The following is a 144179-nucleotide window of genomic DNA, read 5'->3' on the forward strand; positions in this document are numbered from 1 at the left end:
ACCAGAAATTCACTATACACAAATCCTCTATACATATATTTCTGCTCTTTTCTCCTGAAATCAGTCAATGTGGCATAAGAATTTAGCTTTGGGGCTCTGGAATCTGACTTCAATGCTACACTAACTAGTAGATAATAACCTTGGTCAATTTTCTTAACTTTTCTGCCTGTTTCCACATCTATAAAATAGGGCTAACAGCTATATCTCTCTCATGGGGTAGTTATGTAGAATAAATAAGATGATGCATTATAAAGATCTTGGCAGCAAATGAGCACTCAATAAATATCAGCTATTGTGTTTAGATAGTAATACAGTAGCCTGATTCATTGCTAATCTGTCTGGGACCTTCTCTATTTCACCATTGTCTCACAGATGATCAGTTCACGGAAGGCAAGTTTCTATTGAACACATGTCCCCCGCATTTCACTGCCTCATTCTGCCTTGTAGTTTCCCCGTGTCTGGTGTTGTCTTTGTCTGTCTGTGCTGCTAAAACAAAATACCTGAGACTGAATAATTTCTAAAACAGAAATTTATTTCTTATGTTCTGGAAGCTGGGAAGTCCAAAATCAAGGCACCAACAGAGTTAACCAACCTTTGCTCCCAAGGTGGTTTCTTCTTGCTGCTTCCTCACATGGCCCAAGGTGACCCTAGCTAGTTCCCTGAAGCCCTTTTACAAGGCATTAATCTCATGGAGGGTGTGCGGCCCTTAAGACTTAACACCTCCTGAAGACCCCTCCTCTTATTATCACATTGGGTTTTAGGTTGCAACGTATGGATTTTGGAGGGACACAAACATTCAAACCATAGCAGGTATCCAGCAATAGCAGAACAGCCTGGAGACATTACCTCTTTTTCGACACCCTTTTCTGCCCTGCTCACTGATACTGCTTTTAAGCACAGGCAGAATAGTGTAGACCAGTGCAGGTTGATTTCAAGGGATAAAGGAGGTCTCAAACCTCCCCTTGTCCCCAATCATTCCTGATACCTGGGAAATGCCTAGACTTACATCATTGGTTCAGTTAAATCTTCAGTTTAAAGGAATGAAAAGGAGAAAGGAAATGAAATTAAAATTCTCCAAAAAAGAAAGGGAGCACAATTTTACCTTGTTCTGAAGCACCTCAAACTTGGGCTTAAGATGTGATGGGAAAATATGGCAGATTGTATTGGCTGTGGGATATCTTCAGAATCAACTTCAGAGGCTTTTGTTTCAATAATTCATCAAAAATAGACATCTGGATAACCCCTTCTCCTTCTGCCTACCCATTATTTAAAACTATTCTACAAATATTCTATCCAGGAATAAACTCTTCCTTCTTTAAGTGCCCATAATGCCTTATAACTTGAGTCTAGCCCCTGTTAACTCCTGCCTTATTTTAAGTTTATTCGTGTGTTATAGTTGTTGTTGACTATGTTGCAGCTTTTGCACTGGGCCAGCAGAAACCTGAGGTCAGGTCTCCTGCCTTTATTTCTCATGCTCCATTTGGAATCCATGTTCATTTTCATGTTGTGTCATCCTTGTGGCTCCAGCCTGCATTAACAGCCCCCTTTGCTGCATGAGCAACAACCATTAGAGACCCATACTTGTAGTGACTGAGACACAGTGACATTATATCACAACCTCAGAAACCACGACATAAACCAAGAAATAATCAACTCCATAGTTTTTAATAGTGTCACTAGAAATGGACTGTCTGCTGCTAAGTACAGGGAAACAGTTACAGCTGGAGCTGCTCTAGAGGGGAGGGATGATGTTTGATAATGTGATATAGGAAATCTCGTGATACTACAGAAAGTGATGATCTATTCTTAGCTTCAACCTGCATCTGACTTTTCCTACATAAAGGGGTAACAAACTCCATCAATAATCACAGCCCTTAAAATTTCAGCTTCTGGCCCTCAAATTACTAATCCTCACAGATTAGGGCCACAGTCTATTCTTAGAGCCACAAAACTCAGTGATCTACATGACCATAGGCAACATGATGGAGGGATACTGAAAGGAAACCAAGTCTTCTAAAGAATATAACTGATGGACTCAGGGTCATTGACATCAGAGCCAGAAACATTATTTTCTTTTTATCAACTTAAATCTGCCTAACCTCTCATGTTATTCGGGCCTGGGGACACATGGCTTCTCAGACTTTATTCCAGTCTCTTTCTCTGCCAATATCCAGAAGATTTACAAAGAACCTGGAAAATAGGAACAGGTCCTCATTTCTATAACGGCTTCTTCTGGCGTCTTTAAGGCTTAGCATCTCAAGGTTTAACGTGATTCCTTGAAGTCAGACTACCCCAAAGCAGAAAGCCTAACCCCATTTGCCCAGCTGCCCATCAGTCTTTGCCCCTCGAGGTGCCCTCCCAGGGCACTGCTGGGGAGCAGGGCCTGGGCTGGCCTTCAGACCCTACTGAGTGTCCCCTGTTCTCCAGGGTGCACCCTTTATCACTCTTCCTGCCCAATACCACCTGTCTGATTAGTTCAATACTTTATAAAGCACTGATGGACTTTGGCCCTCAGGCAGCTTCTCCTCTCTGTCCTACAAAAATTTCCAGAAAAAAGAAATATAAACAAATTTGTTTCCCATCTGCAACAAGGAAGAAGGAGGGAAAACAGAGACATACATACACCAATAAATATCTCAATCCTTTTTTCTTCCATAAACAAAGACTCCATAATAAAAATATAGCAGGATGCAGATATCCCAGGGCAGATCAGACCTCTTCAGATAAAAAGCAATGTGAGACATGCAATCAAGAAACCAGTTTGGACCAGAACTAGTTCGATAAAAGGTGATCTCAAAGTTCTTGGTGAGGAAGCGAAAAGAGAAAAGGGCTGGATCTGCTGCATATCTTTCCTTTCCAACTTGAAGTTTATACATCAGAACAGCGGTGTTTCCATTCCTTCTCCATGAAACATTACCATCTTCAAAAAACCAAGTTACAGAACCCTTCCTACACATGTTAGAAACAGACACAAGCTCTGGGTGACACCCACTTGAACATCAGAGTCAAAATAGCAGGCACAACCAGAAAAGCAACTCCTGCTGAGAGGACTCGCTTACCCCCAGATTATTTCCATCTGTGTGTGCAGAATGTGAAAATCGCACAGCTTTTGAAAGGGAATCCAGGTGTTCGGGTGAAACTTTTGCGCAGCAGAGATGATTTAAAAAGTAGCAGAGGCTTTGATCCAATTTATTATACCACTCTGTTACTAAGGAAATGGAAATTCTGGAAGTTGGCCAGTCATGTTTAATCCAACGATGTGTACTTTCCAAAAAGTAGTAGAGATAAGCCGAGCTTATCTTCCCCATCACAGAAACAGCCTACACAAGGAAGAAGTTTCCCAACCATAATATTTGGTTCCAAAACTTTACCTCTTCTCCCCCTAGTTGTTGGCCTTGAATGGAACAATAGAAGCATTGTAAATAGGTGTAGTGAAGAGGCAGCCAGCCAGTCTGCACACACAGAGAAAAGATACGTAGCTTTATTTTGCACCAGTAATCTAATAAAACACGTTTATTATTAAACAAGAAACCCTAAAAATTAAATAGATAAGCCAATAGTAGAAATTAAGAATTGCTTACTATCACCTGTTAATAACCACTATTAATATCTTGGTATATATTTGTCCAGACTTTTTTCATGCAGACACACAAATAACATATATGTACCTAATTTTTATAAGAACAGGGTCATTATACATAGTATTTTCTAACCTACTTTTTAATTTAGAAATATATTTCTATATAAACAAATAAACTTCTATTTAATCATTTTTATATCTACAGAGTACTCCACTATACCACAATTATTTTATTAGAAAATGTAGGTCATCTCTAGTTTTTCTCTGATTAATAATGCTACAATGAATGAACATACTCTAAATGTATTTCTGGCCATTATCTCAGGACAAATTCTTTCAAAAGGAATTTGAGGTCAAAGCTGTTCGGATTTCATAGGTTGTTTTGATGTGAATTTCCAAATCGCCCTTCAGAAGAGCTGTTCCAACTTGGACTCCCTGTGCAGTGTGAGCGTCCACGGCATTCCTCTTAATACTGTGCCACGAACTCTCACTGGCAGACCCAACTGTTTATGACTGTAAGAATCTGAGGCCCCTGCATTTCTATCATTCTGCACACAAGCACATCTTTGGAACAAAATGTTTATGTTGATAAGCAATATACACTTGTTCAACCAAAACAAAAATCCTCAGGAGATTCTCATTCGGCAACAGCCCCTAAATCACATTGTTTTTTAAAATCTAATTTAACCAAGTCAGCATCTGAGTCTCAGGGTTTTTTGTTGGCTAGAGGTTCTCTAAGGTCCCTTCTTTTAGAAAAATCCATGGTTTCATTTCACAGACCTCATCTGGGCCAGCCTCCTCTCCAGCCATCCCTCCTCCATTTCCCTTTAAGACATCTTCATGTTGCTGTGCTGTTTTCTGAATTAGTTAGGCCATTCCTGAATTCTGAGTCTTGGACACACTATCCCCACAATCTTAAACCATTAACTTTATTTCCTTTCCTGTCTGCTTATCCTTGAAGGTCCACCCCAATAGCACCTTCTCCGGGACACCTTTGTGGATTCCCCAGCATTCACTCTGTTTTTCCCACCTCACCCCATTTATGTCTCTTTTGAAATGCTTATAACACTGAATGCAATGATCTTGTTCACGTCCGTGTCTCCCATGAGACCATGTGCTCTCTGTATCTCCTGGCTTAAGAATTCCATGATGCATATTGAAGATGCTTCATAAGTACTTGATAAATGTGCAAATGAGCAAGTGAATGAACAGGTGACTCCATCTGTGATGTCTCCAAAAGTTAAGAGATTTACTCAAACCTACATCAACTTGAAGACTGTCATTTTGTACATCTAAGGGCCAGGGTTTCTTCTGGGCCTTATCCCAAATCCAGGCTCCTCTCAGTAGAATACTCTTCTCTCTTTTTTATGAACAAACACCTACTACCAGTTCTCATCCCTGGACTGGGGAAGAAGGTGATTAAACCCAGTTCATACACACGGTGCCATGGAACCTGGTACTATCTACCATCCATATTTTGGATATCCATGGAGAGAGGGGAAGGTTACAGAAATTCTAGTCAAACAAGGGGGGCTGGAAAATGTAAAGAAGACAGAGTCTTTGCACTCCTTTCTAGGAGCAACTACACATGGGAAGACAGGAGATTAAAGGGAGAAGTGTGTTTCCGCTTCTGTTAACCTTATCATGTAGGACTCAGGCTGAGGACACAATGTGAATTACCCTTAAACAATGTGAGTATTTAGAAGTTCTTAACACTGCACCACACAGTTCCAAAAGACACTCCCCTCCCACTATTTTTACCCAGCAAAACAGAGCCTCAGCTGTTTTTCACATTTGATCTAAGCAAATACGTATTTATCTATTTGCTGTGAAGTTGCAACCCAGCCACACTGCAGTGGCCACAGCAAGACCACCACTGAACATTCGTGGGCAGCAAGCCCTGACCTTGGTAGCTGAAATTCCAGGAGCTGGGGTCATGCATTCAGATCTGCCCTCTAGGCTTGCGGTGGAATTAGCTCAGAACACTGAGGCTGTGAAGTACAGTAGCTGAAAGTGAAAGTTCTAAAGTTTGACACCCCTAGGTTTGAATTATAGCTCCACCGTTTTGTGTTTGTGTAACTCTTGGCAAGTTACTTAGCCTTTTTTGAGTTCACATTACCTCTTTTATAAGATGTCTCACTCTCTCTTCCTGCGTGCAAGTCTCTTCTCAAATGTCACCTCCTCAGAGAGGCACTTCCAGACCACCCTGTCTAAAATGGTGCTTCCTGTCACTATCCATCATCTCCTGTCTTGCTTAACACTCCTCTGGGTATTTATTACTACCAATATTCTGTAAGATTGTTTGTTTGCTTATTGTCCTCCATTGGTAGGAAATCATCAAGAAAACAAGCAATTTGTCTCACCCATTCTAGAAGAGTGGCCAACACATAAATAATAGCAATTCAATGAGTGAATGGGAATAGCTATTGCATCTATTATTTGATTACTATGAGGATGGAATAAATAATGCACAAAATGTTTAGCATGTTTCTTAGCATATTAGAAGCCCACAATGTCAGATAGCTAGTAGTTCTAATAATACTTATAAATATTCTAGTATCAGAATTATTTTTTAAAAATCTAATTGTGAAAATACGACTTCATCCATTACCAGAGTTATTTTGTGAAATTCTAATAGTGCAAATATGACTTGATATGGTCTTATTTTATATAGTCTTTAATAAATAACCCAGCTTCTCACAAGAAGGAATTTGAGGCAGCTTCTGAAAATACATAAAGCGACCTGTACCAACATAACTTAAACCATTCTAGAAGATTTTAACGGTCGTTGATAAAATTTTAATACATTTTGTTTGCTTATTCATACATCTCACGGCAAACTCAATTAACAGTCTCTTTCTCCTCATATACAATACTACATGAGTTTAGTGATCAAAACTTGGAGAAAGAAGTGTGCCGTCGTCCCTGACCAAATTACAAGCAACGATGTGGTCTCCACGCTACTGGTGGGAGAGCCATTGCTGAGCTGTACCCATGCATCTTTCTCTGTCCTTGCAGGCTTTGCATTTGTATTTGCTGAAAACAACTCTTGTAAGATATAGTAGGTATTCTCAACCAGGGTTCTGGAATAACTGTTTCTATCATGACAGCACTTAATGGGCTTATTCAAGGTATTTAATGACTCTCAAATGTCATGTATGGTAGAGCTCACAGCTGTAATATGTTTCTTCTGTTTTTTCCTTTTATTTCATTTCCACCATGTAGATTTTGTGTCCGGTATTCCTGTGTGGTTAGTCCTACAGAATTTCACTTGTCTTCCCATTTCTATGAATCATTCTCTGTCTGCAGTGGCTTCTGTCCATATTTGCATTTTGATCCCTGCTTTGTCACTGCATTTGCATTTTTAGAAGGTTTCCCAAGTCTTTAACTCGTAATTTAGTTATGTTTACATTTCTTAAATTATTTGGCTAAGCAAATACATGTTCAAAAAAATTCATGAAGTTTCTTGATTAAATTAATAAGGCTCAGATAGGTTGCCTTTAATTGATAAATGCTCAGAAATACTTTACTTCTTGTAAGCAATTTTGTGCCTCATGTTTAGTCTAAAATAGGTGACATGTTTAACATTATATGTTGTAGAAATTCTAAATTTAGCTGAAAAAGATTAGCTTAATAAATCCTCAGAAACATATATTATTTATAAATGGTCATAATCTGAATTTTACTATTATGATTTATAAAACAATAAGCTTGCATTTCACATGATCACCAGAAGCTTGCACTAGAAGCTTGCACCAGCTGACATGATCAAGAGAAAATCTCACCCAGCTGAATTTCAGAGAAACATACTTTAGCATTAAATTCTGGGGAAAGATACTAGAATGAAAAAGGAAACATGAGAAGAAATTACCAAGATGAGGAAGCCAGGACAATCAGATAAAGCAACGGGTAGAATTATTCCTAAGAAATAGATATCCTATTTGTCTACATATTTGCTAAGGTTGAGCTGGGGCCATAAATCTGGCTCTTCCGGTCAAAGCAAGGAGGAAAACATATTTACTTATGAGAGTTACAAAAAAGTATCAGTTCACTTAGGAGAGTCACAGGTCTCCCTAGCAATGAAACCCTAGAAAAATTTCCCTTGTGGGTCCTAATGAAGGGAATATTGTGTAAGGGAGTGAACTACTTCCTCAGCTACCTCCTATATTAAATACCAAGGAGACATAAACAGGAGAGCTTCTTACAGCATCCACAGCAGCAGTAAACGTTACTACACACAAGGCAGCTCACAAAAAGTGGTCCATACGGAGTCAAGACAATGGAGTCCCAGAGTGCAGCTCTCAATTCAGGAATAACTTGTAAAATTTTAAAAAGAATGGAGCTCCTTGTTCATTCAGTAAATATTTATTGAGTATTTGTGTGAGTCAGGTACTGTGCTGGGCATTAGGGAGGGAGCAGTGACAAGATAAATGTAGTTTCTTCCTGCAGAGAATAACAGGCTTGTTGGAAAGATGAGCCAACAACCACAAAATATTGAGATGTGTGCACAATGAGAGGACCTCTAAACCCCGGGCTTGCAGGTCCTTGAATGTCTCATGCCCAGTTGCTTTTCCCTTCACTTCATTGTAGCCAATCTGTTCTTGCTATCACAAACTACCCTGTTGGTACTGCAATCAGCACCACCTCTGGAATCTGTTTCAGAAAACCCCATCTCTGACCCATACCTCCTCTCCTAGCTCCAGCTCCCTGACATAGTCGTCAGCCTCACCGGTATCCCCAAACCAACAACCACTTGCTCATTATCTAGCCGCCAGCTCCTGTTTCTATTTTCCTTCTTACTTATTTAGATCACAGGGCTTATCATCCCAATCACCTCCTTGAAAACGTCCTCTCCTCCTTGACTCCTCTCTCTTCTGTCACATCTGCCTGGAATAAAACCAAGCCTGACTGAGTCCAGTTTATCCACACCTGCATTTGAAAAACTGAGTATTACTGGGGGGAAACACAAACACGATTCTGCTGACCAGATGCACTTTAAACCCACAGTGGAAATCTGAACAAAACACTCAACACTTCCTTTACGTTTCCCTAGTTAATTAGCCTCTCCAGCCTCGAAATGATTATCTTATATCTTCTGTAGTCTCTCTCCTCAAACCTCCTTCAAATACAAATTAAATATTTTTAAATGTTTTTTATGATTAGAAAAATAGAAACCATCAGATAAGTATGTATGCATCTTCCTCCCCACCAAATCCATAAGTCTCCTTTATCTATATCTCTCTTCCTGCCCCTGTTTCAGTGGGAAAAGCAGAGTTCATCCAACAAATGCCACTTCCCCTTGAGGCTCTGGAACCCTGAGCCCCAGCACCTCAAGGATTTCCTCCCTCTTTGCTGCATTTTCAATCTCTTTCTTGTTATGAATCATTCCCATCAATGCATAAACATACTATAAGGTTTAACATGGTAAAAATAAACACAAACAAACAAAAACCAACTCCCTCACTCAATATTCCCCCTCCAGCTGCTATTCAATTTTTCTTTCACATACAGTAAAAAAAAAAAAAAAAAAAAAAAATTAATTAATTTCCACTTCTAAGAGTTTACTCCAATTTCACATCTACCCACAGGACTCCACTGAAACTTCTCTGAAAGACACCCATGATCTCCGTGCTGGCAAATGTTAGGGGATGTTTCATATTTCATCTTAACCCCTAACTGCTCCATCCTTTAAAGCCACCCACCTTCTACTCTGGAAATACCATGTTCCTCTGGTTTTCCTTCTACCTCAGTGACCCCGTTTCTGAAATTCATTTACCAGCTCCTCCTTGCCCGCCTGGCTGCACCTCTGATCTCTGGACCCCTATATTCAACCGCCCACTTGACACACAGATGTCGGAAGGACAATGGGCTGTAGGGTGGCAAGAGAGGCGACAAGGGACAAGTTAGGAGGCTATTGCAGAACTCTGGGCAACAGATGATGGTGGTGATGGATATGGAGAGGAGTGAGTTAACTCAAGAGAAGTTCAGGAAGCAGAGTTATCAGGACTCAGTGATTGATGGATGCTGTGAGGGAAGGGAGAAGGAGGAGTCAAGGGTGACAACCTAGGTGGCATCATTCACTGAGATTGGAAACGGGGAAGAAAAACGGGCCACATATAATACATCCTTTAGAAATGTTCCAGAAACCTAGTTTCTCCCAACTGAACTTTTAAGAGGTTTTATTCCCCTGCAAACAAAACAAAAAAACTGATATGTAGATACTGCCCATCAAGGTCCACACACTCCTTGTCTTCCACCGGTACAGGGACCATGTTTCTTTGCTCAGCACTCTGTCTCCAGCGCTAGCACTGCATCTGGTATACAGCAGGTGCTCTATGAATAGTTACTCAATAACTGAAAACCTAGTTAGCAACCCCTTATGAACAGTTAGGGACTGCACCAGAATGGGTGCCTCTTACTTAACTTCCCTGTGCCTCTCCTTCCTCATATATAAAATGAGAATATTAGTGACGACTTTCCCCTAAAGTTATTATGGGAATTAAATATCATAATAAATGTAAATGCTTAGAGCAGTGCATGCTCAAAAGAGCTATTTTGATTAACAATATACATTTTTAGGAAACTTCTACTCTGCCATGCAGAAGAGCCAAATGACTTTCATGATTTTTTTTTAACAGAAAACTGTGGGTCTTCAGGAGAGTAAGACTTGAGACTTTGCTGAAACTTGTGAGCTCTGCTTCAGTCTCCTGGGTGCATAGACCTGGTCTCTCTATGAAGTTCAGTGTCTGAGAGATGCTACTGCCATGGCAGCCCCCGTTCGTGTTTATCTTGGTGACCTATCCTCTGCAGAGGAAGCCAAGTCTGCTAAAGGGGTGGGTGCTGTGCGGACACTCAACGTTGCAGTTAAATCACATCCCTTAAGAAGGAAACCTAAGGTGGCTACTCATTTGAGGTTCTCCAGTGGCCACACCAATGATATGAGTGTGATTCCACATGCAGGACAATTTAATGGCTGTGCAGTCATGCTCAAAAGGGAAGCACAGAAGGCGCAGAAGGACAGCCTGCCCTTGAAATGAAACCTCTCGTTCCCTTTGGATCCAGAAGGAAAATCTCATTGGAAAGATCCTCCTGAGCCACAAAAATAAGCACATGCCTCAAAAGGAGGGCAGAAAGCCCAGGACACGAGGCAGGGGTCGCTGAGATAGAAAGATTATAGCTAGAAAACAGCCAATCCCACCATCATAGCTGCTACCTCATCCCTTCCACACTTCCCAGCCCCCACACTACGCAGAACAGCAGGCTCTGCTGAGGGAGACTAAGAGGCGGCCAGTCCAGTGCTCAGTACGCTGCCGCAGTGCTCTGCCATCAACCAGCATTTGCCTGGTGCTCTGGAGTTTACAAAACTCTTTCATAGAGATACAATGGAGATAATGTTTTCAAAATGCCTTCCAACTTTTTTTTTTTCATTTCCTTTTGCCCTACGGCTACCCACGCATTGAATCAATGGTATTCATTGCTTCAAGTAAAGGCCAAAGGCAGCCTAGAACAAAGGAGTCATTCCTGAACTTCAAGTGTCAAATGGAATTTTTTTCCGTCTATCCATAGAGGACAACAGTTTTGAAAGCCAAGATTTGTTGAAGGAAAAAAAAAGCATTTTCTAAAATCTAAAACTCACTGTTTACATATCAAGAGTAAAGTTTGGAAGTCTGAGCATAGAACTGTACCAGGCTACTGGGCAGGCTGAGCCTATCAGGGAGATGAAATCACTGAAGATAGAGATCTTCAAAGGCTGTCACTGAGATGGAGTTGGGAGTATAAGATATTTATTGGACTCAGCAACTGTGAGAGGGAGCAGGATCGGGAAGTGGGAGAAGTCAAACTTCAAAGTTAAGTCCAACAAAGCCTCAGCTAAACCAGAGGGCAGCTCCGAAATGAGTATTAGCCACTAGAGCCGTGTGTCAGGCTGAAATGGCCAGGCTTTGATGTCCCTGCCTTACCTGGACACGAGCTGCCCTGTGAACCTCTTGCCCTCAGGTGAGGTGGCTCCCTGCTGCTGAGGAGTGCGTGAAGGGCTGCGAGCTGGCACTCGCAGCAGCTGGGGTGACATTCCTTCCTGAAGGGGGATCTGGGAGGCCCATGTCCATATAGACCACAGTGACCTAATAGTTTCAGAAAGAACTGGAAAACGAGGGAGAGAAAGGCAAAGGGGGAGATTTGTGTATCCTCACGTTCTAGAAAAAAGTAATATAGTTCTAATTCCTTGGGCATATCTAAAACAGTAGCCCAGCAGGCCAGAACACAAGGACCCTTTTCACAAAGACTTCTGCAGGTCATGCACTCAACAGACAGACTTGCTAGGAATGGCCATGGTCCCAGTCCCAGGAACAGTGTTGGACCCCATGGGCATGATGTACTAAGCCACTCAGATTACAATGGCCAGTCTTTATGGTCAATTCTGCTCCTTGTTCTCTAGCCCCATACCAGCACCCCCATCCTCTGCAACAACAGCTGCAACAACAACAGAGATATGACAACCTCCCTCTCTGATTGCTAAGGAAGGACTTCAAAGCACATTGAGTAATTTGCATGTCTTATCCCAGGACAGAGAGAATTATAATAAAGCATTCTTTGGCTTTTTCTCTTCAGGACCAGAGTCTTGTATGTTCAGTTCTTTGGCTTTTGAGTTCCAAACTTATAGGAGAACTTCTAAGCCCAGCAAATTTTGAAGCATCCCTGATGAATTCCTTCATCCTGATTATTTATAGTAAAAGAGGCATTAATCTCCCCACACAGGGATGGCAGCCTTCACATAGCAGACTAAGGAAAAATGATGGTGCTAACTCAGACCCTGAGGGGTTTATTATATTAAAGTGAAGGAAATAAATCTCCAAACTCTATTGTATTTGAGTCAGGGCCCCTCTACTTCTTGTTCTCACTGGCCACCCCGTCTGATGAAACAGAGCTAGAGGAGAAAATGACAAAGCCAAGCAAGAGGCAGGCCTTTTCTGGACCACTCCTTAAACCACCACATACTAAAACACTCAGGGAAGGCTTTTATTCAAACTCTGAGAACAAAGGCAGAGTAAGGCAAGCACAAACGCAGTAAGAGCAACAAGCACCCAAGAGCAAAGGCTGAACATCCAATTCCATTCTGTGTAAATATAGCTAATGAAAATGTCCTATCTGTTAATTTTTTCCCCAGCTGATGGCCTGCCCAATGTATTCCATTTCATTGAGAGTTAAGGACTCTGCCAAGTTCTACTAACATAAAATGTGCTCTCATACAGTTATAGGACAGAGGGAAAAGGGGTTTATATTTTTGTCTTTTATCACACAGCCTAAAAAGCATATGGTATTATCCACATTGACTGTTTCAGAAAGAATGGGGAGGAAGAATTTAACCCAGATTTGGCAAGCTCTAAAATTATTTCCACTCTAAAATATTGTTTATTTTAAATAATATTTGATCTGCAAAACTTGACTACTGCCAACATAATTTACTTGACTACTGCCAACATAATTTAAACTCCCCCTTAGTATTTAGAGGACTAGAATATGCCTTCCAGTGAAGGAAATAAAAAGCATAACTTTGAGAAGACAGTGAAGGCCTCCTAGGAACTAAAAATGTTTTAGACAATTTTCACGGCATTGGAGCTATACAGCAGTTAAATTAGACCAAATCTGAACTGGGTCGAAAATTACGAATGTTCACTCATGCACTAAACCAGTGCTCAACCCCAGTTTTAGTGCCTAACTTGAGTCTGGGAAAGGACAAGGGTCTGGGGAATTTGGCAGGTGCCTTGTGAATGTGTGAACCATCGAGTGAAATGCCATTCAACACTCAGTCATGGATGTGACTCCAGTCAGAAACTCATGTGATGGTTAGAGACAAAAAAAAAAAAATGAGACTCAGTAGATGAGCTGAAAGCTCTTAATCAGGCTGATGCCCACACTGGTGTCCTGCTCCAGGATCCTGAGGGAAAGCCGCCCATTGGACAGCAGCAACTGAGGCAATGAAGGCTCCACATAACAATGCATTTACATTCAAAATCCACTCTGCATTTTGTTCTTAGCAATCACTCACTCACCTTGCTAAGGGTTACCCATGAGATCTGACTCTGTAATGTTTAGATTGCAAAAGGTAACTGCAAAACGTGAACGTTTTCTTCTGCATGTGTATTATGTATTCCAGTAAAAAATTAAAAAACAAACAAGTAATATTGACAAGCTGGAGTCAGAGTACGGGATAGCTCAAGCCATCTGCTTCCTTTCCCTGCCTTAGTCTTCGTAGTGATCAGGGACCCCTATGGAAGCCTTCACACCGAGGGATGGGGGAGCAGACAATGAAACGCAAGGGTGGTCAACGTTGCGAACTCCTCACTCAGCCGCAGAGAGTCAGGATGCCCTTTCCAAGGACAGATTTCACGGGCCTCCTAACACTACATTGGCCTGTGTTCCCTTCAAGGGAAGTGGGGAAAGCCCAACCTGTGTGGAAGCATCAGCAGGTGGAGCTGAAGAGCTAATGGAGCCGCTGAGTAAGGGGACAGCTCAGACAAGTGCTTTGAGAACCAGGCAGATGGCCTTTTGGATGAGATAGAAAGGCAAATGTACGAAAAACCCTGTGGAGTCCTAATAAGGTAAGCAAGCAACAATAAGGAAGGGGCTCCAGGTCGGAGAGAATAATTATTCTGATAAACAGCTAATCACAGACAACCTGCAGACATCCTGTTTCCAAATACCTCATTCACATGTAGGCCCCAGTCACAGGACCTGACCTGCATACCTTATCTGCGTGTAGCCCCTCCAATATGACCCCATAAAACTTCCCTCCAGCCCCTGTCTCTTTGCAGACAGCCCCTTCTCTGCTGTGCTGCCTTGCAATGTATCTTTGAATTTTATCAAATCTGCCTCTTTTTTTTTTTAACTATAACTGTCCTGGTAAATTCTTTTACCACCCACAACGGCGGCCCCAGCCAGTCACACCCTCAACAAACTCAGTGTGTTATTACAGGGTCCTGTGGATGTTATCAAATAAAATTCAAGGTGGACTAGCTTATCTACTTTATACATTCATTCAATAATGTTTATTAGATACCCACCATGTGCCTGGCACTGTGTTGTACACTGGAAGTGCTGTAGGAAATTAGGTAGACATGACTTCACGCCCTCATGAAACAGACTCTGAGGAGTTGGCTCAGCTTAGTAGTTAAGGATGTCCATAGGCACTTTGGCTTTAGACAGACCTTTGTCGACATCCTGTCTCTGTTACTTAGGAGCTATGGATCCTCAGATCTTGGGTAACTGACTCAATCAATCATCTATAAAGCAGGGCTTATAGATGGGCTTATAGAACTACACCCCAGTAGTTCTCCACCCTCCTGAAATCACATAGGAATTTTTTTAAATATCTATCTCTGAGCCATCTTTATAGATTGTGATTCAATTGGTCTGGGTAAGTACCAAATCATCAGTAATTTTAAAAGCCACCAGACACATCCGGTGAGCAGCCAGTGAGAACTACAGCTCTATTCATTAGGGTCTGTGGGGGAACTGCACTGAATAGTGTACGTGAATACCTTCTGCTTAGTAAACATGTTAGCTTTGATTCCCAAACATCACAGCTGCTGTCTAGCTCAGAGGAATCAGAGGTCCAGGTATATGGGGAAGACTGTTAACCTGAAGCTGGTCCATGAGCAAGTAAGAGCTGAAGATCTTTCTGATGGTTTTTCCCTATGGGGAAAAAATGACTGCCCATCTATAACTTGATTACAGTTCAATAACCACCGCTGTGTTGATTTTAATGGGTAAGCTTATTTGGCTATTTCAAGAGATGGCTTATTCATTGATTTATTTAAATTTCCATTTTTAGTATAAGCCATTCAGTGCTTAATATTGTTTCATACTAGCAAATGTTAATGAGGAGTAGAATTAAGAACATATCTTAGAATCATATCTGGCCCAGACCTTTCATTTTACAAATGAGAACAAGGAAGCGGTAAGAAGTGAAGTGACTTTTCCAAGATCAAACATCCAACAGGTGCAAAGTTTTGTTTCATTTGGTCTCAGCACAAACTTGTATAACAATTTAGCTGTATGCAACTTTACATAATACAGATGTTCTTTGATTTATGGTAGAGTTATGTCCCGATATATCCATCTTAAAAAACAAAACAAAACAAAAAACTGTCCTTTTTGTATAGTTCTTTTAAAGAAACACATATGTTTATCAAAATGTTTAAGTAAATGAAAAGTCATAATTATAAAAAAAGAAAATATAAGCCAAAATGCAGAAGGGCTCCCTACTGGTTATATTAGAGTCTTCACAAAGCAAATCACATGTACAATGTACTAAAATAATTTTCTGATTAAAGAATACGTCTATGAATGCTTTTGGTTAAAAACAAAAAGCTTTTTGAAGATGGAGACAGCAGTTACATGGTTTTCCAATCTCTCCAAATCCCTACATAGAAATAGACAAAGCAACTAGATAGCAAATCCAAAGACTCACAGACAAGAGTTATAATTATGTCAAGCTATCCCTATGAAACTCAGATACAAATGAGTGGGGACGAACTATCATGATGACACCAACTATGCATGGTATCAGCTTCTATGAGAGAGAAGTACAGGAAGGGCACAGGGAATCTGACTGACCTGAGAACTGGAGACCCCAAAATACACAACAGGTATTTGTTAAAGTGCCATAAGATCATTCAAGAACAATAGCTACAACTCTAAAAGGTTTGGCTCATTCCAACAGCAGGTGAATATAGAGGTCATAGTAAGGTCTGACCCTCATGAACTCTCAAAACTGTTCAGCAAGAGCTCCTGTCAGCACAGGGCCCAGTGCATGGAGATCTTGAACTACACATTGAAACTGCTACCCATGGCGGAAAAGCTAAGCAGGACAGAGACATTTGAGAATAAAGGGAAAGAGAAGATCTAGATAAATGCAGGCATGGAGGACTGTGTCAGGAAACCTCAGAAAGCAAGTCATGTTATTTTTGAACACTGTAAGAAACAATAAAAGAGGGAGCTCTGCGAATTGAGAAAAGCCATAGTGATAACACTTTCTTCTAAAAGTTCAAGAAAAATTAATTTTCTATAAAAATGAGAAAAGAAAGGCATAGAGGTCAAAGCCCACATAAAGTTATTGTAAGAATAAAAGAGCTAGGCATGGTGGCTCACACCTGTAATACCAGCACTTTTGGAGGCTGAGACAGGTGGATCACCTGAGGTCAAGAGTTTGAGATCAGCCTGACCAACATGGTGAAACCCCGTCTGTACTAAAAATACAAGAATTAGCCAGGCATGGTGGCGTGCACACCTGTAGTCCCAGCTACTCGGGAGGCTGAGGCAGGAGAATCGCTTGAACCTGGAAAGTGGAGGTTGCGGTGAGCCAAGATGGTGCCACTGTACTCCAGCCTGGGTGACAGAGTGAGACTCTGTCTCAATAAAAATGAGTAAATAAAAAAAATAAAAGATAATAAGAAGTAGAATTACATCCCTTCAGACAATAGAAGTGTGCCAGGAATACGTGTCCACAGAACAGATCAAAATTGCAACCTTCTAAAATCTAAAAAATAAAAAAAAGTGTCAAGGAAATCATACAGAACATAAAGAACAACCTAAATCAGAAGTAGAAAAAAAAAAAAAAGAAATTAGGTAGTAGGACTCTGATAAGAATAAAGGATAAAAGAATAAAGGATAAAAGCCATCCCAAAAATTAATATCAAGCTACAAGGAATGCAAGAGCTATAAACACAACAGACAATGTCTTCAGAGATAGAAAGGAAAAAGCATGAAAAATTTTTAAGTCAAAAAAGAAATTGGAAAGAGAGAGAAAGAGGATTTGTAACCAAGTTACAATATCGAAGATACTCAAAAAATGTCCAATATAGAAATAGTGAAAGTCTTTGGAACAAGAAATCCAGAGAAAGAGAGCAGAACAAATACTAAGGACTACAATTCAAGAAAACACTCCTGAAATAAAAGGATTTGAAATTACTTAGTGAAAGAGCACACTACAGACCTAAGAACGCTGACCTACAATGACCCACACTATGATATATTCTAGTAAAACTACTGAAGTTTAAGAGAAAAAAAAAAATCCTTTGGGTATCTAGAAAAAAAGGGCAAGTGGCTTGTAAAAGAAAAAAATTAGATAATTACTGACTTGTCAGTAACACTGTTTTATGGTAGAAAAAACTAGAGTAACATATTTAAGATATTCAAAGGAAAAAATGCAAGCCAATGATTTTACATCCAGCAGAGCTGAGTCTCAAGTACAGAGATCATTGACAAATTGTTATCAACATGACAGAACTCAAGCAATATTGTTGCCAGAGGCCCTTCCCAGCAATCTACTAGAAAATAAGTTGCAGGTATCAAAATATCTAGAGAAACAACAGCCTAAGGACTGATGGCAAGCATTAAACACATAGTTACTTATAGAACCATGGCAAAATGTGGGTTAAAGCGGAGAAGCAGTAGATTTAATGACTATATGCTGCAGCAATGTACAGGGACTATAGTTCTTAAAAGAATAGAGGGAGAATGGAAGAGCATATGCACAAATGTTTAACTCTTCTCAGTATTTATATTGGGTGTGGTGGTATCAATATTGTTATTTCACACTGGTATATAGGTAATGGTACCATATTACCTATATACCTATATGTGGTACCATTACCTATATACCAGTGTGAAATAACAATATTGATGAATTATAAATTATAATTATAAAATCATAAATTAAAAAATTTTGGATATTCCTATTTTGTCATCTCCTGTGTTCTTGGGAACCACAACGTGTGGTATGAAAGAAAGGGGACACATAGTTAGTATAGAAAAAGTTCAGATTAAAATAAAAAGTTGTCATCACGAATTTGAATGCCAAGTATCAGTAATAGCTCAGGATGTATTTTATTAAGAGGTAGGAATGTGTGTTTGTGTGTCTGTGTGTGTGTTCGTGTGTGTGTCCGAGAGAGAGAGACTGAGATTTAGAGACGATAACCAACCCAGTTTCAATGAGCACCTCTAGCAACCCAGATTCTTAGACCGCAGTCTTGAAATACACTCTACTTTAAAAAAATAAAGATTTTGGAGAAATGGATGATTTCATATATAAGATGAGCCTGGAACATCTTTTTATACCAGGTAGTGAGGAAGCTATCAAAGATGATTAAGATCTTGTCAAAGATGCTCAGAAATCACGCTGAAGGGGCTCCTACTGGCTAATGATGAGACAATTTGAGCTTCAACATGGATAATAATTGCAATTGATTGGAACCCATCAAATATATTTAAATATATTAATTCATAATAACTTAATCTAATTGGTTATTTATGGAGGAAAATAGGGAACCAATTTATTGTTTTGAAAACCTATAAATAAAGAGAAAGAATCAGAAACTGGATACCCCTGGGTATTCAAAGAGTAGATGATCGAAATCATCTCTTTGTAAAATATTCACACTGATGAATAATAAATTAGAATTAGAATGCCACCTGTGATGGTTAATACTGAGTGTCAACTTGATTAAATTGAAGGATACAAAGTATTGATCCTGAGCGTGTCTGTGAGGGTGTTGCCAAAGGAAAGTAACATTTATTTGAATCAGTGGGCTGGGAAAGGCAGACCCACCCTTAATCTGGGTGGGCACCATCTAATCAGCTGCCAGTGAATATAAAGCAGGCAGAAAAGCATGAAAAGACTAGACTGGCTTAGCCTCCCAGACCACATCTTTCTCCAGTGCTCGCTGCTTCCTGCCTTCAAACACTGGACTCCAAGTTCTTCAGCTTTGGTACTCGGACTGGCTTCCTTGCTCCTCAGCTTACAGATGGCCTCTTGTGGGACTTTGTGATCATGTGAGTTAATACTACCTAATAAACTCCATATATACATACACACATATATATATGTTACAGATATCGACATATAGGTATATATCCTATTAGTTCTGTCCCTCTAGAGGACCATGAGTAATACACCACCCTTTCGCAAGTCCCAAAGAATTAATGGGAGTTAATTAACGGCAGTAATGAGCACGAGTGGCTGCTCACATTACAGAAAAGAGACGAGCAGACACAGTGTGCTTCCTGTAAACAAACACATCGCCACCTATAGCCTTGCCAGAGGGATAGGACTGAGTCTGATCAAGCCTCTGCATCCAGCTACCAGCTTACAAAAACATAGAAGACGGGAACATATTGAGCTATAACACAAGGACACATCATCAAAACCAAAACTGTAGGAGACTCTACAGATCAAATGCCCTGGGCTTTTCCCGGAGACAAGTTATAAGAAACAGAAGACAAAAAAAGGGGAGACCTATAGATTAAAAGAAAGTTAAAAGATACCTTTTTAAGGCAAAATTAAGTTATAGCATCCTAAAGATGCACTCAGTTAGATCACAGACTATTAAAACTACACACATGAAGAAGTGATTGCAAGTCAGGAGAGTGGTTACTTTCAGAGAAAGGGAGGAGAGGAGACTGAGGCTCACAAAGGGGCTTCTAGGGTGGCTGGCAAATGTCTATTTCTTGACCTTGGATGTTTACAAGGGTGTTCATCTTATAAAAATAATAATAAAATAATAAACCATTCATTTATGTAGCTTTATCTGTGTGTTATTTTACAAGAAAAAGATCTTTAAGATGCTTTTGCAAAATGGAGAATGTGTGTAAAGCAAATCTAATTCATCTCTTAAATTGTCTTTTCTTGGTAAATCCATGTTTAAATGGTAATTTGCTTAGACCAAGCATGTTCTGGCAATGTGTTTTCAAGATCATTGCAATGTAATCAATCTGCAAACGTTGATGGAGAACCAGCTGTGTGCAAGGCACTTCTGCTGTTCCATTGCAATTGGCTTGTACCTTCAGACACTTGCTGTCTCTCTTGAATTAGCTGACAATGTGCATTGGAAGTTTTCACTTGGGGTTTGAGCTTTTTATATTATTGGAATTTTATTTGTTGATGATGTTTTATGAATTGATTGAAGTACTGTGTGTTGAAGAGGAGAGGCTCACAAGACACTTCCACTTAGCACAAAACTAAATGACCTCTTCCCTTAGTCTTAGCTAGCTGGCACCTAGGCCACTCTCCAGTGATCAGGGTGCTGCTTCCTGCGAGTGTAGACAGCTGGGACTCTGCTTGTTGAGAATCTGCTCTATACTGGGCTATGCTTTGGTGACTCATTATCCCAGCCTCACAATCACATCATACATCTGAATATCTAGTTCCTAGAAATGACGGTTTCGGAGAGGTTTATAAGGGATACCCATTCCCAGCAAAACAAAGGAGGGTTTGAGACTTGTTTCCGACCCAAGATCACAGACATCAGGAAGCAACTTACTCTGTTCTGTCAGATAGAGCTGGTGTCTAAATAGAGAACTTACCAAGCATATCAATCTTTGAGTTTCTTCTGCAAAGCAAAGGAACCATGAAAGTTGCAAAACTACAAAAATTTTTATGGAAAAAAACACTTCTATTTCAATAGAAAAAGAAAGAAAGAAAAGAAAGAAAGAAAGAAAGAAAGAAAGAAAGAAAGAAAGAAAGAAAGAAAGAAAGAAAGAAAGAAAGAAAGAAAGAAAGAAGAAAACAGGAAGAGGAGGAGGAAAGGAAGGAAGGAAGGAAGGAAGAAAGGAAGGAAGGAAGGGAGGGAGGGAAAGGGAGAGAAAGAGAAACAAACGAAACAAAGAAAAAGAAAGGAAGGAAGGAAGAAAGACATCAGCCAGGGGTCATTCTAAGCAAATTATTTGCGTTCATTTTTGTAAGTCTTACCACAACCCAAATACAGGTGATCCCTGTTTTACAGATAGTGGAACAGTGCAGCAGAAAGGTTAAATAACTTGCCAAAAGTCAAGTAAGTTAGTAAGTAGCAGTGCTAGGGCTCAAACCATGTGGTCTGGTTTCGTAACCTGTGTTATTAGCTATAGGTTACTACACTGCCAAAAGTTCTAAATATCTTGGCAAGCCTCATAAATATTAGAGTAGGGAAGATAGTAGTCTATATTTAAACAGTACCTGCTATGTCAAATTTGCATTTTAGATAGCTCCCTCTGACAGAAAACACAGTCTATCAATGACCAAATAGCATCCACTCCGTCTCAACAATTCTTGAAACTGTCGGCTACTCTCCATCCCCATTGCCACTGCCTTAGTTCAAGCCACTATCATTTCTCAGCTAGATGATTGCAGTGACGTCCTAACTGGCCTTTCTCCCTTTGGCCCTAACTGAAGATAAAGATGAGAGGCTAAAACAGACATATGAAAGGATGCCAAGCTAGCCAAAGCATGTACATATATTAATATCAACCCCAACAACTTCTAGGAGAAAGGGCTGGAGAGAAATGGGAAGCAGTTGCAAACCCAACTTTTTACAAATCTAGAGAAAGTCAAAAGCAGAGCCAGTATGAAGTCGTTAAATAAAACCATGCATTTTCATAAAGTACAAGCTGCCTTAATCTGCCCTTAGAGACTGTAGGCCATGGAAATAGCGATAGACAATGGTTGTCGGCTCTCCTCCGTCTCCTCCGGCCTTCCTGGAGATTGGGTCTCCTGATCAGGGAAGCTTGGCTGGCTGCACTCACCCTTTCTCCCGGGCTGGCCTTGCTGAGATGTGCCCTGGGCAGGGTATTGGGCAGGAAGGAGACTCCTCACATGATCCAGCTTAATCCTCCTCTTCTCCCTTTCTGAAGCTGCACACTGCAGTAAGAGCACAGCAGAAATGCAGACGAAAAGGGGCCATACATGGGCAAGAAGGGCTCTGCTGCTCGGCACCCTGTGGGCCACTGCACGTCTGCCTGTCCCAGGGGCCTCCCTGCCCCAGCGTCTCCCAAGGGCCACAGGTAGGTGGACACTGGGGTCAGTTACCTCTGCTGCAGCAGCAGCTGCTGCTGCTACCACATGCAGATGAAGGGACAAAAACAGGAAAATTCTCAATGGGCTCGCTTTTACTTATGCTTCTGAATTTTAGCATTTAAAAAGATATCAAACACTTTTGATCCTTCAAATAAGTTCTTAAATATACTCCAAAGTAATTCACAGAGATCATAGTAGGCCAAGTCTCCAGTTTTTATTCTTGGAGACTTTTTGGTGAAAAAAAAAAATCTTTCATCTTAGAAATTCTCTCTGCAACAGTGAATGATTTTTTGCAGGCCTGTGAACAATTTAGGCTCTGCAATGAAAAAATGGAATTGTACAGATAATAGAAATCTTCATGTATCAGAGATACAGTTTCTACTTGGGGAGGAGAGATTCAGAAATAAAAACGAGGAGGAGTGTTCTCATGATTTCCTCTTTTTAATTCTTCACCATCATCAACATATTTCATTAAGATATCTCTTTTCAGTCCCCCCAAAAATTTTTTAAAACTCTACAACTGTGTTATATTCAGAAGCGCTTTATACATTTTCAGTGAGTTCTTAAAATTCCACCCGGTTACCCCACACTTACAGATTTCTTAAGGAAGCTCTCTGTGGGCTTGAAATGTGTGACTCCAAACTCTTCAAACTTTCACGTCCTTTTCCTTAACAGGAAATAGCACCCAATGTGTTATTTCTCCATCATCAGAGTTTCCCGAAGGGTTTTTCACGAGACAAGAGCGCAGAGACGGAGGCATCATAATCTATTTCCTAATTATCGTTTACATGTTCATGGCCATATCTATTGTCTGTGATGAGTACTTCCTACCCTCCCTGGAAATCATCAGTGAATGTAAGTGGCTGGAAAGTTGCCCTGTAACCTTCTGGAAGAGTGTGCCACACAGATATGACTGTCTTTGAAACAGCTCAGCAGCTGTCCTGTACTTCTCGACTGGTTGCAGAGCACCAGCTTCTGTGTTGTGGGCTCCCGTGTCTTAAGGAACTGGCTGAGTGTGGTTTCTCTTGGTAGTTAATGTGAATCAGAGTTTCTTTAAATTAGAACCCAGCAGTTATTATTTTCCTGTCTATTTCCAGAAATCTCTAGTTTGTCTACTGCCTGGATGTTTGTTATAAGAACTGTTCCAAGATTTCACTTGTATGTACTTTGTGTGTGCTCCTAATACAATGAAACTCCTAGTATTTGCCATTTTATACTTCAAAAAACTGTTTTTTAATTTTTACTCTAAGCTCACTATAACTTTGTTTATAAAGAGGTAAGTGATAAACAAATGCAATTAAGGACCACCGTCCCCATCTTCCTTTCCCAGCATCCTACCATTAAGGAAATTAATTGATATTTAAGAACCAATAAACAAATAGATGAATAAGTCCTGCATCCTAAGTGACCTCAGGCGTCAGATACCTGTAAATTCAGTTATTAAAAATTAAGAGCTCTGTTATTGGTTTCTGAAAATAAGATCAGCCAGTCCAAGCCTCTGAGCTCTGTTCCTTCAGCAGTCTATGTTGCCCAGAATTCTGAGCATAGACCTTCAATGGTGCACTGGTCCCTAATACCAGGATAGCAGTTATGTTTCGTACCATGTGAGCAAAAGTGTGTTTCTAGACTTAGTCTCATGGTTGGTTATTTATTTGATTGAGCATGCTCACATTACAGCAAAAAGCAATGTCAAAGTTAAGGATTGGATTTCCTATTGCATATTCACAAGACTACACAGAAACAGCAGCACCCTCAACCTCCACCCACCCCGCGACACACACACATCGCTGCCATTTCTTGATAAAGGGAAAGAGGATAAATGTAAACTCTCCCCTTTCCCATCACCCCACCCCCAACCCCTGCTGAATGCCATAAAGCAACTTTTCTTCCTTGTTCGCTGCAGTATACCAGTATCTGTAGGATCTAAAACAGTAACTGGTGACAGCAGAGGCACTCAACACCTATCTGTTTAATGAGAAATATATATATATATATATATAAAATAGATTAGCCTAATTTATTACAATGTTTCTTAAGTAGATACAAACATATACTTTCATCTTGACATTACATCTTACATAGACATTGATATTTTCTTTAACAAAGATTAAATTAACAGTTTTACTTAGATTAATGAAATACAAGAAAAATAGAGAAAAATAGAAGAGAAAGAAGAAACCACCCATATTTCCATCACCCTGAGATCTACACAGTTACCATTTGGTATATTTCCTTTAAATCTTTTGAATCTTGCTTTATATGCAGTTTGGGATCTTTCTTTTTTCTCACATAATATTTTATTATGCACATTTTCCCATATTATTAAACATTCTTCAAAAACATTATTTTTAATGATATCATGATAGTCCATGATTCTATAAATGATTTGAGCATCTGACACTGGTTTTTACACGTAGTAGGCACCCAGTAGAAGTGTATCATAAAATTCCAAACTATTACTCTCATTGGACATTTGGCCTGTTTTAAGTTTTTGTGTTAATGTCGTCCCTGTAATTGTATAAAATCTTTGCATACTTCTCTGATCATTTCCTGATTAAGAGGCAGAGATGTGGATATTTTAAGTCTTATGATACATATTTGCAGAAGGCATCCCACAAAAGGTGCGCCTACTTACACCTCCTTAATGTATAGCAGCACCCATTCCAGAAAACCATGAAAAATATGTGAAATATCCTTAGTTGCTTTAAACATTATTTTATAAAATTTGCATTTATCTTATTATTCATGAGGGTCAATATTTTATATGTTTATTGAATTTTGTGGTTTTGCTTTTGTATTTTTTTTTTATTCTATCAGGGGTATTCTGTCTTTTTCTTATTGATTTTCAAGACTTTAAAAATATACAAGGATATTAACCCTTTTTCCAGTATTACTTCATATCATATGCTTTTTCATGGTTTGTTGTTTTTGCATTTTGTGTTTATCACATTGAAGTTTGAAGTTTAAATATTTTAAGTAAATTTGTAAACTTTTTCCTTTATGATTCTCCTTTTGGTTTTATAACTAGAAAGACATTTTTATCCATAGGTCATAAAAATCATCATATTCTATTCTACATGCATGATTTTTTTTACATTTATTTATTTCTTCCACTAAGAATCTGTCTTGCTATAGAATGTAATGTTATTTTTTCCAAAAGTTGATCAATTTTCATACACGAAGTTCTTATATAGATGTAGATCTGTCTCTATGCTCCCAACTCTATTCTAATAACCTTTTTGTTCATTCTTATGCCAATACTGCGCTTTAAATTAGAAAAACGTAAAAAACTAAAAATTAAAAAATTAAAAATGCTAATCATATAAAACATAGAAATTTAAATTGTAAGGAATTATTTCCATTTCCAATGACTTAACTGAACAGTGACATGACTGAAAAATTAAATCTATCAAGAATTTTATTTATAAAAATTTATCTTGGGAGAAGTAAAAAATAAAAAAAAAACATTTCTAACCCGGTAGAAAACACTACTGCATTAAAATTTAGATTATGACTTCAAAATAATGTTCATTAAGTGACTTAATATGTCTAAATGACTTCCAATGTGCTCCTTGTGAAATTACTTTGAAACATCACCTGCAAACACGCATTTCTCAAGTGAGTCTCTCAGGCTCTGAAATACAGTAGTTCTTACAGATGTGTGATTGATGAATATCCATGCCACAGCCAAATCTTCAGCTGTTAAAAATTGACCCTCATCTTGAGCATTGAAAATACTGGCAACAAAATGAGATAGAAATAGTGCTAGCTCAATTCATTTTTAAATACTTATAAATTAATTCTCTTTTCAAGGTCTAGCATGGTCTTATCTAAATTATGACATCAGTAATAAAAAACAATTTTCCTGAAATTTGTTTACATCTGCAGAAACGGGCTTCAAAAGTCTGCAAGTGCTTTGCCTTTCCCCAGTTTCTTGATGAGCACTGAGTCACAATAGCTCCACCCATTTTGTCAACTAATAGTTATTAACATAACCCTCAAAACAGTTTACTTAAGTATTCCACAATGTACGACAGTGTTATTTTTTATCAGTTACTTATGATACAATTATAGATGAAAGATATAGATCTTATAATAATATAATATATGGTTTATATAATGTATGTAACATTATATATGTGTGTGTACATATATGGTTTCACTTAGTCTTCCCAAAAACCTTACAAAATAGGGACTAACGTTTGGGTTTTACTGATGAGGAAGCCAAGGCTGGGAGGGTCAGTAATTTCTCATGACCACACAGCCACACAGAGAAAGTCCTGATCTCTCTAATGCCAAAACTCAAGCATGATCTCAACTGCTACATGATAGAACTTTATACATCCTTGTTTGAGATTCGCTACCAGAACATAGATGTTTCAGAACTGTTCTATTTGAACCATCTTACAAGAAATTTTCCTCTCGAGAGCACTGAAAATTTTGACAAAAAATATCAAATACCCACAGTTACTATGGAAGAAGTATATTACAAAATAAAGAGAATACATTGGATTATTCACAAAAATCATTTTGGACCTTTGGCAACCTATACGTGATTGTAAATCAATGCTATAGACACTTATCCATAGTAAGTTCCCAGGCCTGAAGATTATGGAGATCATAATATAGGACTGTGGAACTTAATCATCATAGATGAGGTTATAATGTCTTGTGGGGTATATTTACTGAGTTCCAACCTAGAATACAGTGGAAGGATTGGCAGGCCCCTGTCCCATCCCAGTCCCACTCACTCCTCATTTGGCCAACAGCAGGATCTTTAGCAAGGTGAAGACTAGAAGAGGCTCAGGACTGTCATCTCCGTGCAAGGATGAGCTGGAAGCTGTAGGGGGCAGAGCCTCTTGCTGGTGTTCTGGCAGGGCCCCCGCTCAGTCAAACCAGTGCTCTTTCTCTTTCAGACCTACATATGTTGGTCTTGGTCTCCTACAGCTGCCTCCACCAGAGGCTTCCAGCAAGGATTTTTCTTCCTTCGCCTTGCTCTGCTCATGATCATAAAAGTCACACACCCTCTCCTCTACCCTCGAACACTGGAAAAGCTGGAAAAGCATGTATCTCTACTAGGCAACCTCAGACACTTCACCACCATCTTAACTGTATGGAGCCAATAAAAGAAAATGCTGTTGCTATGTCCCCTTCCTCCAATCCTATCTTCTTTTTCTTTCCATTTAGGTTCTATAGGAAAAGAAGCTGATAATTCTCTGAACACAGAGGGCTGAAATGAAATTAATCGGTGTTATAGAGGGGAAACAAAGGTATCACCCTCTAGTCGTCCAGGGCATTTCACATTTGCAGAAAAGCCTTGGCTTCTGTGCTGGGAAACAGAATGGAGATTCCGGGAAAAGAGTTAAAGATGTGTTCAGAAAAGGAGCATTATCCAACCCCAAGTTAGAGCTAAAGGAGCTAGAGGCAATGGAGTGAGGAATAAACCTAAGGAGAGCTTCCTCATCCCCAACCAGTTGTGCTACTCTAGAATGTTACCAGGATGGATACCCTGAGGGGTGTGTATGAGAGAGAGGAAGAGAGACAGAGTCACAGTGAGAGAGGAATCCAAATGACTAAGCAAAACGAGGCAGCCTTTGTCGTCTCTGATCATTCATGTAAGCCTGACTTAGAAACCTGTGCCTAAGATTCCCTTGCTTAGTTTGCGAACTTCGTTATGTCACTTTGTAGTCATATCTGGTATTGTTTACTTGGGGCTTTTTCTACTTTTTTCTATCTCTATATTGATATAGTTGCTGAATGGTCTATGACAAATGCTGAGAATCCCTGAACAGCTGGAGAGCAAGGACACAGCCATCATATGCTCTAGTGCCACACTCCTGTAGAGAGACAATTGAAAGTGTCCACCCTGGAGCCAGACAGCCTAGGTTCAAATCCCAGCTCTGCCATTTGCTAGCACTGTGACCTTGAGCAAAGTTCCTAACTTCCCTCTGCCTCTGTTACTTCAGCTGTGAAACAGGATGATTACAACTTTCAGTTCACAGCACTGTGTGACAAGTGCATGAAGAAACACAAGTGAACTGCTTACACAAGTACGGCACATAGAAAACATTCAGTGAATGTTCATTGTTACATAAGAACAGACTACAGAGGTTAGAATCCTTTACTCAGGAAAGATGAAAGTGGAGATGGGGAATACCAAAGCCTATTTAAGTATTTTTGGAGCAAATAACCAAATCTACGGTGCAGCTGCTAGAATTTGAACACCAAATTTAACGTAAATAAAAGTAAGGTCTATTTGACAAGGTAGGAAGTAAGGTTATTAAAACAGTTATTTTATCTAATAAGCCATGTGACAACTTTAAACTATACCTTAAATATCTCTGGAATATTCTGTTTAGGCCGGGAGCAGTGGCTCACGCCTATAATCCCAGTGCTTTGGGAGGCAAAGGTGGGTGGATCACTTGAGCCCAGGAGTTTGAGACCAGCCCGGCCAACATGGTAAAACCCCGTTTCCACAAAAATACAAATATTATCCGGGTGTGGTGGCAGGCACCTGGCCTGTAATCCCAGCTCCTCAGGAGGCTAAGGCAGGAGAATCGCTTAAACCAAGGAGGCAGAGCTTGCAGTGAGCTGAGTCCGTGTCACTGCACTCCAGCCTGGGCGACAGAGCGAGATTCCATCTCAAAATAAATAAATATATAAAAATTAAAATTTAAAAATATTCTGTTTAAAGTTCCTTTTATTTCATTTACATTAGCATCTATACCATTTTACTTCATCTTTTATTGTTTAAAAAGTCACTTTTAAATATAATTTAAATTTAAAGAATTTAAATATAAGCCAATATATAATACACATTAAAAATATAATATAAACTATATTCACTTAAAGACCAAATAGGACCAGTATGTTTACTCTCTTTAAGCAGTTTAATTTTAGAAACACAAAAGCTGATATAAAATGAAAACAAAATACCCTTTTGGTATGTAATGGGGATCTCAGAGGTATTGAACCACTGTTCTAAGCAGCTTTCTTCATATTTTTCCAAATTATATACATAGAAAACTCTGAGAACTCCTTAAGATTGGTCACTTGATAGAGTCCAAATTCCACAGTGAGCCAGCTACGAAACTTCAAAAAAAAAATTTACGCTAATATACCATTCAATTAGATATAACCTCTCTACCACACTGATACCTTTGAATTACAACACGTCTTACATGAAAATGATCATAATAAGGTTTGGGGGGAAATATACTTAAATATTTACTTTTTATTTCAAAAAATTTTCACTTACTCTGCTTTGGACTAATATTTGCTTATGTTCTACTTTATGTTTCAGAAATAGGCAATAAGAAAGAAATGCAAGTTTTAATTCCAGGTAGAATTGTTTCTAAATTGAAAAAATTGGGATTCAAATAATTCTGTGAGTATGGCATTTGGATAGCCTACAGTTTCAGGGGATTGTTTGATTTTTAATCCTCATGAAATTTACAGAAGCAAAAGCTTTACTAAAGAACAAAGAATCTAAGAATAGTGCTTCCTCCCTGCTACACACTCATTCTCCTAAGAGCGTTTCATCCTCTTTGTTGGTCTTTTTTCTCTGATCTAAATTGTGGTCCCTTTGGATTGCATCTAAATCTATACCAGGCATATAGATCTAAATCAGTGCTAAGTACTCAGTATTTTACCAAGATGCTATTGCAGGAACAAGAAATAATAATAAAGTTATGTATTATCTCTTTACTTTGCCCACATGGATAGCTGAAAGGGCAGCTTCTTGGTGTCAAAAAGATCTAGGTTCCCTTCCGACCTCTGCATTTATTACCTGTGTGGCCTTGGGAAAGTTATGGAACAAACAATGAAGTAATTGCTAGGTTTGGAGGTAAAGTGTCTTGTATAAAAGAAGTATGTTTCATGATAGGCTAAGGGCAGGTGGAAATCCACTGTAATATTATAGCTGTTAGGTTGGGGATAGGGAGAGTCTTTTTCAATGGAATTGGGCCTTTAAAAGCATTATAGGTTTCAGAATTCATTCTTTCATTGCTCAGAATATGAGTTGGTAAATTAAGGTAATCAAGTTATCTTATTTCTTGTTAAAAACATCCCAGAGCATACACATGCAGTCATGTATTCCTGACTGTCAGTAACTATTTCTCCCCTCTAGGCATTTATTCCATTCAAAATATTTCTAGGAATGCCTTTGAAATTAATTTCAGAACCAGTTTTGCAAATCATAAAAGAGACATCAGTTTGCTGTTGCACTTCGTTTTGGACCCTAAATTGTATGACTCAGCATGACTACTCACCATAGTTGCTAGAGTTGGATCTGATAGACTTTTGATTGTTTCTAAAACTCTAATCCATTCACAAAGCACAAAAGTTTGCAGACTTTTTAAAATGATGCCGGAGGACACCAAATTGCATATAGCCTATGGCTGTAACTATATTAAAATGTGCACTGTGAAAAGGACTAGATACATTAAAATGATAGCAGTGGTTAAAATACAATGATAAAAGTATTCCTCTATCTTTCCCCTTCATTGTCTAAATTTTGGTAATGTAGACTTAGGGTTGGGGGGTAGGTATTATAAAATAAATTTAATTAAAAATAAAAAAGTGGTATACAGTCTTAAAACAAAATTCACATTCTACAACTTTGAGTAAAGATCGAAAAAAATAGATAACACCTTAGATTGTGTAGTCTGATCCTCCATTTCACAGACGGCAAAATGAGGCTTGTCTAAATAAGTTAAGTCTCATATCAAGTTACTGGTAGGGCTGAATCCAGGTCTTAGTTTTGGTTTAATATTCTTCCTACTATATCATATTTCCAGAAGGAGATTTTCAAAAACCATTTTAAACTTTCTAACATGGCATCACAGAAAAGAACACATTTAAGAAAAAGTCTGATGAATTTTCATAATCAGCTCATTACCATGAAGTTGTGCTTTATATAAACAATGTGTTGGTACCTAAAACTATAGAGAAAACTCAAGTTGAACATTTCTGCTATATCTTCCAGGATATGTGATTATTCCTTTAGAGTGGAAAAAAAGAATAATAGCTGTGGGAGGAAAAAACTAGAAAAATTTATCTTTAATAATAAACTATAGCAGAAAGAAATGTTACCCAAAAGGTCAAGGAAGACAAAGCCAGTCTATTCTAAAGTTCAGAGGTATAAAACATTTTATAAAATATTCTTAGAACATTAAGATATAATTTGTTAAAATACCTTTAAGTTTTATCCATCCTTCTATACAAAATCTTTCCTTTCATAATTTGAGTGCAGTGAATAGGAACAAGCTTTATTCTTGCTGCCTTTTGAGACTGAAACTTTTCTAAAGAACCACCTATTGTCCTACCTTGAGATTGAGTTTTCTAATGAAGCATTCTTCAGCTAATGCTAAACAAAGATTGTTCAGTATTCAGCTGCACTGTTGGGGCAGTTATTTTACGATAAGGCATTCCGTTCTTTTTCAATTTCTTCCAGATATTATCTAGCCCTGATTTGATTTGGAAAGACAATTCATGGTAATATCCAGCAGCACTAAATCTATAAATTCTCTAGAATGTGCTAGAAAACTTCCAAATAACTATTTTTTCCACTAGGAAAAAATAGAATGAGGGTGATTATGGTGCCAGTGCCACAACGTGTAAACAAAAAAGATTCAATCACTCACCATGTTATAATTGGCCTAAGTGCCATTCTTATATCGGGTTTCTGTGGTAAAATAAAAACAGCGTCTGATCCCAAATGTTGGAGGTGGGGAGTAATGGGAGGTGTTTAGATCATGGGGGTTAATCCTTTCCTAGGGGGTGAGTTCTCCCTCTTTAGTTCCTTTAGAGAGTTGGTTGTTTAAAAGAGCCTGGCACCACCCACCTCTCTCTCTTACTTCCTCTCTCACCATGTGATCTCTGCACACACCAGTTCCCCCTTTATTTTCCACCATGAGTGGAAGCAGCCTGAGGTCCTCACCAGATGCCCAATCTTGAACTTTTCCAGTCAGAAGAATCATGAGCCAAATAAACCCTTTTTTCTTTATAAACTACCCAGTCTCAGGTATTCCTTTATACAACACCAAAAGCACTAGGATACTATGTAAACTACACAAATCATTTATTTCTCACCCTTCACTAGTCACTGCAGGTAGATGTTCAGCAAGCAACATGACCAAAGGCAAACAGAAAAGAGGGCCTGGCCTAAATAATTCTAACCACCCCAAGAGAACTTTTCACAATGGTTTTTCAGGTGTCAAAATAGCTCAGATTAGGGCTGGTTGGATCTCTCAGACCAAATTACCCCAAGGGATAAAATTAATGACTGGAGCTGGTATCATCAGCAGACAGTATATGGATGACAGATTTCTAAGTACTTCCCACATCTTTCAAAATGAAAGCCAAAGTCCTTACTAGGATCCACAAGACCTTACATGATCTGCCTATTACCTTTAATCTCATCACCTACTGCTTTCCCTTGACACTGTTCATTCTAGACATGCATGTCTTCTGTTTCTACACCACACAGGCTGGCCTCTACCTCAGAACCTTTGCAGTCATTTATTCTGCATAGAATACTTTTAGCCCAGGTAGACAAGTGACTTGTTCCTCATTTCAAAGTTTTTAGTTACCTTCTCAATTAAGTCCTTTCTGGTTATCCAATCTAAAATTTCAATCCTTCCTCTCGCACATTTTTCTCTTTCTCCCCTCCCTGCCTTTACTCTTTGCAACTTATCTCTAACATCATACCTATTTTCCTTATCTTATCTGCTTTCCCTTATTAAAAGGAAAACTCTGTGAGAGCAGGAATGTTTGTCTGTTTTGCTCACTGCCATATTACTAGCACATTAAAAAGGCATCTGGCATATAGTAGGTACTCAATAAATGCAACAAATAAATGAACCACCAGCTGACTTAACTATCACCCCAAAACTAGTGGCTAAAAACAACAACTACTTTCCACGGTTTTGGGTGTTTACTGAGCTACTCTAGGTAGTTCTCGCTCAGGGTCTTTTGTGCAGCTATGGTCAGAGGATGGAGCTAGAATCATCCGAGAGCTCACTCTCTCACATGTCTGGTGCCTAGGCTGTGAAGTTTCAAACTCTGGGGACTGAAACAGCAGCAATTCCTTAGACATCTCTATTTCTACATGGGCTTTTCATGAGGTTTCTCCAGTATGGGGGTTTCAACAAAGTAGCAGGACTTACCACGTCGTAGCTTAAGGGAAATGTTCTGTGATTACACTAAGGAAGTTGTATCACCTTTTATGTAGGGGATTAAAGGGTTCTGGAAATCTATGTGGAGCAGAAAAATACCATAACTATTGCTGTAGTATACAATCTGCCACACCAAGAAACCAAAAAGGAATCAATAAGCTCAAATGCAGTCCCAGCAGACTAGAGAACAAGGTCGACCTGAGTGCAGGCAACAGGTGGTCCCAGAGACAAGAATAAGAAGGAAATACCAACCACCTGTGACAAGGACTCAACCAAGCACACCAGAGTTTGAGTATCTGGGAAGACTGAAGGTATAGTACATAACAATAAACATCAACAAAGAGTTGCCATCAAGTCTTGAAAACCCAAATTCTAGTTCTGACTTCACTTTGTGACCTAGGGTAGATAGTTTAATGTATGGCATGCTACCTCTATTGGCTAGTTTTTCGTTTATCAGTAAAGCCTGGTTGGAGATTATTTCTTATGCAAACCTATCTCGGCCTAAGGCTTTCTCTGTTCCTTCCCATGGTAGGTCCCTTGGCCCTAAAATTGAAAGGACAAAAAATTTCTTAAGACTCTCATCTTGTCAGTCACTAAAGTTTATGAACTTGCATGCTTGTAAGCCTGGTGGATAGACACAAACTATTTGTAGTATTATAGTATTTTTTTATATTCCTATTCTAGAGGAAAATTTTAATAGATCCATGTTTTAAATCAATAGACTATACAATATTAAATCTAGTTAAGTAATTTCTCTCATTTGTAATTAGACAAGGTTGAAACCATAAATTTTTTAGAATATCTGTGTTTTCTTGTGACTATAAGCCAAATTCAGCTACATTCAAATCATCAAAAATTCTCTGCATGGCAAACTGAAAAATCCCAGCCAAAGCCTCCCATATTCTGAATAATATTTTACACAAAGTTCCTATACCAAAAAATTTGAATGGACGGTTGAAATGACTTAACAGATGTGTGAACAAGCTCCGTTCAGCTGCATTACACATCTAAAAAACTACTATCTTTTTTTTCTTCTTTGAAGTTGGGTTAGGATTTCCAAATTATCTTAATTTTCAAAGTCATGCTGTTGCTACTCACCTACAAGCCCTCCGGCTATAAACGCTTTTCTGGGTTCCAAATAACCCTGTATTTGGCACTCAGGATACTCCCTTTAGTCTCCTGGCCTTCCCTCACCCTTTCTATAGAAGGATTAAGTAATGAAGTCATAAAGAAGCAAAACACTAGACTCTTAATCTGTGTATTTTATTTTTCTACTTTAAGTAAATATTAGTGGTTTTATTGAAGCTGTAGCTTTGAGTATCTATTGTGTTTAGTGGTAAAGACATACTCTTTCACTTTATTAGGCCTAACAATCATTTCATTTATGTTCAGCCCTTGGATTGTCTCAGGATGTTGCAGGCGCAACTTTCATGGCAGCGGGTAGTTCAGCTCCTGAATTAGTTACTGCCTTCCTAGGTAAATATTGCTCCTTATACTTTTTGCTTACTCAGTGTGATTTTTATTTTCTTCAAGTTAACACTAACTTAGCTGCTACTATCTTGCACATAGGTGTATTTATCACAAAGGGAGATATTGGCATTAGCACCATTCTTGGATCTGCAATTTATAATCTCCTTGGCATCTGTGCTGCCTGTGGCTTGCTATCTAACATGGTATGTAACAAAACCATTCAACAAAATGTATTGTCTTAAAAAAATTCTAAAGATAACTGTTCGTCGTCTGGGATGGACAACAGGGCACTAATAATATGTGCAATCAAATTTATTAATCAGTAGAAAAACAGCATGTATTCAATTTAATGTTAATCCACAAATAGCTCTTGGTCAGATTTATGAAAGTTCATGTGTTAGAACACAATTTTACATTTTTCTCTCTAAGCAATATGCAAAAGATAACAATATTTAACTACAAATATATAAACAATTTTAGTATTACACTAAGGATTGTACTTGAAGTTACAATGTAATGGAAATAACATCATATTACAGGTTTCAACACTATCATGTTGGCCCCTATTCAGAGACTGTGCAGCGTACGCAATTAGTGTAGCAGCGGTTCTTGGTATAATATATGACAACCAAGTTTACTGGTAAGCTTGAAAATAATTCTTACGTAAAAATTAGAGATTTTATGAATTTCTGATGGTTCAGTAATATTTTTTTCAGAAATATTATTTCATATAATCTGCCACTTCTATACCATATTCCAACAGGTCTCTGAGTTAACCTTATCACAATTGCTGATTGTATTCTTCTCACTAGTTTGCAATTTCTTTTTAGTCACTTCACAGTCTCCTTTTTTCTCTCACTAGTCACTGGAGACCATCACTTTTCCTTCTCCCCACTGGCTGCCTATTCAGTAAGTTTCCCAACTTCTGTTGTCTATTAAAGCCACAACAGTTGACTTTTTCTTCTGCTGGGTTACTGCTCACCTTGCCTTGGTTAGAAGTGATCATGGTCACAAAAGACTGGAGAAGGATGGTAGAGGAAGTAAAAGAAGTCTTTTTAAATTCCTCCAAACTTCTGATGCTCAAAGAAACTATAGCCTTCCTCTAAGAACCAACAATGCTTAGCTTTTAATATTAAAAACTGTTTGCTTTCCCTGTAATCTCTCTGCCTAGCTGGTCCAAGAAAATGAAAAATGTGGTGACTGAGTGGACAGAGACAAACTTTTTCAACTAGTAAGTAGCAGGCACCCACTAGGTTCTTATCACTATGCTAGATATCATAAGGGATAATGAAATGCAAAACACAGCTACACAGGTTACACATTGCATAACTTCCAGAGGACACCAGAAAAATACGCAAAAAAAAAATGTAATGGTGTCCATCTGGAGAAGCACAACTTTGCAGTACAGCATAATATCTGCTATCAAGAAACTTCAAACCTAGCCAGAAGCATAATTTCTAAACTAATCATCCTGTCTTCTAGTCTGTCTCCCAAAGACACTGTGTTGATAGAGTAGAAATCCTTCTAGAATTCAGCAGTTGTCTGTAAGGGACAGTGGCTGTGAAAGTACCCAAGATAATGCTTCCTCAATTAGAGAAACAGGAGATGTAGCAGACAGAGATTCACTGGCCATAAAAGGTAAATTCAAGGTTCAAATGTGATGGCATTAGCTAACTGCCAGAGTACAGGGAAACAGTTCTTGGTTCCCAGGGTATAATTTTATATTTTAAAACATCTTGTTTTCTTGTGACTATAAGCCAAATTCAGCTACATTCAAATCATTAAAAATGATGACAAACTGAAAAATCCCAGCCAAAGCCTCCCATATTCTGAATAATATTTTACACAAAGTTCCTATATTAGAAAACTTGAACAGTTGAAATAACTTAACAGTTACTATATTATTTTATAATTATTATGTATTTTGGGGAATGTATTATGCCAATGAGCTGAGGTAGAAAATGTTCACCACTATATATTAATTTTATATTTATTTTGAAAATCTCCAATTATCATTTTCATTGCATTTTTATACCTACCATTTGGAAGGAATCCACAAGTAAAAATGAGTTTGTTGATCTTTTTTTTTTTTAAAAAAAAAAAAAATAGAAGTGTCCGGCTTTTATCAATAAACTTATAATAATGCTGTAACCAAGTTTGGAAAAATCTACAAAACAAAAAATATCTAGAAATGTTTGATTGTTCTATGGCTACTTTTGTTAGAAAATCATTCAATCAATACTGCCCAAAAGCTATCAACTCTGAAATGACTTTCACTTTTAATTTAAAAACACAAATTTCTCTTAATTTATAGGTATGAAGGAACTTTACTGCTTTTGATATATGGATTATATGTTTTGGTGCTGTGTTTTGACATTAAAATTAACCAATATATTATAAAGAAATGCAGTCCTTGCTGCACCTGTCTTGCCAAAGCTATGGAAAGAAGTGAACAACAGCTACTAATGGGATGGGAAGATGAAGGTCAACCATTCATTCGTCGGCAATCAAGAACTGATAGTGGAATATTTTATGAAGATTCTGGCTACTCTCAGCTCTCTATAAGTTTACATGGTCTTAGTCAGGTTTCTGAAGGTAATCACTAAATCTTGCCCATTATTAAGTCTATTCACAAAAGAAAAACTTTAAAATTTCATTTCAATTCAGCAAGTATGGTGTGCTTTTTATGCAAAAAAGACTGTGAAGACTCAGAAATGATAAAGACTAAGTCCCTACTTTTAAGGAATTTCCAGTATCATAGGAAATACAAAATAGCTAAAATATAAACGTTAAGTAAGTACCATAAAAAGAGAAAGAAATGAAGTGTGACTGTGGTTCACAAATGGGACAGTGTCAAAATGTGGTGAGGACAGACAGGAGATTTTCACAGAGAAGGGAGCATTTAAATTGGGCCTTGCTTGACAGGAAAGATTTTAACTATGACATGATGTTATGACCAATAAGTAACAGCTTCTGAGGTCTTTATTTTCATAAATGATGCAGAGATAAAACACATAGAGCACAGTATATGCATAGTAAGGAAGAAGAGGAAAGGTAGAAAGGAATAGGATAAGAATAATCTTAAATGCTATTCTAAGAATCTTGGAAGGTTTCTGAGGAGAGAAATTGTTAGAACTGTTATCTTAGTAATGTTACCCTAAGCGATGTTTACCAAACTAAAATATGAAGTAAGAGACAAGGAGGTCTGTAAGAGGCTGTTACAGCAGCTGATGTGTTTACTAGGTGCCTAGACCAAGTGAAAGTGGTGGGAATAAATGACAACAGATGTGAGACTACATGAAGGAAGCATCACCAAGACTATATGGGGCCAGAAAAAGACTATATGGGGCCAGAAAAAGACAACTCCTATGTTTTAATCTTGACTGAGAACATGGGAACACCACACATTAAAACTGGGAACTCAGGAACAGGGGCTGGTTTGGAAGAAAGAAGAGAAGCAGTTGAGGTTTGCCATTGTTTAAAGCAGTAGCAAAACATTTAGGTAACTATGTTCAGTAGGAAGTCAAATTCAGCTATGGTCAGAATTATAAGCTCATGGGTTACCTTTCTATAAAGTGGTTGTCCAAAACAGATTCTAATTTTAATTAAGCCTTTAGGAGGGTACTTATTCTAATGTACTACTTAAACTTTTAGAACATGACTTTTCCCCCTTTTTACAAAAATTTTAGCTTCTCCTCTTTCAGGTGTAAGAGGTACACATCTCTAAGTTAAGCTTACAATAAGAAACGCAAAAAAACCAATCCAAATTCTTTGATTATGTTGAAATTATATCCAATATTACTTAATGGCACATTGGTTGAAACTTGACCAACTTTTTATGAGTTGTTGTACTAGCATTAGTTTTGACATAATTTGATCCAATTATTACATTATTTTGTAAATGCCATACAAATTTTGAACAATTTTAAATTCTAATTTTTATCCAATATATTATCATTATCCTTCTACTAAATTAAATTGAATAAAGTAATATACTCAGTTTTCATAAATTATATTTTAGATGATATACTACCTCTTATTTTAAGGTTCTTTCTATGAACTGTGGTAAAGTATGAATTTAATAAATAACATAGTAATGAAATAGGGCAAAAAAAAAAAACTTCCAATAAGAATTAGGATATGCAACTTAATAAAAAAAATTATGCTATCATTATTTTATATTCTCTATGTATACATTATCTGGTACATAGAGCAGGCAGAGGCATCATCAATATTGTGAAGTGGAGACAACTGGAGTAGCCAAGTTAGAAGCCAGGTTAATCCCTTAAGCAAAAAGTTACTGAAAACAATCCACATGAGATGTCCAACTGACACTTCATAAACACTATCTATAATATATTTAGCGAATGGTCCAAGACATTTTGATAGCTTTAAGGCCCCAAATAAAGAAGTGCTGAGTATCACATCTTACATTGTCTGTCCTCAAGTTTCAATTAGTTTCTTTCACCAACAATATCAGTAATGAGGTACTCAAATGTTTTAAACAGCCTTTTAAAAACTGATACAGCTAATTTATTTCAATATAGCTTTCTAAATAGGCATAACTTAATTAGCCATTTGAGAAAACTCAAAAGTGTTTAATTTTTCCACAACAGATCCACCAAGTGTTTTCAACATGCCTGAAGCAGACTTAAAAAGAATTTTTTGGGTATTATCCCTTCCTATTATTACATTACTTTTTCTAACCACACCAGATTGTAGAACAAAGTTTTGGAAAAACTACTTTGTAATAACCTTTTCCATGTCTGCAATATGGATATCTGCATTTACATATATCCTGGTTTGGATGGTCACAATAACTGGTATGTATTTTAAGTACAATAGCACAACTTGAAAATTTTCATATATGAACGAATTGCATATGTTCACTCAAAGAAGTCTAGCTACACAGCAAACTTCTTTTCAGTAAGACTGAAGATTAGTACCATTTACAAAATGATTAAGTATTACTATAACAAGATCATTTGGGTTTGTGAGTTGCATATTATATATAAACTGTATTTTCCACTGTTATTCAGCCTGGGGTACAATTCAAGAGATCTTATAAATGAAATCAAATTCATAGGATGTCTTTTTATTATGTTAATAATTTAATCACATTCCATGGGATCCACAATACTCTTTATATTGAATTCCATTCCATAATGAAAAAAAAAAAAAAAAAAAAGCCAGGAGCTCTATTTTTGGGAAAACAATGGGTGCTCACTGCTTAACCGGATTATATTTTATTTGACTTTTCAACATGGCACTACAAACATACTATGAAATCAGTGAAAAGGGTATAAAAGTTTTATTCTAGGTTTCTACCACCTTCATGATTAAGACTTAACTAACTACTGCTGCTTGGCCATAATCCACTATAGTCTCTAAACAAAAAAACTATAAACAAAGACAAAAATAATCTGTAATTTCTCCTACAAAGGTTAACCCAAATTAACTTATAGTAGAGGTGAACAAACTACTGCCTGTGTGCCAAAATAACCCAGCTTGTTTTTATTAGTAAGGTTTTACATATTATCTATGATTGCTTTCACACTACATTTGCAAAGCTGAGTAACTGCAATAGAAATCATACAGCCTGCAAAGCCTAAATAATTAATATCTGGCCCCTCACAGACACAAAAATTTGTTGACCCTTGACTTTTCCCAAATTAGTGTAAGTCTTAGAATAGTATGCCAGCAAAAAGCAGATTATTTCTTCCTTTTTTAATGAGAAAAATGAAAAAGTCCAATTAGCTTGCATATTATATCTATCCAAATTCACTCAGCCAGAACACACTTGATATTAGGAAAATAAAAAGAGAGCAAAAATCATGTAATAGATCACAGAACAGCCCCCCAAGATTATAAATATTAGTGTTATTTATGCACGTATGAATTCTAGCAAAGCCAGTAATAGAAATTAACCAATTCCAATTCCAGTATCAGTATGTAAGCATGCAATAAATAAGCTACTTTCTAATTAAGTTATTTTAATTGGCATTTTAAGAAAAAGAAAAAAAGATGCTAAACCAAGTTTTCAATTACAACATTAAAAGAACAGTTACATGTGTTTTAACTTTTTTTAACTTCTCTCTGGTTCTGTTTCTGAGAATAAATGCATTTCTGATCAATGTTGACCTGACATCAAATTTAACAGAAGTATTAATAAATTGGGACCATATGTTAGACTCAAGTAGAAAACAAACAGGTTTTGTTTTCCTGAGAGATTAATGAATGTTCCCCCTCCCCACCCTGCCAAAGCCCACTAAATTAAGGTATATCACTAAAGTAGAATGTAATAAATGATATATATACATGTTAACACATTTATAGCTTAAAGATAGCTATAATTAATTTGCTTAACTCTAATTTAATAAAAATTTTTAAGAAAGAAAAACAGGAATGATCACTCTCATTAGCAAATATTCAGCACAGCCCTGATGAGATAATGGTGGACATAAACATCTTCCGTAAGAATATCAAACAGGAAAATTTCTCATTGGCAGAATTTTGGCTGTTACACACATCTTTAGATATGTCATTAAAAATCTGTGCTACCTGGGTTACCCAAATTACCAGCCTGATTCAAATATGTTGCTAGCTAAAAAACTAAGCAAGCACATATTGGCTCTGAATTCTAAATCTGCCTATTTTATTTTTGTTCAGGAAGGAAATACCCAAAATAACTGCAAAAGATGGTTAGTGACTCTTTAAGATTTGTAACCTGAAGTATCTGTTTATTACAGGGGAAACACTAGAAATTCCAGATACAGTAATGGGCCTTACTTTATTAGCAGCAGGAACAAGCATACCAGACACAATTACAAGCGTGTTGGTCGCAAGAAAAGGTAAGAACTAAGTCCCTCAAGCTGCAATGGTCATTCTACATGGCTAGAATGAGTAAAAGTAGCTTTAAAAATGTTTACTTCCGGCCAGGTGTGGTGGCTCACGCCTGTAATCCCAACACTTTGGGAGGCCGAGGCGGGTGGATCACAAGGTCAGGAGTTTGAGACCAGCCTGACCAACATGGTGAAACCCCATCTCTATTAAAAATTAAAAAATTAGCCCGGCATGGTGGCATGTGCCTGTAATCCCAGCTACTCAGGAGGCTGAGGCAAGAGAATTGTTTGAATCCAGGAGGCGGAGGTTGCAGTGAGCCAAGATCGCGCCACGGCACTCCAGCCTGGGCAACAGAGCAAGACTCAGTCTCAAAAAAAAAAAAACAGTTTACTTCCTCAGTAACATACTTTGAAGGGGAAAAAAAAAGTGACTCAAGAGGAAGAGTTTACTATTTAATAGCAGGTTAATTTCACACAATCTAATCCCCCAAATAATATTCATTTGAAATGTGCATTAAATAGTAATTGACCATGTTAAATTACAATGAAAAGCAACAAGTAAGCTAGATACCTTATTGAAAAATGGTTTAATAAATATAATTAAATAAATGTTAAGACTTTAAATACTAACCCAAGAAAAATTTAAAAATACAAATTCAGTAAGACTTTTGCTCTAACAATTTTCCAAAATGAATCAACAACAAAAAAGTATCCAGTGTTTCTTTTCTTATGAAGATTAATAAAATACAGCATTGGTAAGCACATTTTAACAATATGCTTTTCTTTTGTAGGGAAAGGAGATATGGCTATGTCTAACATCGTGGGATCCAATGTGTTTGATATGTTGTGCCTTGGTATTCCATGGTTTATTAAAACTGCATTTATAAATGGATCAGCTCCTATAGAAGTAAACAGCAGAGGACTAACTTACACAACCATCTCTCTCAACGTTTCAATTATTTTTCTTTTTTTAGCAGTTCACTTCAATGGCTGGAAACTAGACAGAAAGTTGGGAATAGTCTGCCTATTATCATACTTGGGGCTTGCTACATTATCAGTTCTATATGAACTTGGAATTATTGGAAATAATAAAATAAGGGGCTGTGGAGGTTGATATTATTAACAGTGTTATGCAGAAAAAATGAATGGCAGGGAGGGGCAGAGAGAAAAATCAATTTCTTCATTTAAATCAAATTTTTAAAATCCTGAACCTTAGAATCTAAAACTTACAGTAATTTAAAACCAACCAAAATCATATCCTAATTTTTCTGAGCCCTTTCTTTTCATGAAGAATTACATATTACAAAACAGAAGTTTTGGGGGGCAAAAAATCTGTTTTACCATACAATAAGTTGACAAAAACTGGAGAAACTAGAACAAACAAATCCAACTATGTAGTACTGAAAACAACAAGAAAATGGCTTATTTCATTAAAAACAGTATAACCATTCATTTAAACTGAATGACCAGACTTGCTGTCTTTAAAAACCCAAACTTGAGATTAACAAAAATTACAGTATATTTTTAACATTATACTGTTAAAAGCTGGTGGGAGTTTTAAAAGTTCATTTTTACAGCTTTTGTAAGCATACAATATTACTTAAAAAAAAAATGACTTTTACTAGGAGATTCAGCAAAACAGATGTAGGAATGTTCCAACCATGGCTTGAAATTATGCATTACGATCCAAGCGGACATCAATTTCTCTGCCACTGATTTTTATGCCATTCATTATTCTGCAGGCTTTTTCAGCTGATTCTGGGGAGTCAAATCTGACTGTTCCACAGCCTTTTGACTTTCCATTCTCCATTTTTATTTCTGCAAACATTACATGACCTGTAAAATAAAAGTTACAGAATTACTAGTCAGTTTAAATGAGTTCTATTTGACTTTATAGGTTTGAAATTCCTCATAGCCAATTGTGATAATTTGATTAAAAACATCATTTTTTAAAATAACAAATAATATAAGCATTATATTTGGAGTAAAATACAATTCATATCAACTAATAAATATATACATATTAGAATACACAAAATTGGAATCAGGAAAGATTTTCCTAGGATTTAATGTATTTTATTTATGTTAAATCCCTAATTACTGAGGTTAATTGTATAAGCAATAAGTCAAGCTAGCACAAAATGCCACCAACTCACCATGCCCTATGACAAACTTACACATTTAAACAAAATTATTTTTAGAATAAATGGTTGCTTGCTGCCCAGTCTCCCTAATCTCTCTCTTCCTTCCCTTTTATCCTCATTTCACTCCTTTATGCCCTGCAAACAAGTGCAACTGACCAGAAATCTAATTTCTATCAGGCTACAAAGGGCCCCACTAATTCTGCTTTGCAACCACAGTGCGAAAGCCATTTATTCAATACCACAATTTGAGCTCAAAGTCTAAGAATGGCACCAAATATGCTACAGAAATAGTCACGGGAAAAGATAGCATAGATTTAAATCAATAAAGGTAAAAACAGTGATGTCAAGGAGAATCTCAGAGAAGCTTCAGGAAAGAGGAAGAAAACCAGAAACCTGTCCTTATGTAGTTATATCATTGCTAACTCTAGAGACTGGTATCTGAAGTAAATCAATACCACTTATCAAAATACAAAGTGGCCACAAGAATTCATCACTACAACAGAACACTTTTGAGAGTAAAAGGGGAGTTATCAATAATTACACATAAGTAACAGATGTAAAGTGAGACTATCCCCAGGCAAACTGGAATACATGGTCACTCAATCCAAACAGGTCATAAATTTAGGGTGTGACTACTTACCAAAATATTTCCCTCCCCACTAGATGTACATGTCAAAACAAATCAAGTTAGAAGACTTTAAATATTATAGTTGCCAGATCACTATGGGCTAATTTTAGTCTGGCAACCAAATCAGACAGCCAGACATATTTAGCTCTATAAAGGGAGGAGGAAAAAAAGGAGAAAGGTAAAAACAAGAGGGCCTGTCAAAAAACTGCATAAGTCCTTTCCAGAAGGTAAGATCAAATTTTAATATCAATCCATAAGGAAGATTTTTTTCTGTGGAAATCTTGATATCTTACCTATAACATGATGGACTACTTTATACTTTCACTTTTTCATCCACTCTCTATTACTGCATTTCTTTTTGAAAACCAACTGGTAGTCAACTGCTCACCTACTAAACACTAATTAAATGGTCTAAGATAATACATGTTATACTGAAACAAAACCAGTATCTTGTTACACATGCCAGATAGTCTTTAAATGTGTTCTGAAAAGTTATAAAATAGGCTAATCTTCAGAGAAATCACATGATAATAGTTAAAGTAGATCCAAATAATATTCAGCCCACAACCGGAACGAAATGGGGAAAAAAAGCAAAAACAGAGCAATCACACTTTCTAATAAGCATCATAAAATGAAACTGGAAAACACATTTTAAAACAATTTAAAGATAAATGCAGCACAATTTCCAGAGTCCTCTTAATATCTTGAATGCTGGTACCTGAAAAAAAGCAAGTTTAATTAAAGAAGCTCTTAGTAAAGGACAGCACCTTACAGTTATTTTGAAAAGAACTGTGGAGGATTTTCAAGGACTTTTAAGGTTAAAGGTTCTTCCTTACCCTAATTTTTACCTAAAAATGTAGTTTTTCTTAAGTATCCCATCATAGGTTTATTAGCAATAGTAAAGTTCACCTAAGCAAGAAATCGTCTTCAAAACCTCAATGGAAAATATGTCACTATTTCTTGCATAATCTGTCTCTCAATCTTTCGGGACAGTTTCTCTTCTTTGTGTTTCTCTTAAATTGTCTCTTTCAGTTTAGAAATCAGCACTCAGACCTCCAAATTCCTGACCTCGCAATGACCTAAAAAATTTTCTAGTTGACAAGATCCCTCAGCTAAGATACTTGAACTTTCTTACAGTTCTGATGTTCAAGCTATATGGACAGTAGCCCATAAATATTTGTTTCATGGTTAGACTGCTCCCCCAAAAAGAATCCCAGCAGGACAGAACCAAAAACAGTTATAAATTTTCTAAGTTTCTTCCTGATCCTATAAAAACAGCAACTAAAATATTTTCTTTTCTAAAGATAAATAATTCAGGAGAAAAAAATTAGTTTCAAATAGCTGATTAAAATCAGACCTGCCTGACTTTTTATATGCTCTGAGAACGTCCTCAACTAAGTTAAATATCTAATAATCTTGTGCGATTCCAAGAAAACAAAAACAGGACTGCTATTTTGGCAACAGCACAGGACAGAATAGTATGCCACGAGAAATCAATATCACAGAATAATCAAACATATTGCTGTTACATATACTAGTAATAAAAAGATTCGTCCCACAGTAAAAGAAACCTTTCTGTTTTATTTAACCCAGCCTATTGACATCTTGTGGGGTATATTTTGGGATATGCTGGTAAAAAAAACACATGTAAAAATAGACCAAATTAAAGAATGTTCAATAAAATCTACTGCCTACATGAAGCTGTTAACACAACCATGGATGAAAAAAGGAAAATCAGACATTCTACCATAAGAAAACATAATAAGGATATAAGGAATAGAAAAGCAAAGTTTTCTGTTGTTTCTTTACAAACGAAAGATAGTGCCTATCAATGAATGCTCATCATATATCATTTGTACTATTACTGCATTTTTACTCTTAAGTTATTCTAAAGTCCACTCAAAATGCTTGAAGCAGCAAGTACTTTAATCAATAAAATCTACCATAAGCCTTCATTTTCCATGCAGTTAACAAGCATACTGATGTAGAAATACTACATAATGGAAATCTGTGGAACAAAGTTATATCTGTTTATATGGTTTATAGCAAGAATAACTGAAAATGGGTTTTCCTTGTGCTGAAGTTCTAAAATGTTATAGTCTTGCATCATACTGATCCAGAAGGCCAGAATGCAGCTAAAGTATACAGATGACATGGGAGCACATTTAAAAGACTATGCCCATTTGACCCCATTAGTACAAACTGAAATGATGTGGGGTCCAATACTAAATAGGTTAATTTATTTATACTGAGCCTTTTTGAAAATGCATCTCTCTGAGGAATTATACAAGGCAAGATAAAAAGAAAGATCTCTTTTGCTACAGGAAGACATCTATCTTACCAGCTAGGGTCAAAAACATTACCTTCAGGGGCTTGATGGAATTAGAAAATAGCAGTTACATTCACTTACTTCTCATCTTGTTATATTTGGAAAGATATGAAAGCAATCTTTTCTAAATTACGAAGGTTGAGAAAATGTTCTATTGAGGGTAATATAACCCATAAAATAACATTTACTCAGCCTTTGTAATTACTCCATCGAAAACAGTTAATCACTAGAGATAATTTATAAGCAGAGGGGTTGCCAGTGGTACCCTTTACTGACAGACATTGTTTATGGGCGATGCATGGAGTACTACTAGATTTTTACTAAGAAGCAAGCAAGAGAATATACTTACTCTCTTTGGGCTTACAAGAAGAAGAATAACAACAGAAGACTGCCTTTTACTGCCCAAGAGGCCATTACTGGCTTGCAGCATGTTAAACAGAAATGTCTCATACTAAGAAAAAGATTTATAAATAAGTGACATGGCAGAAAAATGGATGGTTCAGTTCATACTAGCTAGATAATTTGTATAGTTGTCAATAGCTGGACACTTAATTCTGTATTATTATAACTTTCTTTCCCATCAATGTAGTTCAAGGTTAAAAATAAGGGAGATATAGGGAATTGTGTAAATATGGTATTATCTTAATATAAAATCTAAGAGTCAGAGACTTTTACAAAAGAATTGATAAAACAAAAAATCATTAATCTTAAAATATAATTATAATCAAAAAAGGATTATAAGGATAGAGTTAAAATAGCAAAGCAAAGAATAATAATTTAACCATTATTTTATATGGCTAAAATACTGTAAAAATTTTCTATGTAGATTAGAATGCTTTTTCCATTCAAAAAATGTCTTGCAATTGCTGATGTCCTCAGGTCATCAGGCCACTCCAACCAGAAGCCCACCAAAGACTTGAAGTTTGCTGCAAGCCTTGCTCATATCTAACCTCGAAAGGAAAGCAGACTACAAAGAATAAAGAACAGTCAACTCAACATTGGTCACCTTTTCATTGTCATTTCTTTGTCCTGCTTTTCTCTTTATCTTGCTAAGTTTCATTTCTACTTTTAACATAATGTCATATCTCATTTGGAGATTTTTTTTCACTGAAACAACATCAACAGAGATTATACTTGCTGCCACTGCTTGTCATTTGATGTATTTCACTAAGACCCTATATACATTCTTTCCTCTGTAGTCTACAGGATTCATGGCCAGACACTGCTGCCAGACACTGCTTACTCATTCTGGTAGATCTTCTCACTCCTGCAAAGACCAATACCTCAATGCCACTTTACTATTTTGCTTTCTCTTAATGGTGACTATCAACCAGTTAACTTGTTTTCAACAACTTTTTCTTGAATTTTTGATTAGTGCAAAATAAAAGGATGATCAAGAAAGAGAGTCAACAGAATATCCTAGACAAATTCATGTTGTATGTTCTTTGAGGGCATCTGACTTTTTTCACCTTCAAAATTCCAGTGCCTAGCAGACTGCCAAAAATATGTTTGTGGATTTAATGAATAAATTACTGAATAAATGAACATCTACCCAGAATGCTTAACTTATAAACTTTTCATAAACTCTTACTATATGTACAGAGGCAACAAAAGGAGCTAAGATAAAAAGACAGTTCTTGCCTTCAAGAGTTTCCATGTAGGATGGAAGAAAACTTGAACAAATAACTATTAATATAAATAAAAGCTACAAAGGAGTAGACATAAAGAAATATGAGATAATATTATCTCTGTAGCGGCCACAAAGGTTATTTTGTGACAGAACATTAAACCTATTCCTTCAAGACCTCACAAATTATCTATATGCTACCTGACCTCAGAAATTATATATATGTTACCTTATGTAACTTCCTATTGTGACTACAGTCTCTGAGATTCCATGCAATAGCAGAAAAATATTAATACTAGCAAAAAATATTTTACTTTATAACACTCACATGAATTCTCCCATTATTGCAAAAGAAACAAAAAGTGAGAATTTAGTCAATTAAGATATTTTGTAACAAAAGTAAGTATGGTATATAAAAAGTTCTTTTTTAAAAGTAATAAACCACCTAATCTTCCACAGACTTATGGAACACATTAAGGTTGTATAAGTAGTATCATTATGGTTAAGAACAGTTTATAAAAGAATAAGAAGGGCAACCAAAATGTACCCATGTCCAAGGCATTCCTGGCAGTGGGTTGTATGCTACCACCTAGGTTTCCAGTGTTGGGAAGGAATACAGTGTATGTAGAATGGGTCTCACCTATTAACTCCCTTATCAATTGGACATCAGCATCTCAGTTGGTTATGCTGACAAAGCACTATATATAGTGCAGTGGCACTATACTATAAACAAGGAAATAAATATACCACTTAATGTTTCTCACGAGAAAAAAAATTTTAATGCAAACAATTAATCTTTTTAAAATGAGGTAATAAAACAAGTCCTATCTTTATTAACAGAAAAACAATAATATGATATATCCTAAACCTTGTTACCTAAACCTTGTTATTACCTAGTAGTAACAGCACTGTTCTAAGTCAAAAGATAGTGAAATAATTCATTTATTTGAAGTGGAATTAGACCTGGCCCACTATCAAGACTATCCAGGAATAGGCATCTGGACAGGCAAAGGTCTAAACACAGCGTATAAAAGTTTAAAACCAATTTTCCTCCATAATCAATATCAACATATCTGCAGTCATTTGCATACTTACCACACTGACTGAATTTCTCTTTTAGTTTCTGCCAAGTCAAGTCAAAAGGTAGCTAGAATGAAAAGAGGTATTAGTAACACATATACAAGAAAAAAAAGAATTTCAATTATCCTTAATATTTATTTGCTTACATTTCTGACAAATATCTGGTTGCCTTTGGAGCCTATTCTCTCTCTCATTCCGCTTCCCATTGGACCCGATAAAAATCCTCGATCCATATCGATGCTCCTTTCCAGTATAGCTCCTATACCTGGTCCCATTCTATCAAAGCTGGAACTCATCCGGTCCAGTCCCATCCCCATTCCTCCAGTCACACTGTTCATGCCACCCATTCCACCACCTGGATTTTCAAGAAAGGACAGGGGGATTTGGGAATTTTGTGTTTTTGTTTCAAAAACATAAGGAAAAGGAGAAGAGGAGAAAGGAGGAAAAGAAGAGGAGATGATCATTTTTGAGAAAGAAGGGGGAAAATTAATTTGTTTATATAATTAAATAATATACAAACATAAAATTATTTTCATACAGATAACATAACTTTCCAAAGAACAGAATTTGCTTCAGTATATATTTAGTTAGCTGAGAAATTCTAGCCACTGTATAAATATATTATACATATATAACTGTATAAAATTATATTCTGATCATTAAATATATAAACATATAAATCCTCTACCAATCACTGCTTCCCAATAACATGACAGTTGTTCTTATCCTTATTTTTATTTTCCAATATCAAGCATAATAATTGCTAGAGTAAAGATACACAGAGATAAATTCAAATTATTACAACTCTAGCACTCAAGCCGCTCTCACCGTACTCTCCTACAAATATTCCTTTCCTACCTTATCTTTCACCTCAGCATCTTCACCTCTGTTTCCCAGTTTTTATTCTCATGGTAATTCAATAATCATAGCAAAACATAACTTTTAATCTCAATATTATTCAGAACTTGTCAAGGGAACAAAAAATGCTATCACTCCCCGTTAGCCAGAGCTTAAGAATTTAGCTCCGAACTCATACCTACGTCATTCTTATGCACTGACTCGATTTCCTGTCCTTTTCACTTACTCCCATCTTACTCATTATCAAACCTTTTGTCTTGTACGTAATATCCCCAAACATGGAAATTCTAAAAATCAACATCACCCTCAAATTGGCTTTTTGTGAATAACCAATATAAAATCAGGGAAACAGAAGTACAGACACTGAGATAAAAGAGGAAGGTACGGAAGTTAGGACTAACAAGAAATGGCTGAGGCTAAAAGATGATGGAAGGAAGAATAAAATGAGGAGCAAGATACAATGGAAGTAGATGTCTTCAGCTGACAGGACTTCAGAATTTACTCTTAGAATAGTTTAAATAGGTTGTATGTTGTTTGTGAAATTTCATCAATTAAAGGAAGTCAATAAAGTATGGAGAGCTCACAGACATGTCCCAGTAAGCAAAAGAGGTTAAAAAAATAATAATAAATACTCCATGTATTCAGGCTTAATGTAAGACCTAAAAGGTAGTAGTGGAAATGGACAGATGGGAGATTCGACATTCCCCAGTGTTGCAACTACTCTTGATGCTATTACGGGAAAGGTTCAAGAGGAAAAGAAATAAGTACCTCTTTCAACCTTAGCCTGACTCAAGCTCAGGAGATGCCTAAGAGTGTTATATCTGCATTTACCAAAAGACATAGATGTTTACAAGCAAAATAAGCTAGTCACTAATAGCTATTATAGAAAATAAGAAAGGAAACAAAGTTGGTGCTAAAGCAAAACTTGTTCCTGACACATGATCAGAGAAATCCCCAGATTCCCTAGTTGGAAAGAAGGTTCCTGGATTGGCTGTTAACACACAGTTTAGAAATATCAAAGAAGTAAAATTCAAACAGTTAATTTAGAAATTTCAAACAATAACCAAACAGAAAGGCTTCACTCAATTATCAAGATTTCTCAAATTATAGCAAGACACATTAACATATAAGAACAAAGTATTACTATACTACAATAACTACTCTTGCAAAGTCTTTGCAAGCACTCAAATATTACTGAATAAATTCTAGTAAAATTTAAACCTACTTATTCCAGATCCTACTGGACCCATGTTAGAAGCTCCTATTCTTCCTGCAAACCCTCCAATCATTGCACTGCCTAAACAAGGATGGAAAGATAATATACTAATTAATTTAAATAATCATACTTTAAAATTCCCAAGGTACTATGTGCTCTGATTTACAATAATTGAAAAGCATAAAGTCTTCTGAAAATAGAGTTCAAATATGTAAGATGTTGAAAAAGAGAGCTAGCATATTAAAATCTTTAAAGTGTTTTCTTCAGTATTAGTTGTATAAAACATTATGATTTTCTGATTTTTCACAAAAAAAGAGAAACCAAATTTCAAAAATTATAGCCTACAAAAAGAAAAGAAGTATGCAGCCAGCCCTACCAAGTCTACCAAAGGAATCTCCAAAGCCTCGATTTATTCCAATATCACCACGTCCAAAATCTCGCTCCATGCTACTAGTCATGGCACCACGGTACAACTCTGAAAAAATTGTGCAACAAATTAACCTTTTTCAAATATATCAATGCAGGACGAAAACATTCAGGAAAGTATCTAAATTATAGAAAGACAGCATAAGTCACAAAAACAAAACAGTCTGTCATTTACCCAATTTACCTCACATGCCACACATATTATCCCCATTCCCACCAGGCCTGTCCTTATCTCCTAGTGCCTACATGCCTTCCGAAGACATTTTTAGCACCCATTCCTAAGTTATAGGGGGGAAACTTTAATAATAGGGAAAACTAAATGTGCCCACACTTCCCACTGCATACATTTACCTACCTCCCATTCGGCCAACTCCTCCAAATCCTCCCATGCTATTCATCGCTTCCAGACCACCAAACCCTATTCCTATGGAATAAAGATTAATTTTGAGATCCGATTGTCAGTGATGTAGCTGAAAGGTACACTTTGTAAATGTTAAGTCTCACCAGTAAGCTCTACATCCACCCTACCTTGTGCAGCTACTTCTTAACACATCACCTTCCTTTAAGTATGTACCAGGCTCAATTTCTGCTAGCAGCCTTTACAACATGAGCCAACAATAAACCATGACTTTTTTTTTTTCATGGAATTCTCAACACAGTTTCTAGTTTATTAAAAATGGTGATGGGTACATACAAAAAAACAAATCTTTATACATACCTCCTCCAATTCTATTCATTCCTCCAAAACCTGGACCATCCATTCCCATACCTCAAATAAAATACACAGTATGTACTTTAAGTATATTTTACTTTTATGACTAAAAGATGATACAATGCATTATAGCAAAATAGATACCACTGGTATAACCACAACGAAACACTAGAGAAGCAGTAAGGTATAGGAGGCATGGTTTAAAGTGCTATGCCATAGCAGCTGCCTAATCATGAGTCTTCAAAAAGGTCTCTTTGAACATTTATTAGACAAGAAAGCAAAATTCACTAGTAACCCCACAACATTCAGTTAGAGAATATCTAGAACTAGGTAATCATTCACTTTTTTTCCACAATAAACACAGAAATATTACTATCAATGATTTTTTTCCAGCATAGACACACAAATATCATTACAGCAGATTTAGAGATCAGGCCAGAATGTAAGGACTCTCTAAACATGGCAGTTAAAAGGAGCAGTAAAAATTTTAAAAATATAAATAGTATGATTTAGGAGAGGGTAGGTAGGTGTGAAAGTCTAAGGCTAAGGGAGGAAACTTGTTTGGATGAGAATGATTATGATAATGAGCCTCATAATTTAAAGTGTGACTACAGCATCTCGACAAAAATAGGAATCTGATAGCATTTATTAGTCCATCAATTAAACCAGTAATTCACGAAGTATGGTCCAGGGACTCTTTAGGGTTCAATAGGTCAAAACTACTTAAGTCACCAAACACCACTAAGACATTATTTGACGTTTTACCCTCACTTTCTTGAGTTTAAGGTGTCATTTTCCAAAGACTATATGATATACAATATCACAAAAAACTAAATGCAGAAACAGATATAACAGCAATATTAAGTCAAACATTAAAAAGATGTGTGGAAAGGTAAAACAATGCCACTCTCCTCACCAATTTCTTTTTTGCATTGTAAAACAGTTTATTTTCTTAAAGCTTTTGAGTTTACCATGTAATGAGTTTATCATTTTTTAATATGTAATTTTTTTAATTTCTAATTTTTCATTTATAATACAGTAAATACTGGTAATTATAACTAAATAAACAAAGCATTTTTGGGTTCTCAACAAATTTTAAGATATAAAAGGGTCCTAACATCAAAGTTTAAAAACCAGTGTCTAAAAATGAACTGAGAGTTCTTCCAGGTAAGCAGCCAACTAACTAACTGAAAAGCTACCTTCCCAACTGGATAAACAAACTTCAGTTGCCTATGATATGGTAGCATTTCAGCTACTCCATAAATACTGTACATACATGATATATTCTCCTTCTGCCTTAAAGACATTTCAAAATCCAAAGTGCTAAAAGGCTAGCTACAACACAGCTGGCCCCAAAGAAACTCTCCCGACTTCTGCCTATCTCTTTCATGTCAGCTGTGCTCGAGGTTTCATCCCTTTTTCAGAATCAAGTGACATCATAAATATCTAACTATTAATTAGAGTCCTTTAAACATTATTACAGACCACATCAATGGAGGCTTTATTAACTAGCATATGTATCATTTAAAAAGAAAAAAAAAAGTTAGAATACTCACCACCTGGACCTAAATTTCCCATTACTCCACCTATGTTCAACTGGCTGGCACTAATAGGCTGTCCACCCGGACCAAGTCCCATCCCAATGCCTCCAAGACCACCTAAAACAAAAATGAGAACAATTATTACCAAGATCCATATATGATTAACTAATTGGCAATAAACTTTTTTAAAGAGCTATATACCTGTAGTAATATCTCTACAATTTCTGCAAATTTTCAAATAAGAGCACTGGTTCTTGTTTTTATCTAGAAAGTAGCACACTGAAGCCTGACTATAAAACCATTTATTAATGAGAAGTGTTTTATGAAATAAAACATGATATACTATAAAGTACACCTTATACCCCACTTAAAGGTGCACTGAAAGGAATAATAAAATACCTAGAGGATTTTGAGTAATATCTTATCACCTTATATACGGCACACATATCTGAAAATGAGCATCTTGTCCAAATTCGTAGACCCACTTAAAATTTCATAATTACTTTTTAAATGGCTCAAATCAAACTAAAAAGTCAATAACCATGAAAGTATAACACTGAATAAGGCAAATATTACATTACCTAGTTTTCTCATTGATATAAATATTTATTTGTATTTAATGGCACCTTAAGTGTTTCCACATCTATTATCCATAAAAGAGGAAATTTTTGAGACCTTAGGTTACTTCCATAATGACATGGAGCTGATTTTAAAACTTGGGTCTTTGTTGTCAAACTGCACAACAGAGACCAAAGTCTTAAAATCAGCTACAAGGACAGATTACTTATAAAGAAAGGACGATTCAACAAATAGCTGACTTTAATAGCAACAGTGTAAACATGAAGACTGTAGAATACTTTCAAAGTGCTTAGAGAAAATAATTATCAATCTTAAACTATACAACAAGTTAAACTATCTTTGAAGACATTTAAAAACCAAAATTGAGAGAATTTATAAATAAAAGATCCTCACTTAAAAGAGTTTCTAACATTCATGCTTCAGAGGAAAAAAATCAGTGCCAGAGTTCATAAAAGCAGAGGAGTGATGACACAAGAAAATGGTAAATAACATTGTCTAATTTGCAGGACAGAAAAAAAAAATAGTACAGAACTAATAATACAGAACTAAAACGCTGAGCAATGATAGTATAATACAGTAGGAAAGTGACTGCATCGAAAGGTCAGTCTACTATTACATAAAAGAATAATTATATTAACTTCAGGCTTCATAGAAATACTAAAATATCCAGAACAATCCACGATAGGAGAAAAATAAGTATTTGTAAGACAGAAAAATAAGACACAAAATAATATAATGGAAATTAATCCAAATGAACCAATACATGTGAAGAAACTGAACTCTTCAATTTCATGGGCCAAAAAACTATCAAAGTGAGTTTTTTAAAAAGTCTATCTAAGCCCAGCAATAACACCGTTTATAAGGGGTGTGCCTAAAACAGTAAAAAAAATAGGAAAAATGTGCCAGGCAAGTACAAAACAAAATAAAGCTGCCATACTTACATTAAAATTAGACCAAAGACTCAAAGTAATTACTAGAGAAAAAAATCACCCTATAAAATTTTTGATTCACTAGGAAAATATATCAACTCTAATCTAGATGTACCTACTAAGCTAGCTTAAAAATATCTAAGTAAAAACAAGAAAAAGTAGACAAATCCACTATTCTACTGGGCAATTTTACTAGACACATAAGATAATAAAATAAACAGTGTTACAGCAGAAAAAATTATTAGTAAGGATCTAAGACAATTAAAATGATTAACAAACTTGATTTGATTAACATATACAGATCACTGCACTCACCAACTATACCCAGAATACTAAGAAAAATGTGCCATAGGGTAGGCCATCCATAAGTCCAAATTAATTCCAAAGAATCACACTCACATATAAACCATGTTCTCTGACTACATTGAAATGAAAAAGTACAAAGAAAAAAAAAAACCTCATACATTTGGAAATTGAAAACTTCTATTTTCAAATAATACATGGCTCAATAAGAAATCATAATGGTGATTTTTTTTTTTTTTTTTTTTTTTTTTTAGACAGAGTCTCCCTCTGTCACCCAGGCTGGAGTGCAGTGGCACAATCTCAGCTCACTGTAACCTCTGCCTCCCAGGTTCAAGCAATTCTCCTGCCTTAGTTTCCTGAGTAGCTGAGACTACAGGCATGCGCCACCGTGCCTGGCTACTTTTTTTTTGTATTTTTAGTGGCGACAGGGTTTTGCCATGTTGGCCAGGCTGATCTCAAACTCCTTATCTCAAGTGATCCACCCGCCTCAGCCTCCCAAAGTGCTGGGATTACAGGTGTGAGCCACCATGCCCAGCCCATAATGGTAATTTTTAAATACTCTAAAAACTGACCCATCATAAAAATGCTCCATAGCAAAACCCATGTAGTAACTTTATAGTCATAACTGCTTATATTAGAAAGGAAAAGCTACCAATTTGAAGTAAGCATTCAACTTAAGGAGTTAGGACAAAAACAAACTAAACCCCAATAAAGAGAAGGAAAAAAATAATAAGGCTAAGAGCAGAAATTAAAAATACAAAACATTCAAATTCAGTTATTTGAATACACCATTAAAACTGACAAATTTCTAACAAAATTAACCAAGAAAAAATAAAAATTGTAAACATTCAGAATTTTTAAAACAGAACCACAGATGTAGCAAAAACTTAAGAGATAATTTTATGCCAAAATATTTGAAAATGAACAAAAATAGAAAAAATCCTTAGAAAAATAGAAATTACAAAAATTGACTCAAAAAACGATAGAAAATATAAGCCATCAATAGTTAAAAACTTCCCAGAAACAACAGATGAAAGCCAGTTTTACACATAATTTCTAGCAAATATAAAGAGAACATATAATTCTGATAAAAAAGAGCAAATACTTTCCAACTTAACACACAATGACTAAAATTTAAAATAATCTAAAAAACAGAAAAATGTACAAAATGTGGTATCAGCAGTTAAAATGAAGAAACTAGAGTTACATCTATCAACATAAATGAATCTCAAAAATAATTTTAAACAAAAAAGCAAGTTACATAATACATTATGATATCACTCAAACAAAATTTTAAATCCAACAAAACAATTCCCTATGTTTATGGATGTACAAATGTGCAGTCAAATTATTAAAACCTAAATGATAAATACTCTATCCATAAGTTGTTTCCTCTAGGTAAGGCATAAGTTGAAAGATGGGCAAGGGAGATGGGGAAGCTCCATTTTACCTGTAAAATTTTATTTATTTTAAAGAAAAAAATCTACAACAAATATGGCATATGATAACTATATGAGTAATTTTACTTTTGTCTGTATATTTAAGATTTCTTATAAGAATACTTTAAAAACCAGAGAAGATGCAGTGAAATAGTAAAAACAATAGCTAATATTTACTGAGTGTTTATGCAAAACGATTCTAAGTGCTTTACATATATTAATTCACGTAATACTCATGTCAACCCCATGAAGTAGACACCATTATTATCCCCACTTTTCAAAGGAGGCACTGAGACACATAATACAATGAGTATATTACACTGTTATAGTCATTTGGAAAACAATTTGATAATACTAACCCATGAGAACTGTAAATCTACTTCAGAATATCTGTTTGAAGGAAGTACCCAAAAACATTACAAAGATTTGTGAACAAAAAGGCATGTGTTACTCTGTGGTTACTCAAAAGGAAATAAAAGTTAAAACACCTAAAATACAGAACAGCGAAACAGTTATGGAACATCTATATGTTAGACTATTATACTACCAATAAAAATATTTGAAAATAATTTTCAACATGAGAAAATGCTTGTACTCTAATGTTAAACAAAAAATAATTCAAAATTATTTTTGTTCCCAACTATGTAAAAAATATACATAGAAGGCTGGAAGAAAATACACAAAAATGTTATAATGAGGTTACCCACAGATTAGAAAGGCGAAATTAGAGAGGACTTTTTTTCCTTCAAGTGTATACATTTACCAAACATTTTAGAATGTATTGCTGATCAGTCAGGAAAAGTTACCAAAAAGAAAACAAAAATGGCACACAACAGTCTTCCTAATCAACAGCGCCAAACTATCTTCATAACTCCAAACTAATCCCAAATTGTGAGAAACTACGATGTAGGCACAAAAACAAAGTTTTGCTTAGCATATAATAAAACAAACCCAAAAAACCCTATGTTGTTTCTCATAATAGCTTTTACTTACGTGGTAATTGTGGTGTTTTACTATCATGTGAACGGTACTCTTCATGAGGAACAGACTTGTCATCCTAATTGTGAGAAAGTTTATAATATGGTTAACATATTACCAGAAAGAACTGTAATGTAGAAGAGAGCCAATAAAAGATTTGAAGAGGTTGGAAGTTGAAGTGATATACAGGAACTCACCATTTTCACATGCATAGGTCTATCAAATAAAAACTGCCCATTGAACATAGCTGTTGGTTCAGTCAAGGAAAGCCAGTTAAGATAACTATAAAATTATAACAGAACACAAACTAATTTTTAATAATCTTACAGTCCAACTATCTCTGATATTTTAATTAACATCTTTAATACTTATTGGTATTAGCCACTCAAAAACTTTACTCAAAAAAATATTCAATTCTTTGCTTTATGGTTTTATTTCATCAATAAGAGGTATTTTTAATTCAACCATTGAAAAAAGTAAACTTGTAAGGCTTCGCTTAAAGTAAATTCATTAATATACAATGGATTACACAATTGTTAAATGCATGTATACAATTAATTGCAGTAGGAAGAGAGAAAAGAAAAAACTTCATTATCAGCCCTGTACAATAGGGTTAATTCAAGTTTTAAGAGTGACTTTAATACTTAGACCTAGTAAGGGTTTTATTTGCTGGAGACTAAAGTCTAACACACATCTCTAAGCCAGGCAACCTTAAATTCAATTACCCCCGCCAAAAAAAAAAGGTGGTATTATGCTTCTTCAACCTCATAACCAATGCTGAAATGTAAATCAGGATACAAATTGCTTGAACTGCTTCAATTGCTTGCTCAAAAGTGACAGTGCCCATTCCTCTGCTCTTGCCGTCTTTGTCTTCTTTAATATCTGCCCGCTTCACAGTTCCAGCTATGCTGAACACTTCCTTTAGCTTCTTCCAACCAACTTTGAAGTCAAGCTTAACATAAAATTGTATCGTTACATACCTAATAAATCCCTCTCCCCATGTGCAAATACAAACTAATCTTTTCTAAACTCTTAAAACCATAAAGAACTATAATTCCAGTTCAACAATATATCGATAATGTTCAAATTTAAAAACATCTTCAGTTGTTTAAAATCATTTAAGCTATATCTACATTGTTCCTTATCCTTTTTTTAATTTCCAAAATCATCTCTCAAACTGCTCAAACCTGTTTTTTACATTTGAAACTTGCACATCTATTTTTACCAAGAGAAATCCAGATTTTGAAAAGTATTGTTTTCACTGACTTTCAAATGCTTAGAACAAATGACAAACCAACTATGGCATGCATATTCACAAATATCAAGGCTACAAAAAAGAAATCCATTTACCAATATAAACCAAAACACATATAATTTCAAGAACTGCTTGAATGTGTATAAATTGCACAGTTCTGTGTTTAAAAAATCCAAATAGTTGTATTTAAACTCTAACCTTGTGTGTCTGTGTGTGTGTGTGTGTGTGTGTATATATATATACGCATGTATATACGTCAACTGATTTTGAGTTTACAATAATTACTGTTTCACTTACTTTAGTTAAAAATAAAAAATAAATAAAAATAAGCAAAATGTTTTATAAACCTATAACACATTTATTTAATCAAATTATCTATCTATCTGAATGACAAGTTTTACACTAAAGCTTGAACTTACATTGGCAACAAAAATTGTGGAACCAAGTCTACCGGCCTGCAAATTACTGATGACTTCAGGAGGAATGTTTGGATTATTGAGAATGGAAGGTGGTAAATTCATCAACCCTGATCCCATATCAGGGACATGTCCTCCTGGAAATGATCCTCCTGTTCGCTGCAATGCCCTACGAGCATTTTCTCCATCAGGATCCTGTAACACACATTGAATGTTAAATTCCACTAAATACATCAGTTCTATATAATTAAAATAACGACTTAAATTCTACAGTAGCTATCCCTTCTGACTCAAATTATTGACCCTCTTGAAGAGTGAGCTTTTTTTCTCATCCAAAGAATTGAGTCCCATAAAAACCTGTGGATAGACAAAAGATTTCAGCCTCTAGAGATGCCAGTTAAATATTTTTTTCCAATCACTAAAGCCACTTAAGAACTTGAAATTAGTTTAATTTTGCTCTCACACTAGGGTACAAGTACACATACAATTAACTCAAAGAAGAGCGAAGTACTCACTGTGACTTTTCTTTCCAAAATGTAGGATTGGTGAATTCTCACTACTGGATGCCCAATGGAATGCCAAACTCAGACTAATTCAAAGCTTTTCAATAGTGGAACAGACTGTTATAAAACCCAAATACTAGGGTAGAGGACAGGATGGTCGATTGTAATCTGTAAATTTTATTCCTGAACAAAATACAATTACCCACCTTCTAAACTCTTACCTTCTTCAACAATGATTATAACCTGAGATGGAGGAGGGGAGAGATAAAGGAAGGCTAAATGTCCAAGTGAGAAATTACATTAAACATTGTTTTTTTGTTAGGTTCATTAATTTTGTAAGAGAAACACCCTACCCTTTAAACAAAACCAAACACGCACACACACATGCACTCACACAAACATAAATGTCCTTCTCACACTCACCCCAGTAGGTGCAATACTAAAAAACTAAAATGAATAAACAAAAACCACATAAACACACTGATAGACTATCATCTGCAATGCCAAATGATTATGTTAAAGGCAATCATCATCATCACTTCTCCATCTTTAGGCTAAGATGAAGTGTAAAGGCAACCACCAAATCTACTTTGCTGGCCTCAGTCTGGGAATACAGTACTAATAAAAAGGAAGTTGGGTGACTTTAGTAAATTCTCTAGGATGGATGGAGAATAAAAGGTGAAAAGGTAGATGAAATAATAAAACCATTCTGGCTTCCAACATACTTCTTCACTACGAAGGAATAAAAAGGATTACAAAAGAAAAAAAATGTATCAAAGAATACTTCAAAACATGTTAATAAATAATAAATTCTTTAGGTCCGAGGATTCAAAAAGAGGTAAAAATACATAATTTAGGATAGTGGCTACCCATGGGGAAGAAAGATAACTCAGAAGAGAAGATGTTTCCTGAACTAGTATAGTAAGCTATTTCGGTTGTCTGTGCTTGTAACATTAACAAGATGTATTGCTGTACTGATCTGTCTTTTATACACATATATATATGACAGAAATATACACACATACAATACATGCATGCATATATAAAACATATATAAAATAGAACGTATATAAAACAAACCACCTACTATATAACACGACTTCTACTCTTCTTTTCCCCTTGCTGTCAGTCTGCTGGTTACTGACTGCTATTGCTTTTGGAGGGCCTACAGTAGCAGTTTATAACTGCTACTATTCTGCATTTAATTAAATGAAACAAAAAATGTAATTCTAAAGTCTGTTAAGGAACATTGGAAATACACCTTCCTTTGACTTTCCTCAGTAGCAGTTCTAAGCATTCATTCCACCCACACCTCTATAAATCAGATATCCCAGGAAAGGGACTGCCAAAGTGACATTAATCCAAAAAAGTCAACTGAATAAATCCCTCATCATTTAGCTGGGCCAAATTTAGCCTTTTTTTTTTCTCTTAAAAAAAGTTAAAAATGGTGGCATCCTCTTTCAACTTGGATTATATAACTGCAGGGTCTCTGAAATATTGCTGAGGATCTACAGTATGCTGAAACTTAAAAGAACACAATAACATGGCTTTGATAGTTAGCATCCAACAAACTTTTTTTTCCAATAAAAGAAAAGACACTAAGAATCTGTAGTACTATTCCTTTGAAGAGAAATAGAAAACAGAAAACAGAAAATTGTCAGCTCCGTGCAAAAGTAAATGCAGTTTTTGCCATTATTTTAATTCCAAGCTTTTTTTTTAAAAAAAGTGACACAAATCACAACAGTCAAAATTTTTCTATACATTCCTGCTAATAACTTTTTAAATAATAAACCCCCAGACATAAACAGGACTAGAATAATTTGGAAGCAAACTCAAATAAAGGGATCTGGGATACATGTTATATGTTGGTAGCATGGCCTTTAATCTCAAGCTATTACCTCACACTCAGGAACAAGAGACTCTTGGACAGGAATAACAATCATTATTACTACAGCTAACATTTATTATGTAGTTAAAATATCTTGAGCACTGTGCTTAGTGCTTTGTATAATGGTAATACCACAAGTATAATAAATAGCCAACACTAAATGGTTTACATATATTAACTCTTCGAGTCCTGATAGCACTACAAGGTAGGTGCTATTATTACTCCCATCTTAGTAATACGAAAACAAAGGAGAAAGTTTAAGTAATTTACCCTGAGTTAGAGAGGTTCTCTGATGCCAGAGCTTTTTACCATGTATCTCATTTAATCCTCATAAAAAATCCTATTGGGTAAATAAAAGCACATTTCGTTTTATTGTGCTTCACTTTACTGCGCTTTGCAGATATTGCACTTGTTGTAAACTGAAAGTCTGTGACAACCCCGTATCCAGCAAGCCTATCAGCACCATTTCCCCAACATGTGCTCACTTTGTGTCTCTGTATCACATTTTGGTAATTCATGCAATATCTCAACCTTCTTCATTATTATCTGTCATGGTGATCTGTGATTAGTGATCTTTGATGTTTTAATTGTTTTGGTGCACCATCAACTATGCCTAAATAAAACAGAGAACTTAATCAATAAATGTTCTGACTGCTCCACCCACCAGCCGTTCCCCATCTCTCTCCTTCGCCTCAGGCCTCCCTATTCCGAGACACAATAATATTGAAATTAGGTCAATTAATAATCCTAACATGGCATCTAAGTGTTCAAGTAAAAGAAAGAGTTGCAAGTCTCTCACTTTAAATCAAAAGCTAGACATGATTAAGCTTAGTGAGGAAGGCATGTCAAAAGTTCAGACGGGTGAAAAGCCTGGCCTGAAGGAAACTTAAAGTGCTACTCCAGTGAACACATGAATGATGAGAAAGTGAAACAGCCTTAATGCTGTTTCAAAAACAGGTAAAAACACAAAATTTAAGATACTTGTTACTTTTGGGGAAGAAGGATAACACAACAGAAAAGATGCTTCTTGAACTATTAAGATACTTCACTTGTTTGTGCTTACAACATTTCAGTGGTCTGAAAGTTTCGGTGGTTTAACAGAAGATCAAAGCAGCCTTATCATTCCCTTAAGCCAAAGCCTAATCCAGAGTAAGGCCTTAACTCTCTTCAATTCTATGAAGGCTGAGAGAGGTGAGAAAGTTGCAGAAGAAAAGTTTGAAGCTGGTTCATGAGATTTAAGGAAAGAAGCCATCTCTATAACATAAAAGTACAAGTGAAGCAGCAAGTGCTGATGTAGAAGCTGCAGCAAGTTATCCAGAAGACCTAGCTAAGATCATTGATGAGATGGCTACATTAAACAATCGATTTTCAGTGTAGATGAAACAGTCTTCTATAGAAAGAAGATGCTATCTAGGACTTTCAGAGTTAGAAGGGAGAAGTCAGTGTTTGGCTTCAAAGCTTCAAAGGGCACACTGACTCTTCTATTAGGGGCTAACGCAACTGATAACCTTAAGTTGACTTGAAGTCAATGCTCATTTACCATTCTGAAAATCCTAGGGCCCTTAATAATTAGGCTAAATCTACTCTGTCTGTGCTCTATAAATGAAATAACAAAGCCTGGATGACAGCACATCTGTTTATAGAATAGTTGGCTGAATATTTTAAGCCCACTGTTGAGACCTCTTGCTCAAAAAAAAAAAAATCCTTTCAAAATATTACTGCTCATTGACAATGTACTTGTCACCCAAGAGTGCAAAAGAAGATATACAAGAAGACTAATATTGTTTGCAGGCCTATTAACACAATATCCATTCTGTAACCCATGAATCAAGAAATAATTTTAACTTTCAAGTCTCATTATTTAAGAAATGTAATTCATAAGGCTACTGCTGTCATAGACAGTGATTCCTCTGATAGATCTGGGCAAAGTAAACTAAAAACCTTCTGAAAAGAATGCACCATTCTAGATGTTATTAAGAATATCTGTGATTCATAAGGCCAAAATATCAATACTAACAGGAGTTTAGAATAAATGGATTCTAATCCCAATGGATGACTTTAGGGCTTCAAGACTTAAATGGTGAACATAACTGAAAGAGCAAGAAAACTAGAACTAGAAGTGGATCCTGCAGATGTGACTAAATTGCTGCAACCTCATGATAAAACCTAAACAAATTAGGAGTTGCTTCTCGTATGAGCAAAGAAAGTCATTTCTTGAGATGGAATCTACACCTGGTGAATATACTATGAACACTGTTGAAATGGCAACAAAGGATTTAGAATATTACATAAATTTAGTTGATAAAGCAGCAGCAGGTTTGAGAGGATTGACTTCAATTTTGAAGGAAGTTCTACCATGGGTAAAATGTTATCAAACAGCATAACATGCTTCAGAGAAATCTTTTATGAAAGGAAGAGTCAATTGATACAGCAAACTTCACTGTTCTTATTTTAAGAAATCATGACAGCCACCCCAAACTTTAGCAACCACCACCCTGATCAGTCAGCAGCCATTAGCACTGAGGCAACACTCTCCACCAGCAAAAAGATTACAATGAAAGCTCAAATGATCACTAGCATTTTCAGCAATAAAGCATTTTTTAATTAAGGCATGTATATTGTGCTTTTAGACATAATGCTATTGCTTTAAATAGAATATAGTATAGTATAAACGTAACTTTTATGGGTACTGCAAAACCAAAACATATATGTGACACACTTTACTGTTTTATTTGCTTTACTGCAGTAGTCTGGAACCAAACCTGCAATAGCTCCAAGGTATGTCTCTATTATCAGTAGTACTACTACAATCACTTCAGTTTAGAGAATTAAGTAGCATGTCCAGACACCCACTAGAAAGTGATAAAGCCAGGAACCAAATCATTACTGTACAATTAAATAGTATACAATTAAATGTTGACAGTACTGCTCTACAACCAATGATTAGCATCAGTATTAGTACAAAATCTTCAGGGTCCCAAAGTTACACTATTTATCTCTTTTAACAGATTTTAGCAAGTATATGTATGTAACAGGTCTGTAATCAAACTACTAAGATTAACAATACAAAATAAAGGAACCCATGAAGATGAGGGATATTCAAGCCAATCATTCTCAAGGTTAAACTGTAAATGTTTTGTTTGTATCTTCTAGTCATTTTTTGTCTACCTATTTACACTGCTACAATTTTGTACAAAGAAAAGACATGCCCATTTTAGGGGATTCCAACTTCTAGTTATAAATTTCACTAATAGAGTTATAATTTTTTCTTAAATTTTAATCTAGTAGTTTCCAAGTAACTCTGATAAAAAGTGAATATCAATTTTATTCAAATCCGTAACATATTTGCATCAAGTGACCTTTAATTATCAATTACAAGGATGTTATATTTCTCAAATTAAATAACAAAATCTAAAAATTGAAAATGTCTGTACCAAATAAACTCAGCACCTAAAGTTTATTCCCTTTGAATTTCTAGGTCCTCAAATTTATAAAAATTATGTGCTTTTATTTTTAACAACTTGGAACAAATCAAGTATATAGGATAACTGCTTAAAAGCAAATATAAAATCATGTACAAGTAAAACTATCATCAATATATAATGCTTTAATAAACACCTATGCTTTAAAAAAAGTTGTAGTCAGGCAAACATATTACCAAATTGAAAATCCAAGGAAAGTATGTCTTTATAGTCAAATGTTTAAATTCTAAATATAAGAAATCTTACCTCTTTAATATTTAGGGGTCTTCCACTAAGATCATATTTGTTCATAGTTTCTAGGGCTTTCTTTACAAATTCTTCATCTTTGAATTCAACCACACTTAACAGGGAAAAAATTTATAGGAAATGTTTACGTGCTAATTTTTTTCCAAAGTTTAATTTAATTTAAGATACTCGAAGAAAAAATTTCTTACCCACAACCCTATATCCAGGTAGATTTGTCAAAATATGCAAAAGAAAAAAAGTTTTAGATCAGTACATGAATAATCAGTTCTAACATTTCAATCATTAAGGCAATTAATAATATGGTAGAATCACTTCACCTTTTATATCTCCAGAACACAATAGGCGAGGGACCACAAATTTTCTCTAAGTTTTTAATGTATCTATTAAAAATAGTAGAATCTAATATGTAACAACCTTGGAGCACAGTTTTTACTTTTAGGTGACTTTTCATTAAGTTAAAACTAATGTCACTGCACAAATTAAATCAACAGTAATTCAACGAAATAACTAAAGGCTCCAATATACCTATCCTTCTATAGTTACAAATATTTTCAAAAGATGTATTATCTATGACATATTTTTCAATTCTATTAAAATCAAAATAGTGAATATTAATTTTATTTTTAACAAGTTCTCTATTAGATTAAAACTGGCTGCACATTTAACAGCACCCAGTCGGAAGTATGTAAAAATCACCTATAAACTAGTAATAAATTGATTTGGAGAGTTATTTTAAAAAATAATTCCCTGTGATTGCCATTCAAAGTCCCATTTGAATGTAATGACAAAGTTTTTATTCATCATGCACCCAGCTGGTTTTACTAACATAATTAAACATTGCTAAGAGTTTTCCATTGTATTCTTCAGTATATTGCATTCTTGTTGCTAAAAATCAAAATATACTATCAACCAATTCCTTCTATGTCAATGTAATCGTAAATGTCATTCATACCAATTGGTCAGAGCACTGCCTCTTATGTAGTCCTGCAGGCTACCAAATTGAGCTTTTCAGTAAAATTTCAAAAATACATTCTGAACTAACACCTTTAAGCTATAGTCCCCTCAAAAAACTCAGGAATATTATCAATTCAGTGACTTTTAAAGTATCCTTGAAGACATCAAAATACAACAAAAAAATCCTATGCTAAAATCTTATTGGCTAAGAAGAAGTATTACCTTAGAGCATTGGAAAAGTGAATGCCCTTTTTGAGTGTTTACAAAACCCATCCCTTCCAGGCAGCGAGGTTTGTATAAGTGTCAGACTTGCTGGTATAGAGCCTCAAATCTTGTATAATAAAGTAAAACAAAATGAAACTTAAGTTTCCAAAAACTGGTACAAGTATTATACAAAAAGTAAACTGCTGAGGAACTTTTAAACCTCAAGCAGATTATTGCCCACAGCACTTACCCTTGATTTTCCTTCCGCATCCTTAAAGAGCTCCACGTATGTAACCTCACCAACTACATAAGACATACAAAAGGAAGATACCAAGAAACAATACATTTAAACACCAGTATCTTGCTTTACTGCACACCTGTGCACAACTCTACAGAGAAGCACCTATTATTCACCAACAATCAAAACCAGACCAACATACCTCCTATCAATGGCTATGTAAATTTAACTAATTTTCAGAAATGTACATCATCCACATTCTCTAAAAAAAAAGCTAACAACCATATTAACCTAATTCATACTACAGATCATATTTTGGCCAGCATGATATAGTTGGTGAACAAATGCACATATACATACAAATGGTCCCTTAACCTATCATATTAAAAAACATCAACATTAGCACTTTTCAAATAACTTTGGTCAGCCTACACACAACAGCTGTTTTAAGGTGACTTTCTACCTGAATGTCTTCAATCATGTTTGCCATCAGTAAACTAAATTTACAAATCATGCTTCACAGCAAGCCACACACTTTCTAAATAAAGTCAATGAATAAAACCAATCAAATAGTTGTCACCTTACAACAGACACACCAATGCAATTTTTTAAAAAAAATTTAATAGAAGAGATCAGCCTCAAAGCCAAGTACATAGTTTGCAGGACTGTTGAAACTCAATTTTTCAAGAGATAACAAAACTAACTTTTACAAGATCAAGTATTGAAATTATTTTTCCCCAAAACCAACCATGTATATAAGATGAAGGTTTTCAGATTATTCTGAAAACAAAACTGCAACAGCAGTAATGCAATTTTAATTTAGAACTGCAAAGACAGCATCATGGCAGTCATGACAATGCAAACAAAATAAATTCCACAGCCAGATTCCAGACTCCACCAAGATAATAACAAAACAGCTTTTGGAAAAAAAATAAATAATCAGACCTTATTATTCATTCTTTAACACGCTAAATGTATTACTTAACTGATGCAATAGCCCTTTTAAAATCTATAAAAACTTCAACTAGACAAAGCAATCACTTTAACAAAATTCTTGGTGGCATGCATATGCTGGCTCGCTACTATCCCACTAAAATGGCAAAAAGAAAAATATCCATACTACCTTGTAATGAAATTGTGTCAAGTGAAAGAAGAGGAAAAGATTAATTCACATGTCAAGAAATAAAAATCAATTTTTTGAGTCTGCGTGGCTCAGAGGAATAAAAATGTTTGTGTAGTTCCCTCCCCTGTCTATATGAAGATTATCCAACAGTGGGTTATTTCAGAGATAGTTACCTTTCTCTCTCATTAGATCTTTAATAGCTTGCCATTTCATGTCATATGGGATGTTGCTAATGAAAACTCTGTTACGATTTGGACCCTTCTTTTCTCCAGTGCTCGAATTCTTGTCTTTTGAATACGGATGAAATCTATTGGCCTTCTTACTTCCTGTAGATTTTTCCTTTAAGTCAGATTTCTCTTCTTTCGCTGACTCATCATTCTCCCTTTGAATTAAAAAAAAAAAAAAATCAAACAAACAAAAACCCTCAGTTGTGCTTAAAAGAATGGAAGTCTATATTAAATAAATATTTCATATTTATCACTTCACAAAACTCTCCACTAAGCTAGACCTCAGCAAAGTAGCTGGAGAATCAGCCTGAGAGCTTTGAAATTATCCAGTGCTATTTCAAAGCAAGAGTTTGGCTTCTCATTTAACAGTCCTCATTCTTTTTTCCACATTAAATAGCTGTAAGCATCCAAACAATCACTCAGGTTTTCCCACCACACTACTTAATTAATAAATGCTATTAGACTGGAACAGAGGGAAGAGCAGATAATTTTACTTCTAAGGTATCTAAAACTGCCATCTTTGATGGAGAATTAACTTTCTGGGCATCATTAAAAACTTTTTTAAAAAATTAATTTACACAATGATACTCTGAAAAAAGTTCATCTCTTAAAGGTTAATAGTTTCTTCTCAGAACTTTCTCCTCCCTTAATTAGAAGCATAATTAAAATACAAAGTTATGTCTATAATTCCACATCTATATATGTATATACTCACATTAAGACTCTCAAACTTTCTTCTATTCCCAATTTTCATCAACATAGAAAGCTTATAAAGTATCCTAATATTTTATGTTACATTTTAACCTATAAACTAGAATACGGTACTTCATCAAATTACGCAGTTTCATTAATATTACCTACAATGGGTAATGTAGGACAGGAGCTGTACCTAAAAGCAACATAAGCCAAAATTTTATAAACCTGATTTTTTTTTTTTTCTTGAGACAGAGTTTCGCTCTGTCGCCCAGGGGTGGAGAGCAGTGGCGCGATCTTGGCTCACTGCAGCCTCTGCCTCCCAAGTTCAAGCAATTCTCTGCCTCAGCCTCCTGAGCAGCTGGGATTATAGGTGCCCACCACCACACCCAGCTAATTTTTTGTATTTTTAGTAGACACAGAGTTTCACCATCTTGGCCAGGCTGATCTTGATCTCGTGACCTCATGATCCACCGGCTTCGCCTCCCAAAGTGCTGGGATTACAGGCGTGAGCCACTGCGCCCAGCCAAACCTGATTTTTAATGAGGCCTTAACTAGAAAAAAAAGTAATTTATAACACTGTAATCACAGTGCAACTCTATGATGTCATATGCCAACCATCCAAAAGATTCAGGCATACACTTAAACCCTATAGATAAAAATTTGGATTTATATTTTAAAATGCAATTTACTTTTAAAAACAAGTCTTTTTTACAGAACAAACAATAGGGTTTTTTTGTTGTTGTTTTTTGTTGTTGTTTTTTGAGACAGAGTCTCATTCTGTCACCCCGGCTGGAGTACAGTGGCAAGATCTCGGCTCACTGCAATCTCCGCCTCCTGGGTTCAAGGAATTCTCCTTCCTCAGCCTCCCAAGTAACTGGAATTACAGGTGTCTGCAAGCACACCCAGGTAATTTTTACATTTTTAGTAGAGACGGGGTTTCAACATGTTGGAAAGGCTGGTCTCAAACTTCTGACCTCAGGTGATCCGCCCACCTCAGTCTCCCAAAGTGATGAGATTACAGGTGTGAGCCACTGTGCCTGGCCAATAGATTTCTTATTTAAATAACTAAGTCAATAATCTAGTCAATTTAAAACTATTTTAATAACAAAACTTCAATTTTAAAGCATTTTTTCACAAACATTACTAATAATATCACTGCGGATAACACCTAGGAATCTAAATTTTTTTAAAGCTTTCTGGATTATTCTGACAACAAATCGTTTCATAAGCCAGGCTCTAAAGTATCTTCCAAGCCCAGCAATTCTGGTGATCCATACATTGCAATGCTCCTCACATACCTCTAACCGCAGTCATTTGTTACATAATATACGGAGCTTCTTAAACACTACTCTTCTTTGTAGGTAACACAGCCATAAATATAGTATGCAAACCCTATAAGAACAAAAACTATCTGCTTTGGTATCACCAGCACCTCGCACAGTGACTGCATATAACACTGTGCTATAATTTTTGAATGAATTAACAGTCAATTAAGAATCCATACTCATCTGAGCACAGATGTTGCCAGAAAAACTGCCAGAATAAAGACAGACATTTGGACCAAACTTGCTTTGCCATTTTTTTTTTAAGACCTTGAAAGGGACATCTTCACTATCAAACATATTCTTTCATCAGAAATGGCATGGCCTAGGGGGGAGTCTTCTCAACTGCCTAAATCTAGAAAGTACCTACCTGTCTGAACAGAGTGACACTTTTGAAAATGGCAGCAAGCAGCCAAAAGGCACAAAGGCCTTTTCTCTGGTTTCTGGGTACCACAGATAGAAGAACAAACCTTTCTTTTCAATTCCCCAAAGGGCCTGTTTACTTAACAGGCTTAGATGAATTCAATGAATGTTTGTAAAGTAACTGAGACTCTATTCAGTAAACAGATATCTATATAGTCTCTAGATTAATACCCCTTCCCCTGCCTATTTTCTTCCTGGATTAAACCAATTGTGAAAATTACACAAAGTTCTGAAGTACTTACAATGTTCTATTCTTGACTTGGGTGGGGTTACATAGATTAAATATTTGCTTACAACAATCTGAAAATTCCATTAAAAGCAGTAACATTATACATAATATCTTCTTTTAAAAATTTACTCAAAGATGATCAAAGAAAGTAATTTCTTCATTTTCCCAAATAAGAAGCATCTTAAAAATACTGCTAAACTGCTCGTCTACGATGTATGAACTAAAATTTACCTTAAGTTTCTTCCCAGTGTATAACAAAAAAAGAAAAAAAAAAATCTATAAAAGGCATAACAGTTTAGAGGCTACAGGAATGATCTATTAAGAAACTGAGCCATAATTATATAATTTCTGAACTATTTCCAAGTCATAAATACTTTGGAAGAGAAAGTAAAAATATATGTGAAAACTATTAAGGAAATGATGCTACGTAATTCCAAAATATTGGTACTACATCCAGAATTCCATGTACTAAATTCCCAAACTGTTCATTTAGACAACCACTCCCACAATGTACTTAAAATAAAAACTCTAAAATAGCCATAAAAATGTTATCTATTCTTAAAATTGAACTATGCGTATCTAAATTATAACATAAATTTCTGGAAAAAAATCAACCTCCAACATCAAAAGAAGAAACATAGTTTTAATGTACGATTTTAAAAGTATACTGGTATAGTATCAGATCCAGTACTAATCCCAGTTCCACAGGAAAACTACCAGAGGGCGGTTCAGAGCAATAAATGCCTACACTAAGAAAAACGACCAACCTCCAGGCCAGGTGTGGTGGCTCACACCTATAATCCCACCACTTTGGGAGGCCAAGGCAGGTGGATCACTTAAGGTCAGGAGTTCGAGATGAGCCTGGCCAACATGGTGAAACTCCATCTCTACTAAAAACACAAACATTAGCCAGGGATAGTGATGCATGCCTACAATCCCAGCTGCTCAGGACGCTGAGGCAGGAGAATCACCTGAACCCAGGAGGCAGAGGCTGCAGTGAGCCGAGGTTGCACCATTGCACTTCAGCCTTTGAGACAGAGCAAGACTCCATCTCAAAAAAAAAAAAAGAATAAAGATCTCCAACAACCTAACTTCACACCTCAAGGAACTAGAAAAAAGAACTAAGTCCAAAGTTAGTAGAAAGAAGAAAATAACGAAAATCAGGGCAAAAATAAATGAAATATACTAGAAAAACAACAGAAAAGGTCAATAAAACTAAAAGTTGGTTTTTGAAAGATAAGCAAAACTGACAAAGATTAAGCTAGATTAAGGAGGGGGAAACAATCAGAAATCAAAGAGGGAAAATAGAAAAATACATAAAGAAATCAAAGAGGAGACTTTATAACAGATACCACAGAAATACAGAGAATTATAAGAAACTACTATTAACAATTATATACCAACAAATTGGATAACTTAAAAGAAATTAATAAATTCCTGGAAATATACAACTCACCAAGGCTGAATCACGAAAAATTAGAAAATCTGAACTGTCCAATAACAAGGGAGATAGGAGTCAGTAATCAAAAATCTCCCAGGAAAGAAAAGCCCAGGACCTGACAGCTTCACTGGTAAATTCTATCAAACATTTAAGAACTAATACCAATCCCTCTCAAACTCTTCCAAAAAACCAAATATAAGGAAACTCTTTCAAATCATTTTATAAGGCCAGATTACCCTGATAACAAAGCCAGACAAGGATCCTACAAGAAAAGAAAATTACGGGCAATATCCCTGATGAACACAGATGTAAACATTCTCAACAAAATACTAGCAAACTAAATTCAACAGCACATTAAAAGGATTATACACCATAATCAAATAGTACCTATCCCAGGGATGCAAGGATGACATACATAAATCAGTAAATGTTATACACCATATTAACAGAATGAAGGATTTTTTAAAAATCAAAGATCATCTCAATAGATCCAGGAAAAGCATTTGACAAAACTCAATATCCTTTCAAGATAAACACTCTCAACAAATTTAGTATAGAAGGAATGTTCCTCAACACAATAAAGATCATATATGACAACCCCATAGCTAACGTCATACTCAACAGTGAAAATTTGAAGGTTTTACTTCTAAGAGCAGGAAAAAGAGAAGATGCCTATGCTCACCACTTCTATTCAACATTGTACTGAAGGTCACAGCCAGAGCAATAGGCAAATAAAAGACATAAAAGACAACCAAATTGGAGAGAAAGAAGTAAAATCATCTCTGTTTGTAGAAGATGTGATCTTACATAGAAAATTATTCAGAGAAAAATTTAAAGACACCACCAAAAAAACTATTAGAACAAATTCAGTAAAGTTATAGGATACAAAGTCAACATTCAAAAATCCATTGCATATATACATACTACTAATAATAAACTATCCAAAAAATTAATTAAGAACACAATCTCATTTAAAATAGCACCAGAAAGAATAAAATACCTAGAAATAAATTTAACCAAGAAAGCTAAAGAGCTATACACTGAAAAACTATCAATGATAAAATTGAAAATAATACAAATGAAAGATACTCCATGTTCATAGATGAGAGGAATTAATATTGTCAAAATGTCCTTCCTACCCAAAATGACCTATAAATTCAATGTGATCTCTATCAAAATTCTAACAGCATTTTTCACAGAAACAGATATATTCCTGAAATCCGTATGAACCATAAAAGATCTCAAATGGCTAAAGCAATCTTGAACAAGAAGAAAAAGATAAAAACATCACACTACCTGATTCAAGTTATATTACAAATCTACAGTAATCAAAACAATATGGTACTGGCACAAAAACAAGACACAGAGACCAATGGAACATAACAGAACACTCAAAAATGCATCCCCAAGGATATGGTAAACTAATCTTTGACAAAGGCACCAAAAATATACAATGGTGAAAGGACAGTCTCTTCAAAAAATGGTATTGGGAGAACTAGACATTCACATACAAAACGAAATGAAAATGGATTAAAAATTTAAACATAACACCTAAAACCCTGTAACTCCCAGAAGAAAACACAAGAGAAAAGCTCCATGACCTTGGTCTTGGCAATGATTTTTTTTTTTTTTTTTTTTGATATGACACCAAAAGCACAGACAACACAAACAAAAGTAACAATTGGGACTACATCAAAGTAAAAAGTTATTGCACAGCAAAGGAAACAATCAACGAAATAAAAAGGCAACCTAAGAAACGAGAGGAAACATTTGCAAACCATATATCCAATAAGGGATTAATATCGAAAATGTATAAGGAACTCATACAACTCAATAGCAACCCAATTAAAAAATGAGAAATGGATCCGAATAGATATTTTTCCAAAGACGACACACCAATGGCCAAAAGATACATGAAAAAGTGCTCAATATCACTAATCATCAGAGAAATACAACTCAAAACCACAATGCAATATCACTTCATCCCTGTTAGAATGACTTATCAAAAAGTCAAAAGATAGCAAGTGTTGCTGAGGATGTATAGAAAGAACGCTTAGATACTGCTGGTGGGAATGCATATTGGTACAGCCATTATGGAAAACATCATCAAGGGTCCCCAAAAAATTAAAAACAGAACTACCAAATGATTCATCAATGCTATTTCTGGGTATACATCCAAGGAAAATGAAATCACTATCTCAAAGAGATATCTGCACTCCCATGTTCACTGCATCATCCACAATACCCAAGATATGGAAATGACTTACGTGTCCAATGACAGATAAACGGTTAAAGGAAACATGATATATATTATATTTTGTGTTTACACAACACATCCACACTGGAATATTATTATTTAGCCTTACAAAAAGAACAAAATCTTGCCATTTGCAACAACAGAGATAAACCTAGAGGACATTATGCTATGTGAAAAAGACCCAGAAAGACAAATACTGCATGATCTCACTTACACACAGACTCTAAAAAAAGTCAAACTCAGAAGCAGCGTGTAGAAGGGTGTTTACCAGAGGTGGAGGGCAGCAGGGGATGGGGAAATGTTCTAAGGGCACAAACTTTCAGTTATAAGATGCGTAAGTTCTGTAGATCTAAGGCACAGTATAGTGACTATATTTAACATATTTACTGTATACTTGAAATTTGCTTAAAGAGTAGATCTTAAGTATTTTCAACACCAAAAAATATGGTAATTATGTGAGGTAACAGATATGTTAATTAGCTTGATTGTGGTACTCATTTCACAATTTATTTGTACAACAAAACATCACATTGTACACTTCAAAATATATAATTTTTGTCAATTTACCTCAGTAAAGCTTGGGAGAACAGTTCTAGTCTTTACTCCTAATAAAAATCACTCAACTAAAGAACACATTACTTTGCTCCAATGCTTAAAATTTTATAGTACCCTAATATAACTCTCAATCTCTACCTACTCCAAAGTTACACTTAATTACACCTGAATAATAAAGTTATAATAATACTGCTCTTTTCCCACCTATTCACTTTTAAGAAAAGGGGAGCCAGTATACCATTTGGCATTAAATAAAGAAGACTATAGTTGGAAAACGGATCTTTTCTAAAGGTGTGAACATGTAAACTAAATTCCCTGTATATGAGTTTCATAAGCATAAAAGTTCACTTCTGCATTTCTTCCACAAATATTTACTAGGCCTTAAGAATACAAAGAAGACTAAGACATAGTGGTCTCCCACACTCAAAAACTATGGATTAACCTCAGCAAATATTATTTCAATCCTGATGACAAGCAGTACTCTGTTCGATTCCAACCAATATATAATTTCGGGCAATATCATGATAATTTTTATAATCAACAATGAATTATTTTTATTAAAAGCATATGGTAATCAACTCAATGATTATATTCCAACTCAATGATTATATATTCCAACTATAGTCTTCTTTATTTAATGCCAAGGTTTATGTATTGGGGTTGTCATCCACTCCTACTAGTTCACGAAGTCAAATAAAAAGGTCTAGGTCGCTACTCAGTTTGAATGACTCATGCTGGATCATCACCTATGTTCTTACGGAGTAGACAGTAAGTGAAATCCCTGAGAGTAAAACTGAACTCGATTCAACTTCTGGGAAAAAGAGAAAGGGATAGAGGTGAATTATAAGCAATATGAAAATAATCTATATTTACTAGTAATATTTCTTCACTTCTTCACCTTATATTTTTCTCTTCCTAAGTGAGAAAAGGATTCTTTCTCCACCTTTCTCCTCTCTCTTTTTCCTGTCTTGCTAAATCATGATGAGACTTTAGAAGGGATTAGAGAATCTGATGGAGGTTTAGATACCAAACTTCGCTATATCAACACTAATCATACCCAAGTATAGGAGGGCTTCTCTCTGTAATTCAAGGCTGCACTTTTTGTTCAGGAGAAAAGGTGGCATGTATACTCGTGTTTAGATATGAATAGCACATATTTTTCAGTTTATCATTCCGCTGGTTTTAATTTCTATTTTTAATGCCAAATTCTCGAAAGCCCACATTTTGGCAAGCATGGTAGAAAGCGCTTCATTCACTTTCTAGTTCCTCAGTTACTGAGGTGCACCACTCTTCATCCAGTAACAAACTCCACTAAGTTCCAATCTCTTACACCTGCACCTCTATTCTCCTAGAAGATGCTGCCGCTCCTATTCAAACTCATTTGAGAGCAAGAGTGTCAAAGAGCTGGGGAGAGCTACCCTCATCTTATCTGCCACCAACTTTTACACAGACTGGTCCAGGTCTTACCATACCATTTCAAACATTCTTATACAAAGGTCAGACAGACCTTTCCCTTGCCTATTTTACTGTGAGCATATGTCTATTGCCTTCTGCTCTGAGGCATAACAGAGAAGGAAAAGGATGTTTTCACTAAATTATTAACATACTTTCAACTTCAGGTTTAAGGAGGTAGGCATATGAAAGTAAGCATTTAACTTCATATCCTCCCACAAGACAAGAACAAAGGGGAGCATAACATTTCCCTAGAACCAGAAATTATTATGGATTGGGGTCAACTAAATTATTTATAGGCACTGGTGACAGCTGCGACCTTAAAAGTTTTCCTTCATTTAGGGAAAAAAAAAAAATCTTAACCATTTATTATACCAAACTTAAGATAATCATACACTGAGTTAAAATATATATATATACTCTCCACAGCTGACGCACACTACCCAGTGGGAAGGGAAGCCACGCACATCGCACATTTCCCTTTTGAAAGTACGTCTAGCCAATTCAAGAGTAACACAATACATACAGTCTAACAGCACATTATTAAACTTCCTCTCGGTATAAATCAGTTTAAAAATGAACACACACTTTAGAAAACAACAAAACACTAAACTTGTGAAGCTCAGAAAGAAGCCAGAGATATTCCTTTTAAATACGTTCTTGGTGGTTAGGAGGAAATGTCCGATGATGTCATCCCTAGATACTCCCTAGTGATGAACACTAACTACTGGTCCTTAAAGGGGGACCATTTTCCTGCAAACCGTGGCGGTCGCTGAGCTTTGCTCAAAGGTTCTTTAACCAAAGTCAGGGAAGAGGGGAGTCCGCTGTCTCGGGCTAGAAATCAGGGAGGAGCTCTGGTCCCCGGGCCCCCAGCCTCGGCTCCCGGGACCGCAGGCGGCCAGGCCTGGGGCGGGCGGGGAAGGGCCTGGGAGCGGCCCAGCTGCACCTGCTCCTCAGGCAGCCGATGGCCCGGGGGCGGGCCGGGGCCTGGGGGCGGTTATCCCCCATCAAGACCCAGCCTGGTCTCTGGCCCCCCGGCCGACTCCCCGCCCCCCACCTCGCCGCGGTTCCCGGAGGAAAAGACAATACATTTTAACGCCATTGGAGCTGCTGCTGTGCTGCGGCTGCTGCTTCTCCGCCTCCGGGGGGTGCGGCTCTCGCCGCTGCTCGCCCGGCGGCTCCGCGGGCTGCAGGTGCGGGCTGTCGCCACCAGTGGCCCCGGGCACCTCGGCCTTGTTGGCGTCCGCCATCCTGCCGCCGCTGCCTCCGCCTCGGCCGCCTGAGCTGAGGGGCTCCGAGCGCGACAATGGCGGCTGCCGGGGAAGCGGTAACGGATCCCGATTTGAAAAGGCCCCGAGCGCTCAGTAACCCGGATCTCGCGAGAACCGGTCGAGCCTGGGCGACTGGGAGATGGTGTGTGCCGGGTGCGGGGGGTGGGAGTGCGGGGGGGAGGGGAGCCATGGGAGCGGGGGTCAGGGCCGCTGTTGCTGCAGTCAACCCTACACCTGCCTGGGAGGGCTGCACCAGTCCTGAAAGCCCCCGGTGGTGGTGCCATGTCTGCCCACCAGCCCGCCTGTCGCTTGGCACCAGTGGAGTCTTCACTTGCGAAGCGGGATTAGACACCAAAGCCCTAACACCCAGACTGTTCAATTCATTCCAGGTAGGGACAGTTAAAGAACACACCACTATGCATCTTTACAGACTTCTTGCAAGTCCTCAGACTCCCTTTAGAAATCCATTGAATGAAGCAAATATAAGTCTCTTGCCATTTCAATGCCTAGGCACCCTTCGGACATTCCATAAAGAGTTATTGATGACTGATTGCGATTCACCAAAATGAATGACTTTGAATTTCTTTGAGAAGTATTTGTTCTTAGGGGTGAGGATTTCCCAGGAACTCAGCTATCAGCTTAGTAAGAGAAGACTGCAGTTTTTCTCTGGACATCAATTAATGTGGGGAATCTATAATTATAAAATATCGTCTACTAGATGGGCTAATAACGGATATTTGAGGTTTTGATTGTTTATTGTATACTGATGGAAATTCTATGTGAAATAGTTCTACACTCTCAAATTTAATTGCCATATGGAGTTTTAAAATATAGTCGTAGATTTTTCCCCCTAAGTATGAAAAGGAAACCCGTTAAATTTAATCAATTCCTAACTCTTGAGAACTATAATATTTCACATTGACATAGCCTTTTTCAGCTGAAAAGTTTAAAAGCCTTCCCAAATGGTTTTTTTTCCCCATAAAGAAGCAAACATGTACAGTTTACTTACTTTGCAGAATATCATACACACATCGGTGGTAAAGTTATAGTTAGAAAGTAATACTCAAATAACATAATTTCATCTTCGGCTTTTCAATGTGTAGTTTCCTACCCTCTACCGAAAAATACCAAGTTCAGCTACTTCATCTCTCACACATACACACACACACACACACACACACAATCAGAACATTTTAATGATGAGAATGCTATTGTAGTTGCTGTATAAATTGTCATTCAACTCTGAGACATAAGATTTATAATCGCAGAAAGGGCATTCAATTGTGATAGACAAAATATGGGTTAAAACCCCAGCTCTGCCTCTTTTTGCCCATAACTCCCTGGGCAAGTCACCTCATTTCTCAGTCTCTCTACAATAAATAAGGATAGCAATACCGACCTTATAGGATTGAGGTGAGGATTAAGAGAAAGCACTTTATGTAGGAAAAAGTGCTATATGAACATAATGTAATATCACAATTCTCTATCTCCCTAAGCTTAGCAGGGTTTTAGTCAAAGACAAGCCAAGTGATTTTTCCCACAGCACTAAATTATAAGTACTTTCAAAATAGTCATCATTCTGTTATTCTTTTGCTATAGTTGAACTTGGTGATGAAAATTGAACCCCACCATCACTAGTACTATATATTCTTGCAAAAATCCTTTAGTCAACTCAATGCAAAGTTTTTTTAAGAGGCCTTTATGCTTCAAACAGAGTAGTAGGTACATGAGGAATACAAAAATGAGTACAGCCCTGTTGGGAGAGGACTAATATAAAAAGTACTATTTGAGTGCTATAATACAAATAAAAGCAAAGTATCATTAAAACGTTATTTACAAAAACAGGAGACTGGCCCACATGCCTTAGTTTGCCAATGAAAATATTCCATTAAAATATTTATCTTGATTACTGAGTTTTAAATTTTGTACCCAAGACAAACGCCTCACCCGCTGTAGCTTAGCCCTAGTCCTGATAAAGAGCAGAGGTTAATTCCTACTGAGGGAATTGTAATTGGTGAGGGCCTTATAAAAGAGCTGGATCTTAAAAGACAAGGAATTAAGGCAACTTCTGAAGGGAGGAGAATGATTAATCTTTACCATTCCATCTGACTGCTCGATAGATTGATCTTTCCTTCCTTTCTTGCTGTTAATTGCAAAAGATAAAGAAAAAAACTATTAATATTCTGTTGCTGAATCCCATTTCTGTATTTTCCTGTCTTCCTCTCTACTATTTTGTTTTCTTTTTTTGTTTTGTTTTGTTTTTTTTGAGACGGAGTCTCGCTCTGTCGCCCAGGCTGGAGTGTAGTGGCGCTGTCTCGGCTCACTGCAAGCTCCGCCTCCCTAGTTCACGCCATTCTCCTGCCTCACCCTCCCGAGTAGCTGGGACTACAGGCACCTGCCATCATGCCCGACTAATTTTTTGTATTTTTAGTAGAGATGAGGTTTCACCGTGTTAGCAAGGATGGTCTTGATATCCTGAACTTGTGATTTGCCTGCCTCGACCTCCCAAAGTGCTGGGATTACAGGAGTGAGCCACAGCGCCTGGCCTTGGTTTTATTTTTTATTTATTTATTTATCTATTTTTTAGTGCATGTAGGTACCTTGAAAAATTCTTAAGTAATGCTCAAATTCTTATTTTCACATGATTCACATTGCAAAAGCATTATCCTGTGCAATTGCACAAAATATATTACTAGTACTTCAAATAATCACTTAGTTTTCTTTCTTACAAATTAGAATGCATGTTTATGTGTGTGTACGTGGTGGGGGTAGGGGAAAGCTATTACACATATCTAGACATTTAATCCTAGAAATCACAAAATATTTTCAATTAATGCCTTAATATATGTATCACTTAGGAATTGTGTTCATCTGCTAGTAACAATAACTAAAAATAATAGTGTCTTAAGCACGATATACATTTTTACTCTCTTAAGTAAAATAAATGCAGAAGGAGCATCCCAGAGGATATATAGTAGCTTCACAGTCATCATGGAGTCAGGTTCCTGCTACCTTAATCTTTCACCATCCTAGTGTAAGGCTTCCATTCTTAAGGTTGCCCTATGACCCAAGATGGCTGCTGGAGATCAAGGAAACTTGTCTGCATTGTAGGTCAGAAGGAGTCTGGAAAAGAAGGGCCTATCCAGAAGTCTCACACAACACTTCCACTTATAGGCGAGAACTTAGTCACATGACACACTCAGCTGTGGAGAAGGTTGGCAAGTAATTTGGGGGCTGGGCTTACTGCCCAGGGTTCTGTTACCAATGAAGAAGAGAATGGAGTGGCAACTAGGGTGTCATCATTCTTCTTTTTTTAAAATTTATTTTGTCTTTAAGAATTAAAAGGCAAAGACCAACAATATGAAGTAAAACAAAAAGTATAGTATAATTTTTAAGTCAATTTGCTTCACTATATAAATTAAATTGCTGGATTTGAAGGCGTGAAGTTTCTAAACTTTACAAAGTGAAAAGTTATTTCTTTAAAGCTTAAAAAGAAATTCATAACTTTTAAAAATACTGTGGGTTATATCTGAAATCTACATATGTATTTCCCTTTTTATAAAAAGTTCATCCTGTGATGAAAATGTGGACATTGGTTACTATCGAATACAAAGTAAAGTTTAATCTTATTCTGACAATTAACTACTTACCATTCTCTTTCTCTTTTCCTCCTCCTTTCTCTCTCTCTCCCTCCCTATCTCTCTGTCACGCCCCATACACCCTCATTACACCACAGCTCTGCTTACTTTAGGAGTCCATTTTTTTTTTAGCATTTAGCATTCCAAAAATACATCCTATAGAAAGGTCTCTACCAGCTAGCTAAGTGAAGTTTAGAATTAAGACAAATATCTGAATAATCCAGGCAGAAACTCCACTTTTACCTCAATTATTCAAATAATTCAGATAATATCAAGGGTTTTGGTAGACTTCCTTAGATAATTGTTTTATTTTTCACTTTACAATCCTAGGGTAATTGTCTAATGACAGAATTACTTTTGATTTTTGTAAGCAATATTGGGGCATATTTTTTCTTTGAAGACTAAAGACCTACGTAATTCCCAGATCTTTGAGTCTCAATTTTTAACCATTTTCTAATTTCTTAACTTAAATCACCCTGAGTTTTCCTCAATCTCACTCCAGTAACTCTATCAAAAGATAGATCAGAAGAGCAAATTCTCAGGAGCTCTGCCCTACATTCCTTCCTATAGGCATAGCCACTCCCTCCTGTTTAATGATGCCATGAATTGAGCTTACTCTATCCAAAGCCATGGATATTATATGGTAATGTTTTTAAATATCCTCAGTTTAGTATCTTAATTCAATTTTTTTTAAGATGGAGTCTCGGTCTGTTGCCCAGGCTGGAGTGCAGTGGCACGATCTCAGCTCACTGCAACCTCCGCCTCCCGGGTTCAAGTGATTCTCCTCCCTCAGCCTCCTGAGTAGCTGGGATGACAGGTGCACACCACAGCACCCGGCTAGTTTTTATATTTTTAGTAGAGACAGGGTTTCACCATGTTGGCCAGGCTGGTCTTGAACTCCTGACTTCAGGTGATCCACCCACCTTGGCCTCCCAAAGTTCTGGGATTACAGTCATAAGCCACCACATGCAGCCCTAACTCGGTATTAATGAAATGATTGTTTCATATCAGAAATTGTCTTCAATTTAAATAATTGCCCTTTTTAGGCACATCATTCTTAATTTTCAATTACAACATTTGGAAGAGAAAATCAAATTCTTAGAGTGATGAATTATAAGGTTCAGTCCACATGCTGTCTTGCATATTTGAAGATAATCCTGTAAATGATGATGACAGAGATAACTGACATAATCCATCTTCCTCTTCTTATTTGGTGATAGAAAATTTTTATTTATGGTAGCTGTGAATAGTACTGAAAGCCCACATTTCCTAGCCTCACTTGCAGCTACATGCACCCATGTGACTATGTTCTGGCCAATAAGATATAAACAGAAATGTTGTAAGGACCATACAGAAGTTTCCTTAGAAGAAACTGACTTAACCGGAAGAATGGCCCTTTTGTCCTCTATTGCCTCTTCCTGCTGCTAACTTGAAACAGAGCAATGATGTCTGTAAACAACAACAACCCTCTTAGACCACTGCTTAGCTAACTGCTAAGAACGGTGGAACAGATATGTGAAATTCAGATCTCTGATGACCATTAAGCCACAATAACAACCCTGACATTCCTACCCCTAGACTCATTTTCAAGAGGAAGAAATACATTTCTATCCTGATCAATTGCTGCTATTTGGTCGCTTTCTATTAAACACAGCTGAACACAATCCTGATGACTGTTTTTAATTTAAATGACTTATTGCCTTCAATAGTTTTTCTACATGTGGTTACAAAAACACTACTTTAAAAATGTTTTTCTGAAGACATCATTTATATTGGCTTTTGTTTTCTCTTTTGCTTTATGCTGTAGAGCACTGAAAGCTGTTTTTAATATGATTTTCATTCTCCCTTTTTAATTTTACTAGTAGAACCACGATTTTGTTTAGGGTAGCAGTATGCCCACCTGAAATACCGGGAGTGACGATAGGCACAGTTCTATCGAATTAGTTATAAGGAGTAGTGCACCAGGGATTTTCAGAGGGTTTTTACTTTCCTAATAAGCTCTTTGCCTACCTGCCTTCTTGTGAGGCTAAAGGGTGAAGTATCCATCTTGAAACCAAGAGTCAACATGTATGAATACAAATGCCACGAGCTAAGGAAGACAGGTGAGAAAGACAGGAAACTAAAACATTGATGGCCTCATAAAGTCACTGGACAAGCCCTGGACTACCCACATCCAAACTTCTTTGTGTTCAGGGTGAAAAATTACCTCCATTGCCTTTAGGCATTGCCACTGCTTTTCTGTCTGTGGTCCTCCATTTAATGAAACTAAACAGAATCCAAAAATTGTTTTTGGATTACAGCCCTTTTCCTCAAGGGTCACACCATTCCTGATGGCTGCTTATGAGCCTAGTTTGTTGAAAGCTATGATTTTTCAGTAGTATACTATTGTGATATTTTTTCATGGTGTATTGCAAAATGGTAGATTGAAGTGATTTCATGTCATATTTCAATTCACAAACTGTTTAAACATGCAGAATATATATATGTGTGTATATGCAAAATGCAGTATGTATATAAACAAGATATATTTCCCTGATTTTCATTTCTAGCTATTTTTATCAGTCAGGAAAAGAAAGCTTCTCATTCAGTCAAGCTCTATAGATGTTTTCTCTAGGAAAGGATTTAATGCACAAAGTCTTAGAGGCTTATATAGCAATTAGTAAGGCTGAGAGGGCAAAGGTCCAGGAGCTATTACTGCAGTTTGAAATATTAGGAAGAGCATGAGTCACAAGGAACCATGGCCAATGATCCCTCTGACCTGTAACAACAAGATAAGTCTCAAGACTTCCTTGTGTCCAGAATCTGCTGACTTAACATCCCATCTGCCATTTGCTATACCCACAAAGTTACCTGCAGCCACTACTGAAGTTGATGGCTTCTCTTTCCCTTCCTCCTTGCAAATTTTGTAACAGTGCCTCTCCTTGGTAGAATTTAGGTTGGAATACTATTAGCAACAGAATTTAAGAAATGTCTCATAGGAGAGAAAACTTAGAAGGGCAAAAACGATGCTGAGTGTCAATAGGTAATATTTGGCACAGTTTCTAAACCATTTGGCATGCTTTCTGAGGTACTCACGTATAAAGGAGGCAGTTATTCTATGTGTGCAGTCGTGCTGTAAAAAATAAAATCAGATCAAATGTTTTAAAATGTGTAAATTAAACATAGGAAACAACAACTTACAAACTGAGAGATCTCAAACCGAAAATGGTAAGTGGAAGCTCAGAGGCATGGCATTATAGGCTGGCTTATAAAGCAAAAATGAAGCTTTAACTTTTACGGTGATTTGTCATTACCGTGGAGATTTTCAGACAACAGATTGGTTTAAAAATCATCATCTTATACCATTTCTGGAAAACAACTTAAGTTTTACTTAGAATTGTCAGAGGTATTTACAAGAAATAACCTAAGTTACTCTTCCATGGCCTAACTGGTTTTGTCTGCTCAGAGGATTCTCAAACCTGGTCTCCATTTTGTTTTGTTTTAAGAATCCATTCATTCATTGTGTGTGTTAGATTTAAAAATGCCTGAACTTCTAAATAAGATAATGTAAACATACTTGTGACTTATCTTATTCTCTTGACTCCATTAACAAATCTCAATTGTGAGTTCCTTGCAATATCATTCAGGCTACTAAAGAGACTGCATGGTAATACTGTCAGTCTAGATGCTCTGACAGTCCCAATGTCACACAGCAAATGTAGGCTTGCATAAGTGTCCATGTGCATCAAACCAGATTTCTGCATCAGAACTCTGAATATTTCTGGAAACTAGTATCAACAACATTTCTGAAAAATCAAACCTTATTCTTCCCAAGTGCCTTTGCTTTGAGCACTGTCTAAAGTCCTGGGGACAGTCACATAAGAACTACTGTAGAACTACTGTAGACTAAAACATTATTACAATTCATCAGTCCTCAGAACATTAGGCTTATATTTTCTCCTCAAAAATCTTCATATTTGTAAGTACTGTTTTAGATAATAGTCACTAACTTCAATTTATTTTATATTGACTTTTAGGTAGTATTGAAAAAGAAGGCCACTCCTTAGTTCTTTCTGATTGTCTCCTATAGTTACCTAAAGTGTCTTCGCATCTCACCAGATAAACATTCCTTCAGTTTAGCTTTGCTTAAAATGAGAGGTGTGGCTTTTATTTGGCTAGCCTAGTTTTAGAAATCTGATACCAAGTATGCAAGTGTTTATTCTTTAACAATACACAGAACCCTGAAAAAGGAAAATAACTCACATTCTATAAAATCATACATTAAAAATAACTGACAACTTAAGAAAATTGAAAGATAAGCCACAGACTGGAGTAAAATCTTTGCAAAACACATATCTAATAAAGAACTTATATCCAAAATACATAAAGAACTCTTAAAACTCAACAATAAGAGCACAAGCAACCCAATTAAAGAGTGGAAAAATCTGAACAGACACGTAACAAAGAAGATATGCAAGTGGAAAATAAGCATATGAAATTATCATTAACATCAGATGTCCTGGGAGTTCAAAATTGGGACGATAATGAGAAACCACTGTATATTATTGGAATGGCTAAAATCCAAAACACTGACAACACTAGATGCTGAAGAGGATATGGAGCAACAGGAACTCTTATTCATTACTGGTGGAAATACAAAATGGTGCAGCCACTTTGGAAGACAGTATGGCAATTTCTTACACAGCTAAATATAGTCTTACCATAGAATCCAACAATCATGCTCTTAGTTATTTGCTAAAACGAATCGAAAACTTATGTCCACACAAAAACCTGCACACAAATGTTTATAGTATCTTTATTCATAATTGCCAAAAATTGGAAGTAACCAAGATATCTTTCAACAAGTGTATAGATAAATAAACTGTGGTATATCCATACAATGAAATATTATTGAACAATAAAAAATAAATGAGCTATCAAGCCATGAAGGAAGCTTACATGCATGTTGTTAAATGAAAGAACATGCATTCTTCATTTAAAAGTCATGAAGGAAGCTTACATGCATGTTGTTAAATGAAAGAAGCCAGTTTGAAAGGGCAACAGAGTCTATATGACTCTATACATACATTCTGGAAAAGAGAAAACTACAAGACAGTTTTCAGATCAATGGATTCCAGGGGTTTATGAGGGGAAGAGGAAGGGATAAATAGAGGATATTTAGAAATGTGAAACTATTCTGCTTGAAAATATAATGGTGAATATATGACATTATAGACTCTTCAAAAATCATAGAACTGACCAACACAAAGAATGAACTCTAGTGTAAACTGTGGACTTAATTAATAATAATGTAACAAAATTGTTTTATCAATTGTTAACAAATGTATCACACTAATGTAAGATGTTAATAACAAATGAAACTGTGAGAAAAGGGGTGGGAGATATACGGGAACTTTCTGTACTTTCTGACTTTTCTGTAATCCTGAAACTGCTCTAAAAAAATTAAGTCTATTCAATAACAAAAGTAACTGGCAAGATTTAGGGAAAATTTTATGTTGGAGAAAAAAGTGTAAAACTTACATAACATCACAACCATAGCACTGCAAAAAACATTTACAAAGCTAAGAAAATGCTAGCACAATTAAAAATAAAAGTTACGATTTATATTTCAATGTATTTAGAACTTCACAAATTTGTTTGAGTTAAGAAAGAATGATGGGATAAATAAAACAAAGGTTGAGTTACAAAAACAAGGACAAATGCACAATGATCAGGAAGAATTGTGCAATAAGCATTTTCAAGACCGAGCATGTGGTCAAATTAAGCCAAGAGGAAAAAGGAGGAGTGAATGGGTGTTGTATATAGGACTACTTTCCTCCACAGCTTACTACCTTCAGCTGTGTTAGTGGACTTAGAGTGCAACTGCTTTTACTTCGTGATCAAAACATTAATGTACTAGTGCAAATCATGTATAAAACAATTGATTTCCACATTCCATTGACATTCCTATTTGCCAATTATTTTTAACTGAGTCCTATTACAGAAGCATACATTATGATAGAAAAGAAAACTGCTCTTGTTTCTCTATCTTTAGCAGAACAAAATAACTTAAGCTAATCTCTATACATTATACCGTAGTTATGGCTCACACATTCGTGGAGATTGTACCCAAGGTACCCTCTCATACTCATTAGATTCAACAGTAAATATAGTAGAGGGCTTAAAGTACACTTTAAATGAAACAATTGAAGGCTTATGGGCAGTAAAACTAAAAGCAATTAAATGAAACTTCATTTAAATAGATCACTCTGAACTGAAACATTTAGTACATTTTTCTTTGCAGAAAAGTTTACCAGAAAACATAGCATCTCATTTTCAATGGGACTCATCAACCAGACCAGCATTAGATCATTAACTACACTAAAGTGTCATCATGCTCAGTTCATTTAGGAGTCCACATACTTAGATCATTTCTTCACTGTTGACAAAATCCCACACAGTCATTTTCTAATCAAATCTAATTATCCTATTACTGTACTCTCTAATCCTATTTCAGCACATTCAGCCTTGGCTTACTTTTGAGATATCAGATGGTAAAAATGACCTAAAGAAAGATTTCCAAGAGGGAAAAAAATAGAAAGCTAATGGGGTAGCTTTAAAATATGTAGGAGTTGGCCGGGCGCAGTGGCTCACGCCTGTGATCCCAGCATTTTGGGAGGCCAAGGTGGGCAGATCACGAGGTCAGGAGTTCAAGACCAGCCTGACCAACATGCCAAAACCCTGAAATACCAAAAAAAAAAAAAAAAAAAATTAACCAGGAGCAGTGGCATGTGCTTGTAATCCCAGTTACTTAGGAGGCTGAGGCAGGAGAATCACTTGAATCCAGGAGGCAGAGTTTGCAGTGAGCAGAGATCAAGCCACTGCACTCCAGCCCGGGCGACAGAGGGAGACTCCATCTCAAAAAAAAAAAACAAAAAAACAAAAAAAAAAAAGTAGGAGTTTAAGCCATTCAATACTTAGTTGTAAAACAGGGAATGAGATCATGTTCCATTCATTTACAGCAGATTTTTCGGTAGGCTCTTTGGATTACCTTGGGATTATAAAAATGAACTTCCAGAGATCCATGAATACCTGAGCTGTGAGCAAAACATCTGTATATATGTATTTTTAGGAAGAGGGCATATATTTCTTAGTGAAATTTCAAAATCATTCTTATTCCTCCCCTCAAAACAATGATTAAAACTGTGTATGTAGACAAAAAAGACATGGGTAGATAAAAATAGCATTCAAATACACAGGAATTCATTTTTTGAAAAATAAAGAGTTGACTTTTGAATATAGCTAATTACTTAACATCATCTAAAGCCAAAAAAGCATTGGATTATCTTAAAAAATGGTTATACCAAAACTAATTTATATTTGTATTTAATACATGTTTTAAAATTTCACATTTGAAAGATATGCTATCCAATGTTTGAATCAATAGCAATATTCAAATTAAAAAGCACAGCCACATTAAAATATTTTAGTTAAGGAATAGTAATCAAACCTCAGCCAAACAAAAAGTAGATTTTCCTGAAAAGTTGAAAGTAACATGTTGGCCTAATCAGTTAAAGAGGTAAAGGTGATCTCACTTTGCAACAGTTGACAGCAAGAAGTCAACTAGAGCCAGGATGGCAAAAATTTATGCAAGCTAAATTTTCCTCTGAAAAGAATCCTGAGCTCAGTTATTAGAGGAAATTCTTGTTTTCAGTTGCTTTGTGACAATCTTATTCTAGAATATATTCATTAGAGTGGGGCTATCATGCTTTCTAAATTCCTATGGTTACCATGTCTTCTAACAAGGTGGACAATTAACACTTCCAATCTCTGAGATAACAAAAAGTCTTAGTCATATAAGGGACACTATTTAGAGTATAAAAATAGCAACAGGGTAACAAAGTGGTTTGAAATTAAGCTGATCTATGATTATATAAACTGAAAAATTTCTTCTGTCATCTTGACATTTTAATATTTCCTCATTATAGTTTAGATTTTTATCTTCATAGCTAATTAGATGACACATTTTTCTGTATGTTAGTATCCTATTTAAAATAAGTTTATAAAACAACCATATATACTCACCCAATAATCAAAAAGTAGAGAAATTTACTTTATTTATTTATTTGTTTACTCCACTTCTGATTTTATGAGGACATTTACATGAGGTCACACATTAAAACAGATAACTAAAAGAAAATAATATTATCATTACCTGAGAAATCAAAATTGCAGTAGTTAAGGTGATAAAAAAAAAAAAAAGAAGAGATATAAAAGCCTTAAGGTCTTACCTAGTTATTCATTTTCAGCTGTTAATTTGACTCTGACATCCCTGGTAACTAAAATAAATGCTAACTTTAATTAGTTATGTCATTTTCACTGTATGTAAGAACAGAACATACCACTTTACCCTGGGTTGATTTAAGTGAGGAGGAGATGTATGAAAGTTCAATTCATTAAACTGGCATTGAAAGAAATGCTTTTGGGGATATGTCTATGAAATCTAAATCCATTAGGCATCTTTATATAAGAAATAGTAAGTTATATGTTGACCAAGATTTTAGTAACAACTCTGTAGTAGATATAGAGCAGACTGTGTAAGCTGGGAGCTGTTTCATATAGAATTACTGTATATAAGCTGAGAGCATAATGTCAAAGCATAGTAAAGGCAATTCTGTTTGGGGAAGTTATAAACAATGCCACCCACATATTTACCTTTCTAATAACTTGGATTGTTCTGAAAATAAATCACAGATGCTCCAGAAGTATAGGTTATCCACATGTGCTTTAGAAAGGCATTCGTATATTTCATGTCTTTCAGCAAATTTTTGGAAAAGTTGGGCAGCAGATATTGGCAAGGACCTGAAGTACAATTATTCTGTGTTTTACCTTTTTGCAATTCTTCATCCCTTCTTTGGCAATGGCTAATAAAATATGAATAGCATATTAATCTGTGTTTGTATAGAACTTTGTAGAACTTGCCGTATTATTTTGCCATGTATCTCCTCAAGGGCAGAGACCAAATCTCATTTATCTTTGTATCTCAGCATCTAGCAAAGAAAGTGGAACCTAATGGATTTTTAATCCATTATGCTTTCCTGAATAAGCCATTTTGCAGACTTTTGAGAGCATCATTATCTTTCCTATAGCTTGAAAAGGGTCAGGGTCATGCACCAACTAATACCAAGGAACCTAATTTATAATCAATGCTTTCCTTTGGCATCAATTCAGAAGCGTTAATGGGAAACACTAGCAACCTTCAAAATGTAAGCATGTGTGTATGAAGTCAATGACATAACAAATCAACATTCATACAAATGATCTATGAAACAAGAAGCCTATTCTACCTTTTAAGTTAGGTGAGAATTAGATCCGTAATATCCAGATTTTAAAAATCAGCTTCATGGGCATTCACTATGGAGCCATATTTCAAGTCATAAAATGATAAGTCACAGTTTCCAACCATGATAATAAATTATTGGAGTGGGGCTCATACATCCTCAACAGAATCATGTAACTTAGTTATGCTCCCTTGAGCTGGGCCTGCAAAGAGAATGAAGGATTGTAGATCATAGTATGGAAATACAGAGTCAACTGTACCAGTAGTCCAGACATTGTCAAAATCAAAATCAAAGGAATCAAATTCATAAAAAATTGTTAATATTGTACAGACAAAATGTTTACATGATTAGTCTCTGAGCTAATTTTGAATAAATTATTTTTGTAACACTTTGGAAGCATACATAGAATAATAGATGGAATAAAATGATCTCCTTTCCCACAATCTATGACTGACTGCATTGCAGGAATACAATATCTCTAGCATTGTGCTACTTTTACTTATCTATTTTGATACAATGTCTCACTCTGTCTCCCAGGCTGGCGTGCAGTGGCACGATCTCAGCTCCCTGCAATGTCCGCCTCCTGAGTTCAAGCGATTCTCCTGCCTCAGTCTCCTAAGTAGCTGGGATTACAGGCACCCATCACCACACCCAGCTAATTTTTGTATTTTCAGTAGAGACAGGGTTTCACCATGTTGGCCATGCTGGTCTCAAACTTCTGACCTCAGGTGATCCTCCCACCTTGGCCTCCCAAAGTGCTGGGATTACAGGCATGAGCCACCACTCCCAGCTGCATCTTGCTACTTTAATTGGTCTCAAAACTAGTAATCTCTGGCATCACCTAGGAAATTGTCAGAAAAGCACAATCTGAGACCCAACCCCACACCTACTGAATCAGAGTCTGCATTTTAGCAAGGTCGTTGGAGATTCATATGCATGTTATATTTCAAGAAGCACTGTTCTAGCCCAGAGTGCTAATAAAGAATGTGGCCCTTGGCAAGCTTAAAAAGAGTCAATAAAACCATGGCCATGGAAATGTCCCTAGAGGAAGATATGTCTTTCACTCTTTCATAGGGGGCAGTTAGTTCACCTACATTTTAGGACATCTTAATAGTTTCAAATCGAAAAACAACTTTTAAAAAATGTGGTCTTCTATGAACTCCCAGTTATACATTGCCCATTTTTTTTTGTAAGACCATTACGTTTCCTAAATCAGTAAACACTCTAAATAATCATAAAGTTTGTCTTCACTTTGTTATTGAATCTAGTTACACTTACATTATGTTTTCAACTTATTTTCTTTAGATGAATGTCCCAATTCTGTATCTACATTTCCCCCAACCACTCACAGTCCAGTTGTTATAAGGTGAATAATTAAGGTTGTAGGGGATCTACAAGTGCTTGCAACTTGAAGGTTCTGGATAGAGTAGCAAAACATAAATAGAATTGGGAACCCTATAACTGAGTTTGTTGAAACGACCAGACCCCTAAAATAAGGATAAAGAGCAAGGTTTCTGTTGTTTTGTTTTGTTTTGTTTTGCGTTGCTTTGCTTTGCCTTGCTTTCAATGTCGGTTAGGTTTAGAATCTTCATATTCAACACTATTTAGAAAACGTACCTGGCGGCTATCTAGGGCTTTATCAGAGCGTTCTCTGGCTGCTATTTTGTTGTCTTCTAGCTTGTGTTTGGGAGCCGGGTCTCAACACGCACCATTTCAGCACTACGGACAGCGCCTAGGCGCCTTCTCCTAGCAACGGAAGGGGATTCAGTTGTGTTTGTGTGGAAGGGAGAAGGGAAAGAGTAGGGGAAACGAACTCCAAACGACACACTCAGTCTCCGGTTAAACCAATACACCGTTCACTCCTGAATTTTCCTTACCGGATAAGAAGAAACATGTAAGAATTTAGTGCCTACTGTTCTACTGAAACGGCTGTCACCAAAGCACAGCAAAATGCCCGCGGCACAGCCAGGAATGCAGCAAGGAGAGCAAAACAAGGATTTCAGCAGTAAATCAATTAAACCCCCATTGCCTTACTAAACAAAGATAGCGATGAAATCTGATTGCTAACCTTCAGGGTGTGTTATGAGGGAAAAAAAGGAGCGTCTATTTTTTTTCTTCCTCTCTTTCTCTTTCTTTTAGCAGAACTGAGGAATAGATAGAGCCTGTTGCTGCTGGAGCCGATTCCCTTTCCCTCCTCATCTCCCACCTCCTTTCAGTCTCACATACACACACAGACGCTGTCACAGACACATACGAGCGCAAATATTTACACACTGCCACACCGAAGAAATCCATGCACGTTTTCCTGCAAACACGCGCGCGCGCACACGTACTTCGGCGGGCGCCCACGTCCTCTGTCTCACCGACAGACACAGACATTTACACTTCTAGGCCAGGAAAGCGCTAACCAGGTTCCTGTGACTCCACGCAGGTTCCAGAACACGCCTTCTACATTGTTACTGAACCGATCAGCGAACGCAGACAAACGTGCCAACGCTTAAGTCTACTGGCTGGACTTCATCTCCATGGCAACAAGCATGGAAGGTGAGCCATCGCTGTCTGCGAAGTAACTTTCTCCCCCTTCCCTCTGCATTAACTGACAGCGTTCCAAATGCAGGTCGATTTGAGAAATATGTCCTCATTCTCTTGTATTTCTGAAGCAAAAGAGCGGGGGGTGGGGGGGTGGGGTGGGGAGCCAGCAGGTCTGATAAGTTCAAATTCTAAAGGGGAAACAGCACCCGTAATGCTAGCGCTACTGCTGATGCGGCTGCCAGGCGGGGCAAAAGTGTTGTGTACGTGCAGATTGCTGATGCTTCTCCCATAATGTTTTGCAGGAAGTTTCCATGCTTCTTCGGTTTAGTACGTAGAAAGAGACCTGGAAACAAACAACGCAGAATGATGATGATGCTCTAGGTTTCTTTAATGAGATATTTGGAGAATTTTCAGGCCAGGTTTCTCAGTGCGTTGGAAGGATTGAGTGTCAGAGTCCTTGAGCCATCCAAAGATTATCTTAAGAGAGAAATTCTCTTAAGGTTGAAATCTGAGGGTTTGGGGGTGGATTCTGGCAGATCCTAAGGTTTGGGACCTCTGGAAAGCCCTGAAATTTATGCATTTCACCATGATGAAGACATCTAGGTTAGTAATTTAAGGTTTTCCTTTGATTCCAACACATTCGATTCTTAATGATTAACTACCTCTGTGCAGATGTGGTTTCAATAATGCTTCTTTTCTCTCTTTTACTGGGATATAATAACCTTTATATCTTGTGTGGAGTGTGTATATGTATGGAATGGTTCATTATTTTTTAACCTTGGGTTTTCTTATATGTCTTACTTCATGAAATTATGAATGTCATCATTAGCAGTAGAGATTATTATATCTAATGACCAGTGCTAAAATACTTTCTACGTAGAACATCATATTCCACTCTAACAGTTACTATTTCAGGTTTATTGTTTGGAATACCATTACTAGAGAAATAAACAAGAGGAAAAACCTGTTGATTAAAATAAAGCACAGGAGGATCTTTCTTTAATGGGTACACACTTTTTAACATTGGTTTCTGTAATTGTGCATTGTTGCATGATTAAATGATTTTATCTGAAAGGTGTATTTTTATATCTCTAGTAAGGTTATTTCACAGAAGAAATAAACATCACTAAAATATTCATGAATATGAAAGGCTGCATATCAGGTATAAAAATACTATCATCTTTGCTTAACTACTTACAGAGATATGGTTTGTAAGTACTGATCATAGTAAGACTTTGTTTTTTACTTACTAGTTGCTAATTACAAAGCAACTTCATGAGATTTGGGCTATTTGATATCTACAGGAACACCCTTGGCCCAATCTTATGACTCATCAGTACTTAGAAATCTTAGTGCCTGAGAATTGCTGTGAAGTAATTTCAACCAAGTTACTCATTGCCAAAGTACCTAACCATTTATTCCAGTGAATATGGCTCAAGACAGTATTTTATCATTTGCAGCAGTAGTGTTAAAAGATACTTAAATATTTTAATCATTATATATATTGATCCTGATATTTAAACTGCATTGTTGATTTTACCCAGTTTTGTGGTGTAATACATTTCAAATAATTTTTACCACTACCCAGTTTTACATTCTACTTATTTTTGAAAATTCATTTTTTTAAACTATTTTTACATGGATTTTTGAAAATATATGGTTTGTAAATTAATCTAAATTTTCTCAGATTTCTTTCTTTTTCTATTCCCTAGTAAACAGGATATTAAGATGATGCTTCTCCAGGGCTAGGCATTACAGTGTCTGTTGTGAAGAGCTCTTCCAGCAATTAGAGAAAGTGAAAATGCATATTTTATCTATAACTGTTGAGCATTTTGAATACCTTAGTAATTGTGAATGAATCAGTTTTATAACTGGAGACTTTTGTTTTTAACAATATTTTGTTATTAACAATATTTTTATATCATATTATGCTCTATATCAATAGAAAAGCAGAAGACTTGGCACACTCAACAGTATATTCTCAAAAGCTTTTGATTTGGTGTTGAAATGAGACAAGTTGTTCATTTCATGGAGCAAGTAAAATGGAAAGTTTGGGCAATTGTTTGAAAAATTGAGGCCTGAAATACTGGTATTTCAACTGCTACATATATGGTTTAAATTACCAAAACCATCTATTTGCTGAACACATTGTTAGGCAATTGCTTAACTTTTTACTTCTATTTGCTTGTGTAGGCACAGCCTACAGCAATGGGCAGACTTTTTAATCAGCCTTTGAATATTACTTTTTCAGTTGCTTTCCTTGACCTGTATTTTGTTTTCATCTTTAGTATGAAGTATACTTTTATGATAAATATAAAAGCCCGTTTTCCCTTTTAAGATATTAATAAAACATTTGTTCTTTCTCAACCCATTTTTTTTTGTTAAAAATGGAAATTTTACACTTCTTTGAACCCAGGTAAATTTACGTAGCTCTTCCTTTAAAAACTGAATATGCAGTCATGTCTTCGTTATTGAAAGTGATTCATCTTATGATTTAACCTTCTGTACCGACTAAAACTTACTTTCTGTCAAGTTTATTTACCACCTGACTCCATTTTCTCATTACCCCTCACTTCTAAATCCAATTCAATTTAGTGTCCCTCCTAGACTCTCAACTAAATTTTTATAATGATGCAATAATTCTGAATGCCAACCATAAGACCCTGTTTTTCAGTGCTTAGTTTCCATCACCACTGTAGAATTTGACACTGTTTGCTAATTCCTCCTTCTAGAAACCGTAGCCTCCTTTATTATAGGTGAATTTTCTGCTACAGATTTACTCATGATTCATCTTATATAACTCCAGTAGGAGATCCTCCTTGTAGGAGAGGCATTCCCTGAAGCTCCTTGCTAGGCTTCTTCCATCTTTAATCCTTTGTGGTAACAGAAAATAGACTTTAATGGAATTACAGTAAAATTGCTCTCTGGATCAATCTAGAACAAGTCCTTCTGGCTTTCTACAAGATAATATTTCAAATATTTGAGTCTACCTATTGTCCTCCTTGGTCTTCCCCTTCCTAGACAAAGCTCAACAATTCTATTCTTTTTAAGTTTTGATCTGCAAATATTTCTATATACTGGGCTCTCTCCATCCTGGATAGAGTCTTCTACACAAACCTTATTCAACAACAATACCTTAAAATATTCTCCCCATCAAAAATTTTATGCTAGACAAAATGATCTGGATTAATTTATTGAAAGCTGACAATTGAGTGCCTACTATGCATCACACATGAGTACTACAAATTCACCAAGTCCAGAAATAAACTCGTCATTTACTTTCTAAGTCTATACTTTGCTCTTATTTTCTTTGTTTTGATTAATAAAAACACTATATTTACACTTGTCAGAGCTTAACAGTGTAGAGTCCTCTTTGATGCCTCTCTCTCCATGGGCCCACTACTTTCCAAATCCTATCCCTCATATTTTTCTAAATATTTTCCAACGTCTACCCTCTTTCACACATCTACTCCCTAGTGTAGACCCTCATTGCTTCTCACCTGAACTATTTCTTTCCCATGATGCTCTCTCCCTCAAAATTATGTCTATTTCAGTCTCATCATCAATCCACTCAGCCTTTAAGCAAATAAATTTCAAACTCTTAGCCTGACAGTCAAAATATTTCACAATTTGGCTCCAATCTACTTTTCCAATGCTTTGTTTCCCATACTCCCCCTTGCCTGTACCAAATTGCTCACTGTGCTGTGAATAAATCCAGTACTTTTTGCCTTCATATTTATTGTCATGCTCTTTTCTTCTTCACAGATCTGAATCATTGTCTCTCAAGATTCAGTTCAAATACAATCTCTTGCAAGAAAAACTTTCCTGATCCCTCAATGGGTGAAATCTTGATTTCATCTAAACTTGTTTATCCTTTTTGGATCTTCTTTTTTTTTTTCACCAAGATGTTGAAGATAATAATATCAACATTATGTGGGTGTTGTGGGAATTCAATAAAATAATATATGTAAAGCAGTATTTGATACACAGTAGATTTTAAATACAAGTTTGTTTCCTCTTTCTTTTTTATTGCTTTTGTAGAAGCCTACATTGTTGTTTTTTCCTTGTGTGTACATGGCTCTTCTCCCTTACTAGCTGGAATCTTTTTGAGTAGAGGAGTCCATGTCTACTAGAGCATACTAGCAACCCAATAAACATTTTTCAGTGAAAGTATAGTGAATATATGCGGTGTTACTTTATATGTGGCCTGACACATTATAATAATGTTATTACTTTCTATCATTTGCACCCCCATTCAATTTAAGACATTTGCTTTTATAAGCCACCACCTCATATCTTTGGCTCAGGCTAACTCGATTAATTGCAGCTTACAGATTTATTTTACATGAACTGCCAAGTCATTATCTCCCCTGTTTGGAATTGGTGCATCTCCTTCCCTCCCACTTAAACAAAGGGCTTTAGAAGTGTTTCTATTAAATTTTATGTTCTAGCTTCAACCCAGAATTCTAGGCATCAGAATTGTTTTGAGTCTTTATTCCACGTACTGTCATATTTCAGCCAAGCCTTGTCAAATGTAATAAGCTTCACTTCAATATCTTCAACTTAGTCACTGTTCAAAAACACTGAAAAGTATGTGTAGATAAAGTGAAACCTTTGTAATATCACACTGGAGACCCATGTTCATGATTACAGAACCTGATATTTATTACGGTAGTTCAGATCTATGAATCTGCATAAAAACACTAGTATCCAGGCATATCTCATGTCTTCCCCACAAAGATATCATGGGAGACTGTTAAATGCATTGCCAAAATAACTAAACCATGTCCATGCTATTTCCCTGATTCATCATATTAGTAGTAAACTTTTGAAAAGGAAGTGCATTGGCATTACCTATTAAACTCATGTTAACTTTTAATGACTTCTTAAATATTGACAAATTGATTGTTAAATAATTAATCATGGGTTTGCAACAAAGACCTATTCCAAGGTGCCAATATATAATTTTTACAATTCCCCCTTACTCCTCTTGAAAATTGAGACATTTGTCCACATCCTTACCTCTGACAGCTCTTTCATGGTCTGTAATTTCTCAAAAGTCTTGAAAGTATAGCTCCAAGTTATAAATTATCTGATCATGAGATTTTTTAACTCATTTAATGTGGCTAAACATTATTCTACTAAAGTATTGTCTGCTTACATTGTTTGATTGTGTGTGTGTGTGTGTGTCATTTCTAAAACCCATTCTATATTGGTTAAAAAGACAGAAGTAGATTAAGTAGTTCGGCCTTTTTTTGTTATTTGATAACATTAAACCATCTTGTGCAAATAAAGGGCTTAATCTTTTACTGGTCTATCTCTTGATCTGAGCATATTGTATGTGAAACCCTTCTACCTCAAAGCCTTTGTAAAGGCTGTTTCCACAAATTTCAAATCTATTCCTCCAAATATTTCCATGGTTCCCTTCTAGACATCATTCAGGGCAAATATTGTCTTCTTAGGGAAGCCTTTGCTGACCTCTTTAACTAAAGAAGTGCCGCTTATCCACCATCATTCTCTTTCCACTTAATGTGCTTTGCTTTCTTTCATAGCCTTTATGGCTATAAGTACCTGGTCTAATATATAGATGTGGATATATAGAGAGAGATATGTTTAAATAATTGTGTCTGACTTCACCACTGAATATAACTCTCAGTTTGGCAGGTGCACATTGTTATCTAGTTCACCACTGTACTCTAGTACCAAGAAAAGTACTGGCATCTAACAGATACTCAATATACATTTGGTTAATGAATAAATTAAAATAGTATTATATATCACCTTAAGTTCACTTAGCTCTTTAGATTTCTTAACAGCATTCTGAAAGTTTTTGGTCACTTCTCAGCATTTTCCCTAGTTATACTGCATTGCTCCTATATTTGTACCAATAATAGAGACACAGAGTGCTTATAAATTATGTTCAAAGCCATGAAACAGCCATCCATCTATTCCTCCAAGGTAGTATAAAAATGGTGACTTTGTTTATTCATTAACAGTGACTCTGCATATCTATTCATTCTTTATGCCTTTACCTGATTCCAAAAGCCTTTGAAGTATCTTACAATACCTTCTTAGCTAAGGGTAACAGTCAAGTAATGTAGAGGGCAGGGACAGACGAAGAAGGAGTAATTATACCAGAAATCTTAAGCTAACCAATGTCACTATAGTGGAATGCAAAATTTAACCCTGTACTTCCTGGCACAAACTAATGCCAGAATATATGATGGCCATATATCTTTCCTTAGAAAACAAAAGGAAACTCCCAAGGTTGTTAGGAAAGATCTGTTTTCTCCACCTTTAAATTCTAAAAATGATGTGAGTCTAAGAATGCTAAGGAAATTTGATAGAAAAGAACAAAAACGCTGAATTCTGAAAGAGCTACTGAGTTTTTATACATACTTTCAAATCCAATTTTTGAAATCAAATAAAAATTTTCTTTTTCATTTTAACTAAATGTATTTTCATGTTTTTTGGATATCTAAAAACTAGAGTATTGTACAAAACTTTATTTGAAGGACTTTATTCCTCAAAAAATATATTCTTCAATATATTTAGTTTAATTCAATTGAAATATTTATTGAATACCTATAGTGTGCTGGGAACTGTGATCATTATGTGAGAAGTAATTATTTTCCCTTTAAAAACAATAAATAACTCATTAATTTACATATCATCTAAAGCTCTAGGAACAAAGTATTATTTGGTGTATGATGGACATATTATATTCTAAAGTATAAAAAGATTTTGTTCTAACTAGGAAGATGCCTTGTTTTAAACTAATAGTAACAAATGACAAGAATGTTTTATTGCTGCCTCTAAAACAATGCCTCATTTTGTTGGTTTGTTTGGTTGGTTAGTAGGTTTTAAGAAAAATAAGAGTGTAGTGGATTAATCACTGGTTAAGAGCCAACAGACTCAACTCCTTCAATGATCAGCTATGATACTGTGTCTGTGTCTACATTATGCATTTTCAAAACACCTAAATAAATTTAGCTAACATCATAACTATAATCAGTTTAGGCTGCTGCTAGACGATAACAAAAAGAACTAATTGAAAAATGAACAGATCATTAAAACTGCCCAGGTGCTTTAACTTTTGTGATGTCAATTGTTAAAGGTGGGGTTTTCCAGAAGCCAGACTCTGAGACAGAGGTTAGTTTGCTGAATTTTTATTGAGGACTGTCCTTGGGCTCCACAGCCATGGAAAAGTGGGGACTTAAACAGGAGTGGCCAGAAGTTGAACTGTGCTATGGACCCAATGACAGTCTCCGCTGACCCCATATAGAACTCTGAAGCTAAAATAGATTTTAGAGTTGTCTTCCTTTGATACAAGATGGTCACGCCTTTATACTATTATATAATCAATTATTGAGTATGGCCTCCCCTGGGAAGGGCCATGACTTTGGGTGAAGCAGCTCTCTGCAACCAAGGCAAATGGTGAAAGGGACTGACAGCTGAAGACTGTTTGCTGGCAACATTCCTTGCTGCTGGGCAACAAGTCCTTCGTTGAAGGGAATCTATTGGGAAACCATTGTCCATCAATAAACCACTTTTATTGCCTCATCTTACCCACATATCCCCTGAAATAGCCACATGGTGTAGCCCAGCAAGGTTATGCTCTAGTAAAAATAATAAATGGACAAGTTAGTTGGCTGAATCATCTCCTTGGTCCAGCATCGCCATAGAGAAACATCCTGCTATTTAGTTTCTCCATCCATTAAATAAATGATCCAGTGAGTGTATGGATCTTAACAAATGACTTTTAATTGACAAAAGCAAGAAAATTAGACATTTAGTCAGCAAAAGAAGTTCCAGTTAAGTCTCAGAGTCATTAGAGATTCAATTCAATCTTCTGTGCCTTTTACAGGATAAATACCACAACAAGAACTCAATCTTCCAGAAGATGATTCTCAGCCAATAAGTGTCCCTATATTTAAAAAACTAAAGTCTTTTCACTATACTATATTGATTAGGACAAAAAATGACTTAGTGGAAAGAAACTCAACAGGGGTTTGAACAATATTTTTCCCTTTACTAAACAAAAAATCAAACAATGAACATAAGCCATAACTATTGAATATTTCTGCCACTTAAGGTTTGAGGATAGAGCTTTTTTGTAATCTAAATCATTATAAAACAAAATATTGATGGATATTCGTTGGTGTATCATTTGCAGAATAACTTTGAAAGCTACAAGGCCTGCTTTTATTACTCTCTTTTTTCATTCCTTACCTTCCATCCTTCATTCTGTCTCAGTTGTTTCCTGAAAATTAGGAGCAAACAAATCTCAAGGGTCAGTAATTTTAATAAATATAATTCTTAAAAATTATCAGAAAAAACAACAATAAAAAAGAAAATACCAACAGTCTATTATTTGCAGTTATTGGATAAAAAGCTATTTGGTGACAGTCCTCTCAAAAAAGGTGGCTGCACATTAGTAATTATTTGATTAATTAAATTTATCTTTATTTGTAATTAATTCACTTAACTACCTTAAGACATCAAATGGGAAAAAATCTGTTTTGTTTCAGTTCAACATATACTTTCTGAATGCGTTAGTGTTAGTTTTAGAATCTCAGCACAACAGGGACTTAGGAGTGGAAATCTCGTTGGGAGGGCGACTGGGGAGCTTGTCTTGAAGTTGAATTTGCAGAGAAAGCATGCTGTTTAACTTGGATTTTATGTTTACTTAGGGTGTTCTGAAAGCTAATGGAGATGGTGGGGAGGTGGCTAATGGCCATAGCCACTGCTGCTTATTACTTGCAAGCTGCTCTGTTGGGCACTGCCTGCATTCATGTAATTTTAAAAACATAATTCCTCTCTTTAAGAAATTGACACTTAGTGTATCCAGTGGTAGTGAAGAAAAAAATGTAAATACATACATATGAAACCTAAGGGGGTGAAAAAGAAAGAAGTCATTATATCTGTTTAAAAGGATCAGAATCTATACCAGTCAAAATGGCACTGGAAATAGACCTTGAAGTATGGACTTTAAACAGCTTGAGCAACTTACATGCTATGATTATTTATATTATCTACCTACGCGTGCAAATATGAGGTGAAAATTAGATGACAATTCAGATCAAAGAAGCAGCTATCCAACTGTCTAGCAATGAATCAAAAGATTTTAGGGCTGATAATTTGAATACTCACCTTCATACTTGATTTCTTTAGAGTATGTAGGCACAGTCTTATGTGTCCACAAAGGTAATTCTTCAATGACAACAGTTAGAAATAGCACCTCCAATGCTAATTTCATTCTGATCTGTATCTGATGATGTTTTCAAACATCTTTTGTGAGTTAAGTCAAGAAGGTTTGAAAAATGTCAGATTTTAATAAGCAACAACCTACCCAACACCATACAAGGGTAAAACTAAACTGAGTCCAATTTTGCACCTAGGCGAAGAGTTGATTCCAGAAGGAATTGTGAAGAGCCACAACAATGTGCCAGTGAATAATGAGTAGTACCTACTGTGGCAACTCTTCAGCTAAGATGAGTGTCAACGAAGTGTCAGCTTTCTCATTGACTCTGGAGCAAAAAACTGGCTTTGCTTTTGTTGGGATTTTGTGTATCTTCTTGGGACTTCTTATTATCAGATGCTTCAAAATCCTGCTAGACCCATATAGTAGCATGCCTTCCTCTACATGGGAAAATGAAGTTGAAGAGTTTGATAAAGGGACATTTGAATATGCGCTCGCGTGAGAGTTCCAGCTATATGGTTTTTATGGTTGCGCCATTGGGACACATTCTGGATACAATTGTAATTACCTTGAGTGTGTGGGAGACAGGCTCATTTTGTTCAGTGAATTCAATAAACATCTGTGACTAATTTCCTCACCATGCTGTGTAAATGATAAACTATCGTTGGGATTCGTCACTTTCCTCTGTTCCCACTTAGAGGTTTCCAATGAATAGAGCATAAGGATTGCTGCAGCAATGTTTACCATCTTTATTCTTATCGTGAACAACTGCCTTGAATTTCTGCTTCCTTTCTTGTGCTAATAAACTGTGCTAAAGACATCTTGCTCTCTCCCTTCTGCAAAGCCCAGGCACCCCCTCCACATTGCAGACTCAGACCCCTTTAGCTTTAGTAAGTCAGGTCTGAAACAGAGAATTTAGTCCAAAGAATAATCAAAATATTATTTGTCTAATGATAGCCATAGGTCAAAAACATTCACAGGTGAAAAAATATCTCAAAAATCTAACACCCAAAGCCTACAAGTTGTCACAGGCCCTAAAGGTCCCCAAATTTCACAGAGCCCTGACCCTCCTATCTGTCCTCTTTGTCGAATCTCTTGCAGTAAAATCCCATAGCTTGCAATCCAAACCAGACCTGACTCATACTGATGCTCCCTCCCCTACCCCTTGCATAAATAGAATTTAAAAGGGAGTTTCCAGCATGACCTAGTGGATAGAGTACTGTAAGCAGAAACAAAGACAGTCTCAGCTGTGCCACCAGTACAGCTATGCTCTAATGGGTAAGTCATCTAATCTCTGTGAGCTTCAGTGAAGAGGAGTGCTAACATCTTTTTCAATTCTAGTGCCCTATGAATGCTACAAATGTACCTGAAAATCCAGAGATCTGAAACGAATGAGGATTTAAGATATCATGAAAAGTTTTTCAGATTAGGAGCCTAAACTCAGAGATTTGAATTCTAATGTTAGCTTAGCCAAGAACTAGCTTTATGACCCAGAAAGTTACCTAAGGGGAACCTATCTTCCACAACAAGAATTAAGAAACCTATCCTGCATATCTTCAGGAATACTGAGAGGACCAATTAGATATAATGAATGTGAAAGCATTTTGTAAACCATAAAACAGTATCTAAACATACCTTGCTATCATTATTTATTGTCCTCATCAGTAGCAGTAATAGTCTCAAACCCTAAGAAGCAATGGCTTAGTGTAAATTATTCAATCTCTCTAGTATTTCATTCTCTTCAATTGAGAAATAAAAAGATAGAATTATATAGTTCTAACTTCTTTCCAACTACAAACTTCTGACTCTCTATGAGTCAGAATGGAGGAACATAGCAGGAGATAAATACAAAAATATTCATGTCCTTTGAAAACACACAACTGCAAAACATACCACAAAGGAACAAGACTAATATTGCCAAGGGGTAGCACTAAATTAGTTACTTTCAATTTATTTGATGCTCTTATCAATTATTTGAGTTGAAGACTACTATGTCCATTTTATTTTTAATCTTAATTTTGCAGAAGAGAAACTGAAGCTGAGAGAAATTAACTAGCTTCCCAAGGTCACCATAGCTAGGGAATGGTTATGTTAGGGATTGAACTTGGGCAGTTTAATTTCTGCTGTATCCCTAGACACTGTCCTCAACACTTCTACATAGCTTATAGACATGGTTACTGCTCAGGTCTACAGAATTCCAAAACCACCTGTCTCTGTGAGATTCCTTGATGCTTTCCATCTCATAATAGATTTAGAACATATCTGTTATTAGCTGTAGATCTTCTGGATCAGATCCTCATCTCAAGGAGTCTCTCTATACCCCAGTTGGTTCAAGAGTGTAGGCCTGGTACACATCTCATAGCCAGTTAGTAACTTGGCCCAAGAACAGGTCACTGGGCCAAGTTCAGCTGAATGTACTGAAAATTGTGTGTGCCAGGAAACTAGGTCTCTTTATTGACCAAGTCTTTTAAAGTACCAGATGTTTCACTTGTCTCCCAGAGAAGACACCTACCAAGACCCTCCATTTTGATCACTAGAACAAACCAAGGCCAGATCTTTATTTCAAAAGAAGAAAGACCTCTACAACCAAGAAAACTTTATGAAATATGAGCATTGTTTCTGGAAGTTCAACTCCCATAAGCTTTTCAAGTATATCAACTCTACCATAATATTATTTCCAAATCCACTAAAGAAAAATTCTATTAACCAAAAGTGTCTTCATCTGTGGTTTTTATTTGTGGTCTATTGGGTGCCTTAGTTTTTTGTTTTTGTTTTTTTTTTTTCTTTTTTTGGTGGGGGGGTGTTGGGGGGATAGAAAAGTCAGCATCTGTATTTTCAGAAACAGAAAGAATATAAAACATATAAAAGGCTGGTTACAATATGAAAACAACATGGAAATTTCATGAAATGTTAATTATTCTAGGAATAGATGTTCAATGTCACAGCTGGATCAGCCTCTAGTTTCCCCTTCCCAAAAGCCTTGTCAGAGAGGTCAGAGGAAAGATAGAGGAGCATACCTCAAGATAGCTTGCTCCTGTTACCTTTCCCGCCTGTCTGAAAGGCCTAAATCGGATTCGCCTTTCAAGGTTGGCTTTATGGATGGTGTAATTTCATCCATATCCCCCAAAACCATCTCCCATTTGTTCCAGGATGCCCGAATCCCCTTAATAGAGAACAAAGACTTTCATTTCACAATAAGAGATAAAAGGCTTAGAATGAAAATGTCTGGTTGATGTAAGACCAAGACTAAAACAAATTCATACCACTCTGAAGTCAGGCAGTCAGCCAGCAAGAAAAAGGAAATTGACTGGTATCAGAGGTATTCAGTCATTGGTAGAGGAAAAAGGTTGCAGAGTAAATACGTGGCTCCCGAAAGGGTTGAAGGATGTCAGCTCATGGCTTCTGTCCTGGTCTGGTGAATAGGACCTGTTTTGGGTCCCAGCCCCATCCTAGCTGTCCCTTGTCTTGATATAAACAACCAGCTGAATTTGAAAGGGGACATTCCTGTGCCAAAACACTTTCTATATGAGGAATCAGAACCCTTTGTTGAACAGATAAATGCCTTGTACTGGTGGCCTTCAAGAGTGGAATGAGTTATAGGTACATACTTGTAATTCTGTCTTTATTTCTGATATGGCCTCACGACATTAGCCTGACTGATTAGCATGACATTTACCTGAGGAAGAGAATCTAAAGGGTTTTACTTAGGTGTCTCTAGACACTTCTATAATCCTGAATCAGTTCACTAACTTACCTTCACACTTATTTTTATAGACAAAATATCTATCCCAATCTCTAATGATTCACCTCACGATCTTGAATGTGCTAAGAAAAAATCTCCAGCTAATTGTAAATAGTGCTAAAATAGTAAAAGCAAGCACTAAGTACAAATTGTTGCTGTTCTAATGAGATCACTTGGACACAGGAAGGGGATCATCACACACCGGGTCCTATTGTGGGGTGGGGAGGAGGGGAAGGGATAGCATTAGGAGATATACCTAATGTAAATGACGAGTTAATGGGTGCAGCACACCAACATGGGACACGTATACCTACGTAACAAACCTGCACGTTGTGCACGTGTACCCTAGAACTTAAAGTATATTTAAAAAAAAAAAGACATTGGTTTAACGTTTATACACCACATCTTACCTTTGTTTAGGATACTTTTCCTGACAATCTCGTTTTGAGTGGGCCTTTATTCATGTCCTTTTTGTTTCAGCAAATAATGGTGTTTAGATCTAAGTTCTATGCCTTGGAGATGTAAACTTTCACCTGTCATCCCTTTGAAGGTGTAAATTTAGGGTTGCTTAACTAACAACAGTGTAGAGCAATGGAACAGGTAATCAAGAGATTAATAGTTTAAAGGGGGAAGAAAATTATTTTTAAATTGGCAAATAAAAAACTATATAAAGCTAAAAAAAAATCGTTGCTGTTCTAAACCCCATACACAAACTAGCTCATTCATTCCTCAAAATAACTCTACAACAAGGTAGGTACAATGATTATCCACATCTGCATTTGCACATGAGAAAATTAAGGCACAGAAAGACTGAGTAACTTGACTGAGTTCACACAGACAGCAAGTGGGAGGGCCAGGACATAAATTGGGCTTTCTGACTTGAGTCTTGTTCCTAGCCACTATATTACACCACAACTGAGCTATTCAGACAACTGGAAATCACTTGAGTCGTTTCTTATAAGAAACCAAGAGGACTCATTCAATCATCCTGATTGAAAATCATTGACAGACCTGAGGGAGGAATTGTTTGCTGTGTTAATAATCACCTACTTGCAAATCTGAAAAAGAAAAATCTTTTCTTCAACAAAACTCAAAAACTGAATTTGACAAAAAAATGTTTTTCCAGTTGGAGACAGGTCATTTAGTAGTGCCACTGGGATACTTACCCACAGTTTGATTCCTGCTTAAAACAGTTTTCCCGGCTGGGCGCGGTGGCTCACACCTGTAATCTCGACATTTTGGGAGGCTGAGCCAGGTGGATCACCTGAGGTCTGGAGTTCGAGACCAGCCTGGCCGACATGGTGAAACCCCATCTCTACCAAAATTACCAAAAAAATTAGCCAGGCGTGCTGGTGGGCACCTGTAATCCCAGCTACTCAGGTGGCTGAGGCAGGAGAATCGCTTGAACCTGGGAGGCAGAGGTTGCAGTGAGCCGAGATTGCACCAGCGCACCGCAACCTGGGCAACAGAGCGAGATTCCGTCTCAAAAACAAAAACAAAAACAAAAAACAACAACAAAAAAAAACAGTTTTCCTGTATTTCCCAAAATAAAAATATTTTCAATAAATCATTGATTCCACTCCCAATCTACTTATTTCCCATGCAAAAGACTCAAGGTAATATCTACCACAAGCAAGATAAAATCATTTCAGATACTACTTTCTAGTTACAGAGTATAGAAATTATCTCTGGAGAACTATATTTTGTTACACATGCTAAACAACAGGAGGTCACTAGGGCTCATCTGAAACAAGACAGTGGAACTCAATTAATCTATTCCCAAATGACTAATGCAATGCTCACATTTTTTGGACAATTGCTATTAAGCAATGCAATTGTCCTTATGAATTAAAGAAACTCTATGTTACTTCCTGTCTAAAAGGATTAATGGTTTACTACTAGTTACCAGTTGATGTGGTGCTTAAGGTTCCTCAGGGCTAATGACCTGGTAGGGCTTACAGTACTATTCCAGGCCAATCATTGCACAGTCATCTCCTTCAAGAAAGTTTCTAACCAATAAGCAGAAGCCTAACATTCTGGGCTGAAAGAGCTAAGTGCCCCATATATTCCTGGGTGACTCTGAAGCAGGTTACGTTTCCTCGGAAGAAGGCTCCTTGGTGGTAAGTTGAACATTTCTGGGCAGGGTAAAAATAATACTTAATATTGTGTTATAAAGTAGATTCTGACGAGTAGGTGAGGGTGTCAAGCACTATGAAGAGAAGTGTTTTCTAAAAACTAAAAAGACAATAGCTTCATTTACAATTTCCCCAGGAAAGGATACTTGAGAAATGAAGTTGAGGGTTTTTTTAATGCAAATACACAGCTTTAATAATTGCATGAGAGAGACAAGTTTTTATTTATATTTATCTCATGTTTCTAGAACTTCCCTTGAAAAGCTGAATTTTAAGATATAAATAAGGAAATATAATTCTAAAGAAAGTGTTTTAAGACAGGCCAGTACTATGAAATTGTGAAAATTATTGTGAAGTCTATTCATCTCACAGTCAAATATAAACCTCTCATTATTGAGGACATTTCATTAAAATGAGTCAGTAAAGCATAATTATTTTACCTAAATATAACAGAGGACTTTTTAAAGGTACATGACTTATTTCTTATAGATATATGACTTATTTCTATATTCATATTTTTAAGGTATCATGTTAGTATTTGCAAAACAAACAAATGTATGAGCAAACGAAATATTTGGATCTTGTAAAAGATCCAAGAATTCACAGAGACATCATCTTGATGGGATGTATTTTTTAAATGCATATTCTAAAACATAATTTTTTACTTGTTGTATAGGTAGCAAAATTTGGAACCAATTTATTAGTTGAACATGTACAGATTTTTATAAACTAGCAAGAATATATTTTTTAGAAGTTTTGTCTTTCATTTTACATGTCATATAGTGTATATTCCTATCAATCAAAATACTTTGCAGTTTCAGTATTTAGTACTGTCAGTGAACTATGTCTTAGGCTAAGAACATTCTCATCAGGTCTTACTGTATTCAATAGGTAAAATTACATCTGTCCTAAAGTCATAGTGAACTCCAGTGCACTGAATCCAAGCAAACACTACAAACACAGGTAACATTTTAATGACTGCATTGGAAATTCTGTTTGCTGGAACAGTTTTCCAGTTATTTATTATTGGATTTAATTACTCACATGACTAAGGTTCCTGGACAGATAAATTTTAGTGAAATGAGTTTAAAATTGTATGTCTTATAAAACAAAACTGTTCCCTTATATCCCACCCTCACCTAAATATATTTGTATTACTTGAAACAAGTTTAATTTTCTTTTTCAATGACAGCTTTGAAGAACATCCTGAAGATTATATAGGAGACAATATATCAAGAATTTATTTATTGAATGGTCTAGAACAAAAGCCAGGAGCTCCCTAATGGAAGCACATTAGTGTTTATTTTGATGAAGAAATATATAGATTTTTTAACACAACCATAAAGTAGATAGCTCAGTAAAAAATCAATTTTGGAAGATGTCACTGAACAACTCTTCCAACATATTTCTGGATTCAGTGCCCAGTAATACCAATCGCTTTCAAGTTAATGTCATAAATGAGAACCATGAGAGCAGTGCAGCGGCAAATGACAACACTGACCCACCACATTATGAAGAAACCTCTTTTGGGGATGAGGCTCAGAAAAGACTCAGAATCAGCTTTAGGCCTGGGAATCAGGAGTGCTATGACAATTTCCTCCAAAGTGGAGAAACTGCTAAAACAGATGCCAGTTTTCATGCTTATGATTCTCACACAAACACATACTACTTACAAACTTTTGGCCACAACACCATGGATGCTGTTCCCAAGATAGAGTACTATCGCAACACCGGCAGCATCAGTGGACCCAAGGTCAACCGACCCAGCCTGCTTGAGATTCATGAGCAACTCGCAAAGGTGAGCTTGAAGGACACAGGCAAGTGTCCTCCCTTATTCATAACTTCAGGTCATTTCCTTCTCTTTCATTACACTATGAATGAATGTGAAAGAGTCAAATGGAGAGGTCTATTCCAAACACTATCCATCTTACTTACAAAACTGTCTCTAGTTCCCAGTAAACAGAAAATACACAAAAAAGTGTTTCACAGATGCTTTTTTCTTTGGATTTTTTTTTTTTTCCTCTTGAGACAAAGTCTTGCTCTGTCACCCAGCCTGAAGTGTGGTGGACACTGCAGCTTTGAATTCCTGGGCTCAAGCAATCCTCCCACCTCAACCTCCTAAGCAGCTGGGACTACAGGCATGCACCACCACACCTGACTGACTTTTTTATTTTTTATAGAGACAGAGTCTTGCAGTGTTGCTCAAGTTGGTCTCGAACTCCTAACTTCAAGGGATCCTCCCACCTCAGCCTCCCAAAGAGCTGAGATTATAGGCATGAGCCACTGTGCCCAGCTCCACAGATGTTTTCTGACTTAGGATAGAGAACTAAAGAATTAACTCTAAACGTTAGGCAATATGTTGTACCTTGTTTATGATGATAGCCTACTCAATTTACACTTGGTTAAACATGTCAAACTGAATATCAAGCTGGTTTCACGTCAGTATTAATGTCTCTATGTCCATTGTATAAAAAGCAAAACATTTGTGCTTGCTGTAGTTAATACTGTGGGTGCCAGCCTTTAGTGCATAGGGGTAATTTTATATTCTTTAAAGAGAGGGCAGAGATTTATAAGATTCAGCATTTTATCCCTTCCTCTTTAAAACTTTGCCTGAGGCTCCTGAATGTGCTTAAGCATATAAAAATAACTAAATTAAATTTAAGTACAGAAGCAGTAGAAGTGGCTAAACTTTTCATTATTTAAGAAATACAGCCAGGGTTCCCAAGTGTGTTAGAAGTATGACGCAGCACTTTTTCTAATCTTTTTTTTTTTTTTTTTGAGACAAAGTTTCTCTTTTGTTGCCCAGTCTGGAGTGCAATGGTACAATCTCGGCTCACCGCAACCTCCGCCTCCCAGGTTCAAGCGATTCTCCTGCCTCAGCCTCCCGAGTAGCTGGGATTACAGGCATGCACTACCACACCCAGCTAATTTTTTTGTATTTTTAGTAGAGACAGGGTTTCTCCATGTTGGTCAGGCTGGTCTCAAACTCCCGACCTCAGGTGATCAGCCCACCTCAGCCTCCCAAAGTGCTGGGATTACAGGTATGAGCCACCACACACCCAGCCTCCAACCTTATAACTTAGTAGATTTCTTCTTCCATAACTTTCTCCAAAATATACTGATCAACTTTATCTTCCTGCTCTTCCAGACCAGTTTGGAATAAACATCATTCTTTATGAAATATAATTACCTGCTAAAAAGAATGATTAGATGTCACATATTCAAATGAGTTTACTCTTGCCCAAGTTTTGAGGAGAGAGAAGAAAATGATTGAAACAGTTCATTTTGTGTGCATTCATCCATTCATTCCTTCAATATTTTTTTAAATGGTCATCCACTCCAGAAAGTCTAGGAATACTACTCTTAGGAAAGATGCTAATAAAGGGGAAAATCTTCCTTTAGTTTCTGCTCACCTTTCCTTCCTCAAGAAAATCCATCTCTAAAATGTATTTGCCTTGGCTGCTACGGTCCCTGACTCTGGGTCCTACCACCAGAGACTGAGTGACTTCCTGAGGAGGAGTTCATGTTTTTAATTTTGTTTCCTTATCCCCTTTCCCCACCAAACCTTACTAGTCCTGTGTACTAAATAGGCAACAGTCTGCCAAATGGCTGGTTTCCTTATAGGCCTAAGATTTAGATTTTATCTGGCATATGTGATGCTTTAATCAAAAGAAGTTAGCAATGCAACAATTTCAGACAACATGGTAGCTCCATGAAGATTTTTGAGAAGGGAGGCAATCTGAACTCTTGAAATGCAGCTGAGATGTCACTGTCCTTTTCTGTGTCAGGAAAGGAAAGGAAAATGGCAGAGAGAAAAAGGAGAAGAAAAATGAAAAGAAGGTTGACAGAAGCAGCCACCAGGAGTTTCCAAGACATGGAAAAGGCAGAAAGAAATTTAGGGCATCGTAAAAAGATATTTCAATTGTTTCTGAAGAATTAAAATGAATCAAAGTTCTTTTTTAAAAAGACCTGAAATTCTATCCCACAATACTCTACCACATCACGCATGATAATTTTTAAAGCTGCCTCCTTTTTTAAAGTTAGTATCACAATTTAAATATTCTCATTCACCTACTTCCCCAATTTACAACAAAAGAAAATAGAATTCTAACTTCATTAAAAAAGAAATGGAATAAATTCACATTGTTCTTAGGACTGACATTCCAGAGAAAAGTAGCTTATTTATAATTGCAAAAGCCATGGCTTATGTAAATCTTTCAATAAAGGGAGAAAAGCTCTAAAGGATCAGGAGTTTAGAAAGCCATCTAAAGGCCGGGTGTGGTGGCTCATTCCTGTAATCCCAGCACTTTCAGAGGCTGTGGCTGGTGGACTACCTGAGGTCAAAAATTCAAGACCAGCCATAACCAACTGAAATCTCTTCTCTACTAAAAAAAAAAAAAAAAAAATTAGCCAGGCATGGTGGCACATGCTTGTAATCCTGGCTACCTGGGAGGCTGAGGCAGGAGAATTGCTTGAACCTGGGAGGCAGAGGTTGTGGTGAGCTGAGATCATGCCACTGTACTCCAGCCTAGGCAATGAGAGTGAAACTCTGACTCAAAAAAAAAAAAAAAAGAAAGAAAAAGAAAACCATCTGAATGACCACACAGTAAATAGCTGCATTAGATAAATGTAATAGCTGTTTGGAATATTGCATCACTTTTGAAGAGATAAAATGAAACTAAAGACTGAACTTTGACTTAAAGCATTTTTTTCTTAGACACAAAGGAATGGCAAATTAAAATATTAAAAATTAGGCTTAAGCTCTGAATAATCATTTTGAACGCGTATAGTAATAAGCTACTCTTTGTATAGACTTGATGCTCGGTTATCTAGGAAACTTCATCTTGATTAAATCATGAAGACGTATCTACATAGCCAAATTGGGAGTAGAATTCAGATTCAACCACACAATCTACAATGTGCACATTTCTGCAGCCAGACCCATTCTAGTGTTGCTGAAATTGTACGGCCTAGCCTGCCTCTCCATGTGTAGCAGCCTGGGCCTTCTTCAGTTTATCTCTTTATTGTTTGCTAGTGAATTTGACTCAGCTACTCCCTTACTTTTCCCCCCTCAAATATAAGAAGTGAAAACCTGCAATGTGCTGTAGCTATGCTGCCACCTCCTTGTGGCCCTTGACATTTTTATGGTAGTTCCTCAAATCACAACTAGAAATCATCAACAGAACAAACATTACATGATTAATACCCAGACCCTTCACAGATTTTGTATGCAAAAAATATAAATAATAGTGTTTACTTAAATCATTTAAAAGTAGAAGGTAATTGACATAGTATAAGCTAGACAATACTTTTTGTAACTGTGATTTATAATGCTTTTAAAAGTTATAATAGCAATATCACATTCATACTGAATGGCAGAACATGGTTAGTCAGAAAACCAATTGGATTTTGTGTAAATTTTGGTTATAATTTCCAAGCGAGAAAAAAGTTACATGACAAAATTATTCTAACAGGTAAAATAAAAAACAGGTTTGAAAGACATTATTTTAAGGCTCTACCTTAAATGAAATTATAGGTGTGATAGATAGTGACAGAATTTGTAATCCCAATGACTTGAGATCATAATTGAATAAATTATTTTTATTATCTATGTTAGTAAAGAGCTAAATACCTACCTATACTGGTGACCATGAATTATAAATTTCTGAAAACTCTACTTAAGAGCAGGAGAAACAACTATCCTTTACTTGCTCTGTACAAGCTCTTGTACGAGCTACATAACTTCTACTTGTCTTGCAAGATGCTTGTGAACATTGGTTTCTATGAGTATAAAGTCTACCCTTACAATGGGTAAGAATTCAATAAATGATCATTGATGATAGTGCTAATTTTTATACTAGCTTTTTATTTTAAAAGTAAAATAAATACTAATAAAATATTTAACAAGTACTAAAAAATATGTAATAAAATGTTTCTCATCTAACATCAATATTCAGTTATTCTCTCTAGCACAATCATTACTGACAGTTTCTTGTAAATCCTTCCAGAAATGTTCTAGGCTTATATAAACATACACATATATCTATAACTATCTGGATTCCTATCAATCTAACTTTCTGTTTACATTTATTTTCAAACATGTACTAGAACATATTTTCCACATTGTTCTGCACTCTGCAGTTTTTACCAAACATACCCTGGAGATCTTTCCATATTAAAGCACATGTAATAATTATTTGGCATCTGGCAAAGATTAATCTAGTGCCTTTACTTTGTAAAGAGAATTTTGCTTTCAGTATCCAGCCTAATTCCTGTGGCCAACTTTTCATACAATTCCTTACTACAGGACTAACCAAAATGGAACTCCTTTGCAACCTTACTAACCACCATTGTTGTTAGCATTTCAGAAAAATATAATTTAAAAGGATTCAAGGAAATACAGAGACTTTCTATCAAAGCCATGTGTCATTGAAATAAGCTATCTATGAAAAGTATAAAATACTATAAAATTAAGACAAATGTTTTTCTTAAAGAAGCTAACTCTATAGAAACTAATCCAAAACAAAAATCAATGGAATGACTATATATTTGGATCATTATGCTGTTAACAACTACAAACAATTTGTAAATAAAAGCATTAGCTTTAAATGCAGTATAGTAATAACCAACTTTTTATGGAGAACTTGTTATGTTTCAGACACTGTGCTCGCACTGAAAAAATTCTCACTCAATCCATAACCACAATGCCTCAAGGGGGGTACTATTATTATTGCTTTTTTGTGGATGGTGAAAGTTTTATAAAATGCTACAGATCTTTTAGAAGAGAAAACAAAAGACTTGCAAAAGTCAATGAACTTCCAAGGTCAAGAAACCAAGGTCACATGGCTGGTAAGTTGAACTCATGTCTGCAGGACTCCAGAGTCCTTGCCCTTCAGTTCTACTTTCCGTCCTCAGTCTGCTTTCCCACGGCACTTTTCATTAACTCGTTCAACAGCTGTAGAGAATGGTGGGACTCAGGCATGAAGAAGAAAATCACACTGTCATGATGGGCTGAGCAGGAGGCTCTTCCTTGTTTCAGTCCTTTTTTCTGAGACTGTGACAAAAAATCGTATTGCTTGTCCTATAGAATTATGTCTCAATCATTTTCATTGTCATCATCAGAAACATTTATTAAGCATGTATTTACAAGAGTTTCTGTGTAAAGTGAGTTAAAGTGACTTGACCTCTTTCCTCTATAACTTTTTTTCTTTTTTTTTTTTTTTTTTTTTGAGACGGGGTCTCGCTCTGTCGCCCAGGCTGGAGCACAGCAGCATGATCTCGGCTCACTGCAAGCTCCGCCTTCCGGATTCACGTCATTCTCCTGCCTCAGCCGCCCAAGTAGCTGGGACTATAGGCACCGCCACCATGCCCGGCTTTTTTTTTTTTTTTTTTTGTATTTTTAGTAGAGACGGGTTTCACCTTGTTAGCCAAGATGGTCTCGATCTCCTGACCTCGTGATCCGCCCACCTCGACCTCCCAAAGTGCTGGGACTACAGGCATGAGCTACTGCGCCCGGCCTCCTCTAGAATTTTATAAGTCAAACGACATTGCTATGGATATGAACAAGGGAAATGTAGTCAAGTTAACAAACATTAAACCACATAAATCAATGTATTAAATGCTTATCTTCTATAAAAGGACAAAAATGTACAAATGTTTTCTCTAGAAAATAACCTGTTCTACAGTGTTTCAAAGTTCAAATTTGCAACTTTGGCATTCAAATTGGGGATATCTGAAATTAGAAATAATTGCTAAACTAACAAACAGCCAAATAAAATAGACATTAAAATTGAAGCAATAAACGCCTTCATGACCAGTGACCAGAAGCCACCCCTAAAATATTTGTTGGAGTGAAACTCTGCAACTAAGAGTTCATTCTGATACTTTAGTTAGAGTTTCTTAGTACTCAAGGCCAGTTCCCTGGGGAGCTCACACTGTTAAAACAATCTGTGGGAAAAAACAAAAACCAAAAAGAATTTTTTATTATAAATAGTTTAGTAATAGATGGCAAGAAGAGTAGTAGTTCCCTTAAACTTATACTTGGAAAATATTAAGAACCTTTCCATTTTCTTTTTCATAGCCAGTTCATTGCACATAGCTAACTTTTGTCCTAAATTATCAAAAACACAAGTCAATTTGTGTGTGAGATATGTGGTTTCAGCTATAGTAAATGTATTATGATTACAAATTGTGACCATTGGTAGTGATTTATAGGCATAATGTGTAATAACTTTCAAAATAGGAAAAAAAAGACTTTCATTTTCATAATTTAAAATATTGCCTTTTATCCCAAAGGGATAGAAATGTATAAACATAATATTGATCAGTAAAGTATGGAAATATGATTAGACTCATATGTTTTGCATTCTGAAATGAAGCTTAGGAATCATCTGATTCTTACTGGGATTAGCATTTAGATAACTGAGTGGCAGGAGTGGGAGGGGCTTAGGTTAGGTGGAATAAGTTTCACCATATGTTGATCATTGTTGAAACTCAATAATGAGTATCTGAGATTTATTTTGTTATTCTCATTACTTTTACATATGTTTGAATATGACAATAATAAAAGAAAGTTTAAAACAACAGGAGGATCATCTAGGTGTAAATATTTATGGAACTGTCTCTCGTCTAAGAATTCTATCAACCTGAGATTAAAGGTTCAAAATTCGAAAGAATGTGTAAGTAGCAAATATTATCTAGTTGGAACTTAAAGAATAAATATATTTATTTTCCCTGCCCCATAAAGATTTAAGTAACAAATAGTATCTAGCTGGAACTTAAAGAACAAATATATTTATTTTCCTCTGCTTTGATAATAGCTATAAAGGTATCTGATATGTTTCTGGGGTCTGAAAATCACATTACATATTAAATAAAATAATTTAATCTTTCATTATCAAGAACTCATTGCCCTTTAAACTGCATGTGATTGAAGATTCATTAGTTTGTCAAAACTGGAGTGGAGATAATCTTTTATTAAGTGGTCTTTCTTTCTTTTCATTTTTTAAACATACTTTATTTTACTTTTCCTGAATCTTTAACACACAGGTAAAATTCTTAGTAAATAAATAATCATTCCCTAAAGCTACATAATTTAGAATACATTTATAAAAGGTTATGGGTCATCATTTATGGTAATGGGAGTGTGAACAAATTAATTCAATGTATGACGGGAAAAACTGGTTTCAGGCAGCAATCACAAAACTTTTAGTCTTTGAGACTTTGGCCTCAAGAACATGAACCAACCAGGAGACTGTACGCCACTTGCTACACAGCTCATAGCCATCAAGTCCCCACAAACCCTCCACCCAAAGTCATGTTCAGTACTTTGATGATAAGATGAGTTTACAATGCTGTTCTGATTTACTAAGGAGGCATTTATTAAAGAGTAAAACCAAGGTTTGCTTTGCCATGTCAGAACAGTAAGATGGCAAACAGAGAAAAACAATTTTGCCTTAGAGTAAATTACTTCAAGATAAGATTTTCACAAAAGCCACTGGATTTATTCTTATTGGCAGTATTCAAGCACTGTTAAACACCTTGAAGGAGGACGCACCCTGAATTAATTGCACAACCAAAACTAGATTCCAAGTATCCTAGTTTATGGTGCCAGATTTTTTTGGCTCCTACAAAGCAATGGAAATGGCTTCTGTGCTTGTAAATTTACTATCAGACCTTAATAGTCAACAAAAGAAGTATACATTTGAGGTTGTTTTCCCCTCTGTGGTATAAATATATTTAAAACTTTGAAACTCTAGCGGGTTGAACATATTATTCATACCTAAGGGAGAGTTGAACACCCTGCATTGACTACACTTTTGAATAATTTAGAAAATGATTGCTTTACTAACTTGCACATATAGTGGTTTCTCTGCCATCCTCTCATAGAATATTCTTCTTGCATCATATTGTGAAGTCCTAGTGATAAACTGAAGAACCATTAAACTGTGACCAGAGAGGGCATCCATCAGGAAGGAATGTTCATTTTAGAGGAAATTTTAAATACCCTATTCATCCTTTAGCCTACTTTGTAAGATTTGTTTACAGTCTTGGATATTCTCATCAATTCATATCTAAGGGTCACAATCACCATTGGAGTTTATCAGGTAGCAGAGCAATTTCCCAGACCAAATCTTCAAGCTTAATCAGAAAACATGGGTTTTATTCCCAAGACCAACTTTAAAAAAGGCAAGCGACTAAGGCTGTGTCTCTTGGGATCCCCAATTAATCTACACAACGAAAACTGCCCTCTCCCAAAGTGAGTAACTGCTGATGGTCTGGCTATGGGATCTTGATTAACCACAATATTGATAGTTTTTTAAAAAGTTTTTCTCAAATCAAGCCAAATAAATGGATCTCCTAACCAAATAATCCCTTCAACATTCATGGACATTTTAACACATTCCTCAATTCCCTGCTCTCACTGATTATACATTTCAGTAATGATAGAATGAAAGTTACATTTGACCTATTCAGCTGCCATATGTGTATAGAATTCTTTCAGAGAAAAACAGAATTTTTAATGGACTGGAAAAACAGCCTCAAATGTTTCATGCATCTGAAATTGACTGCATTGTATAGACCTGTGCTGTCCAATAGGGTAGCCACTAACCACATGGGGCTATTGAGCACTTGGAACGTGGCTAATCCAAATTGAGATGTACTGCCAGTGAAAAATACACACTGAATATCAAAGACTTAGTATTACAAACAAAATGTAAAATATTTCCTAATATTTTTATACTGATTATATATTGAAATAATATTCTATAGATATTCCATTAAGTAAAATACATTACTAAAACACTCCTGTGATTCAGTTCCCAGAAAGTTGGGGTGCAACTATTGCTAACAAATACTTATATTGCAAATATTAGAAATATGATATTCTCCAAAGATTAAATATAACATTAAAATGTAAGGGTCCATATCTAAACCCAATTTATTGCACCAATTTCTTTTCATTTTTTAAAAAGTAGAAAATTTTGAATTACATACTTGGTTTGCATTTGTAGCTGGTATAGATAACCAGTTTTCTGCCCCACTCGGTTAGCCTCAATTTTTTGGACTGTCTTTATTCTTACACTGGTGTGAATATATTATGTTAGCTTTCAATTATTTGTGCAAATAAGGACTGAGGATATCTAAGATTAATATATTCTTCAGGTAATTAAAAACTAAATTTTAATTATTAACTTCAATCTCTTCTGTTATTCCATTTTTTCCCAATACTGTCAGAAAATAATAAAATAATCTGTCTTAGGATTCATTCTCTTCTTCTTCCCTTTTAAATGTGACCTACCCAGAAGAAGCAATAAGAAATGAGCTATCCCATAGAGATGGAAGATAAAAGAAGTAGGAGGCAAGAATGGATACGAAACTAGGATATCTGCTCTTAAGTGGTAGAGATCACGAACTTTCAAGTCCACCTCATGAATTCACATTGTTTTGTTATTGTTGTTTTTGTTTGTTTGCTTGAGATAGGGTCTCACTCTGTCACCCAGGCTGGAATGCAGTAGCACATTTGTGGTTCACTGCAGCCTTGACCTTGACCTCTCCAGCTCAAGGGATCCTCCCACCTCAGCCTCCCAAGTAGCTGCGACTAGAGGTGCATGCCACCATATGCAGCTAATTTTTTCTATTTTCTGTAGAGACAGGGTTTCGCCATGTTGCCTAGGCTGGTCTCGAACTTCTGGGCTCAAGCAATCCTCCTGCCTCAGCCTTCCAAAGTGCTGGGATTACAGGTCTGAGCCACTGTGCCTGGCTGATTCAGCACTGTTTATTGATGGCCTGCTATATGCCAAGCCTTTGGTTGGTACTGAGAAAAAGTAGCCCACAACTTAGGATCATCCTATAATAATGGTAATTAAGTGCTGAATCTTTCTCTGATTCATTTGTCACACAATGACTCTTAAGACACTGTATTATGTTGGTTATCCAAGTGTCACAATAGTATTATGAACAAGGTCTCATGGAAGAAGAAAGTTTGAGAAGAAATCCTTACAAAGACAAAGAAAATGCACTCACCTCTGGAAGGAAAAATAAATAAAAAGACAAGGAGAAGAACAGGCTGGAAGAAGAAGACAGGAAGTCAAAGTCACTTGGAGTATATAGCCCAAATGAGGGCAGTTTACCATGGGTAAGCTATATTTTAACCCAAAGAAGCAAGAGCCTTTGAGTATGGCAAGGGCAAGAGCTTCAATCATCCTAAAATGAACCTTTGATAATAACTATGGATGTTTATTTCACACCAGTCCCGTTTTAGAGGAAGAAAAAATGGCTTTATCTAAGACTTCCTAACTAGTGATATCAGAACATATTATCCTAGGCTTAAACCAGTTTAGATCACTTAAATAAGATACAGTCATTCTATAATCATGGTAATTGAGGGCTCAATCTAAGAGACTTCCCTAGTGGTTTCAAAATATTTCCTAGAAAAGAAAACCTTTTTCAGAGCTCAAAGAAGTACAGTCTACACAAAGGGCCAGGTAGAAGCCAGATAAGCTAAATTGAGTAGGTGCATCTGAAATTATTCAAATCCATATCTTAAAGAGAAATTAGAGATAGAAACTATTCTCAATTTACAGAAAAGGAGCTGTTTCCTCACCTCTTGAACTCAGATACTATCTTCATGAGAATGGAAGTCTTTTTCAAAGTCAGGTCACAGGAAAAAACCTTTTAAAAGTTTAAACACTTATTTATACTACCTACTTCTTATTTCTACTCAACTGGTAATCAGTTATGAAATTTCTTATCTTCTATAAGATACTAGCACATTCAACAATTCTCAGGCAAAGGCATAAGTGAATCTCAAAGAAACTTCTACAGGATAACATTCTTGTCGTCATCCAGTGCATTTAAACTTTTGTGGAATACTTTTAACTTTTTTGTTTTGTTTTCTTAGAAAACATGTTGGCCAGGTGCGGTGGCTCATGTCTGTAATCTCAGCACTTCGGGAGGCCAAGGCGGGTGGGTCATGAGGTTAAGAGATCAAGAACATCCTGGCCAACATGGTGAAGCCCCGTCTCTACTAAAAATACAAAAATTACCTGGGTGTGGTGGTGCGCACCTGTAGTCCCAGCTACTCTGGAGGTTGAGGCAGGAGAATCACTTGAATCTGGGACATGGAGGTTGCAGTGAGCCAAATTCATGCCACTGCACTCCAGCCTGGGCAACAGAGCAAGACTCTGTCAAAGAGAAAGAAAGAAAGAGGAAGGAAGGAAGGAAGGAAGGAAGGAAGGAAGGAAGGAAGGAAGGAAGGAAGGAAGGAAGGAAGGAAGGGAGGGGAGAGAGAGAGAGAAAGAAAAAAGAAAAGAGGAGAAAAGAAAAAAGAAGAAAGGAAAGAAAGAAACAGGTCTATGTGTCTTTCACTGAATTTTCTTAAAGATCCTCTGAGGTGTGTAGAGAAGTTTTATTATCATGATTTAAAATGAATAAAATGGGATAGCCATGGTGGCTCACACCTCTAACCCTAGCACTTTGGGAGGCTGAAGCTGGTGGATTGCCTGAGTTCAGGAGTTTGAGACCAGCCATGGGCAACATAGCAAAACCCTGTCTCTACTAAAAATGCAAAAGATTAGCTGGGTGTGGTGGTGCATGCCTGTAATCCCAGCTACTCAGGAGGCTGAGGGACAAGAATCGCCTTAACCCGGGAGGCACAGGTTGCAGTGCGCCAAGATTGTGCCACTGCACTCCAGCCTGGGCGACAGAGCAAGACTCTGTCTCAAAAAAAAAAAAAGATAGGCCGGGCGCGGTAGCTCAGGCCTGTAATCCCAGCACGTTGGGAGGCCGAGATAGATGGATCACGAGGTCAGGAGATCGAGACCATCCTGGCTAACAAGGTGAAACCCCGTCTCTACTAAAAAATACAAAAAACTAGCCAGGCGAGGTGGCGGGCGCCTGTAGTCCCAGCTACTCGGGAGGCAGAGGCACGAGAATGGCCTAAACCCGGGAGGCAGAGCTTGCAGTGAGCTGACATCCGGCCACTGTACTCCAGCCCAGGCAACAGAGCGAGACTCCGTCTCAAGAAAAAAAAAGATTAGGTAGATAGATAGATAGATAGATAGATAGATAGATAGATAGATAGATAGATAGACAGACAGACAGACAGACAGATAGATAGATAATAGACAGATGATAGATAGATAATAGATAGATAATAGATGATAGATAATAGATAGATGATAGATAGATAATAGATAGATAGATAGATAATAGAGAGAGAGAGAGAGAGAGATGAATAAAATGAAGTACAGGGAGTTTTACTGACAGAAGTGCAGATCCTCTGCTTAGCTCAGGAAGGTTCTCTCTTTGGTCATAACATGACTTCCAAAGACCCTCATTTACTCTGGCTCTCCCTTCCTTGTAGCCCTTCTCTCTTTTGTTCTTCTTATGTACTAAACTTATTCAAATCTGACTTTTCACCAGAGGGAATATTCTCACTAGTGGAAGAACAGCTCAGGTTTCCTTCACCACCCCTGCAGCCCTAAAAAACACTTTAAGATGACTCACAAAACAAACCTTTCAGCTTTCAGGGCAAAAAATATAAGTTTCATTAAAATGCTCAGAATATATTTAGTTTGTTTGGGTTTCTTTTTCTTTTTCTTTTTTATTTTTTGGTATTTTAAGTTTTATTTCAATTGTTTTGATTTGCCTTGAAAAGTTTTATGGATCCCTTTGTTCGTTGACCAGTTACTGTGTTTTTGCTGTCTATAAAATGCAGAATGTGGCAGTCACCCCAAGTTCAGCTGACAGAGTTGCTAACGGTGATGGGATACCTGGAGATGAGCAAGCTGAAAATAAGGAAGACGATCAAGCTGGTGTCGTGAAGTTTGGATGGGTGAAAGGTGTGCTGGTGAGAAAGCTCCTCTGTTTACAAATTAAAACTATCCATTAAATGTTCTAGTGGGTTAAGAGTGAACAAGGCCTGGGCACAGCATTATGAAGAGCTCCGGGTTTTGTCCCACTATCATTGTCCTGTCTCCTTTCAACACCACTTCTCTCCACAGGTAAGATGCATGCTGAACATCTGGGGAGTCATGCTCTTCATTCGCCTCTCCTGGATTGTTGGAGAAGCTGGAATTGGTAAGCATTTTTCCCCTCCTAAATAATTTTGAGATAAATTATAAATTCAATGAGCAACCTTTTTTCACCATTAGTACTGAATGTGAGATGAAGGTCACAGAAATAATTGACAGTTGAGCTGCTTTTCCTTTGCTTCTTTGACGATGTTTGTCAGAAAGCAAAGGTGAAGAGTTAACTCCTGTGAGACTGGAATTTTCCAGCTTGTCAAACAGGCGAATGCTCAAGGAGATATCTCTATCTTTTGATAGAGTTTTAGGTATACAGACATATAATAGCACGTTAATTTTGGATAATAACATTTGTATCTGGGGACATATTGACATTTGCCTCTCATTTGTTACAGAGTATCCTTCTTGGGATGATTGGTAAAACTTCACTGAACAAAAATATCTTGTGGGAAAACTGGTGAAAGAAAATGTGACCTGACTAATAAAAATGCTGAATTGTTGAACTTTTTCCAAAGAAAATAATTGTGTTACTTTCAGGTACCAGCAGTCAGAAAACAAAGGCTAATCGAGTATTGCCAGATATGAGCTTAAAGGGAAAAATGAAATGACTAAGATAATATGTATATTACTGTTATTTTTTCTAAATGAAAAATGGATAATAATGACATTATTTTGAGTGATTGTTTAATGTTTTAAATATTACACTCCATTTTAAATATTATTTCTTCTAGCAAATCTTTTTTTGTTGAAACTATATTAGTAAAGTTTTTATGAAAGATATAATTGAATTTTATTAAAGTTCCCCATTTAATGAGATAAAAATTAATGATGTTCTATTCCATATATGGGAAATACATTATGAATTCACTCTCTGGAGAAGACTTAGTCTCAAGAATACGGAAGTTCTATTGTGCCTTCAGATAGCACTCCAGAAGGTATCTCAATTCACATTTTGGAAGGTAGTTGGTCATTATTTATTGACTTTGCTCTTCAAAACACATTCAGCATCACCGGAAGACTAACTCAGAAAAGAAAGGGCTAAGCTGTAAATTGAAAAACTGGAGCCAGTTCCCATAGTTTTTCCATGTTTCATGTTTGGCAACTGCTGGGTTCCTGACAGAGGGCTGCTTGCCGGTTTTATGAAGCATAGCAAATGAATGCTCACAGCCGCAGGGTCCAAAATAAGTATATGCCGTTCCATGGAAAATCTGCATCTTAATATTGCCAAGGTTTTGCTCCAGGGTTTCATGCAAAATTAGGTTTTTAAGGGTAGTTTAGTAACTTATTGAGATCATCAAGAAACATTACTTTGTTTGGAGGTGTGAGAGTAGCCAAGGGCAAGAGTAATTCTTTTTAATGCAACTTATTTAACATCCGTATGTTTGGGCAATAATCTGAACTTTAATCAGATCTTACATTACTCTTCACAGTCAACGCAGTTTTGAGTTTATTGCAAAACCATAGAGAATGAAGAATCCTATCTTCTGCTAAACAGTTTATTATACTATCAGACATTAATTTTATTTTAATATAGATCTTTATATTGAAGTAGTGAAATTATATATTAGAAGAGACTAAAATTCTACCTAGTAAGTGTTCAATGGGTTTTCCTTTGAATGGAGGTTTGTGTTTTTCTTTTCTTTTTTTTAATTCTCGGAAGATAGACTTTAGTGAGTACTAGAAACTTATTGTCAACCTTACTCAGTTTTACTGGCCTTTGCTATGAACCTAAAACTAAATGAGTTAAGTCACCATCTGGGTCCCATTTGGGTTTTCCTTATCGGGAAAGAAAAGAAACAAATACATCTATTTGTTCTTGCTTTGGGGGTAGATTGAGGAAGAAAACTAAATATGTTTTCAAGCCCAGACCCTGGGAATAGAGCCAGAAGGAATCTGGAGCCAGGAGTAACAGTAGCTACAGCCCTTGGGTAACCATTCTGGGCTATGAGTTTTGGCTGTCTTGTTCCCAAAAGCAAAGGGTGGAATGAGCTGATAATGCTGTCTAGTTGTTCTTCTCTATCTTGGAGACTTTGCTGGGGCAAGATGGTTTCCAATAAATTTAACCATCAAGCAAGGATGTTGGGTGTGAAAAGCCGGTATGACCTGAAGGAAGTCACTTATATTCAGTGTTTCCCTTTCTTTTCTAAATATTAAGGAGCAGGTTAATTCCTACCCAATGAATTCTTTGAAGATAAAGCTAAAGTACCTTTCTGAACAGGCAGACACAAGTTAAATAGGCTGAGGGTAGCTCAGTTGTCTTACTGAGGGATGCATAAGAATTATCTGGGAAGTTAGGTTAGGAAACCTCAGAATCCTGGGATTTACTTTTAAAGATCCAAACTCAGTAGGTCTGAGCATTTTTAATAAGCACCCCAGGCATTTCCTGAAGCAGGTGGTTCAAGAACCACAATTTCAGAAAACAACGAACTGAATGTGCTCCCAGCTGCCTTCTACCCTGGGATTTTATTTTTGATTATGAGAGAGAAGCAAATCCCTTGCTGTTCAAAAGTATTAAAACTTTGTTCCAAGATTTCAAATGGTTTCAGAAATATATACAATGCAAAAGGATGAATTAAGAATTGTTGGAAGAAATTAGAGTCAAAAGGAAAATAATGGTGAGGAAATAATAAGGTTGGAGTAGGTTTAATGTTATGAGATGCAAATTATATGGTCCTGTAGAGTTTCTGGGGTATGCTAAACATTTTCTATCAAGCCTCTTCAAAACAAAGTCAGGAGCAAAACAAATGCAAAACAAATCACCTTTAGTGGCACAAGGACCTGAAGCCACATAGTGATATAGAGGCGCTGCTCACCACAGTATCCCTGCAACAGATATGAAGAATTTAGTCCAACTATTTTTTACAACCCCTAGCTTTTAAGAGTCTACAGGGTCCAAAGCTATGTGATCCAAGTTTGCAGCCTCTGCTTAGTTAGCCTCTTCCCACTGCACTTTAACCTGCAAAAAAGCCTAGAGCCTCCTGTTAGAGACAGGGTATGGCCAAGAGCTTCAAAAGAATCACCCTTTAATACCTTGACTCATTCCCACTGCTGCCCTTAACCTCCTTCCACTTTCCCTTCTCTTCGGGCATCGCCAGAGAGATAACAGCCTCTCTTGGCTAACTACCCTTCTAACCATCCTTGGGACAAGAGAGACTGCCAACAACAACTATGGAGCATTCACTTTACGTAGCGGAACTTACCAAAAAGCCCAGACCAGAGCATTCTGGATGGAGCCAGAGTGAGTTCAGTGGCTGTGACTCCACAGCCCTCTCCCTGAATTCTGGGTCGGCCTCCATTAGAGAGGGTATTGTAGGGAGGGAAAAATGGTTATCTTCTACCCATCTTAGGTTAATTGGCTGGGGGCCTATAAAATAGACTGACAAAAGTCAGATCAATAAGAGAAAAACAGAATTTGTTAACATGTACATGGTACACACACTTGGGACCAGTCAGTGATGAGTGACTGAAAGGGGTGGTTAGAACATGGGCTTACATATCATCTTAACAAAAGAACAATTAAATTGTAGAGAGGTGACAAGACAAAGGAAAAGGACTTTTCATTCATAGGGTGGCGAATGCTGGCAAGATAAATATATAAGGAAAGGAATGGAAGTTAAGAGTTAGTCAGCAAAGCTTGTTGTGTAGATGCCTGTGGTACCTTTGTCAGGCTGATAAGCATCCAAAATTGTCTCTGGTGATCACAGACACCACTTCCTGGTAGAGAGGGGAGGGAGGACAAATTTATGTCCTGTTTTTAGGTAAATAGGAAGGGGATCGAGAGCTTTTCTTATATCTACTTTTTTTCAGTTGTCCAAATAATCCTTATGCCAAAGTGGTATATTGTGATACCCTTCTGTAGCCTCCTGGCTATGTGTTTCTTGAAGCTGAAAGCAGTCACGCCTTCATTGAATTCTGGCCTCTACCACTTTCTCCCTCTCCTTATAATCGTCAACCCTCTGAACCATAAAATCCTTGGGGCACTTTTTCAAATTTCATTTTATTTGTGCCTTGTATTTCTTGCATTACCTGCCACATAGCTGGATATAGAGTAGGTTTTTAAAAAGCAGTAAGTATTATGACTATTGTGGATATGATCAAAAAGCAGTATCATTGAGTGTGTACTGTGTTCCATGTGCCATGCTAGTCACTTTACACATGCATTCTTTCTAATTTCATTGCTATTTCTTAGCTCAGTTATTTATTTATTTAAAGTGACATAATAACAGGTAACTTTCCAGAATTCACACCGTCAATAAGTTAATGAAATTTAGTTTCATTCTTTCCACTTTACCCATCTGCCAGGTGAATAATTTGCTATATTGTCTGTAGTTCCCCACCCCTATGTGACCAAATGTATGTAAAAAGATAGCAGCCTGGAAGGGTGAACATTTAATCTCAGTTATCTTGACAGCTTGGAATTGTAGGCCAATTATTATGTTATAGGTGTCTAGAACTTCTCCAAAGATGGAATTCTGTCAGGTGTAATAGTGTAAGCCTGTAGTCCCAGTTACTTGGGAGGCTGAGGTAGGAGGATGACTTGAGGCCAGGAGTTTGAGACCAGCCTGGAAAAAATAGCAAGACTGTCTCTAAAAATAATAAGAAGAAGAAGATGGGGTGCACATTAAATTTTGACCAGCCCTAGTGGTTTTGTTTTGTACAACTTAGTTCTGCACATTTTAGCTCTTGAGTTTCTTGGAACCAGAGCTACTACAAGCAGAAAACTTCAAAGCTAAGCATTTACTCCATGGTGATTTTCTGGCCAACTTGTTAAACTCAAATGTGGTCCTTTGATGTTTACCCCAGACTTGTTGGTTTTTATGTAAATGATCCAATGAATTCTTCCACTATTTAATCCCTTTATTTTTCCTCTTTCAACTGAGGTCTTGGTGTGATTATCATCGGCTTAGCCGTGACAGTGACTGGTATCACTGGTTTATCCACCTCTGCTATTGCCACAAATGGATGTGTCAGAGGAGGTAATTAAACTTGTGACCCGCACCCTCATTTGTAAGGTAAAGGCAACACAGGCACTAATAGCTCATCACTGACCTTTCTGGAGTGTTTTCAAAGGTAATGCAAGTTGGTTTCTTTTCCCTCATCAGGCAAAGAGATGCAAGAAAAATGGGGAAGGATTTAACCTTTGTCAAACCCCCAACTTTCTCATTCCGGTTCCTTCAAGCAAGAAAGAAGGTCAAATGTCATGTTTTCTCTTTTCACAGCCAGGATAGTTTCTCCCCCAGGACACCAGCATAAGTCAACTTTTCCTTTCCAAGGCTGCACTTTAGATTGTGTTTACTTTTGGAAACCATCCTTCATCATAATGAGCAGTTCTCTGACTTGGTCTTTACGCCAGGCAAACCAGTTTCTCCTTAGCACAAAGAAACCCCGTTGGAGCCCGAGGCATGGACCTGAAAACTTAAATTAAAGGCAGTGTGGTTTGCAGCAATAGGGAATCCAAGGAAGAAAAGTAAAATGCAATATCTTCTATCTTTCATTGCTAACAGGTCTTGGAGTTCTCATAATTCTTCTTTCCACCATGGTAACTTCTATTACTGGGTTGTCAACTTCTGCAATAGCAACTAACGGGTTTGTTCGTGGAGGTAAAATCTCTAAGATATCTAATGCCCTCATCACTTGCTACGGGTAGGCAAACAATTTTTTATACTTTTTGATGGGAACAAGGAAGTAGCCCAATGTTCTTGAAGCCTGGCTATCTGGAGGAGCTGGATGCCAAAGAAAACCTAAGGTACGATGAGAATAGTCCAGGTCTACTCTGGTCTCTTTTCTAATGGATCTCTCTGACACGTTGTAGGTTGTGCTTTACAGATGTGCACCTTCCTTAGGTAAACTTTTCTTTTTCAGGCTAGTCTGCACTCCTCTAGCTGATGTTCCTTGGAAAACAATTCCCAGATTTGGCTTCCATTTTAAAGTTCAGTACATTTCAGGTGCTTCCTAGACCTTCATGAAATGGGATCTTTTAGAACATTTCAGGTTTTCACAGGGAGGTGGATCTTTCTGTGACAAGATTCAGACTGCTGCCTCCTGAAGTACTGGTGACTTCTCTCAATACTGGAACCAAACACCTCTCTTGGGGGATTTTGCAGGTCTTGGAGTCATCATCATTGGCCTGAGTGTGGTAGTGACGACACTCACAGGTATTTCTATGTCTGCTATTTGCACGAATGGAGTAGTAAGAGGAGGTAAGCCAATTAATTTACTTATGACTAGAGGCTTGGTTACTAGTAATGTCTGGAGTTAGTTTACTATTGGAAGTGAAATTAACATATTGCTAATTAGTCCCTAATATCCTAAAACAAAACAAAATAACCAAAAATTTAAACAGCAAAGCAAAACTTTTCTCAACTAAAATGAGAATATCTTCATTGACACCACCCATTTTTTGTAACGAAACATGTTTATAAAGTTTATAAAGTGGAGAGTGACTATGTGTCTAGTAAGAAGGTATGGAATATTATAGCAAAATATATGGTTTCTTTGTACCTTGGATGAGACCCACTTGCTCTCTCGCAGGTCCCCTCAGCATGGGTCTTCTTCAGTGCCCCAGTTGGCATTGCTGATGGTTCTCACTCAGTAAACCACCCCTGCACCCAGGCCTCGGGGCTCACCCCAAACACTGTGCCCCCAATGGCCAACAGGCAAGGGAAGATCATTAAAAGGGGATAAGTAAATAAATAAGCAAAGAGTTACTTTCAAATAATCTAGGAGTAGGCAGGCCCAGGTAGAAAGTGAAATGGATGAAATGTATCGTTGTTCTTCTGTCTTCCTTTGTTCGCCCCCCCTTTCCCCTTTGGTTTCTCTGGTTCTCAACTTGGGTACCTTATCCAGGTCTTCCTACTCAGGGCCTTCTAAAACACCATCCTGCCCACGACACACGTCCACTCTCATCTTCTGCCTGTCTCTCATGTTGACCCAGTCCACCTAGGTAACTGGCTAGCTCATTTGTTTCAGGTAATCTGTATAAAGGAAATAATGGGGATTTGCTCCACCCAGACAATATGCAACATTTTTAGAGAGGTCTTTGACTCCTGAGCCCAAAAGAGTTACTATAGTGAAACAAATTTCTTCTCAGCAAAAAGTAATTTTGTTTTGTTTTTAGGTGTGTGTGTTTGTCATTCGTGTGCCAACTCTGCCCACCTCCAAGGCCACCTCTATATAGGAAGTCAATCTTACTATGGTCTGTGATAATCAGACCTCCTAACATTTAGTCCTTTTCACCTTCAATAAGCTGCCCTAGGTACCCCTCTAGGCAGTTGAGCAATCTAGTTCAATGCTTCATGTGCACCGAAGTATGCAACTATATATATTTAATAGAACTACTTTTTCAATGTCCAAGGGAGAAGTAATTGTTCCACTTTTCTTCCCACTTGCCACTCCCAAACATTGTGCTATCAGTGGCCAACAGGCAAGGGACCTACTGGCCACACTCATACATATATGGGTATTTAGCAATAATCATGCCTTCTTGAGCTAAAAACACAGAAAACCGAGCTTGATTTATAGAATAAATAATATATCACACTTTATAGATATCTTGTTTTATGCAGCACATATATATCAGAAAATTTTACATATGTACCTATATATGTTTTGTATATATATGTTTATATATATATATGTATCATGCCTTCTCTCACTAAAAACATAGAAAAGCAAGTTTGATTTATAGAATGGATAATACAGATATCTTGTTTTATGCAGTACATGTATATCAGGAAATTGTATATATGTACAAATATCTATATATGTATGTATATATATATAGTACATATATACACAACAGAAAGGAAGTTAGAATAACAAAGATAAACTTCACCTACTCCATTTTCTACCTAGACTTTCCTACTCCTGGAAATTTTTTATATATAATTTTACTTCAGTTGCATTATTAATTTGAATACTCCAATGATATTTTGATAAAGTCAACACATTTCTTGGTAAAGTTTGCTGTGTTCTTATTTGTAGATTTTTTGCATTTAGGTTTTAATAGATTGGGCTTCATTAAGTCAGGATACCTCTATTGTAGATTAAGTACAGAGTACCAAGAAGGGCTACGTTATTCACTGGGTAACACAGGATTCCTAAAATTATTAGGAAGTTGTAATATTAATATTGAAATAATTCACACTGTAAATGTTCTCAGATAGTCACAATCATTTGGTCATATAAACTAGCAGTTCCTCAATGTAAAGTATGTTCATTTCTTGTTTCAGGTGGGGCCTACTATCTTATTTCCAGAAGTTTAGGGCCCGAGTTCGGTGGGTCAATAGGCCTGATCTTTGCTTTTGCTAATGCAGTGGCTGTTGCTATGTATGTGGTGGGATTTGCTGAGACTGTAGTAGATCTTCTTAAGGTAATTAAAAGCTTTTCTTTTTTTCTGCCAAGCAGCACAATTTAGTTTAGTTTGCCTTCTCAGGGCACTAGGGGATATCATTACAGCTAAATGAGAGGAAAAAAGATAAATATAGTGGAAGGAGCCTGGGCTTGGCCTCAGAAGATCTGGCTTTGAGTGTAGGTTCTCGTGTTTACCAGCCAAGAAGGTTTGGATTAGTTCCTCTATTCTTCCAGACTTTGTTTTCCAAATCTATAACATGGTGTAATCATACTGCTGTATGTATTTCACAGAAGTGTGGCACAGATCAAATGAAATAATGTACATGAAATACTATGTAAAATAGGAAACATCAGATAAATAATGGATATTGCTGTCAACAGTAGTACTATGATGATGGTTATAGATTTCCAGAAGGAAAGAAAGTTGAAAAATTAAAATAACTCACTCCAGAAAACTAGACATTTCCTAGTTTAGGTGCCCAGTGGAGGATGTTGTATGTGCAAGCACATTCATTAGCTGATATATCAACTAATTTCTAGTCCTTTTCTCATAGTAATGGTAGCATTCAGTGAATTCAATTGGAAAAAGTACCTCTAGTTAAAAATTAGATAAATAAATAAGCTTACAGTTCATAAGGTATATTACCTTCAAGAGATGCATTATCAGGTTTGCGTCATCTGTTCTTAAATAGGACGCCACTTGACTTTCAGTATTTACACTGTAAACCATTCATTTTTATTCTGCTAGGATTCCCCTTGACACACAGAAATAACTAGTCATTCTTCTGAAATAAAACACAGTATGTATGTGTATACGTATTTTTACTTAGTACTACAACGGCTTCAAAAGCTAGAATGAATTCTAAAATGTCTAACTCCTAACCTTGACTATCAAAGGCCTATTATCACAGAAAAAAAAAAGTTAGGTATTTTTATCTTCATATATTTATGAATACTCCATTTTTCTATCATCCTATATGGCCCCAGGTGTAATTGTATAGTAACTCTTTTTACAGTTAAACATTGCAATAAGACTCACATGCAAAAAGCTGTATCTCTAAGCACTTACAAATTTGTTTCCCCAGGAGAGTGATTCGATGATGGTGGATCCAACCAATGACATCCGGATTATAGGCTCCATCACAGTGGTGATTCTTCTAGGAATTTCAGTAGCTGGAATGGAATGGGAGGCAAAGGTAAATTTCTCAAAAATGATATTATCAACAGTGGTTGGTCAGGTCCTGAATAGATTGCAGGAGTAGAAGGAACTCCATATTCAAAAAGAATTGCTGTTATTACCTGCTATGGTGAAATGAGCAGGCAAGTGCTAGGTGGAACACCAAGCCTGCAAACACGAAGCCCAGGCAGTCATGACTCAGGGCTCATGAGTCACGTGACTGCTGTATTTTGTCTCTCTGTGCTTTCACCAAAGCGGCTGCCTTATGCACAGACCCCTTATGATCATAGCAGCGGTGCACGTTGGAAGCCTGGGTCTTTCAATCACAAACCCTGGTTCCTCTTTCAAGCTGCCTGTGGGTGCAAAAGCCCAAGAGAAATGGCAAGTGTGTTGGAAGCTTGCCAAAGAAACTTGCAAAAGATAAAGACACTGAAGCACCGAGAGGTTACACAATTTACTGAAGGCCACAGAGATATAAACTGGTTTCAAATTCAGGCACTCTAACTACAGAGCTGGAGCTTTAAATGCTACCCTCTACTGCTACTAAACTTCATTGCCTCGCTCAGGGAATCAAGCTATCTAAAGTAGGGTTCTCCTATGTTTTTTCAATCACAGTGTCCTGTTGATACTAATTTTCACGAATTCCCTTTTTATATTTATTTCTTTATTTGCTTGCTTATTATTGATCTCTTCGTAGACCATACATAAGGATTAGGCCTGTTTTGGTCACAGGTGAGTATCAGTGCCTAGAAGAATGCTCAACATGTGGTAGGCATTTACTGAAGTTTTGTTGAATGTGTGAATGCATAATCTATAAATAAATGCCATGTAGGAATGTTTTCTATTGACTTATACAGGTCGGAGGCACCTATATAAGAGGCAAAAACTATCATTCTCTTCTGAAACCCAGTACTTCACCAGCAAATTTAGGCACATCATGGGCCTCAGAACCAGAAAATCTCTGAGTTTAACCAGTGATAAAATGGATAGCAAATTTTTGAATGATGGGAAACATTTCTTTTGCCTCCTTTGTAATTCCCTCAAGTGACCGGTGCAATGGAAAGTATTCCTACATGCCTGTGGAGGAAGTAACTGGATCTCAAGCGGTCATGAGACGTGGAAAGACAGCCAAAGCCTCCCACCTATATAAGTCAACAGAAAACATTCCTACATGGCATTTATTTATAGATTATGCATTCACACATTCAACAAAACTTCAGTAAGTGCCTACCACGTGTTGAGCATTCTTCTAGGCACTGATATTCACCTGTGACCAAAACAGGCCTAATCCCTACGTATGGTCTACGAAGAGATCAATAATAAGCAAGCAAATAAAGAAATAAATATAAAAAGGGAATTCGTGAAAATTAGTATCAACAGGACACTGTGATTGAAAAAACATAGGAGAACCCTACTTTAGATAGCTTGATTCCCTGAGCGAGGCAATGAAGTTTAGTAGCAGTAGAGGGTAGCATTTAAAGCTCCAGCTCTGTAGTTAGAGTGCCTGAATTTGAAACCAGTTTATATCTCTGTGGCCTTCAGTAAATTGTGTAACCTCTCGGTGCTTCAGTGTCTTTATCTTTAAAATGAAGATAATAATATTGCCTACTTCATAATGCTGCCAGTTTGTTAGTGGTATTATTTACCTTAAAAGAACACAGGTAAATTTAAATCTGCATCTGTTCTATTGTAAGCCCTCAGTAAACAGACAGCTGTTACTATTTAAATGGGCTGGGCACGGTGGCTCACACCTGTAATCCCAGCACTTTGGGAGGCTGAGGAGGGCAGATCACAAGGTCAGGAGTTCGAGACTAGCCTGGCCAACATGGTGAAACCCTGTCTCTACTAAAAATACAATATTAGCCAGGGTGGCATATGCCTGTAATCCCAGCTACTCGGGAGGCTGAGGCAGGAGGGTTGCTTGGACCCAGGAGGTGGAGGTTGCAGTGAGCCCAGATCACACCATTGCACTCCAGCCTGGGCGACAGAGTGAGACTCCATCTCGGGAAAACAAAACGAAATAAAATAATAAAACATAAAAGATTAAATTGTCAAGAAAGGCCTCTCTGAGGAGGTAACTAAGACTTAAAGGATGAAAAGAAGGAAATAGCTATGCAAGAAGTAGAGTGAAGTGCTTTCCAGGTAAAGGAAACAGCATATGGCAACACCAAGCCATAAACACCTTGCAGCATTGGAGGGGCTGAAGGAAGACCATCTGGCCAGTCAACCTTGCAGACTGCTTGTGCTGAGCACACAGTGGTAGCCTGACGTCAAGTGCACTGGGCATCACAGGAATTCTATTCATCATTCTGCATTCTCGAACTCCTGCAGTTAGCACTGGGAACAGAAACAACCGATAAGTGCTCCGCCGAAAACAAACAAACAAAACCCCCTCAAGTCTATCAGTGTTAAAACTTTTGGCTTCATTTACATTCCTGGGACAATGGTGGAAGTTACCCACCTGCTACTTAGAGTGTTACAGAAATGTCACCTTGAAGTGCCCAAACATGTGCTCCATTAAAAATGTGGTGTATGCATCCAAGTAGAATAAGGCCTGTTTACATGCCATTCTAATAAGGATGCACTTATTACCTACTCTGGGTAGCAGAGATTTAACTGAAATAATCAGATGGAGTCTTTCTGCAGTGGACACTTCTAACTTTTACAATTATGTAAAAAGTTGTTAAATAAATCTAATTTGGTTTCCTTTTACCTTGCCATTCCAGGCCCAAGTGATTCTTCTGGTCATTCTTCTCATTGCTATTGCAAACTTCTTCATTGGAACTGTCATTCCATCCAACAATGAGAAAAAGTCCAGAGGTTTCTTTAATTACCAAGGTACATGGAATAAACTGGTTGCTTTTCACTGAATACTTCTCCATTGCCCTCCTCGTCACCATCCCTATCACCCCAACCCCAGGCGTCAGAATGCCTGGCTCCCCTTTCAAGTTACCTGTGGATGCGGAAGCTCAAAAGAAATGGGAAGTGCATTGGGGAAGCATAATAGAGGCAAAAACTATCATTCTCTTCTGAAACCCAGTACCTCACCAGCAAATCTGGGCACACCATAGGTTTTAGAACCAGAAAATATATGAGTTTCACTAGTGATAAAATGGATAGTAAATTTCTCCAGGAAAGAGCCTGGTGTTGGATTCAGGAGACCCAAGGTTGGGTCTCAACTCTGCCACTTAACAGCTGGACAGAACACCTAATGTGCCTGGGTCTCAGATTTTCCTGCCAAAACGTGGACAATAATAAGAACTTCCTGACGGAATTTTGAGAAACAAATAAGACAGTTTCTCAAAATGTGCTTTGCGATGCAAAAGTGCTTTGTAAACCTTTTGTTGTTGCTGTCAAATAGCAGAAACAGAGACACAGCTCAGTTTGTTCAGCCACTGCAGAGCACTAAAGTCAAACATAGGCATTTCTTTCTTCCTGCTAGACTTGTTTGCACCTTGCTTTCCCATAGCATTACCTAGTGAAGCATCACTGTCAGGCTTTCAGGCAGAAAAGACTGCAGGAGTTACTCAGTGTAGCATCCTATGATAATATCACAGAGCGTGAAATCTGACTTCTTTCTCTCCTTATTTTACTCCTTCTATCTGTTCTCTCCTTTCTTTTCCCTCTAGCTTGCTCAAGAATCCACTGCTGAGTCTTTAAATGTTTCCCTTCATTATTTACTCAGTGGACAGTATGTATTTCTTTTTGATATCACATATCTCTTTCTTCCTGACTCCTTTTCTTCATAAAGACTTTGTGGTTCACTTTGCATGTTAATATCCTTTTCCTTTCTATTATTTTCCCTCCTTCCCAATCCTACCATATTTTTTTTTCTTTAAGCCTTTTTTTCCTATTTTTCCATCCCAGATTCTTTTGTTCACATTTTTCTGCCTCTTCTTTTCTCTTTTTTCCTCCTGTTTTTCTTCCAGGTTGTTTCCTTTTTATTTGAGTAATTTGGTGGCAACCTGTGGGATGGTATTATTTTATTAACAAAGCTCCTCATCATAATATTCTCCCATACTGGGGATTTGGTATAAGCAGCTAAGATCTAATACCCAGGAGTAAAGAGTAAAAAGATTCATACATTAGTAGCAAAATTGTAAAGTAGACTCACCCGCAAGGTTCTTCAACTACAAAAAAAAAAGGCATCGAAAACCAGTGTATTGTTTATGGTATTTATGCATGTGAGAATGTAGTTGTGTGTGTGTGTATGTGTGTGGTGGTGCATTTGTGGGTATGCCAGTGTGGTCGTGAGAGAATTCTTCATCTCCTCTTTCAACTTTTTCTAGATGCAAAAAAGTCAGACAGCCTGGATCTCTGTCGGCACAAAAATTGATTTTTCAGAACGATGTCATAGAGATCTAAAAGCTTATGATATATATTTTGACTTTTGGCAAATATTAACATAAAGTTCCTCAGGAGTACACCACATCTTGAAGTTCATTCCATTTAGAATATAGGAATGTGGCCAGGTGCAGTGGCTCATGGCTGTAATCCCAGCCCTTTGGGAGACTGAGGCGGGTGGATCCCCTGAGGTCAGGAGTTCGAGACCAGCCTGGCCCACATGGTGAAACCCCGTCTCTACTAAAAATACAAAAAATTAGCCAGGTGTGTGGCAGGTGCCTGTAATCTCAGCTACTTGGGAGGCTGAGGCAGGAGAATCGCTTGGTTGCTTGAACCTGGGAAGCGGAGGTTACAGTGAGCTGAGATCATGCCATTGCACTCCAGCCTGGGCAACAGAGTGAGACTCTGTCTCAAAAAAAAAAAAAAATTAGAACATAGGAGTGTATTTGCATTTAGGGCTAGGGAAGCCAACCGTAACTTAATCTCCTACACTGTGAAAAATGTCTACATGATAACTTTCTTATAATTTATGTTGCAGCATCAATATTTGCAGAAAACTTTGGGCCACGCTTCACAAAGGGTGAAGGCTTCTTCTCTGTCTTTGCCATTTTTTTCCCAGCAGCTACTGGGATTCTTGCTGGTGCCAATATCTCAGGAGATTTGGAGGTACGTTGTTTGCTCTGCTTTGCAGTCCTGGGACGTGGTGGTACAGCTGGTGGGTAGCACAAGGAGCTAGAGAGGTTAAATGTGACCATATCACCCGACATATTCAAACTGTATGTTTCTGTAAGATTTCCTGATGATTTAAAAGTTCTTTCCTTTAATGCCATATTTGGATTTCTATTCCAGAAAATTCTTTCAAAAGTCTTATTCGGTGATATCAGAAGAACAGAGTAGTGTGATAGTGTATCATATTTCCCCCAAAATAAATGTAGTTCAGTGAAAAAATACCAGAACCGTCCTTTCTCTTTTAAACCCAAATGAATGAGAATATTTTCCTGTAAAAGTAAAAACAAAACAAAACAAAGGGAAATAATCACATTTTCACTTAGCTTCCCACTTATTATTCTGTGTGAAGTACTGCAAAGAGCATGGTATGAGTTAGGATATGGGAATGTTATAAAAGACCAGCAACAGTGGCCTAAACAAGATGCAGGTTTTAATGCACAAAATCTAGCTCAGTTGGGCACAGTGTCATGCACCTGTAGTCCCAGCCACTTGGGAGGCTGAGGTGGGAGGATTGCTTGAACCCAGGAGTTTGAGGCCAGCCTGGGCAATACAGCAAGACCCTGATCTCTTAAAAAAACAAAAATAAATAAAACATATGTATATTTCTTGATTAGTCTTGATATACTCATGAATAAATAAACATTTTATGTTAAATCAAGCCCATAGGCCATCCAGTGGTATAAGAAAGGTCTGCGCCAAAAGGTAGCCCAGGAACCCAGATAACCTCTTTGTTTCACCGTTACTTTGGGGCTTGCCCTCTATCTGCAAGGTCACATTCCAGTCCATGGGAAGGGGGATAAGCATGTAGAGGGCAAGCAATTCCTAGAACTTGCATGTATCACTCCTGTTGACATTCCATTGGCCAGAATTTAGTCTTGTGGCCTTACCTAGTTGCAAAGGAGGGTGGGAAATGTTGTCTCTATCTGGGCAGCCATGTGCCCAGATAAAATTTTAGGGGGTTCTAGTATTAAAAGGAGGAAAGTGAGGACGTATATCAGGGAACAATAAGCTGTTTCTACCACACACACACACACACACACACACAAAGTAGAAGACACAGGTTTTACCGCAACATATTTATGATCAACTTTAGAAGACGAGAAATATTTTCAAGACTCATCAAGAAATATACATACATGAAAACCATATGCATTGTCCAAGTGGGATGTGAAATAAAAATACTGAAAAAAATAATTGTTAAGTTAATCAGGGATGATTTTCTCAAAGAAATAACTTTTGAACCTGAACATAAAGCAAAGGCTGGATGCTGACTATTGATGAAGAAATATAGAGTATTCCAGGCAGAAAGGATAGTCAGGCATGAGGAAACTGGGAACAGTGAGAAGTCTCTTACAGTTCAACTGGAGAAACCCTGATGGGGCTCGATCACCTTGAAGGCAAAAGGAAACAGCTATTGGAGGGACTGGAGCCAGAGGCGCTTGCCCTAGAACATAACTCCATGAAAGTAGAGACTTTGCCTTTGACTTTGTTCATTGCTTTATCCTCAAAGCTAGCACAGCCTCAATAAATACTAATTGAGTAAATAAAATAAAGGCATTTAGATTTTTTATATTAAGGGCTACAGTGCTATGGTAAGTTCTCAAGCAGAAATGGCATAAAAATATTATGCTGAAGTGCAGAAAAGTTAAGAAACTTGTTCAAAATGATTCAAGTAGTATCACTGCTGAACGAAATTTAGCTATGGATGTTGAACTTCTGGTTTCTCAGCTCTGGGAGAGTATCAGAGGTCACTGATTTAAATTTCTGCAAACTATAAACACATCTTTAAAGTAAAGAATATTGTTCTTTCTTTAGACTCCTTAAAAACAAGTTTGTATCAGATGTTTAGTAGTCAGTTCCGCTTAGCTAGCCCTCACTGAGTGCCTGTTCACACCAGGTACTGAGGAAGCAAGGAGCTTCACCTGTCCCTCAAGGAGCTCAGAGTCGAAGGGGGAGACAGACTTCCCTTACATGAATTAGAACAAGCAAGAGTAGAATCAAGTGCAAAGGAAAGAGGAAGCAGCAATTGCCTGTCCCCTCCAAAGTAAAGGAAGACTTTCAGAAGAGGGGACACTCAATCCAGGTTTTGAGGGATGAACAGGAGTTTGCCAACAGGACAAAGAAGAGAGGAACATTTGAAACGGAAGGAATGGGGTGTAAAAAGGCACCAAGAAAGATGCTGCTAATGAGAATTATTTTATGTGCAGAGTAGTGTATGTCATCCTTCATTAATATGTTAAGAAACATATTTATAAAGAATTTTCTATGTGCCCTAAGTACTCTGGGAGTAAGCAAAGAAAGAGAAGATATTATTTCTGTCTGAAAAGACAAGACTTAAAATTCCTCCCCCTTCAAAATAAGTGTTAACTTGATTTAGGGTTGTTATGTTAGTGAAGAAGTTTTTATTTATTTAGCAGCCTCTACTGAGATATCTCTGATTCTGAGTTCACATGTAAAGAACTACAAACAATGGCCTGTTAGGATTTTGGGGGCATACATGGTCATAACATTATCGTAGAATGTTGCATTCTTTTTATTTAAAAATACTTTTATGATTTTATAATTAAGTTTAACTTTTAACACATACACTACTATATACTATATACTTTTACTATATACAGAACTCAGGGGTCCTCTAAACTACAGACAGTAGAGTTTGGATATTATCCCCAAACTAGCTGGAGATTCTAAGGAGGTTAGACAAAGGAGTAACATGATCAAATATGTGTTTTATAGAGAGCCTGCTAACAGCTTGTGGAGGGTGGTTTGCAAGGTGGGGAAAGGGTGTAATAGGCAGGAAGACTGGAGGCAGAAAGATCAATTAGAGACTATCATAATAGTCTGGACAAAAGACAACATAGGCCTGATTTAAGGCCATGCAGAGGAAAAGAACCAAAGATATCAGCTTTTGTTAGAGTTAGGAGAAGAAATAGAAAAAAAAATGTTTTTTACTATGACCCACTGTAAGAAAACATTATACATCACAACCAAGTGCACACTTAGAAAATTTTCCCCAAATGGTTCTCTACTTTATTACAAGCAATGCCTTCTGATATTCTCACATCAGTTCTATTCTATTGCATTCTTTTAATGCTGGCTGTAACCCGTTGAATTGATTCCACAGTATAGTAGATGAGGAAAGGAAGCTCACATTTGTCTATTGAGGTTGAAATGGCAGAAGGACATGGGGTGGCGATGTCTAGTGAGTGGGTAGCTAGATGTATGAGTCTGGAGCTCTGAAAGGAGCTAGGGCAGGACTGGCAGCCATGGCATGGATGAGTTAATGCAGGTATGTGCAAAAGGGGAGAGAGAAGAGGTTTGAGGCAGCGTTCAGGGAGACACAGACATTCAAAGTATTAATGGTAAAAAGCAAGTCCATGAAGAAAAAAGAGACAGAGCTAAGAAGCAGGAGAAATCAAAAGACAGTGGGGTCATGAAAATCAAGAGAGGAGAATGCTTTGAGAAGTAATAACGTGGTCACAAGCCGGAGGGGCCAACCATGTTAAGTTCTGGGAGGTGACAATATGTTGGGAAATGGGGAGGAAACGTCAGTACTTATAGATATTATTTCTCTTTGAAAGTGAACCTAGAAATAAAACATAATGGATTCAGTTCAATTTAGGAAACATTTACTGTTTACACACTATAGGGTAGGCAGGGTCCTGATCTCTACTCACAGCCTCAGAATCCTCCTCTGGAAGGAAGCTCACAGGCACAAGGGCATGCGACAAATCCAGAACCTTACATTTGCTAATAACGCACTAATAGATGATCTTTAAATATGTACCTGGGAGAAGATTTAGAAAATACCCAAGTCTAATCAAGAAGTGATTTCAGAGAAGCAAAATTAGGATGTGGTTGACATACTGAGAAAGCAGGGATCTAATAGATTGCTTGCATTCTGTCCTAAGGAAAAATAAAATGTCTAATGAAAAAAGATAAAGAAGGTTAGGTTTTGGGTTACTGCTTGTGGATGGAAACTACATTTCAAGTGAAAATCATTAATTTGTCAAAGTCCTCCTGAGCCCTATCTAAGGAGAAGCTAGCCAGACCAGACAATGTGAATATCTAATCATACACTAATATATTGGCATCCAGATTTACATGTTAATGTCTTGGGATCACGGCTAGACAAGGTGGCTCATGCTTATAATCACAGCATTTTGGGAGGCCAAGGTGGGCGATTGTCTGAGTCCAGGAGTTTGAGACCAGCCTGAGCAACATGGCAAAACCCTGTCTCTACAAAACACACACACAAAAATAGCTGGGCAGGGTCGCACACACCTATCATCCCAGCTACTTGGGAGGCTAAGGTGGGAGGATCATTTGAGCACGGGAAGGTTGAGGCTGCAGTGAACCACGATTGAGCCACTGCAATCCAGCCTGGGCAACAGAGCAAGAATCCATGTCAAAATAAATAAATAAATAACAATGTCTTAGAGTCATGATCGACTCTCATGTGACTCCTGTTAAGTCATTTTAGAGCTTGTAGCAGATAGTTGCAAATAAAAACTAAGTTTGTGGGGTGTTTGTTTGTTTGTTTGTTTGGAGACAGCGTCTCACTCTGTCGCCCAGGCTGGAGTGCAGTGGCGCAATCTCAGTTCACTGCAACCTTCGCCTCCCAGGTTCAAGTGATTCTTGTGCCTCAGTCTCCTGAGCACCTGGGATTACAGGCACACATCACCATGCAGAGCTAATTTTTATATTTTTAGTAGAGATGGGGTTTCGCCATGTTGGCCAGGCTGCTCTCAAACTCCTGACCTCAGGTGATCCGCCCGCCTTGGCCTCCCAAAGTGCTGGGATTACAGACGTGAGCCACCGTGCCTGGCCAAAAACTAAGTTTTTGTGTTTTAGGTACAAGACTGCCTTCCATCTTCACATCTGTTATCCATATATATATATATATAAAAATATGCATAAATGTTATATATATTTTTTTTTCTGTTTTTCCCACTGTCAGTTCTTTACATTTTACTCAGATCTCAAGAAATTCTTCATCAATAAAATAAATTTGGGAAGATAACATAAATTAGGGTATTCAGTAGGCCCCATCATAGTCATGACTGCCTTCTTTTTCCTTCTGTGCACTGCCCCATTTCATACACCTGCCACA

The 144179-nt window shown here is 36.7% G+C and overlaps 4 protein-coding genes across 9 annotated transcripts in view; 3 read left to right on the plus strand and 1 right to left on the minus strand.

The window, feature by feature from the left end:
- The first annotated feature begins 22199 nt into the window (after positions 1–22199).
- SLC24A5 (solute carrier family 24 (sodium/potassium/calcium exchanger), member 5) lies at positions 22200–43330 on the plus strand. 2 transcript variants are annotated; one of them, XM_011967284.1, is made up of 9 exons: positions 22200–22393; positions 23082–23261; positions 34976–35059; positions 35153–35256; positions 35593–35693; positions 37368–37648; positions 39670–39876; positions 41803–41904; positions 42687–43330. In XM_011967284.1, the coding sequence occupies exons 1-9, from the start codon at positions 22273–22275 to the stop codon at positions 43007–43009; spliced, it is 1503 nt and encodes a 500-aa protein (XP_011822674.1). In that variant the 5' UTR covers positions 22200–22272; the 3' UTR covers positions 43010–43330. The 2 variants fall into 2 exon arrangements, with proteins under 2 accessions (XP_011822674.1, XP_011822676.1); XM_011967286.1 differs by lacking the exon at positions 23082–23261 and having other exon boundaries at positions 22258–22393.
- Positions 40133–79126, minus strand: MYEF2 (myelin expression factor 2). Of its 3 annotated transcripts, XM_011967282.1 has the most exons (18): positions 78685–79126; positions 69167–69375; positions 67883–67935; positions 66663–66670; positions 66475–66568; positions 60359–60550; positions 59483–59636; positions 58882–58931; positions 58700–58763; positions 54472–54573; positions 52922–52972; positions 52559–52627; positions 52154–52252; positions 51787–51858; positions 49850–50058; positions 49719–49770; positions 43556–43731; positions 40133–42794 (listed from the first exon to the last, which is right to left on the minus strand). In XM_011967282.1, the coding sequence occupies exons 1-17, from the start codon at positions 78843–78845 to the stop codon at positions 43568–43570; spliced, it is 1803 nt and encodes a 600-aa protein (XP_011822672.1). In that variant the 5' UTR covers positions 78846–79126; the 3' UTR covers positions 40133–42794; positions 43556–43567. The 3 variants fall into 3 exon arrangements, with proteins under 3 accessions (XP_011822672.1, XP_011822671.1, XP_011822673.1); XM_011967281.1 differs by having other exon boundaries at positions 40133–43731; XM_011967283.1 differs by lacking the exon at positions 51787–51858 and having other exon boundaries at positions 40133–43731.
- A 15059-nt stretch (positions 79127–94185) lies between these two features.
- Positions 94186–106266, plus strand: CTXN2 (cortexin 2). Of its 2 annotated transcripts, none has more exons than XM_011967287.1 (2): positions 94186–94368; positions 103758–106266. In XM_011967287.1, exon 2 carries the CDS (start codon positions 103815–103817, stop codon positions 104058–104060), a length of 246 nt encoding a protein of 81 aa, XP_011822677.1. In that variant the 5' UTR covers positions 94186–94368; positions 103758–103814; the 3' UTR covers positions 104061–106266. The 2 variants fall into 2 exon arrangements, with proteins under 2 accessions (XP_011822677.1, XP_011822678.1); XM_011967288.1 differs by lacking the exon at positions 94186–94368 and adding an exon at positions 94706–94959 and having other exon boundaries at positions 103758–104060.
- A 3124-nt stretch (positions 106267–109390) lies between these two features.
- SLC12A1 (solute carrier family 12 (sodium/potassium/chloride transporter), member 1) overlaps positions 109391–144179 on the plus strand; it is a 118713-nt gene continuing 83924 nt past the window's right edge. Inside the window, exons 1-9 of one of the 2 annotated variants that reach the window (XM_011967289.1) lie at positions 109391–109420; positions 110625–111230; positions 124155–124286; positions 124441–124516; positions 129969–130064; positions 132696–132835; positions 133902–134012; positions 136720–136831; positions 138876–139003. In XM_011967289.1, the coding sequence (XP_011822679.1) occupies positions 110811–111230; positions 124155–124286; positions 124441–124516; positions 129969–130064; positions 132696–132835; positions 133902–134012; positions 136720–136831; positions 138876–139003 (1215 nt within the window). In that variant the 5' untranslated portion in view covers positions 109391–109420; positions 110625–110810. Of the gene's footprint in view, positions 109421–110624; positions 111231–124154; positions 124287–124440; positions 124517–129968; positions 130065–130568; positions 130665–132695; positions 132836–133901; positions 134013–136719; positions 136832–138875; positions 139004–144179 lie in introns of both variants that reach the window. The other variant, XM_011967290.1, reaches the window with a different exon arrangement.

The sequence above is a fragment of the Mandrillus leucophaeus genome, unplaced genomic scaffold, assembly GCF_000951045.1.
Source record: "Mandrillus leucophaeus isolate KB7577 unplaced genomic scaffold, Mleu.le_1.0 Scaffold798, whole genome shotgun sequence".
Classification (NCBI taxonomy): Eukaryota; Metazoa; Chordata; class Mammalia; order Primates; family Cercopithecidae; genus Mandrillus; species Mandrillus leucophaeus.

Coding starts and splice junctions, on each gene's coding strand:
- CTXN2 (XM_011967287.1), top strand. CDS start 103,815: ATGAGTAGTACCTACTGTGGCAACTCTTCAGCTAAGATGAGTGTCAAC.
- SLC24A5 (XM_011967284.1), top strand. CDS start 22,273: ATGCAGACGAAAAGGGGCCATACATGGGCAAGAAGGGCTCTGCTGCTC. Junction 35,060..35,152: donor ATTAGTTACTGCCTTCCTAG/GTAAATATTGCT, acceptor TCTTGCACATAG/GTGTATTTATCACAAAGGGA. Junction 35,257..35,592: donor GTGGCTTGCTATCTAACATG/GTATGTAACAAA, acceptor ATCATATTACAG/GTTTCAACACTATCATGTTG.
- MYEF2 (XM_011967282.1), bottom strand. CDS start 78,845: ATGGCGGACGCCAACAAGGCCGAGGTGCCCGGGGCCACTGGTGGCGAC. Junction 58,932..59,482: donor TGAAGCAGTTCAAGCAATTT/GTATCCTGATTT, acceptor CTGAACCAACAG/CTATGTTCAATGGGCAGTTT. Junction 52,628..52,921: donor AATGAATAGAATTGGAGGAG/GTATGTATAAAG, acceptor TTTATTCCATAG/GAATAGGGTTTGGTGGTCTG.